Source organism: Manihot esculenta, chromosome 15 (assembly GCF_001659605.2).
Source record: "Manihot esculenta cultivar AM560-2 chromosome 15, M.esculenta_v8, whole genome shotgun sequence".
Lineage (NCBI taxonomy): Eukaryota > Viridiplantae > Streptophyta > Magnoliopsida > Malpighiales > Euphorbiaceae > Manihot > Manihot esculenta.
In genome coordinates, this window is record NC_035175.2 from 5,469,124 (window position 1) to 5,608,174 (window position 139,051).

Here is a 139,051-nt window from a genome sequence, read left to right on the forward strand (position 1 = left end):
TCCAGGTGTGCCTGCACTACGCCCCTGGCATGATTGGACTGTGTAGAGGGCTAAATGGTAACAAGTTCATCCTTGATGTGATTTGGTTGTGATGTGATGCATTCCATGAAAGCATGAATTTTAAATATAATGTTTTATTATTCTGCTCACTGGGCTCTAGTAGCTCACCCCACTCACTTAATCTCCCAGGTTTGCAGGTACGGGCTAGTCCAGGAAGTCAGCAGGATTAGAAGTCATGTTTTATGTAATAGCTAGTTGTGGACATGAACATGATGTAATGTAAAGCATAGTACAGTAATGTAATGTAATGATGTCTATTGAGGTTTATAGTTGTGCTTGACCCTAGTATGTTGGTTAATCCCTTTATACATGGTATATAAAATGTTTTATCATTGTTTATGTAAACCAAGCTTATTATATGTTATGTTACCCCATTGGAGTATTGATAAGGATTCCAGTGTGGGGTTGATGGTTATGCTTATGAGTTGTGCATGCACAGGTTAAGTTTGGTAAAGGAATGTGAAAGTCCAAAATTTTTATGTATATGTTGACCATGTATGGGATTAAACAGGTATACAGGTTATATGTGAGACTTGCTACGGGTCTCGGCGGCCTTAAGCCGATCTGGATCCTAGCGCCGGTAGCGGTCTGATTTCCGGATCGTTACACGTGGTCCTTTTTGAGTTGAACTCAGGTCATTTGAAATGTTTCCAGTATAGTTTTTGCCATGGTTGGACATTTGGATTTCAGTGGGTGAAATGAGGATGAGAATTCCGATGATGAAAATATCTCTTTCATTTCTCACAGACAGCGCTAATTGATGCTCTGAGATTTTGTAAAGGGTAGGCTCAAAGTGTATTTTAATAAGTTTAGTCTGGTTGGTTTCTCCCTTACTTTTTTTTAAATTTATTTTCCCTTTTGTCCTCTACAAATTAGTAACTGCCATCCTGTGTATTATACCCTCCTGCCACAGTTACACTGGCAATATGTATGGACGTACTGTATATTTTTTTATCGTCAGACGGTTATTTAATTCTATTTAATTCTATGTGGACATGATCTCGAGTGTCATGGAATTTATTGTCTCACAGAGTCAGAAAGATAAATAGGGTCAATTCTTCTGTATGTAGACTCGAGTTTGGTCCGACTTATTAAAGTAAATTTCAAAATTATATATGAAACAGGCTCAACTATTGAAATTTAATAGAGTTGAGACTTGACTTTTTAGTACGAATCAGGTCTGAATGAGTATTCAGACCCGGTTATGATAAGGAATATAAAAAATTAAATATCTTAAAAAAATTATAGTCTTTTGAATTCAAATAAAATAATTTTTTGGGAAAATTACTTTTTAGTCCCTGAGGTATAGCGTAATTAACGGATTCGTCCCTCTATTTTTAGAACCCAACTCTTTCGTCCCTGAGGTTTAATTCCGTCAAAATTAGAGGTCCCTCCGTCAAAAATGCCGTTAGTGATAGGAAAAATGACCGAATTACCCTTTTTAGAACTCAATACTTTAGTCCCTGAAATTTAATTCCTACAAATTTATAGGTCCCTCTCTCAAAGAATTAAAGGAAAAAATACATTTTTGTCCCTAAGATATTACATAATTAACATATTTGTCCCTCTATTTTTTTGAATTCAATATTTTAGTCCCTAAAGTTTAATTTCGTCAAACTTTAAGGAAGAAAATCTCAAATTCAATCTCCATAAATAAATAAAAATTTTAATAAATTTAAGATTCAAATTCAGCAAAAATAATAAAAATCAAAATATATAAAATTTAAATTATTAAAAATAAAAAGTTAAAACTCAATATAAATATTTTTTGTGATGCTGTTCGTCATCGATCACTGCTCGCCATTTTAAAAATTCATTAAAATGTCTCTGATATTTTAAAAAATTTACTAGTTAGTCTTTCCATTAATTTTAGTCGTTAAGTGTTATAAAAAAAAATCTAAAATTTCCATGATATGGAGTGACTAATTAGTAAATTTTTTAATAATTTGAGGGACTAATTAATTTTTTTTTCTAAACTATAGGGACTAAATAGTAAAATATTTAGTGATAAAATTAATAGAAGAACTAACTAGTAGACTTTTTAAAATGTTAGGGACATTTTAATATATTTTTCAAAATTGAGGGACTAAGTAGCGAGTTTTTCCATTCTATAGGGACTAAATAGTATTTTTTTCATTTTATTATTGATAAGGGTATTTTTGGGATTATATTTATTCTCTTTCCTTTGACCAAGTGAAAATCATTGACTTAACAGAAATTTTTGACGGAGGGACCTTGAATTTTGACAGAATTAAATCTCAGGGACGAAAATGTTGGGTTCTAAAAATAAAGGGACGAATCTGTTAATTACGCTATACCTCAGGGACTAAAAAGTAATTTTCCCTAATTTTTAATTTCTCGTTTTAAAGATTCTTAGCGTATAATGATTATATAGACCACCTCTTCCAATTGTCAAATATGATGAGACTCACTTCATCTGGGTGACTGTTCCTAATTACATAACAGCTCCGAAAGCAGACATCTATCTATTGCTAAAGAAAAGTGCGACACCACATCACAAGTCAGTTTGCTATTGCTTTGTCACAACACCTAGGTCACAGTCAAGTGAACTTAGTATTGGACGGGGCCCACAGTGGACCTTATCCTCTCCGTCTATGCGACAAGAGCAGTAAAGAAATGGGTGAGATTTTTTTTCGTTTTTGGCATCAAAAGAAAACAAATCCAGGGTTTCCTCAAATTGTTTTCTAAAGCAGCTTCCATTTTATTTTATTTTATTTTATTTCATTTATTGGGTTTCTCTTCTTTTCCATTTCCTCACAGAACACTGATTCAGCAGCCAGCAGGTACGCATTCTTCAATATCCCTAGGCTTCTTCTTGCTTTTTGAAAAATTTTTCCTGCTTTTTTTTCAGATAAATTCTAATTGAAGCTAAAATGATCTAATACTCAATATTAGCGATTGAAAGTTTGTTTTTTCTTAAGAAAACCTTTTTCCTGTGTTTTCTCAGCAGCCAAATATGCTTAGGGTTCTGTGAGAATAAATATGTGAAATATGGAGTCCTTTTTTTAACTTTCTAAGAGATTGCATGTATTTGTTCTTTCAGGTGTTGTTTATGTTTCCATTGTTGCAAGATTATAGGTGGTCTTATGTGTTTATTATTTAAGTATTTGATATTGGTTTTAGTTGCTTGTGTTTTTGCACTACTATTGTGTAATTGATGCTCACTTCTTGTAGTTTTTTAGATTTTATTGCCCATTCTTATAGTGCTTCATGCTTTGTTCCAACGAAAATAAAGCTCTAACTTCATAACAGGATTGGGACAGTATGCAATTTCAATTGCTCCTTCATTATTGTTGGAGTTTTGGATTTAGAGAAAATTAATATCTGTTATATGGAATTTCAGCCTTGATTCTCTGTTGGTACTGTAGCTCTCTATTCAAATTCTTTTCCACCTTATAAATGGGGTAATATATAATAAATAATCTTCTTTTGTTGCCTTTGCTTGCTTGGTGAGTGTTAGGCTATTTTGGGCATTTTCCTTCATGTGGCAGTGACAGAAGGGGAAACTTACTAATTTGAAGGGACAGCATGGTTTTCTATACATTGAACTGTCGTTTCACTTGTTTTTTTTTTTTTGTAAACGCAATGACTTTCTGCTTTTTATCACCCATAAGCTCAGTGCTCAAATTCTTGATTGACGTCAAATGCCTGCTTGTATGTTTTTTTTTCTTTTGCTTAATTAGGTGAAAGGTAATTAGATATAGTCTCAAATTACAGTTAGTGGTTTCCTCCTTTCCTGCCGTGCACATTTGTTTGTGTGTGCATTTTTGATCACTTAGCTGTGACAGTCTTAATCTCATGTAATTGCTTAAGTATGCTAACTGTGGAACTTTGCTAGATAAAAAAGTCCAATTTTTTGCATTGTGGAAAATATTTCTGAAGTTTCAGAGTTTAATGAAGTTTTTCTGAACTGACTTTCATGAATCATCTTAAACTGAGTTATGATTTAACTGCTTTGGCAAGTAAAGCATCAGCATATTACTTTAGATAGAATCCCTAAGTTTCCTAAGACCAGTGATATTTGTGGATGGAGGATTGCAGACTTAGAAAATTTTAAGTAATACGCAATTTCCTTTTGTATTTATCAGCAATCACAAGTATTTGATGCCATTCCAGCTTCATAGTCCATAAAATTAGATACCTTAAGAGTTTTTGTGCGAAGATAACTTCTCTATGCACATAACAGGGATTATGTTAAATGGACTACTACAGAATGGTATGGGATGATTAATATCAGGGATTCCTTGAACCAAAATTTTGGAAGCTTGGTTAAATATTTTGGGGGGTTTGGACAATGTTTTAGCGTAGGAGTTAAAAAGGCAAATTGGCTGGCACGTTTAAACTTGGTTGGGCTGTCATGTTTTCCTGTTGAACCTATTCATAAACTAATAAAAAAAAGTCTCATATTAGACAAAAAGCTTAAACTATGTGGTTCTGTTGAATTTGAAGTTTGCAAGCATTTCAAAGATAAAACATCGAAAACTTATAAACATCCTTCACCAAATAATTGGAAAATAATCTCAATTATAGATTAGTAACACTTATGACAGTGATATTGAATCATGTTTTCTCACTTTATTATATGTACTTGGTTTTTCATGACCTTTGAAGTGGTATGGTGATTACCTTTGGTCCTATCCTGATTTTTTTGATTGAAGTTTGAACCCTTGAAGTAACTGCAAGGGATTGCTGACTATCAGAATATGTCATCATTCATGGATACATCATTTTTTTCTGGTCTATTTTGAGAAGCAGTTTTGATCATGTTTGGAAATGTCATTGACACTTTATTCTTCTTTCTTTGGATAGGTTGTGCACTTTGACTGAGGAGCTAAACTGGCTGAATCTAGTATGAATTTACATATTCAACTCCCAAAATGTTCTTATTGCTTGTGATTAATATGTAATGTAATTCCATATCAGATGTAATGAGTTTTTTTATTGGGGCTAAGGACTTCTTTCCCCTTTCTGAAACATATAACTGCTAATAAGATATCCTTGCCCCTGAATGTGGCTACCATGGGAATTTCTCAATCGTGGATATGTAAGGGACTCAGGATTACTCATTAACTGTGTTATTAAAGACTTGCTTGGTGAAGCAGCCTTGCTTGGATGAGGCAAGTCAAAGTAGCCTCGCCTCGCCTAGATGAGGTGAGGCCTCTTGCAAGAGGCGAGCCTAGATGAGGTGAGGCCTCTTGCAAGAGGCGAGCGCCTTTCCTCACTTGGCTCGAGGCGAGGTATTGCCTCTTGAAAATAATATGCATGCCTTTTTTTTCTTTCTTTCTTTTTGAAGACTAAATCCTAATCCATATTTCCTTTTTGAAGTAGTTTATTTGAGAATTAAATTTTAGGGACTAGTTAGAGGACACGTCCCATAATTATGCTAATTAATTAGGGATTTATATCCTATATCTAATAAATTAGAGATGTATTTCTTTATAATTATGCTAACTAAATAGGGATATAATCCTAATTAGTTAGCATAATTGTAGGGTATACCATATATATCTTAACTAATTAGGAAATGAATAATATAAATCTACATAGTTGACTTTCGATATTCAAGTATTTTCTAATATTATGTCTATAATTCAACTAATTAATTATGAATATATATCCTTGTAATTATGCTAACTAATTAACTAATTAAGAAGGAATTAATACAATATCTATACATGTATGTATAAATATGTATCTATACATTATACATACATATACATAAATATATATGTATTTATACACATATATGTACATATATAAGTATAGCACCTCACTTCAAAAAGGCGTCTCCTAGCTTTTTGCCTAAGGCGATAGGGACCTTGTCTCCTTAGTGTCTCCTGCGGCATTGATAACATTGCTCATTACTGAATTTGGTGCCTTACAGTTTGCAAAGCGGTATTGTCACATTTTGCAGAAGTTGAGCTTGTGTGGAAATATTATTTGGTTTATCCTTATGAAGTTATTTTTGAAAATTTTTTGTAATTTTTTTCGGCCCAAGTTCTTACTGACAAGTATTTCACATGTTAATTTCTTAATAGTTGGTTTTTTTCTTTCTCCTTCAAAATTATTTTTTTGTTGCCTGTCTTCGTAACTTGCTAGAATTACTTGCACATGGCCTACACTTTCCTTATTTTCTTCACATTTTTCAATACACTTACTATGGTCTACTATGAGAAAATTGAGGGCCTTCTACAAATGGTACTTAATGTTTTGTTGGCAGCATTTTAAACCTTTAATCTGTCGATCAATATGTGTATAGTTCTTGTACTGGTTCTATTCGTTTTTCTTTTTTATGCATATTGGTGACAAGTGCTCTTGGGTCCTCTAGTCTTATTACTCAATTTGGGAGTTGCCATTTGCTGTTACGTGCAAAAATTGAAGCTTGAAGGTTGGGACTGTATCCAGAAAGCGTCTTTAAGGAATGTGCACAGAAAGGACCAGTGCTATGCAGTGGCTATTTAAACGAACGTGTGAATATGGTCACCTGCTGTATACTTGTTGTAGTAGTTTCATCTTCTTTGTTAAATGTAATCATTGTGTTTTGTAGCCTTATACATGTTGTAATGTTGTAAGTTTTAGCTTTCTAGAGCAAATATCCTATGTGCTGCATGATTAAGATTAAGATTATTTTCAAAATCATGAGTTGACAACTATGGATGTAGGATCGGATGCTGTTCAGGGGTTCCGTTGAACTTGTATTCTTAGTTCAGCCTATGTTTGTAAAGACACGCTTCCAAGGATTTTCCTGGTTCTCATGAGTTTGATATGCCCAAAGCCTCACAAACACCAGTTACTACCTTCTAAGTTCTGATTCCAATTTTTGACAAATGGATTTTGGCACATGCGTTCATATTTGACATCCAAGAGTAGAAGTTTGGAGGGTTTTCTTGGTTGAGTTAAGCTAATAGAACACATAAACATTCTTAGAATTCCTGAGCACTGTTGAGCATAAAGATGCACCATGTTGGATTGTAAACTGTGATATTAGGTTGGTTTAGCTGTATATTATTTGTTTAAAAGTGTTTGTCTAATCAAGTATTTCATGGCATCATCCATCAATGTGTTTTGCATCTGCCATGACTCTTTACTCTGTATGTGGTGGGTGGACTTCATTTTTATGGAGTTAATTATTGAAAGCATAAGCATGGACACCTTTGAGATGTAATGTCACTAGTGGACCATTTACTTCCATGAACTCAAATTAAAAGCCTTTTTCATTGCAGGGAGGGAAAACCATACAACAGCTTGTGTGGAAGGCAGGGAAAATTTATTTAACACATACTGAACATGAGTGAAGCAAACCAAGGGAACCATCCTGATATATCAGCCATCATCCCCATGAAGCGCAAGCGTGGTCGTCCACGTAAGTATCCAAGACCAATTCTTGGTCATGGGAGGGATGTTCATGCTTCAGTGGACTTAAATCCAAATCATGGGTCAAGCTCTCATGTTCCGCCTGGATTTGTAGGGGTCAATGGAAATCAGCCCTGTCAAGTAGATCGAGCTAATTTTGCAAGTGATGCGATGGTGGGTCAGATAGTTCATGGTGTCATTGAGGCAGCATTTGATGCTGGATATTTACTCTCTGTTAGGGTTAGCAACTCAGAAACCACTTTGAGAGGTGTCGTTTTTAAGCCTGGACGTTTCGTTCCTGTTTCCACAGACAATGATGTTGCCCCAGGCGTCCAAATGATCAGAAGAAATGAGATTCCTCTTCCGCAGGAGAATTATGCTCAAGTCCATACTCCCCGGTCTAGAGAGAGAAATGGAACTGTTCATACAGCTCAACCAGTAACCTCCAAAGGAAAACAGGTGCCTTCAATAGCTAGTCAAACTCCTGTGATCTCAAGAGGCAATGTGGTGCCCGTCGTACTCCAACCTGTTGATTTATCAAATGGGAATGCCAGTGAACCATCTTCAATTGCAACCCAACCTGCTGATGCAGTGGCCTCTAAGGGAAAACAGGTGCTAGATGCTGCTCATCCATTGAATGGATCAACACCCACAAACCAAGTGCAGGCAGTTGAAAACCAGCTGCTTCACTTTCAGTCTCAAGATAAGTATCAGTCAATGCCTTCAGGCACACAAAAGGAACCTGGTGTTAATCAAAATTTAGCACAGGCACAGCAAGAGGCAGAAGCCCAATCAATGAAATTACCTGGTATGCCTTTCGGGAAACTGTTAACAGAAGTCATCAAGAGAACTCAAGTCCCTTCACAGTCAACAAAGAGTGATAATGGTTCAGCTGTTAATTTTTCTGCTAAAGTTTCTAGCCTTGCTGCAGAGGATGATGTTGATGACACAAATCAGCCGCTTTCAGTTGAGCCCCTGCAATCTGTGCAGCCTGTTCTGCATAATCACCCTGCAGTTGTGTCAAGAACTTTGGATAATTATAGAACTGGCAAGATGACCGAGTTATTGCAGGTAATAGCTCATATGAGAGTTGATCTGGATTGCAATTAATGTTAAATCAGTTAATATATAAGATTAATGACTTATAAATTGACACCCAGCGTTTAAGAAGGTTTTGCAGGAAAACATGACAGAGAACCAGACAACTTCGATGCAAGATGAAACTAATGATGCCAGACTGGGAAGCTTGGAAACCGAGCTTGGAGATGAAGACACTGATAATTCAAAGAAATGCGCATGAGCATGAAGTTTCTGATGCAACAGATCTTGCCTTGGGGAGTGATACTATGCCTGGTGCTTACTACCTAACATTTTCAAGAAGAATTTCCAGTAATTGGACAATTACGTAGAGAGCTTGTTAGCTTAGAATAGGTAAAGGCCAAAGAAAATCTTGTTTGAGCCTTCTTAGGCTTCGATGCTTTTCCAGTTCACAGTTAGATTCAAAAAAAGTGCACTGGCTGCTTGTTTATCATCTAGTAATTGTAAGTTATGTGACGGTTCAGATGTTAGCCTGTTAAATATTTATGCAACCCTTTTGTTCTGTTCATATTATCTGGAGCATTAGCCACAGGTTTTATGATCCAATGTGGATGCATTTACCAATGCCACAGGTTTTATGATCCAATGATGCATTTACCAATCTTTAGAAGAAAAAAAAAAGGAAAAGCATTGAAGAGAAAGGGGTATTTGGTGATTCTTTTTTCTACCTTTATTTTGCCAGATAAAATGGAGTGTGGCATTTAGGACGATTTGAACAGGAAATTTTATGCAATTGTGGGTGTTTTGAACTTGTTGATACGACAGGTTACCCAACCCGGGGCCTGTAGCCTTGAAACTCGGACAATCATTAACTTATGGATGGCATTTGGCATTTGCTGCTGCTTTAGGACTTTTTTTGGCTCTTAGTTCCTTAAACGGTGGCTTCATGGCCTGTAAGGACCCTATTTAGTGCAACATACAAGGAGACTTATCAACCTGCAATCAACTAAGGCTTCCCTTCCCTTCCCTTCCTGAATCTATCATCCATGTCCGTCTCGCCGATTCATCTGGGCATTCGGATCAGGTGCCCCTAACGGGTTTACTCCATGGCAAGTCTCATATGGCGTTTGATTTTCCTACTTGTTAGTGATGGCCTAACTACTATTTGAAAAGCCGACTTTCTTTCAAAGTATAATGAGGAAATGGAAAATATCATAGCCCTTGCCAGCTGAATCTCGTCACAGCCACACAGGTATCCATAGGCCAGTGGTTCTTAGAAACATCACAGATTGTCACAGAATAAGCATGAATGAGTTTCTTGGATTTTCAGATAGAATGGTCAATATGTTGATGCTTGATAGTTTCACACCCTAAGATTTTTTTTTTTTTGTGGAAACACACACCCTAAGATAAAAAGAGGTGAATTAGGTTATATTCAATCTTGCCAGCAACAACGCAAATAGTGATGGCAAGATGAAGAGAATTTTCCAAATGATTTCCGTCTGTTTCAACATATTGTACATCTTAACCCTCCTCGACTATGTTCTCAACTACATCTCCCTTTTCAACCTTCCACCACTCCCCACCGCCAAGCAAGAAGGCAAAAAAGAAAGGAACTACGCTTCTGATATTGGCAATCCCACGTATAAGAGGGACAAAAAATGAAGTACCTCCATTGGACGCTCTTTCAAAACTATGGACCAAAATTTTTATCATTCATGAAGAAGTAATCTTGAAGTCACAATAGCAATGAATATATTCATGGAAACTTGGCGCCGAAGAGTGCATTAGATCCTGGAACTGGAACGGGCCGGTTAGCAGGGATAGGAGGTTGCAAAAGAGGAATGTGGCTTGGCATTGCAAACGGTTGCTGCCCACCAGCTCCAAAAGGTGGGGGTGCACAAAGTTGCAAGGCCTGGCCTGCTGCCGTCCCTGCAATCCGAGGAATCAATACAAAGGAAAATAATAAAAAAACAAGTTCATAAATTAAGACTCCGTTTGTTTGCGAAAAATAACTAACTTATCTTTCATTGTTTAATTTTAATTTAAAAAATAAAATATATTAATAAATTTATATACAAAGATCTTAATAAAATACTCAAAACGTGGAAAATAACTTCTTTTGAAAAGAGGAATCATTTTCTTTAAATGACTTAATTTTTGCTTGGACCAGAAAAATATTTTCGGTTGAATAAATTTTCTAAATGTCTTAAACGTCAAAAAATATGAAAAATATTTTTTTGAAAAATATTTTCTGTAAAACAAAAAGAGCCTAAATGGCACGTTTAACTTAATTTCCATCAGCAGATAAGAGTAAGTTGTTCTGGGCAATCAACAGGAGTCTGTACCCATGTAAGCATGGGTTATATACCATTGTTGCTTGAATTACCAGAAATTCAAAATCTTGGCAGACAAGAAAGAAAATTTGATAAACATGAGCTCCGATATCCATCAGTTTACTATGATGGTTACCTTTAATGGTTAAACGAACAAAAAAAGTCCAAACATTTTTTTATGCATATTTGCCATTTTGTCCAATCATTTTAGTTTTGTAAATCTTAGCCTAACTTGAGAAACACCATTGCTAAATTCAGAAACAGAAAAAGGAATCATCATTTTCAACTGACACTGGAAATCTTTTGCAAAATCTAAATAAAACCAGAACAAATCTATTAGTAGTAATTTCAGCCTAACTTTTAGATGAATCTTTCTCTAGTTTATAATAATATCCACAAGAATCTATTAGTCTCCCTGACCCCCACCCAGATGCTGTTGGCATGTCATTGTCATCTCTGAATCTCCACAGTATTACCATTTCCCCCCTTCTTAACTTCTTACCAGTATTACACTTTGACTATCTGCTTCTCTCTAATTGGTCGCAACAAAATCACTAAAGCTGCTAGCTGCTAGTTCTTGATTTTTGAAGCATAAAGGTATTTTATTTATTTATCTTAAATGGCTTTTGATTTTTCAAGTTTATGTTTTTGCTTTTTTTTAGTCTTTTCTAAGATGGGTTTTGGTAATTTGTAGGTTCAGGCATTGAGCCAATTTTGATGGTCACTAATGAAAGTTCAAATCATTTTCCTCATTCTTGAATGGGTTTTTGCTAGTTAAACAAACAAGGATATGTACATTTAACTTGAGTCCTGACTTGTAGAGAGAAAATTTGAAAGAGAGAGAATCTAAATAATTCTCCCTTTGTTTTCAAAAAAAAAAAAAAAAAAAAAGACTCTCCCTTGTTGATAGAGTGACTTTTCCAATTCCACAGTTGGTCTATGGAAACCCATAATGGCATAATCTCCTACAACACATAAAATGTTTAAATAGAAAACATTAAATTTGTACCTTGGTGCTTAGGATATTGGACCTGATGTGATGTCAACAGAGGACATGCAGATACAGACGACATAGTTGCTGTACTCTGAACTAAATCCTTCCATATGAAACAAAAGACAAATAAACAATAAGAGAATTCGGTAGAAATAGAACCCTGGGATAAGAAACAGCAGTACAGTACCATAATAAAAGTGAAAAACACCTTGAAGACATTAGAAATGCTTCTAGAAATAAAAATAAAAGACAGGAACTCATATGGGAAATCAAAAAAATGATCTCGCAACTGATTTTCCTTCAACACGTGCACATTAGAGTGCACCACATACCAAGTTCATTAGCTGACAGGATAGTTTTAACTATTTCTTCAAAATTATAATTTGCATTATGAGATGAAGCTGATTAACCACATGGCAATAATTGGTACAGCAATAATGCAGTTATTACATTTCCATATTTAATTAATTGGAGGATGTCCATGATTTTAGAAGGTTCCCAATGTCAACCAGATCCTAACACGATTCAACATTTTAGTAGATTATGTGCACAAGTTTCTTCTACTTAGTGAAAACTTTGACATTTTCTCTTCATGAAAACATGGTCTAGACTGCTTTCTGGGATGGCCCTAAAGGGGCTAAATATGAGCCACAACACCAAGGATAATGCTATTCTTAAACTAAATTAATTAAGCAGCCAAACATCATGGTGCTTTAATCATATTCTGTTGTTAATGTTTTATCTTACATGAGCAACTGGCTGCACATAGACAAGCTGCCCAAGTCTTCCAATCATAGCCTAAGGAAAACAGAAAGCAAACACAACACCAGTTTAGCAGCAAAAAAAGAAATGCTAATATGTCCTGATATCATAACAAAAATTGGGAATTATCTGCAGAAAGAACAGCATAGGAAATCTTCCTTTCACTTACAGCTTGAGAATTTGGAGGCACATATGTTGGTGTGGCCTGAACAGGATGATATTGGGCAGCATATCTAAGCGGCTGTGTTCTGTTCCCCGTAATCTGAAACCAGAAAGGAAACATTAACCCCTTGCTTGAAATAAAAAAGTTCATAGAATTCTATTCAATTTAATTCTTTTTTTATCAATTTTCTTGTTTGGAATGGAATAATTCATTTCTTTTTTAAGTTACAAAATTTTTCATTTTCAAAGAAAATGAAAACATGCATGATTCATTTGAATTCTTTTCTTGCAAAATGAATCATGCAAAACGGAGGGTATGAGATTGATCACTAGCATGAAATTATTTCATCAATAGAATATTAGCACTCAGCCTATCCCTTCAACACCTGTCATGACACTAGGTTATAATATACGGCATTATTATCTACCATCATAAGAAAAGAAAACTGTCTTGCAACTAGGTGATGCAGTCAGAACTCAGAAGAAAAAAGCAATTTCCTAAATTAATGAAATTTCAAATGCTTATCTTTTGTTTGCAATGATGGCTAATCTGGTAACCGAAGACAAACTTATCAACAGGTTTGACAAATTCCTAGAAAGCAAGTTCTTAAATTTAATAATGATAGTATTCTTTTGATTAATGGTGTACATCTGGCTAATTCAGCATAACTACAATGTTCTAGAGATAATCCTAATAAAATTTTAGAAAATAGAGAGCTGCCTTCCACAGAGGCAATAGGGGAAAAAAGAGATAGGAGGGGTGAGGTGAGATTTCCCAGTATGCAGTATGATACAAATTGAGTGGTAGAGAAGAGAAAAGACAGGTAAAAGCTGGCATTTGAACAAGTAACCTGATAAAAAAGGGTCTTAAAAGCAGAGTCTGGTTAATTTCAGGAAATAAATGCTCAACATTCAATGAACAATTTAACTTCTACATACAGGCTGTGAAAATTGATGACCACTGGCACCATTTACAGCCATCAAATTAGTGTATGGAGCAAACTTAGCAGGCACAGATGGCCGTGGTACAAAAGGGCTGATTCCAACTTCTGGCTGAGCTGCAGCAATAGGTACCACAGGAGAGTTGCTTGGTATATAAACCATGCTTGCAACTGCTGGCGCTGCCATAGTGGCTGATATTGGAGTCACAAAAGATGGACAGAAGATTTTTGCCCCTGGATTGAGCTTGAACTCCTGAAACAAAATAATATCAAATCAACAAGAAAAATATTGTTGTCTTTATCAAAATATACTATGATATTGTGAAGTTAATAAGAAACTAAAATATCATCTGATAATTATGCAAAAGAATTCTTTAAAAATATTGCCTGACAGATGGTTGCTAACACCTAGTGAAATAGTTGCTATTGTTGAATGATAAGGCATCAAAATCTAAGGAATGGTATATAAGATAAACAACCATTCAGGTAAGATGAGATAAAAGGAATCGAACATTGCCGCTTACCTTAGAGCTTTTATTGGATTCTGAACTTTGTGGAGAAACCACATCAGCTGAAGGAGCTAATAAACCAGAATGTGATTCTGCAGCCACATCAACCAACACATTGGAAGCAGTTGAAATACTTGAACAAACAGCAGTTACAGAAGAGCTGCCTGAAGAAGCAGAACTTCCAAAGCATTGACTGTCTGGTTTAACAAGTGGAAGTTTTGGATCACACGATCCCTCATTAGGTAACGACTTCATCGTCGTTTGCTCCACAACAGCCTTGGCTTCTAAAAGGCACAAACCAGCTGCATGTAGAGCAATAAGAAATTAATACAGGATAACCAGAATGAACAAACAGCATATCCAAACTGGAAAGTGAGGAACTTAATAATGCAATACTGATTGAATCCCATAGGGTAATGTACCCCTTATAAGGCCTTAATCACTATTTCTCCTTAAGCTAGCTTTTGGGTAACTCTTAGGGTGGATTAGGCTTGACTCAAATTTAACATAGTATCAGAGCCTACCTTAAATATTTTATACTCCAGTAAAATTCCGCGCGTGAGGGGTGTGTTGAATTCTAATCGGTTTAGAACAGAGATAATGTAGCGTTTATAAAGCGTTTAGGTACTCCTTCCCTTCAGCTAGTTTTTAGGTGAGTTAAGTCTGATCCAAATTTAATAAATACAAAATCCACAGAGGCAATCTACCATGCTGATGCTCATAAACTTTCCAGGTCCACTGGCAATCAGGGATGTATAATGTTAAAAATAATAATAGAACAGATAGGGCAAGCACCCAATAACAAATCTGCAAGTTTTAACAACTAGAAAATACTTTGCTGTAAAAGCCCACAGCATAATGGTAGTTGATCGTCATCATCAAGCTCATGCAACTACAGCTTTTACATCAGGCACAACAATATTTTCTTCTCTCTCATGGTGATAATGCTCAACAAATTCATTGCTAACAAAAGAAAAACAAGAAGCAAAATAAAGCTTTTTAACATTGATTAATAAAGCCTTTTTAACATTGATTATTTAGTATTAAGAATGAATGGTCATCCATCACATGCTTTGTACACACTATGCTGGCATAAATTAGGATTCAAATAGTTTAAGGTGTTGAAAACACCCATACTACAGTTTGAGGGCTCAACATCAAAAAGTGCAGGACTTCAGGGGACAAAGAAAAACAAGGCATTCAAGCATAATCAGGTTACCCTTCCTGGGCATTGAACTTACAGATTGAACTTGAGCTTTGAACTTCATTATCCTGCATAAAACAACAATACATGTAAATATTTACATTAATCGCTTCCAAATTCTAGTAATCCTGGATTCTAGTGCAAGAAAATAACTTATGCCTGTCATGACATACACTTCTCTCCCTTTGAAGTTCAGACTTCTGTTTGTTATGATCCTGCTCTGCTTGTGACCCATTATCTCCAATCTGTCTGCCAGAAAAATCATTTTCAAGAATCTGAAATTAGAAAGAATTCAAATGAGAAAACCATTTAAAGGTGATTAATTAAAACCAAGTCTGTTGCTGAATAAAAATACCACTGTGTCTATATGTTTTGTCAAAAAATTATATATCGATATAAGTAATACAAAAAGCATGCAAAAATTCATTACAGAATATGAATGCTTTGTAACGCCAGCACTAAGGGACAGCGGTAAGAATCAAAGTTTAATGTGGCACCAAAACAACCATCAAGTAAAACACCAAAATTGGTTAAATATAATTAAATTTTACCTTCCATTTACTGTGGAATTGAAATCTTCTCCACTCTGCAATAAGAAAAATAAAATCAAAAGAAAAAAAAAAACAATTAACAGAGATGAACTCTCTCTCTCTCTCTCTCTCTCTCTCTCTCACTCACTCACACACACACACAACCAACCCACACCCCTTAAAAAATGTGCCACACTTCAAGAATTAGATTTTCAAGTTGGCTCATTTAATCTGTGGTATATCTATATAGAAATCTTAGAGACAAGCCCAAGAATCTTAAAAGTCAATCTTGGCACTCAATAGAGCAAGTAGCCCATTTAGCTAGTAATGACCCAGAAGGTCTTTCGCAACCCAGAGGCTCATGACATCTTATTTTTACTAAAAACTATTATTTGAGCCTACACACAGCCTATATGTCGTGGATAATATAAGCTTACTTCTGAAATATTTATCCTTCCTCTCTTCCCAGGTTCAACTTCTGTGGCTGTTGCTGCATGATCTGGTAAAATTTTCCTTCCTTCATACTCGTTTCCAGCTTTTTTTGGCATGAAAGCCTTAGCAGAACTACTCCCCTTTTTGGTTGAAATCCTACTTCAATAAGTAAATTGAGTACATAGTTCAATTTAGACACTCAAACGAAAAATAAGCTAGAAACCGGACATCTCATAATCAAATATCTAAATTTCTATATGAATAAGCAAACCATTGAAATGCAAGAGTTTAAAAGTAATATCAACACTGGCTTCAATAAGACAGACATAGGTGAGAGGTATTCAAAGCTATCTACAAGGGATGGATTGTGCAATCATGAAATCTCAGAAGTGGATGATCATAAATCATGATTTAGTCGAACCTACAGACACAATATACACTAATTTATTCCATATTTTCATATCAAATTATCTTCATATGTATTCAATTTATTATAATGCAAATTTTCCCACAAGCAGGGCATGTAAGGAGAGAAACTCCCTAATACACGGGATAACTTGGAAAGGAGGAAGGGCATTGTTATTAATGGCAATAAACATGGAACGATACCTGTTCTCGTTTATTTTATTTTTATCCATGGCCAAATTGTTAGCTTCCTTTGCCTCGCTCACTATAATCTCAGAAGGAACATTGAACATGGCTCTTTCTGCATTATCACTAGCTACATTGCCCACTGCACCATCAGCTGGGAATAGATCACCCTGTAGAAACAGCTGCACATTATATAAATTATTCCATATCGCATCCACATTAGTAACAAGGATCTACAAGTGGCTTACCTTGGCTACAACTTGAATGAGATCACCTGAAAGGATTACAAGCGTTTCTATCACACTCCCATTGCCCACATTTCCATCACATTTCCCATTCCTAATCAATTTTGCTTCCTTTAAAATAATACCTACATAAAATAACAAACTCCATAAAAGTTATGCCATTTCGGATTCCGCCACTATTCAAATTTTCACATTTCAGGCCATTTTTTTTTTATCGTGATGACACGAGGAAAATAGAACATCACAAGTAATAGGCGTACACCCAGATCAGAATTCAATCCGATCACATCCACATTAAAAAGTACCAACATCATAGTTTGTCAATAACATTAGAAACCCAGATACAATTCCTTATAAAAACCATAACCCTATCCAATTTTGATAAAAAGAACACAACCAAGTTCAGTTAAGGAGATTCACAAACGAAAACAATTAAAAGAAAAAAAAAAAAAAACTCACCGAAGTCCTTGTCAACAGAGGCAGTGTAGAAAATTCCAGAATAGACAGAGCCATCCCTGACATGCACATCAACGGGCAGTCCAATTATACACATGATAGCAAACAACAAGGCTTCACTTAAAGAAGACTCTGTTTCAGCTTCTGCCCAGTTTCTGTTGCCCATGACTCACTCTCCCTACAATTCAATTAAACTCTCTGCTAAAAAGCTTTGTAGATATCTACAGAAGCTAAAGGTTTGGCTAATGGCGCTCGCCAAAAATTGAATCAAAAGGGAGATCCGAGAAGTCAGCAAATGTCTTGTGTCTATTTCGCGCTGTAACACAGACACGAGGGAATTGGAACACGTTTCCTTCTGTGAGATGTTCTCTATATGTATATGTATATATAGTTTGACCTTTGACATGTATTTTAGGACGGCAATTTTTTTTTTTTATTTTTGTTAAAGAAAATAAATTAGTCTCTTTATAATAATACTTTCCAAGGTTTTTATTCATAAATGACAAATTTATGTTTTTTGCTACCATATTTAATTCTTTTTTATGTATTTTTATTAAAATATTTTTACACTTTGAACGAGACTTTTTTTTTTTAATTTTATCAATATTTTTTGTATTCACAAATTTATAAAAAAACAAAGTAATATATTTTCGATGATTAATATGTATTTATAATTTTTGAAAATTGTTTACAATTAATGATTAATTTGTAATTTAAGATTTTTGAAAAAATAATTCTATAAAATATGTTTAATTTTTTCACTAAACAATGCATAAACTTAGTAATATCATTGTCCAAAACAGAAAAAAAAAAATCATTTTAAGACAATTGATTTTAAATATTAAAAATATATTTATATTATATATAAAAATGGAAAAGATTAATTTATGATTCAAAGATAAAAAAAAAAAGTGCCTAATTTGATTGAACATTCATTTTTTAAATAAATATTAATACAAAAAAGAGAAATAAAGAACTGGACAATACTAAAAGCATTCGACTCTAACTGAACATTCTATAAATCCATATTTTTCATTTAACTCAGTGCCTCTCTTATAACAATAGCACCAGCATGCATAAAGTGCTCCGTATGATCCATCCTCATCCAATTTTTCCCCTTTTAAAGGCACTGTAACATTACATTACACTTTAGATAATTTGAAAGAGAGGTTAACCATTGGTTCAAATATGAAGCAAAGGAAATTGGCCTAGGAATACTCTCATAAAAAAAGTAATAACTGAGTTTATTTGTTCTGTGATACACATTTTTAAATTTCATATCATATTATTTTAGTTTCACTATCGAGATTCTATTGTTGAAAATAAAGCTTACCGTCATAAAATACTATATAATCAAATGCATCTATTCTGGAAAAACTCCATTTCTAAGAGTACCATATATAAAAAAATCTCAATCAAGTGTACATATTCGATTTAAGAGGCATAGTATCTATTAGTAGTCTTTAAATAATAAAAAATCACGTAAGCAAGCACAATATTATCCTGAATGGTACAACTAGAAATAAAAGTATTTTGATCATTAGGAATAAGAGAATGCATTCATGGTTTTAACATATTTACCACTGTCTTGGAAATGACCTTATACATAAAATTGCACAAATTGATTGGGTAGAACGGATGAACTTCAATTGGACTACGACACTTCGAAATAAGACAACACTTCGAAATAAGAACGATGTTAGTCCGATTAATCTCCTTTAATAAATACCTATTTTCATAAAAATTATGAATAACACAATAGAAAAATGGACTACTGCAGCCCAATTATGCTAATAAAATAAATCTGAAAATCAGTCAGGATCTGAAGCTTTATTGGCGCCCAATTGAAAAATTGTTGTCTTTATCTCATCATCAAACAAAGGTGTCAATAAAGTCTGATTGACCTCTGGTGAGACTAAAGAAGATATCAAGGTGAGAATATGATCACAACCACATAAAGGCTTGGCCCGATATAGATCTTGAAAAAAATTCTGAATAAGAAAACGAATCTCAAAATCCTGCTCGACCCAACTACTTGAAGCAAATTGAAGGTGATCAATATGATTTCATTATCATTGTCGGATAGTTGATAGATGAAAAAATTACATATTTCAATCTCCTTCTTATAACCATTACACTCGAGATCTTTGCTGCCAATGTGCTTCATCTTGCTACCAAAGATCATGAAGTTAAGCAACCAAATGAGCCTTAAGAGCGGCATTATGAGAATTAAAAGGTTTGGTATACAAATCTTTCAAATGTCATTGAAGTTGTTTCATTCGACCCAAATCACCTATAAAAACATATTTATGCTAATAGCTAAGTTTAGATCGATATGAGTGTAACTTACTTATGTAATAAAACATAGCTGAACCACAATTAGAATTATTCCAGGCTCGTTGAACCACTTCTGCACATTGAGGATGTCGTAACCACTTTGCCTCGAAATGGAATAAAAACTTGTACTTACTAGGACAAGCATCAATTAATAGAACTAGCGGTTGATGATAGAACTTCAGCAGGGATTCATGGATGCTCTGTGTTTGTGGAAAACATTCCTCCCATTCAATAGAAATTAAAGCACAATCTAAACGTTGTTGGATGGCATGATCACCAAAACACTTATTAAACTAAGTATAAGCAAAACTTTTCCATGATAATTCCATCAAAACGCATGAGTGAATAAAGTAATTAAAATCTTCCACCAGAGAAGAGCATACCTCACAACCTCTCAGTTTGTCTTCTGCAGTTCAAATTGTATTGAAATCCCCAATACAGTACCATAGCAAGTTCTGTGAGATACGAAGGCATTTTAGATCATACCACAAAAGATCCCTACTACTCCTATTAGATCATTTGGTATTGTAATTGTGTATTAACGAGGTGTACATGACAATATACAAAATGTTGGGAAACAAATTGTGATTCCAATGACATGGTATTATGACAAACTCTTGATGTTGCAAAGATTGTATATACTTACACTAATTCTTAGTCTCCATAAAAAAGACAATGAATAGTCGATATTTATATAAAAGGTCTTTCAAAGATTTTATTGCCAATGAATGTTCAATACCTTGACAATTCGACTAAAGACGTAATTGGAGCACACAAAAACTGATATATGCCTATTTGTTTATCAAAGAAAACTGTGGCCACCACCTTTCATCAAAACTAAAAGCATTCATTATATTCCTTCCACAAAAAATTACTTTTGAAAGTGAGAGACCAAAGTACATCAATTGCAAGGCCAACAAACGGTTATACTAAGAATAAATTAATACTGCCACACTAAAGATGAGATGGAGTTACGACAAAAGGCAATAAGCGGCTACACATGCATGGCTAAACATGTGCATGTGTGTGTCAAGTGTCCTTTACGTTACTCACAGGCGCAGGATCGTCACCTTTCTTGACCTCATCGTGGTACCAGAAAGGAGAAAGAAAAGCTTCCTGAACAAGCCAATGATAGTGGAACTGTACAGGAATAATCGGAACAATCACTCACCATGGTATCCACCATTCCATACATCAGCTTGGTACCAACTGCTTCCACAAACAAGTTATTGCAAATATCTGCGTCGGTCGCGTCCTTCAATTGGCCGTTGTGGTCTTTAAATACTTGTAGATTCTCGACACCTATTCACAAAAATTCTCTCCTTCACATGCTCTCTCCTACATCAACCGTGACTTCCCTGCTTTTTCTCACCTTCTTCTTTCTCTTCCCTGCTTCTTTCTCGTCAAATTTCAATGTTTATGTTATCTCATTTGTAGTCATTTTACGTTTACTTGGATTTTTGGCTGTATTTGTTCTTTTTCAAATCGTGCTGGAAATAAAACATTTGCAAAAAAAAAAAAAAAAATTTAAATAAATTTGTACACAATCATATATAAATTGTATATTTTTTAAAATTAAAAAATAAAATATATTATTGCAAAATTTCAAAACCTTAATGTACAGTTGTGAGATTCTACTTATTATGGCTGCATTTGCTGCAGTGGAGAGGCCATCGAGACCACTTGTTGAACATCCCTATATATACAATGGTTGTTTTTTTTGGATGTTTGAAATTATCATGATTAAAATATATCAAATAATCCTCCCTAAATATCTTGAATTCACAATATGCTAAACAAACCCCACCTCATGTAATCGGTATCCTCATATTTATGAACCTTACTCTGATAATATCTTATTTCCTGGTCGGAATGCACATCTGCATCCTACTCAAAACGAGCGCTATTTAATTCAAATAAAAAAAATTAATCGATTTAAATTAATTTAAAAATTAGTTTAATTTTTTATTTATTTCATTTTAATTTAATTTTTAATTTTAAAATTTTTAATTAATTTAATTTAATTTAATTTTAATTAAAAAAATTAAATCAAATTAATTAGTAATAATAATATATTTTTTTAAGAGAAATTAAATTATATTAAAATTAAAATATTTTAATTAAATTTTAAAATATTAACAATAAAATAAAAAATAAAAAATTATTAAAAATTAAAATTAATCAAATTAAACTGAATCAAACCGATTCAATTCAATTTAAATTTTAATCAAAATCAATTCGACTTGATTTTCATAAATATTAAAATTTTTATTCAATTCGATTTAATTTTAAATCAAACCAACTACATACTCACCCTTACATCCGAGCATTGTAATTCCATTTTTGCAGCAAACTTGAATCTCTTTATTACCGTCAAATGTTTCATTTTCTTTTTTCAATACAAAGGATTCATCAAAAAGTACAGAACTTTTTACATTTTTAAACCAACCTTAAATTGTAAGCCGAATCATTTGACCAAATTGACCCTTAATATCCGCCGGAGCCAGGCCGAAGTCGCTAAACAAATCGGTAACAAGGAAAAATTGAAGTGTTCAGCGTAAGAAAAATGGTATCATTGTTAACTTTACAAACAAACATTAACATATTTAGTCAGTAACGAAAGTTCGGAAGTTATAGGGAAAAAAGCCAATAAGTTCCAGTAAAAAATGCAACATGTAGATAAAGGAAAAAAAAAAAGAGGAAATCATTGCAAACCAGTACAACCACAACAATAAGCACAAACAATGTATAATGATAATTAAAAGCATTTAAGTTTCCACCGAACACATCACGAGCAAATTCATGAATCATATGATTAATATCGGAGTGCAGTGATGCCCACAGATGTTGCCTCCAAACATACTAGTCATCGCTCATCAATAACTAAAGCTTAAACAAAATGGCATAAAGCCTAGTTCCAAACACCAAGCATTGTACAACAGTCTGGACTCTCTAGTGCAAACAGCTGCAACCTCTAGCTCTGCTGCCAAGGATTTCAGCCAACGTTGTAATCATCCAGCAACATAACAGAATAGATCACTGTGCATAGCAGAGAGTAAATATCAAGACCCAGTGCCGTTGGATTATTTGTATATTCATATTATTTGATTGTTTGGCGTTTAACTACTTGGAACTCCAAATCCAGTTTGCAACACCCTTCCCAAGAGCTATACAAGATGCAAGTCCTAAACTTTTATTTTTTACTAACCTGCTGTGGCTGTGGGTAAGTTCCTGGTTGCTGATAGTTCCCATATCCAGGATAGCCACCATAATACATGTTAGGATCCTGGGAAGGTGCATATCCATATGCATCATATCCTTGCGCATATCCATAATACCCTCCATTCCACTGGCTTTGTTCTGGCTGAGCCTAGAGTTACAAATGGATTCCTTTTTAATTTGCAAAATACATGGGAATCTATACTGTCAAAAAACTAAGCAGATCTTAAAGCGGTAAAAACAAAACCTGTTTGTTTGAAGGACTGCGCCCCCATGAAAGTCGAATACTTTGTCCCCCTAACTGGGTTCCATTCAACATCAGCAGTGCTTGTTCAGCACAAGCCCTGAATACATCATATGCAGACAATGACACCATAATAGAAAGGCAAGAATGAAAATATATGACATTTCAGGTAGGCTAGTTCTTAAATACCGGTTAGCAAACTGAACAAACCCACATCGCTTGCCTGCAGGTATCTTCACATGCACTAGCTCACCATATTTACTGAACACTTGTCTCAAATGGTCATCTGAAACACTTGGATCCAATGCCCCAACAAATATCTGCATTCAATAGTAGTAAGAAGTTAAAATTTTAGAGCAAGATGTACCCACATCAACAGTCAGTAAAACAAACTACCCACAGTTGTATTATTTGGATCATTCTCGCCCTGGTTTCCTTGAGTATTCTGTATGGAAGCTGCAAACCAGGAATATTCGTAACTAAAATATGAATATATAAAACATCAAAAAGAAAAAAGCCAAGTGATGGAGAATAGCTTTTGAAAACATGATGCTAGAAGCAATCAAAGTAATCAGCATGGAAGAAACAGGAAAAGAAAAAAGAAAATAAAAGGAAAAAAAAAACAACCGACATAACCAAAATCAAACATCACACACTTGTAAGGAGTTGATCAACTAGAGAATACCTTTTCTAATAAGTAAGCAAGTTCAATATTACCACTAACCACCAAATCTTCATAAAAGTCGGTACAAAATGTCATAGACAGACTTCACACATTTGACATACTGAACTGATCAGGCATTGAAATCAACCAATTACCAAAAGAAAAAAAGTTCAAATCACATCCAAAGAAACTAAGTGATTTCAGCAATAGCAGAAGACATTGCAAAATCAAAATCCCTCCATTTGGTATCAAGAACTTTGCAAGATTCAATTCAATTGATTTCCTTTCTAATAATTCTTTCAACTTAAAAAATTTTCATTTTAAAGGAAGTTGAAATCTTGTATGATTTTGCAAGTCTTCATTTGAATTCTTTACTTGCAAAATGAACCATGCCAAACAAAGAGAACAAAAATTTCCAGACTAATATAGACCAATTGTATGGAATCAACAAGATCTGTGTTGGCAAGGGGGAGAAGGAACCCAAATGAGTAATTCTTATGTGAATAAGATTACCTTTAATTGTTAGAAAACCTAAAAGCGTTCCCTGCCCTAGCAGTCTAACCCAACATCAAATTTGTTAAGGAACTTGCGTAATGCAATCATTATCATATTGCAATAGCCATTTCCTTGATCTGGTTATAGAGCCTTGCACCTGGAACAAGGCGCAGAAGGCGTTAGGTTCAGAGCATAGTGAGCCAATCCTGAGGTACACAGCATCATGTTAATTTTATCAACTTATCAATTAATTACCCAACACCACTTCTATGACTACTATCACCACCAACGCCACCTCTGCACTTACGGTGACCATCCACACATCAACTTCAATAAACTTGCTTAATCCAAAACCACCAGCACTGGATGTTGTCTAATATAATTAGCACAGTGCCTGCTACCTCCATACCTATACCTTAATGCTCATGTACTTATTAAGGTGAGAGGTGACACCAAAGCGACAGGGTACCCTATGGCCTTAGGGAGGTCCTTTTTTGAAGTGAGGCACCATATACAAAAACACACACATATGCACACACAAATTATACATACATATCATACACACACAATTATACATACATGTACATACAAATGTACAATTATACATTTATACATAGTGATTAAAATAAAAACCTGCTGTCAAAGGGCCATTAGGAAAGGGAAGAAGAGAATGGAACAAGAAAAGAAGAGGTGAGAAAGAAGCCCTGCTGGATTTGCTGCACCAAAAGTGAGAAAAGAAGAAGATAAGAAGAGAATAAGAGGAGAGGAGAGAGAGAGAGAGGAAAGAAGATTTAAAAACAAAAACTGCTGATTTGCTGCACCAGCAGTGAGAAGAGCATGAAAAAAAAAGAAAGAAACCTGCTACATTTGCTGCACTAGCAGTGTGAAAAGAAAAGAGGAGAAAAGTGGGGAAAAGAAGAATAAGAGAGAAATGTACCTAAAATGCTCCAGCTGTTGATGTTGAAATAGACACTATGGATTAGGATTTGATGTTTAAAAAAGAAAGAAGATCTGCCTGTTACTTCAAAGGTGCAACGCCTCACCTCTTCAACTTCTCCTCAACTCAGCCAGGAGAGGCAAGGCAGCCTCGCCTGGCACTTTAACAACACTGATAGTCTGATACTTCCACCAAATAAACTAGTTGTAGCAATGAACCTCTCATTTTCTATCCAATTAATATGAAGAGATGATTATTCCATTCCATATTCCTTAACATGCTATAGAGAATGACCCTCACGCAAACACATAGGTTTAGATTGTTATCAGAACAGGATTAAAGTCTAGATTGATAATGTACTCAAGAACAGCAAGAACAGCAAAAAAAAACAACAGGAAATTAAGTACATTATACATAAGGAGGAAGTAGAAGACTAGTGCTACAGCATGACACCGTAGAAGGGCAAACAAGGTAATGCCAAGTGACGCAAAACAAATGTATGTTTATGATGACTTCATGTGATTTCCAGCACTTGGAATGAACATCCAAGCTCACATCTTCACATGAAATAGAATAGCAAAAATAAAAAAATTGGAAAGGTGTTGACTGTAAGTAAACAATGAAAAGAACTTAATTATGACGAAATAAAACAGAGGTTCTTATCGATAAAAATAAATTAAGGAATTCTGAAAAGGAATTAAACTATTCTTTGGAAGAAGGAAAAAAAAATGGAATCAAATAACTCGAATTGTAAAATTTCAAACGCAAGGAACTGGAAAAGTAACCCTGTGAATGTAGCAAATGCCACAAGAAAATTAAGTAAAACTTATGATAATCAAAATAACTGACCTAAAATGAGGCCACGCATTTAAGTGGAATCATTTCAGCTGAAATCAGTTCCAGGCCCCCCAAAATGAGAGCCTCTTGGTGTCCTGCTTTAAGACAACATGAGTTTTATATAAGAGTATGCATGTTTTAACTGAATTAAATGCGCCCAAGTTCACAAAGGAAAGTATTGGAAGGAAATGACTCCACATTCCATCTATCTTAGTGCACAAAACTGAAAACACAAGAATTTAAGAACATTGTTTGGACAAAATCAACCCAGGGCAAGGAAAAAAGAAAAGAAATAACAAAGGAATCAAATCATTGAACTTTCCTACAGTGCAAGTATAAATTGAACAGAATCAAAAATCAACAACCAATATTCCATTCAACAATGTCCAACAAATGAAATTACCATTCTGAAATTGCTGCACTGCAGGCTTTTTAGTAGCAGCTGACCCAATCCGCATGGGCCTACTAGAACAGTACTGTCCATTCATTTCAACCATAGCACGTCTTTGCTCATTTTCATCACCGAACCTCACAAAGCCATAGCCCTTGGGGCGTCCAGTCACCCTATCAGTTACCACTTTTGCACCTTTCACAGATGAGTAAACACTTCTAAACGTTTCTTGCAATAGGTAATCATTGACATCAGCAGCCAAATCTCCCACAAATATTGTATAATCGGGGCCATCATCTTGACGCCTCTCACCAGCTGAGAGAGTAGCCCAATTTAGCCTGAAATTCTGTTCTGTATTTGGCATTAATGTACCATTATATGTCTGCAAGATCCTCTCTGCTGCTGCACGAGAAACAAACTCAATGAAACCATAACCCTCTGGGAGGCCAGTCTGCTTATTCCTAATAACCTTAGCTGAAACAACCTGCATCATAACAAGAATATAAGTAGCAACATGAAAATCTAATTGCATTCAAACTAACACCAACGCATTTCAATTGTAGATTTCTCTTGTTTAGGAGTTATCAAGCGCAAAGTAGGTATCTTGTTTAACATTCAGGCTTTTTCATAAGCAATACAAAGAAGAAAAGGGCCCTACATCAACAGAATCTTACATGCAACAAATTAGATCATATCCGAAATTATTAATTTTCATGCAAAACTTCTTTTCTTTTTTGTCTTTACCAATAATTTACTCCAAATCTCTTGCAGAGGTATGTGAATCGCAAACTACAAGAAAAGAATTGAAATGAATTTTTGTAAAATCATGCAAGATTTCATCTTCTTAATTGTTAGAAAAGAAAACAAATAAATTGAATTCTTGCAAAATTTTTATTCCAAAAGGAGGGTGTATATATGGAAAAAAAACTCTTAACGCAACAATTTGAATCCAAACAAATAAACTCAGTTCGCTTCTATCAATCCTTAGCATGAAGAACGAATACAAACATTTCTTTTTAGATGGACATAAATATTGAAAGAAGGCAAAAGTATAGCATGTAAAGTATGCAAGTTACCTCCCCGGTGTTGGCGAAGATGCTGAAGAGATAATTTTCGTCCATCCACTGCTGCAAGTCTCCGATCCACAACGACTTGATCTCGGCCGAATCTGCACCGGCACCACCCTGCGCAACTGCCTGAGGAACAGCATACTGAGCCGGGGGAGGGACAGGCGGTGGGGTCCAACCAGAAGGCGGTGGAACAGGCTGCTGTTGCTGCTGCATCATCATCCACTGCTGTGGCGGTGGCTGCTGTTGGTACTGCTGATCGGTGGCCATCTGCTGAGGGACAACTCCGGCTCCCGGCTGTTGCATCATATTTAAGGTTAATCGGAGTTAAGGAGGGCCGGATCTGGGAAAACTGAAACCGTAGGTAAGGGATTGGAGTTGGAGGGTATAAAACTCCAAATCCTGACAAGGTCAATGAAGAGAGTGGGAGATTCGGGTAAGGATGAATTTATAGTGTTGGAAGGACTTGGATTCGGTAGATTGGGCTGCTCTTAATATCGTAACAAAAAGAGGGTTTTGTTATAGGCCTGAGGCCCTTAGTGTGGTGAAGTGGTTTGTTGGGCCTTAGCGCAATGCGGATACTAGCATGACATAATTTTAGGGTTAGGGACAACAAATTTCACAACTTCTTCCCCAAAAAATAAAAATAGAAATTTCTCAATTATGACACCAATCTTTAACTTTATTAAATTAAAGTTTAATTTAATTCACGAAAATTTTATAAACATTGATATATATGTTTTATAAATTTTTTTAATTAATAATAATTATTTCTAATTTTTAATTTTATCGACTTTTATATTTTATTAAACAAGTCAGATCAATAATAATAAAAAAAAATAATGTGTGAATTTTTTCCATATTCTAATATTTGGAGAATTTAAAAATCTAATCAATAAAAATTATTTTTTTCATTAAAGAAAAATTAAATCATTTGTAAAAAAATATTTTTCATTTTTAAAAAATGATTTTTACTTTTTTTTTAAATTTAAATTGCAGTAAAATAATGAAAAATAATTTTTTTATTAGAATAAATAGAGTTGATGAGTTAATCAAACACATGATAATAACTTCAATATTCAAGTTGCAGATTCATAGATTCCAAGTACAAATGGCAAATTTAGCTTCTGAATCCTTGTTAAAACTGCAAGCAGCTTAGGAGTCTGCATACCAAACACATGATCAAACATAAACTTAATTTTACAAGTTGAACATAAAAAAATAAAAACCGTTCGATATACTGAAGATGAAATTAATGTTTATTTGCACTTGAAACGCAATGAACCAAACAGTTCTGCAAAAGCCAAGGGCAGCAAAGCATATTAACCACCTGAAGATCATGAACAAGTATACACAATTAACATATTTTAATACGATGAATTGCAAAAAGCCACAAGAACAATAGACGACATTGAAAGCAGCAACTAATACCTCTGCTTAGGCAACATCCCATGCCCTGGATGTTTCTAAATATCATGTTGGTCGGCCTGGAGTTACCATTGCTTGAATCCTCGACTACTTGAAGTGCCTGCAAATCAAATTGATAATTGGTAGGCACACGATATTTTGAGCAAACAAAACCATTATTTTACCCTACTGTAGCTACCTTTGCTTCGTTTTCATCTTCCATGTATGCAGGTAATGCACCCTGCTGCTCCCGATTCCATTCTATTTCCTCATTGGCAGAGCCTAGAGTTGATGCATTCCAATTAGCTACATCTTGCTTAACAATTTGTGTTTTCTACACCACCAGAGAAACGATGACGAAATGAGTGAGAATTGGTAGATTTTATTAGGCAACAAACATGACACAGCCACGAATTTCACCCAATTCCAGAACTGAAGACTTTTGATTTAAAGCGTATTGCTGTTGGCACATCAATCAAGATCTTTCCAGCACTCTTTTGTTAACAATTATAATAATCACGAACAGCAGCGATAAATTAAAAAAAAATAGTGGAAAGTGAAGAAAAATGATAAACTCAAGTACCTTCGCTTTTGCATGAACAGAACCATTCGGTGCAATAGTAAACCTTGTTGTTATGAGAGGACATCCTTGTACAGTTAATGTTTCTAGACATGGGAATACAAAATGATAACGTCCTGGACAGAAGTGGATAAGACTTGTCAATTCTTTTAATGTCAACCTCACCAGCTTTGGCATCACTATCTCATTCTTATCGTTGGTATCTGCTTCACCATCACAATCAAAAACTTCCACTAATTGATAAGTTTCTATTATTTCAAGATATTTAACATGTGGAAGACCTTGAGCAATTGCGATTGGGAAGAGTCTTTTCAATTTGTTGCAACGGTAGACTTCAATGTGGAGCAAATTAGTGAAGCACATAGATTGAATATGATTCTGTAATGAGACTTTGTCCCTCTCATCATCATCCTTAACAATAATGTGCTCCAATTCTGCGCATCCAGTTATGATTAAAGTTTTCAGTTGTATTCCTTCAGGATTTTTGACTCTTGCTTGTCCTGAACTTGTTGATTCCTACATGAAATTGCAGAAAATCATTTAGTAAATTTTAGTAATATTTATTGCATCCAGGAAATGTAACAACTGTTTCATGCAAAATCAAAATATACTAATACTTATTCTATCTTAATTCAGACATGCAAAACCAAAATAAAGCTGAGTGAGAGAAAAAAAAAAGTGTGAACACACATAAAATACATTATAGTTTTACCAAATTTCGAATAGTATCCAAAATCAGATCCCTTAACACCCTTTTTCAAAAAAAAATCAATAAACAAGACTACACTTAGATTTATTAGATTTGTTGCTACAATATCAGTATTAAATTCGAAACTCCTAGCTGATGGCCAGAGACCTAAAGAAACAAAAACTTGATTCAAACAATCTCCATCAAGCCTGTTCAACAGGAAATTCTTGCTCCCATTCCACCCATTAGACTATTTGTTTCTATATGCATAAGGATCCCAATCCATGGATCTCTCGGTTCACACCCCACAAAAAAGAGGGCTTTTTATTAATTTAGAGGCGAGAGATTTTAAATTTGTGAATTAGGGATTTGTGGAAAAATATTTGTAAATTTGAGATTGAAATGTTAGATGGCCGAAAAGTGTGTTTGGCGACGCGCGCCAAGCCATGATTTATTTTTTTTATTTTTTAATTGTTAATATATTATAATAAAATATTTATATTATATTAATTTAAAAATATTATTTATATTATATTTTTATAATAATAAATATTTTTTATAATTTTAATATAATAATTTTTAATAAATTTAATTAATAATAAGATTGGTACAATATTTAATTACAGTATAATTTTATTTTATAATTTTAAATATTAATATATTTTACATATTAATATTTATTAATAATAAAATACATTAATATTTAATATATTTTATTATTAATATTTAAATTAAAAATATTACACGCCCTATATAATTTCAGTGTTATAAAATTAATATTATTCTGTAATTATTTACAGTATTATAAAATTAATATTATTCTATGATTACTGTAAATAATTAATATTAATATTATAATAAAAAAAATTAATATTATTCTATGATTATATAATTTCAGAATTATAAAATTGATATTATGTTGCAATTAGATATATAAAAATAATTCAATCATATTGTATATATTTTTTCAGTGATAAATTTTTTATTATTTTAATAGATTAATACAGTAATTATGCAATTAAATAGTACTAATATTTTTGTATATGTTTAATATTATTTCATAATTTTATAAAATACTAAGACTAGTTATAAATAATTACTATATTTTATAAAAATATTTTTAATATATAAAAATATTATAAAAATTAATAGTAAGGGACTGCACACAAAAATATTTAGAATTATAACATTATGCTGCTATTAAACTTATATAAGATCGCTTCACTGAATTAATTATCTAATTTAATTATTTTTTATTTTTAATAAATTATAAATAATTCGGATAAAATATTTAAAATTATTATATTATCTTCCTATTAGATATTATTGGAGAATACTGAATTGTTTATAATTTATCAAAGAAAAATAAATAAATTAATTAATCTAATAACAGAATAAATTAATTAAATTTATTATCTTTAATAAATTATAAACAATCATCCCATACAACATTTAATCACAATATAATTTTATTCTATAATTTTAAATAGCAGTTCAATAAAAAAAATTTTAATTTTTATAATTTTAAATATTTATATTAATTTTTTTATTTTTTTATTAATTATTTAAATCACAACATAATTTTATTTTATAATTCTAAATAACAGCTCAATAAAAAATAAATTTAATTTTTATAATTTTAAATATTTATATTTATTTATTATTAATTATTTAAATCACAGCATAATTTTATCTTATAATTCTAAATAACAATTTAATAAAAAATAAATTTAATTTTTATAATTTTAAATATTCATATTAATTAATTAACTTATTTATCAATTTTTTTTATTAATTATTTACTTAGTACTTTTATACATATATTTAATAATAGTAAATAAATTTATAATTAGTATTATTTAATTATAATATTATTATAATAATATATTAAAATTAATAAAATATATTATAATAATATATTATATTAATATAATATAAATATTTTATTATAATATATTAATAATTAAAAAAATAAAAAATTAAATCACGGTCTAGCCACAATTTAAAAAAAAAAAATGTCTGCCGCCTATTTAACAGGCGCCAAACACACTTTTCGGCTCCCCTAATCTTAAATTTACAAATATTTTTCACCCAATCTTTAATTCACAAATTTAAAATCCCCTCTCTAAATTGATAAAAAGCCCAAAAAAAGAGCCGTTTAATTATAATTGAGGTTTATAGCTACCACAATTTGGCAAAGAGTGAAGAGGTGTACCTTGAGAAGAATTGATATTTTGATAACATAGTTGATTGATAACTTGGGACACCCCTCAAATTCTAAGTGCTTCAGAAATGGCAATACCACAACATAATTTCCTGAGCAGAAATAGCTAGGATTTGATGAATATGAAAGTTCAAGTTCTCTTGGTTCATGGAGCATGTTGTCATTCCCATCTCCAGAATGCAAACCTTCTTTTCCTTTACTGAAAATGTGCTTCAATTCTATAGCATTCTGTATATTGATCTCTTCTAGGTGCAGGAGACCTTGAGAAAATGAGATTGGGAACACATATTCCAATTTGTCACATCCACATATTTTCAAAGTCTTTAAGTTCTGCAGGCCAACTGGTTGCTCACAAGCTTCTAAAACTGCTTCCTCCCTCTCCTCATCCTTTTCTGCTATAACATGCTTAAGTTGATTGCAATATCTTATATCAAGTGTTTCTAGCAGCAACAAACTTCGAGCAAGCGATGGTGAGAAAATAAATGTCAGCCTGTCACAACCATCCAACTTTAAATAAGTGAGACTTTTGAGGTTCACATGACAAACAGGCCCCTTCCATATATACCTCAGTTTTGGTATTGATTCCAACCTCATTGTTACTAATTTTGACAGCAAATTCCTGTCTGCTCCACTAAGTCCATCAAGTTGGAATACTTCTTGCAGATCATCACACTCTTGAATAACCACAGTTTCCAGATTTTGCAATGCTCGCCACAACTTTGCTGGGAATAGGGTAAGCATCCCATGAGATGCAAACATCTCAATTGTTTGTAATTTCTCCAAGAATTTCTCTGGTGGCTCACCATCACATATTTCTCTCAGAATCGTTTGGCCTATGTGTATCCGCTGCAAATTTGAGAATGCAATTGCCGGCACTTGCTGCTGCATTGTACTGATGAGGCATTTCATACTGCATAAGAAAAAGCTAAGCTGAATCAGATGATTAAAGCCCCTCTGATCCATCTCTGGAATGATATTCTGGATGCCTGAGTTATCAAGAGAAAGATCATAGACATTCAGAAACAACTCCTTCAACACATTCGGAGTGTTGATATTGTGATCACTGATAGAAATACACCTTGAGGTTGAAGTCCCAGGCCTTAATGAGAATTTACGGCTCATATTTCCAGAGTTTATTTCCACACAGTATTTATTCAAATTGGGGAAAGCAAAGTCCCTAGGAATATGTTTATCATTGATGTACAGCCATAATATTGCCAAGTGTGATAGTGAATTGAGTTCCATCAAACTAGCATTGCTTCTTTGGTCACTTGTCCCTTCAACCCCCCATTTGCAAAAGCTGGAGTTACCAATGTATAACTCTTCAAGTTTGGATAATCTTTGAATTGTGCTGGGAGGAATCCTCTTCAGCTGTTGACAATCGGCCAAATCCAGTAACCTTAAATTATTTAGCTCTCCAATTTCTTCCGGCAATTCTTTAATAGGAGAACCATGGAGATCAAGAATCATTAGTTTCTTCAGATACTTCAGTGAAGTAAGATCCGTAGCGATGCTGCAATATTTTAGCTGTAGGGTATGAAGGTTCGTTAAGAATTCAAGTGACTGTGTCGACAAGAACTCATGGGCTATAGATAAAACTTGAAGTTCCTTCATCCCTTCAAAAAATGTATGAATACTATTACAGCCTTCTTCCACATTGGTAGAACCTTCTTCCGTATCGCTAGAATCTTCTTTTAGGCTGAATTCTGTTCTTTTTCCATACAACAACAACAACATTTTTAGCTGCGGACAAACCAGCCAATTAGCAACTTCTCGTATATCGCTATCCATTAAGGAGATAGCTGTGCATTTCTCAAAGCTGTTAGTCCTCAACCTCTCCTCCTGCCCAAAGCCAGCTCTAAGCTTAAATCCATTTTCCATTTTGGATCCAATCCACAAGGCAAAATCACGAAACACGTCATGCATTTTCACACTTTCTTCACTCTCAGTTTCTAATAACATAGAAGAAGCTTGGAGAACACAAATTGCTTCACACACTTCGCTCCTTGTTTCCTCTATTGACTGAGCATCCACATACAGCCCTAAAGCAACTGTATACCTCACCAAGTCCTCAACAAAAATTTCACAATCTTCAGGAAACAAAGAGCACAACAAGAAGCATAACTTGGTCTGCTCACGTTGCAAATAATCAAAACTCGACTTAAGACATGCATAAGCATTTTCATCTTTGTCAACATCTCGAATATCTGTAAGTCTAGACTTTTTAAGCTTTTGAGATGCTGCTTCCCATCCTTCGAGATTTTTACCTCTTAAAGCCCTTCCCATAGTCACAATAGCTATAGGCAGACCCTTGCATTCTCTTGCCACTTCCACTGCCATGTTGTTCAAGACAGAAGAGGAGTCATCACATACACCCGCATTCTTTTTGAATAAAGCCCATGCTTCATCTTCAGTTAAATGATGTAGTGGAATCTCTCTTTGACAGTCCATCGAAATGCATACATGTTGAAGACGAGTTGTAAGAAGAACTTTGCAACCTTTATGATCATCACCAAGTGGGATCCCTATTTCTTTCAAGTCAAGATATCTCCAAATGTCATCTAAGATTATCAGAATCTTCTTCTTATTCTTCAAACTTTTCCATATTCTGCTTGCTCTCCCTTCTTTACTCTTTTCACGGATATCTAAGTATAACTTGTCTGCCATTCGATCCTGAATCTGTATCAAGTCCTGTGCCTGGGATATCACAACCATCAGAACTTCATCAAAAAGCTTCAACTGATTGACTTGCTTCCCCACTTCTTTAACTAAGGTGGTCTTACCCACCCCTCCCATTCCATACAGCCCGATCATGTTGACATTGTCATCTCTAAGTGCTTCCATAATACGATTAAGAGCCAGTTTTGATGATTCAGAAGGCATGAAATCCTTGGATAAGAATTCTATGCAAGGGAGAGTAGCGTAGTAGAAGACACGAGAGAAATTCCCCTTTTCTTGCAGCTTAGAGAGACTAAGTCCCTTCTTAGCCATTTTTCTGCTCAATCGGTATCGCGAAATAAAATAAGGACACCATTTGGAGAAGCACCTTTTGCCTTCCTCTTTTTCATTTTCCAGGCACTTAGCATCTTCCAAGGCTTTGTTTGCATCTGTCAGCCATGCCAGCACATCTTTCTCAATTTCTTCAGCATTCCTAGTGGCTGCATCAACTGCATTTTGCACTCGATCTTGGGCTAGAGTCAGATTTTTCTCTTGCTGCTTTAGGTCTTCAGCAATGTTGCTGAAACAGAATATGTAACGAAGTTGATGTACTATTGGTTCCACCAAGAGTTCTGCAATCTTAGAAGCAATGGAAACACTGATGTTCTCAGCTGCCATTTCCGTTACCACCTGAAAAGGAAGAACCATATTCCATAAAATAATGAAATAACCAACAAAATAAATAGACAAATAGAGGAATGAATATATATACATTTGTGCAATAATATTCATCTTCCTTGGAGTATGATGCCTGCAACAATTTCTGTGATGGGTCAAGAATATATACAATGGTGTCTAGTACACGAGGCTCCCTGATTTGAGATAGTCAAGGAACATCCATCTATCAGGCGATGTAAATGTGGTATGATGCAATTGTTTTAGTTCTACTCACACTTCAGCCACAAAAGTAGAATCAGAGAATGAGTAGTTTGCTAAACTGCTGAGAATTTTGAGTCCTTTGTAGATTAACTAAAAATTTTTAAAAAATGTCTCAAAGTCAAATAAATATAATATTTTAGTTTGATATTGAAAATTTTATGCAATTTATTTACTAATATTAATTGGTATATCATGCATAAAAGAGAGAATAAACTCTTTCTTTTTTTTTTATTAGCCAAAATATGATAGAGAACATAAATAGCATGTATATAAGAGATTGAAATTTTTTTTTTCTCTAGTAATTTTTATTAAAAAAGTAACTATTATTAATAATAGAAATCTAACTAAAGAAAATATATTAGAAGTTTAAATGTGCCACTTCTCACCTTTCATGGCTAATAAGATGGACGCGCAATAATTTTTTAAAAAATAATGTCAGTTTTTAGTTGAAATTTTTTAATTATAATATATTTAATGATGTTCTGAAATATGTAAATTTAACCTGAAAGAAAGACGTTTCTTCCTTTTATTTTTTTCTATTTCTCTGTCACACAGGCGGTTATTTAATTACTTCAAGCGCGCATGTGGATTGCAAAATGATTGGGCCAGCTACTCTCCTTCACGTCACATCACCGGACTGAACTTTCCACTGATCTTGGGCTTGCAACCGATTCGGCCTGCCCCATATATTTAGGCCGAAGTTTGATACATTGGACCGATCAATTGAATGGGTTTTGGGTCAATATTATTTTCTTGGACCCAGTCTTATTTAGGATAGATGTGATACCGCAGTTATCATTTAAGATTAAAGAGTATAACTTTTTTATATTAATTGTTGTTATTTTCACACAAAGAAATAGCATTAATTAATTAATCGGGTTGGTTATGACTTTAAAAAATTATCAAATTAATGAATAATACTTTAGGTTATATTAAAAGCTTTTGTTTACAATATTTTATTGTAGAATTATTGCTAATATATATATATATATAAATGATGCATAAAAAATATATTTATTTTTTTTAAAATAAAAAAATCCTTTATGTAGATGTTCATTTACCCTTTGTAAATATATATTTTAGCAATTCATTTGTTATTAAAAATAGAAATAAAACATACTAAAGCTTTTACTTCATTGTCATTAGTATGTTATATTAAAGAAGTGGCAGGAAATTAAAAAATCACATAATAGTAATAATAAATAAAATAAATTGTATTTATTATGTGCATATTAGGAAATATATTTTATTGGAGGGAGTTTTTGGAGGTAACTTATGGGAAGGTTATTTGAGAAGTACATGCTTTTTGGAGGTTGTCAAACCTCCAAAACCCTTCCTTTTTTAACCCATTAAATTAGTAGGTTGGGATAAAACCTTACCTCTTTACCTTATCTTTCCTTACTTTTAAAAACTTCTCTTCATCTTATAAAGAGGAAAGTAGTTTTGCAGCTAATTTAATATGGAAAAATTTATCTAGACTTGGTTTACATGAAATAGTGGGCCCACGTAAAACTCTATGCATTCATATTATGAAACAGAAACAAGATAATTAACATTAATTATCCTAAATTCTGGTAAAAGGAACATGAAATAAGAGACGTATTAAAAATTCAATATTACCAGACTAGCTTGGCTAGTGTTTTCTGATGCTACCCACCACCCAGTGCTCACTCCACCACCTTCAAGGAAAAGATTGTAAAAAGCAACCAATCCTCAACTTCTTCTTCACCCTTTTCTTTGCTTGAAATATGAGAAAAAAAGAATATGCAGATAGATAAATTAAAAAGAATACGTAAATGAAGAAAAGCATTGAAAAATCTACTGTTGCTTTTACCTGTACTGTACCCAAATACCGACGGGATAGGAGACGATAATGGCTATAGAGAGCACCCCAAACGCAGAGTGGTCTAGTGATTAATAATCTCAGCAGTCTTGGATTCTATTTTCTTTGAACCTATCCATTGACTCATGGCGACCAAAAAACAAAACCTTAGCCATTGACTTGAAAATAACTTGAATTTAAAAAAACTTCTTCATCAATCTCAAGGCTGCCCACCAACCACTTTTCATTAACTAATTATTTTTTTTAAAATAAATAATTAATTACCTGGAACAGATCGTGGTAGAAGTCGTGAAGACACCAGTCCGGGCCGAATCTTTTGACTGCTGTCCATCTGGAAGAAGACTATTAAATCATGTTAGATGCAAGCAAATAGGGAAAATCGAATCCAACTGAAGAAGCACTGATCACATAAACCTCACCTTCGCATGGGTAGATCTGTTTGATGTTATGAGATCCTGTCGTCTATATATCTGGTCATTATCACGATAGGCAATATGTACGGATATATTATTGAAGCTTATATACATACATACATACGTATATACATACATACTGTGTCACTATTATTTAATTTCATCCAGGGTCATGTGGACACGATTTCAAATGTTCAAAGGTCTGTTACCCTGTGAGTCCATTAAGTCGAGGGAGCTGGACCTCCTACACGTGGGCCTGAATCCTGTCTGTTGCGTTCGAGCGAGCATTGAGCTGTTCACTGAGGAGTAAGCCTATAAATTGGGCCTTGATAGAGTTACAGTATGATTTTCATAGGATTAGCCATAGTCTGGATATCTAAACTCCGATAGTCATCAAATGTCCCTTTACTCACTCATTAATCATGGAATGATTAATGAGAGGTAAATCTCGAAACTCTAATTATTACTGTGTGATTCTAGAAGCGCTCTTGTCAAAACATCTTCTTTTCGCCTTTATCTATTTCAAATTTACGCTTTTGATTTCACTTATTGTACTGCATTTTGCGTTGCTTCTGCTATCTTGCTTTTTCCTGTAACGACCCGGGAACTGGACCGCTACCCGCGCTAGGATCCAGATCGACTTAAGGTCGCCGGGACCCGTAGCAAGCCTAACCTACATCCTGTCATACCTGATAAATCCCATACATGATAATACATTTTCATAAAAACTTTAAACTTTTCATACACCAAACTTGACCTGTGCATGCACTATAACTGTAAACGTCAATACCCCATACTAGAGCCCTCATCAAATGCTCTAATTGGGTCAACATTATATACATCAAGCTTGGTTTAACATATCTCATAATTAAAAACATTTACATAAAAATCATGTACAACAAGGATTAACCATACATTAGGGCCAAGCACAATACTAATACTCATTACCTTACTATGCAATACCTTACATTATATTACATCATTTTACAATGCATGTCCACTACTAGTCTATTACATAAACATAGCTATTACCCTTGCTGACTTCCTGCTACCTCTGACCCTGCAAATCTGGGGGTTAGGAGAAAGGGGTGAGCTACAAAAGCCTAATAAGCAGAACAATAAAACAGTTTATAAACACATGCTCTCATGAAATGCGTCACATCACAAACAAATCACATCATGGATGGACTGACCGAAAAAGCCCTCTACTCTGTGCCCGGCCCTCGGTGGAGCTCCTCAAGACTTCTATTATATACATAAGCTCTATGTTAGGGGCATAGTGCAGGCAACCCTGGCCTTTCTGTACTCTGTGCCCGGCCCTCGGTGGGGCTCCTCGGGACTTCTGTTACATAATATAATATCTAGAGGGCTAATGGATCGTCCTGTTGTCCATCCACACCAACAATAAATAATACAATGCGTCATATTCGTGAATTCTAATGCAGGCAACCTATTCCATATCATGATGCATGAACATGCTTAAAACATTTAATTGCTTTGAAAATAAAAGAAATTATGTTCTACTCACCTCTGACTGACTCTGGACTGACTCTGAAGCAGCTATCTCACTGCTAATCACATCGGTTCCTCAGGTCCGATCCTACACAGGTGGACTCAAATAAGGGACCAAACATACTCTAAACAACTCTCCAGAAACCCCCTAAAATATTATAAAACATGCATGCAAAACAGGCAAATGAAGGCTGAACAGGGGAATTTCGGCGGCAGGTTCGGCAGCCAAAACTCCCTTCCAGAGTCGAAAGTCCAAACTTTCGGGGGCGAGTTTAGGCGGCCAAAACTGCCTCCTCTGGCAGGTTCGGCAGCCGAACCTTGCTTCGGCGGCCGAACCTGGATCCTTCTGGGTGGCAGAACTTGATTCTGCCATCCCACATTCAGCCATCCCAACATCCCAACAAGCATCCAACTATACTAAAACATGCATAAACACATTTTCAAGCTCATAGGATCATAAAACTAGCATATACCCCAACAAACATCACATTTAATATACATTTATCATAAAGGGTACATAAACCTAACATTTTACAACTAGCCTAAACATACATCAAAGCCCTCAACCCTTTCTTAAAACTTACTTAAAACATAAAAGAAAACAAGGATCTACACTTACCTCTTGAAGATCGAGAGGAGATGTGATCCAAACTTGGAGATATGGAGGAAATGAGCTCCGGGGTCTCCAAGCTTCCAAACTTCGGTTTTGAGCTTAAAAACTTCAAAACAAAGACAAAAGCTTGTCAAAAACTTGAAAGATTGGAAGGAAATCATAAAATCGACCATGGGAGGGCAAAGATCTCACTTATGCCTGAAAACAGAGAGAAAACTCGCCCATTTTCGGACAAGAGGCCTTTTTATAGGTGGCTGGCCAGACCACCTTCGGGGGTCAAAGGTGCCTCCGCAAGAGGCCAATGTTCGGCGACCGAACCTGGCTTTTTCACTCCTTGGTCTTTTCTTTCAAAACTCAATTTTCTTTCTTTGTTCAAACCTTAAAAACAATAAAACATTTCATAAAAACATGTTTTACCCCTTCTAGAAGGCTCCGACATCTGTGAATTCTGTATTTCAACGGAGATTCCACCGAAAGGTGGGAATTCCGGTGCCGGAGTCTAGCCGGGTATTACATTTCCTTCTCTGTAATTCTTGTCTTTCTAATCTGAGGTATGTCCTATTATTCTTATGGTTTCCACTAGAATTCCCGATATCGTAGGTCTAGTGTCTTCTATCACCCATTTCTCTCTTTCTCATTACTTTTCTAGCGACTATGCTGACACCACCATCTATAGGATTAGGGCTCTTCTTTCTAATGAGAGGATTGTCCTTCCTTACCCACCTCTGGAGGAGTTGATTGATGCCCAGCAAGGGTGCAGTCTAGTCTTTTTTATCAAACAGTGTGACTTCGGGCTGACCTTCCATTTACCCCCTTTTTTTATTGAGGTCTTAAGTCATTTTAGGGTGACTCCTCGAATGTTGTCCCCCCAATTTCATCCTATTCATGTGTTGTTTTGAGTCTGTTTGTCTATATTGGGATTTTGCCCCCTTTTGTCGAGTTGTTCTGCACCTTCTTTCGTCTCGTCAGGTCTACCCATGGGTTCTACTACTTTGGTCCCCAAGCAAAGTTGTCAATCTTTGCTGGGTATAAGGACTCAATAAAAGGTTGGGCTGAGCCCTCTGTGGTAGTCAGACTAAAAGAGAGGTTGGGAATCAATTGGGATATCGAACTCTCTTAGGGGTTAACCTTGGTGGACCAGGTTTGCCTTCTTCGACTGACATCTGCAAAGAAGAAATATGACGTCGAGAAGCGTATATTTATGTCCAACCTTCAGGACTGCCGGAAAGCTGGTATATATATTTTTTATGATTTTCTTTCTTGTTATGTTTTCCTCTTGTTGCTTTGAGTTTTAATCGAATTGGTATTTTATTTTCAACTTTTGTTATACCCATGGACACCATCAAGCTTCCAAAGAATTTCACCCTGTCCTATAAGAGCATGGAGGCGACTCTAGTTGCCTTCAAGGCTAGTAAGACCGTGGTTGATGTAACATGGGAGGTCTTCCAGGCTGCGGACCCTGCAACTATGACTCGTCGCGCTGCCCTTACACCTTCTTTTGCTTTGGTGCCTGTGGCAGGGAGTTCTCACTCTGCAGTCTCGAGGATGTCTGTTCCTTCTAAGGCATCGGCTCTTGCCAAGACTCCGTCTTCTCCCAAACAGACTCCTAAAGAGCCCATCGCACTCAGCGAGTCAGCCGAGAGCAGCTCCGAAGAGGGGACTACCCCTCTGGATGTCCCACCTATCCAGGCTATGGGGGCTATTGTGATTCAAGGCAGGGCTAGCAAGTGGGCTCGGACCTCGGAACCTGCTACCGAGAGCAGAGCTGCTAAGCGAACCTGCACCACAGAGCCCGCGAGGACAACCCCTTCCCCCTCAATCGATAAGGGGAAGAAAGCGGTAGAACACCTATCGTCTACTCCAGACAATGAGCTATTAAATGTTGTCGAGGTGATCACTGAGTCCATTGAGTCTTTGTATGTTATTGTGTTTAATTTTCATATAGCCCTTTATCTCAGCTCGTATTGCTCCCAAGTTACATATTTTTCTCTTACTTGTATTTTGTCACTCATAGGCTTGTTTTTGGAGTTTAGTGATAGGGCTCAATTTTATTTCGATTTTGCCTTGGCTTTACTTTCCCTTGGGCTTTAGGAGCACTGAGCTCTTTTTCGAGGTTGGTGTTGGGCCTTAGCTTTGCAAGCCTTAGATTAGTTTTAGTGAGCATTACTCTTTTGTGAGGTTAGCATCAAGACTTAGGTCAATTTTCTATTTTGCCAAGCTCTTTTATGAGGTATGCATCAAGCCTTAGGTTAGTTTTCCTACATGTCGAGCTCTTTTGTGAGGTCAAAATCAAACTTGTAGCAGTCGTTTGTGTCGTGGCCGTGAGTCTAGTGGTATTGGCAGTACTTGTCTGGGTCTCTTCTGTTCGCTTCTGGTTTCATCGGTTTGAGCCACTGTATGAAATATTTTTCTTGGACCGCCATAAGCACTTTAGCTCTAGACACATTCAAAAGATTGATCTCTGTGGAGATCCGGGATTGATAGGGTCTTTGCTCCTTCCTCTCCCACCGATGCCTGTTTAGTGCTTCAAGCCCCCGGTCCTGTCTCCTCTCCGGCCTATCTTGTCTCTTATCCTCCCCATTCCTTCCTCTATCTCTATCCTCCTTGGCAAACCTACTAGTGGTTAAAGCGTTGTCCTACCATATATACTTTTCTACCCTTTTCATCAGTTCTGCTAAGGTGGTAGTAGGGGTGTGCATCGGTCGGTTCGGTTCGGTATTGAATCGAATCGGCTAAAACCGATTTAACCGAATTTATTTAAATTGTAGACCGAACCGAACCGAATAAGATAGAAAATCGAATCGAACCGAATCGAATTAGTTCGGTTCGGTTCGATTCGAAATCGGTTTTTAAGCTTTTCTCTAATTAAACTACAAAAATAATTATAATTTACCACATTGTAAGCGTAGATGCAAGCCGCGATGGTAAGCGGAGATGCAAGCCGCGATGGTAAGCGGAGATGCGAGCCGCGAGCGACGGCCGTCAGGGAGAAATGCGAGCCGCGAGCGATGGTCGTCAGGGAGAGATGCGAGCCATGAGCGACGGCCATAGAGAGAGACTCGAGCCGCGAGGGATGGAAAGAAGACTAGAGGACTGAGGACAACCAAGTTGCTGACGGTGCAGAGAGCCGACGAACTGGAGAGCGACGGGCGACGATTGCGTGGAGAGTGACGACCGACGATTGCGTAGAGAGCGACGGCCGACGCCAACGATTGTGTGGAGAGAGAGACTAGAGAGCGACACTGAGGTGAGGATGAGTTGGAGTTGCTAAGTCGCGCATCTGCAACGTAGTGAAGAGCGACGACCCGAGTTAGCCGGGATGGTTAATCAATCGATGCCGGAAGGAGAGTGGAGGTGGATCGGCCGGAAGTGGTGGAGCTCAGTGCTCAGAGAAGAGGCACAGGCATTGTGTGTGAACTGTGATATGAGGCGGCGTGAAATGGAGACGCTGTGAATTCTACCAAGTGAGATGGCTTTTAGATTTAGGGCAAATAAGAGTACATTTCAAAACGACGTAGTTTAAGTGATTTCGGTTCGGTTCGGTTTAATCGAAATTTTTGAATTTAAAACCGAACCGAACCGAAATTACCGATTTTTTAAAAAATTAAAACCGAATCGAACCGAATAAAAAATAAAACCGAACCAAAATTTCAAAATTAATCGGTTCGGTCGGTTATTTCGGTTTAAACTGAATTTTGCTCAGCCCTAGGTGGTAGGTGACTTTCTGCATAGTGATCCTAAGAAATTTAGGGAGGTGTACCTTTTTTCATAGCTTCTACAGCTCTTCCTTCATCAAGCTCAGGCATTTGTAAAGTCTCCGAGTTGAACCTGACCACGTACTCCCTTAAAGATTCGTTCCTCCTCTATCGAATAGTTTTTAAATAGCTTGTCTTTCTTTCTGCAGGGATCCTAGCAAATAAATCTGTTGATGAACACGCTGACCAAGTCTATGAAGCTCTTAATACTTCATGCCTCCAAGCTATTGAACCATACCTGGGCTGGTCTAGTTAGGGTGGTGAAAAAAACCTTGCATATTAAGGCATCTGAGTGAGTTTGCAGCTCCATGAATGTCTTATAGTTCAAGACATACTCCCACAGAGATTTTCTGTCTCATTATAGGCAACCATCATCGGCATCATGAACTTCTTAGGGATGGTTTCCTTCTATACCCATCTCACAAATGGGGATGATGTTGGCAATAGGATGCTGTTGTTGTCTCGTGCCCCCAACTCCACTAGCAGTTGTTTTTTCAGCTTTTCTAACTTCTGATCCACATCTGCTTCCTCCCTCTTAGGCCTCTTCTCCAGGCAGTAGTTTCTTTCTAACTCCTCACTCTCCGACCTTTCTGCTGGTTCAGAGGAATAGCTTTCAGCCATGTCATTTTCAATAAGCTCCCTCACTATTTGGCCTCTCGCTCTGGCTAGGGGTCCGTTCCTTCGGCTGGCTTCTCTATCTCTGTTATCTGTTCTCCTGCTGCTCTGTTGAGGGGCTTGATAGTTTAATGTGCGTTGGGACTCATTGATGTTGAACCCTTCGGCTATAGGTGGTGCGCTCAACGGGATGCTGAGTCCCCTCTGCTACAAATTTGGCCTAGCCAATGGTTAGTTAAATGGGGTAATAGGGCTAGAGAATGAGAACTGTGATCCTTCTTGAGCAGAACTCAGATTGTTTGGAGTGTTTCCGGTATGATTTTCGTCGTGGTTGGCCATGTGAATCTCAGTGGGTGGAATGGGAATGAGAACTCCAGTTATGAAAAGATCTCATTCGTTTCCACAGACGGTGCTAATTGATGTTCTAAGATCCAGTAAAATATAGACTCAATGCGTAGTTTGGTAAGTTTAGTTTGGTTTATATCTCCCTCGCATCTTTTATTCCTTTTCTATTTTACTTTTGAGTGATATGTAATCGCTATTCTACACCTGTACATTCAGTCATTGTCACGTTGAACTGTACGTATAGACGTATTGTATCATTTTTCATTATCAAACTGCTATTGAATTTCATCTGGTATTATGTGGATATGATCCCATGTCCAGAAATTTATTATCCGTGGGTCTACCAAAACGAGGGGGTTGGACCTCCAATATGTGGGCCTGAACCCTGTCCATTCTGTCGGAACGAGTCCTGGACTGATCACTGAGGAGCAAGCTTATGCATTTAGTCTTGATAGAGTTACGTACCACCTGACCTTTCTAATAATGGGCTCGGCAATAGCATGGGTCTCCAAGACCCGGTAGTCATCACTGATCATCCAAAACAAAAGACACTCATGCATAGCTAGAGGAGGAGGCGGGTGGAGGTCGACACTGCCTTCCCAAAACTAAACTGTACAATCGACAAACCTTTCCTTGTCCTGAGACGGGAAAGCTCGCCATAACTAGTTGCCGAAACCAAGCAAACAATCAATAACCGGTACCGATGAAGTTTTTGGCGGTGCGTGGTTGTTGGCAACCGGTGGAATAGGCGCCGGACCAAGTGACGGTCAGAATAGCCCTCCATGGCTAAATGAGACGGAGAAGCGCCTTGGTGCTGGTCTCTGTGCTTGTTGTTGGAGCGGTCGAGCCAGCAACCCAGTTGGTTATGGTTTATGTGTGGATGGTTTCTGTGATTAATGAGGCAGATTCCATGCATCTTTTTTCCTTTGTATCTTGGGTTACTCAGGTGTTGTGTGGGTTTAGCAGATTTCATTCCTCTTCTTTGGAAATTCCCGGCAGTTCCTGAACGGCGGTTGGTGTCCCTGCTTATTAGCAAGAGGCTTCCCAGAATTGGGCTTTGGATTGTTTGACTTGCGCTTTTGTTTGTAAGACTGGTTTGGTTTTTGATTCTGTAGTTAGTTTGATGGTCCAGGAAAGGGCAATTGGCTTTGCATTGTTTTTTTCCAAAAAAACTTTCCAACCATAATTTAGATTCTTAATTTCACAATTAAAATCACGAAACATAATTCACATCCAAAAAGAGGAAGATAGCATATATATTTTTTATTCTCAAATTCATAATTTTAAGAATGAGAAAAACTTCCAATATAACGATTTGTAGAATGCAGGAGATTAGTGAACAGAGAGCATACGTTCCCGGGAATGTATAAATAACCGAACCACATTGGTGTTATCCGTCGCCGTTTCGCAATAACAAGGACTCAAACTACTACGAGGTCGTGACAGGCACACTCTCCGTAATAAATGCTGCCACGTGGATCTCACGATCTCTTGTTTCTGCAGAAAAAACGACGACGTTTATCTTGGTAAACTTGTAATTTTAGGATCATCAAAGGGTAGGTAAGGAAATAAAACAAAAACAAAGCACCGGATTTTGACTCGTGGCACAGTTGACCAACGGAATCCCACACGCCACCAACCGCACAGCAAAGTTTCATTAACAGGTCACAGCCATAGAAAACTACATACGAAGTGCGAAGACGTTTTCTTTGCTTGATCTGGAAAATCCAAGTTTACTTCGAGAAGAGAAGAATGCACGATTTCTGCTTCACGATTCCTTACGGGCTGATTCTGGTGGTCGGAGGACTCGTCGGGTATGTCAAGAAACGGAGCATGGCGTCGCTGGGTGGGGGAGTGGGCACTGGGTTGCTCCTCGTCTTAGCTGGATATTTGAGTCTCAAGGCTTTTGAGAGGCGAAAGAACTCCTATCTTGCTTTTGTCATCGAAACTGGTACTAATAATCTTTTCTCATGTTTTGACTATTTTATTTGCGTATATTTATTGGTTAAACGCAAGTATTCTGGTTTGAAAGCATTTTCTTGGTTATAGATCGCAGGTGCGAGACTTTGCTGGGTAATTTGTATAGCATCAAATTTTTTTGCTCGTTCAAATTTAATAAGAGTAGATTGATGATTTAGGGGCTCACATTGCCCTTTTTCTTACGTGCCTTTTAATTCTTTCCTTGATTTCGTTATGGATCTATTTTTGTACTTAATCGTCGTGTGCTTACTGCTGTTGTAAACAGTTTGTGCAGCAGCACTGACATTCATCATGGGACAGCGTTATGTGCAAACTTCTAAGATTATGCCTGCTGGTATTATTGCTGGGATAAGGTAACACAAATCATACTCTTCTTCTGGTGTCAAGAAATCTTACTCTTTTATGCTAATGTAGTTTAGGTTTATTTTTTAAATACCCATTCCTGATTGTCTGCTATGACCTCCATTTCACAGCTGAGTATTTATAACATTTCATGCATCCCAACATATCTTTGTTCAAGACTAGTTCTTTGTACTTTGGGAGGAATAGATTTCTAACTTTATGGAAGACATGAGCTAACACATGACTATGCACTAAAAGATAGATCCTTTTCTTTTTTTCCTTTTGGAGATTGGGGGTGGGGTTGGTAAGTGGTGAGGGTGGTGGTCATTGATAGGCTTAAATCTCTTTTGCTTGCAGCCTATTTTTGGACCGATATGCATTTTATAAATGAAGACCACTATTTTGTGTCCTGGGTGGACAAAAATGAGTATATAGTTCTGGTAGACCTCTTCACATGATTTAATTCCACAATCAATTTCATTGCATAGCTTCTGCACAAGGGGCTGGTAATGTGCTAGGGAAATCTACTAAGTGAAAATTTCACATCTGTCTATCAAACCGCAGAATATCAGTAACCAGTGAAGCAAAATGAAGGGGAAATCATTCCTTGCCATCTGAGCTGGCATTCGCATTCCGGATGTGCCAATCTGACTAGGTTCAGGAATATTGTGGGTTTTGATTGCCAAACAGATGCGTTTTGCAATGTTCTTTTTGTAGTTGTCTTAAATAGGAACCAACAAAATCAGAGAACTTACGATCTATTATCTTATGATGATATATAGTAACCATTAGTTTAAGAATTGATTTTTCTCTGCTAGTTTCAGTCAGTATGCTGAAAGTTGAAAAGCATTTAACAAACCCATTAGAAGAAACTGTTGCTGGCTAGAGCAATTTAAATGGTAAGAGAAATAGATAAATTTTAGAAATGGACAGTTGGATAGTGTTAATCAGCAAGATTTGAAGCATAAATTAGAAGAGCTCAGGGAGGGTTGGGAATGGGATGAGACATTGATGTCTTGATTTTAATATTTGTATTTGCTTGTGAACTTTCGTCATGACCTAATCTATTGAAAAATGATGGCTCAGCTAGATGTTTTTATAGTTTGGACAGGCAAGAAGATTCGAACAACTGTAATCCTGAATGTATGATCTCCTTTGTTGGATTAGTGCAATTTATAAATTGGTGTATGATGAAAAGTAATATTATGAGAACATCCTGTGACTAGTTCTGTTCAGTTGCTATGTTTGGTGAATATAGTAAAACACTCTTTTATTTGTGGTTGACAAGTTCAGTTCACACATGAACTCATACTGCTTTTCAGCGTCTCTCCTCATGGATGCCACTGCCTAAATTTTCTTGGTTGCAGGAAAACCATATTGTTTTAAAATATTTGAATACCTTGAAGAATTTTCTGCTTCTTTTCAGAGTTTCTGACAGCTACATCAATACTTTGGGATTTTCATTGTTGGTAGAAACATTCATTTCAATTTTTATGAGCAGCTTTGGACTTAACCTTTGTAATTTCTTGCAGTGCTCTCATGACTCTGTTCTATGTGTACAAAATTGCAACTGGTGGCAACCACATTCCAGTCAAGGCTGAGTGATGGCATTGAGGATTTGTATACCACTAATTTCAACAGATGTATTGAGATATGGAAACTCTGATGTTTGTATTGGGAGGTTTTAATTCCTTGTAAAAATTTGTTGATGTGCCCCGTGAGATATGCCATGTCAGCATTGTCACCATAATGTGGCACATCATTTGTACCAGCAGGTTATGCCCATTACTAGTTCCGGGTGGAAAGACATTCATTGTCATTGAAAGTAAAAGAAATGGGAAACATGGTTCTTATCTTAGTTGTCTGCTCCACATTGTGCTTAATGTATTTCTTCTCTTTTTCCTATTTTCTTTTCAAATGATCAGCAAGCAAAAGCTAGAATGAGAATGAAAACCGTTTTGTGAAATAGTCTATTTTGAAATGTACACTACAGTCACACTGGCAACGGTACCAGTTCTTTTATTTTCCACAAAAAACAATACCTCTTTGATCCTGTACTCCTTTTTCCTGAGAAGTAGTGCATGTATGAATGGCAATGGAAGAGAAGAGAATACGAAAGTTATGGCTCCAGGTAGAAATTGGGCTGTAGATCCCTTCAACTTGAGGCTCAACTCACCTTCTAAAATCACCCTTTTTGAGCAGCTACCATAATAAACATTTGGAAAATATTTAGGCTTTTTGCCAATTTAGGGCCGGAGACTTTAAATTTCTAAATTTGGATTAAAAGAAAAATATTTGTGGATTTAGGGTTGGGGTGCCAGATGGCACCCCAAAATTGCTTGGCGCCTATTAAACAGGTATCAGGACCTGGCGCCACTCTAAACAGCGCTAGATATTATTTTTTTTTTTTAATTATGACTTGGCGCTACTTAAAGTGGCACACACTTTGAATTAGTTTTTATTATAATAAAATATTTATATTATATTAATTTAATAATTAAATAATATTAATTATAAATTTATTTATTGTTATTAAATATATATATATAAGAGTATTAAATTAAATAATTAATATAAAAATAGATAAATTAATTAATTAATATGAATATTTAAAATTATAAAAATTAAATTTATTTTTTATTGCACTCTTCTTTAGAATTATAAAATAAAATTATGTTGGGATTTAAATAAATAAATTAATTAATTAATATGAATATTTAAAATTATAAAAATTAAATTTATTTTTTATTGGACCGCTATTTAGAGTTATAGAATAAAGTTATGTTGTGATTAAATGTTATACGTGATCACCTGATTATTTATAATTTATCAAAAGATAATAAATTTAATTAATTTATTTTGTGATTAAATTAATTAATTAATTTATTTTTTTTTGATAAATTATAATAATTTAGTATTCTCATATAATATTTAATATATAATAATTTTAAATATTTTATATAAATTATGTATAATTTATTAAAAAAATAAATAAATTAAGTAATTAATTCAATTAAATAATTTTGTATAAATTTAATAGCAGAATAATATTATAATTCTAAATATTTTTATGTACATTTCTTTATTATTAACTTTTATAGTATTCTTATATATTAAAAATATTTTTATAAAATATAATAACTATTTATAACTAATTTTAGTATTTTGCAGAGTTATAAAATAATATTAAATGTGTATGAAATTACTGATATTATTTAATTACAAAATTACTGTATTAATCTATTAAAATAATAAAAATTTTTATTATTGGATAAATGTATACTATAAAAAATTTAATAAAATGATTTTGTATATAATAATATTATAATTATAAATATTTTTTATATGCAGTCTTTTATTATTAAATTCTTATATATTAAAAATAATTTTATAAAATATAATAACTATTTTTAACTTAGTACTTTGAAGCGTTATTAAATAATATTATCATGTGATTAAACATATACAAAATTACTTGTATTATTTAATCACAATATTAATATATTAATTTATTAAAATAATAAAAAAATTTATCACTATATAATATGATAAATTATTTTCATATATCTAATCATAATCGAATTATTTTTATGTATTTAATTACAATAATATTAAAATTTGAAATTATATAATATTAGTAATTTTTTATTTAAAAATTAATAGTAAAATATATTAAATATTATAATATTAAAATTATAAAAAAATTTATTATTATAAAAATATAATATTTTTAAATTAATATAATATAAATATTTTATTATAATGTAATGACACCATATTATAATTTAAAAAAAATATATAAATTTATAAATATTTTTCTTTCAACCCAAATTCATAAATTAAAATTCTTTCATCCCTAGATCAACAAAAAAGCCTGAAATATTGAGCACTGCAGTTTTGATCAATACCATGAGTAATAAACAAACAATGTCATGGCCTATTTTCAGTCAAGCAGTACCTTTTGGACAATTGGTTCCATGTCTAGGATTGGGACGGCAAACTCGACGAAAGCTAGCCCGCCGCCAGTCAAATTTGGACGCAGGAAACGACAAACTATGGCAAAAATTATACTATCTTGTCTTGACGTGCCCCAAATCTTTCTACCCATCTTAATTCCAAAGAACTGTAGAATGCTGAATGCGTCTCACTGCTTTAACTTAATCTATTTCCTGTTATTGTCGTATGGTTGAAAAATGGTAGATCCTGAAACCAAGGAAGAGATTCTAACTTGAATACCGACAAATTAATCATTGCATCGCCCTGAAAATTATCTCCTGCTCTCTTATAGACATAGCTTCATCTCTGTCATACACAGACTTAAGAGGCCAAGAAACTAAAAAAGGATGAATACCCTTCTCGCCGCCTTTGCTTTCTTTGTACCTATATTCCTTCTCCTTGCCAAAAGAAGAATCTCGTCAAAGAAAACCCCTCCAGGCTCACTAGGAATCCCCATGATAGGCCAAAGCCTTAGCCTTCTCCAACACATGAGAGCCAATACTGCAGAAAAATGGCTTGAGAAAAGGATCCAAAAATATGGTCCCATATCAAAGATGTGTCTTTTTGGGAAGCCAACTGTTTTCATATATGGGCAGGCTGCAAACAAGTTTGTGTTCGCCAGCGATAGCAGCACTCTGGCCAACAGTCAAACAGAATCTGTGAAGACGATTTTGGGAGATAGATGCTTGCTGGAACTGAGTGGTGAAGAACATAAGCGTGTGAGGAATGCTCTTATGTCCTTTCTGAAGCCTGAATCTCTGAAGCATTATGTAGGCAAAATGCATCAGGAAGTTAGGTTGCATATTGAGCAGAACTGGCAAGGCAAGCAGGAGGTCACTGTATGTATTCATCACATGATTATGGTTTTCTTTTTCATAAATAGCAGATAAATATATACAAATTTTTATGGAAGTAAATTATCAAAAGCAAAATTAAAAAATCAAGTGATGATCATATGAGTTTTCTTTTTCTTCCATTGGTGATAGGTCTTACCCTTAATGAAGACACTCACATTCAATATAATCTGCACTCTTCTATTCGGAATTGAAAGAGGAACTAGAAGAGATGAACTTGTGGATTGGTTCCAAGAGATGATAGCAGGAATGTGGTCAATCCCAATTAACCTGCCCTTCACTCGCTACAACCGCAGCCTCCAGGCAAGTAAACGAGTTCAGGACATGCTCAAGGACCTTATAGGCGAAAAGAAGCTGCAACTCCAGCAAATGGGTGCTGATCCTAAACAAGATCTCATCACTTGCTTGCTTAGCATGAACGATGGAGAAGAAATAAGCGAGAAGGAGATTGTGGACAATAGCGTGCTTGTTATGACTGCTGGACATGACACTTCATCAGTTCTGGTCACTTTCTTGATAAGGCTTTTAGCTAATGATCCTTCTGTTTATAAAGCTGTTCTTCAAGGTGCATGTCTGAAAATTGAAACATATTTTGACTCAGCGCATGGAACTTGTGCTTAAATATTGCTTTGTGAAACTGGGTTGCAGAACAGGAAGAGATAGCTAAGAGCAAGCACAGAGGAGAGCCTTTAACCTGGGAAGACCTTACCAAGATGAAGTACACTTGGAGAGTTGCAATGGAGACAATGAGAATGTTCCCTCCAATCTTTGGTGGCTTCAGACAAGCTGCAAAGGACATAGAGTTTGATGGATACATTATTCCAAAAGGGTGGCAAGTAAGTGAAACCCTCATTTCTGTTCTATTTTCAAGTTCTCTTTTGAAGATTAACTTGAAACGTTGAACTGATAACCTCTGCTATCAATGGTTTAGATATTCTGGGTTTCAAGTATGACTCAAATGGACGATGGCATATTCCGGGAGCCGCAGAAGTTTGATCCGGCCAGATTTGAGAACCCATCTTCAATTCCACCCTACTGCTACATTCCATTCGGAGGGGGGCCTCGAATATGTCCAGGATACGAGTTTGCAAAAATTGAAACCCTTGTTACAATCCATCATCTGGTTACTCAATTTACATGGAAGTTGTCTTCTGATAACCGCTTCAGTAGGGATCCAATGCCAGTTCCAACTAAAGGATTGCCCATCCAAATCGTACAAAAGAAACAAATCTTACAAGTATCTTAAGCCTTACGATCGACGAACGCAGTGCTGGTTGAGGGTCCCAATGAAAATGCTGTAATATTCAGAACTCTTTATTACCAAACACTATATAATGCTTCATATGCCAAAGAAACAAAATAGCATAATTTTAAGTTTGGTTTCTTCATTTCTTTTTTGTTGAGTTAACTTAACAAATCGAATTATGATTTAAAACAAGTCGAACAAGTAAAATATAAAATCAAATTGAATCAACTCCATTCAGCTATAATCAAACTTTGCTCAATCTGTAAATAAAACATTCTAACATTCTGTATACACTGACAAGCTCTCTAATCTGTACATTTAATATCTAAAGATCTAAAATTTTACAGCAGCATTCCCCGATATCTACAACCAACATGCCAATCTCTCCTTTAAGCAGCTTCCATATTGTTGTATCAAGAGAAAGTACATTGCATGAACCTCCAAATCGCCCATGGTATAGAAGAAATTGAAGTTGTTTAGCAATTCTGTGGTCTATAGTATTTTGGGGGGAGTGATGGACATCTTTCATTCATATGGGGATAAGGATCCATGGTGTTGTATCCTGGTAGCTCCATTCTATACTTGCCACGAATCTGACAATAGGGGAGCTTCACATCGTCTCCATCATTGCACCACTTCGGAAGGCGACTCGAGTTGTTTTCGAAAAACCTGAGTGTGTAGGCATCTTTAATCTGCATTTTCAACAATAGAACAGATTTAACACATGCATCTTGTGAACTACCTTTAAGGAATTCAAATACCAAATAGCATATGCTCCTTATGTTTTCCCCCTTCATCGGTCATGAAATTAATCTAAAGCAGCACGATAGTGGAACTTAGTACATGCATCCCATTCATATATAGATCAGAAATTGAACATAAAAACAATGACTTGATCAAACACATATCTTGCAAGTATTGAAAGACTAACCGTAAACTCAGTCACTTGTACAGAACTAGCAATTGGATCAAATAGTCCAGCTTCCTTGTACATTTCCAGAATGAAAGCAATGCATGAAGTCGACTTCCCATCAGTGTACAGCCAATCATCCTGTTCAGGAATTGTCAACAATTCACCGAAGGATGATCCACGCTTTTCAGTCTCTATTAAGATATCAGGAAGATCAAGACCCTGCATGAAGCACAAAAATAAATAAGTGCATATATTTTTACATTTCTACACAAGCATTTGCACCTGACCAACTGATCCAACAACTCAGAACCAAGCATTATCCAATCATTTGACTTCCCCAAAAATGTGGCTTGGTGGTCAAGAATCAATCCAAATTGGAGCTTAAGGCTCAGACCAATGAACTGTCAATTGACAAAACTTTCATGGGGTATTTCAATAATATGCAACTAATACACAAATTGTCATTTATCCAGAAAAGCATCAGATGCTGATAATTTTTTTATCATCTTCTGCATATGACGAAAAACAAAATCCATTACAATGCTATCAAATTCAAAGTTGTTTCTATCCAGCCAGATAGAAGAGAAAAAAAAAGGGAGAACATATTGCTAAAATACCTCAGTTCCAAGTCGCTTGTTCAAGGCTTCATTCCACATGTTGGCAGCATATGCAGGTTGTATTTGATTCCAAACTGTCATAACAGATGCAACCTATAGGTACCACAGCCAATATTAAACACCTATGTATACTGAAATCCTCTAAAATTCCAAACAAGAAGTGCACTTAAACAAGTTATCTAAGCATTTAGAAATTTAGGCTCTTTTTTATTCTGTTGGCAACTTGCTCTCCATTTCGGGTGCATGGCAAGTATAGAAGACTTTATTAATGGAAAATGTTTGGGAAACTAGGCCTTAATTTAATTGTGGAGGCCAAACAATGTTTTCCAGAACATTATTCCAGGAAAACTGAAAACAAGAGTTTATTGTTTAGTTGCAAAATTTTTCCAAATGGAGAATTAGAATTCATTTTTTGGAGTTCTCCAAATTTATACGGCTTTTTTGAAAACTATTTTTGTCTAGTTTTCCTTCTAATCAGTAAAATTTTTCCGAACACTGTTTTCAGAAAATTATTCCAAGGAAACTGAAAACATGAGTTTATTGTTTAGTTGCAAAATTTTTCCAAACGGAGAATTAGAATTCATTTTTTGGAGTTTTCCAAATTTATACTACTTTTCTGAAAACTATTTTATCTAGTTTTCCATCTAATCAGTAAAATTGGAAAATGTTGAGTTTTCTTCCATGTTGTACCTTTGTGCAGGCTTCAAGTCCCAATAATGATATGAGTTAAAAGTTCATAACTTAATATTAAATTTCAATTATGGTCAATTGGCTATAGTTTTTTGCCTTTTACCTTTGCTGTTGGTTTTTGTTCAAACCTAGCTGCTTCATTTTTTTCTTTGTTAGTATGTGTATTTTTCTTCAACAGCTTGCTTATTAATACATAATATTTATGTTACTTTTAAAATATTATACTAAATTGTCATGTCATTTTTAGATTTAAAATGCATTATTATATTAAAAAGTTATTAGATTGTGAAATTATTTAATTATTTATGTATTTATATTTTAAATAATTATTTTTTTGACGAAATAGTACTTTAATTAATGAAGTCATAAAAGTGAAAAAAAAAAAAAGATTGTGGAAGAATCAGAATAAAAACATGTTTTCTAGTTTCCCAATGTTTCACTCAGAAAATAGAAAACTAGGAAACAAAATTAGAAAATGAAAACAGAAAACATTGCCTACAAGTAAACAGCAAATAAGCCTTTTCCAAGATAATTACTTCTTACTTTCAGAACAAAACTTCATTTCCAGATGTTCATAAACCCACATGAAAGAAAAAAAAAAAACTGCAGAGGCACAAAGCATTAATTTATCAAAGACAACCAATTATCTATGGCTCTCAATAGCCACTGGCGATCATAAGTGGCAACCAAAATTTACCTTTTATGTCTTTCTTAACGTTCAATTATAAATAGGAAAATACAAGGTTTTTGTAAATCCAAATATTTTCATAGACTTGATTATTCAAAGAGAATCAATATTTGATAATGTACTTCAAAAAAATCCCACTGATGCTGAGCATTGCAAATAACAACAAAGAAGTCATTTTCTCCAAGAATATTTTCCACTGGACACAAGTTACTTTCCTGTAGCATCATTTAGGCTTAGTGAAGTTTCTTTTGACTCATGGCACTAATTAAGTAAATTGGCGTTTCACCATATTCAAGTCTTTTTTTGTAGAATATTTATGCATGTATAAACAATTAGACAATCTTTCAGCATATATTTTTGTCATCTATGAGTAAAATTCAACTATTTTATAGCAACACAATTTAGATCATCACTGCACATTAACAAATAGAAAACTGGACCCAAGTTCTGCAGTGACCCACCAAATTATATAAATGATGTACTACAATCACAACATAAGAAAGCCAAATAAAAAGAAAGAAGAAAACATCAGCATCAATAAAATAGAAACTCAACCAGAAAACAGTATATTCAGATAGGAACATTTCAATACCAGGTGTGCATCCAAGGGGGGTGGATAGTTCCCGTCTATAGTGTCTATCCAGCTAAATATCATGTTATGGTATCCATAAGGTTTGCCATTCATGCTTAATGCATACTCCCAGGCAGCAGTCTCATTAAACTTGGCCCGCACATCAGGATGCAAAGGAAGCAACGCAATATGTGGATTAGAGTCATCCTTAGTGAGCTCAAATTCCCACCATTCGTCCCATGGTAACACAGCGATAATATCTTCTCCCTACAACAACAGAGTAAAGTACGATTTATTGTAATAACAATTACCAAAAAAAAACAACCCAAAGGACAAAATTTCAGTCAGTCAATGGAAGTCAAACAAAAACAATCAAAATAGAAACTCCTCATGGAAGCAGTAGCTACTTTGTTGGATTTGTTTTTAGTTTTTAGTTTTTTATCCCTTTTCCTATAGGACTATTAAAAGGCTTCATTTTGCTGTCTCACTTGGGTGAAAATGTAAATTTGAACAGGATAAAGAATGTCAGCTCTGTAGAACCACAAAGAACATTAAAAGGGAACAAAAAAAATCTCTAAGGTTCTATTTCATTGCGAAGAATAACTTGTACATGAAAAATATTTTCCATTCTATTTTCCAAGAAAATACTTGCTTTTATTTGGTAGCAACATTAAAAAATAAATGATGTTAATAAATTTATGTATAGAAAGTTTAGTAGTGTTAATAAGATTTTCAAAAGAAAAATGACTCAATTTTCTCTGACTTTGAAAATATTTTCCATTAATCAATTTTTCTGAGTGTCCCAATCCTTCCATAAAACAAATGAAGCCTAAATCTCAATTAATTTTCAATTGTCAATAAAAAATAAGCAGTCAATGAAAACAGAGCAAAATTGTTCTTTGCCAAAGAGAATGAAAATTTGCCACTAAGGTTGATGATTTTGGGGTATCACAAGTAAAATTTCAGCCCAATAAAACAATATATTGTAACATATCTAAGTAAGGTAACACTAACTGTTACCTGTTCATTTTCATTCCCTGATTCACCAACCCACAATTTTCCTTCAGAATCCCTTAAGCAAACAGCAGTATGACCTGCATAAGCTCCACTAACCCACTTTTCCAAAGTCTCAAAACCACCCCACCTCCCACGAATTTTTGATATTGCAAGCAAATCTCCTGTGTGAATATCATCAGCACTGATGTTGGTAACCCAGGGCTGAGGACGCTGTTCAAAGGTAGCCCCCATGCGCTTCTCAAGGAATGCAATATTGGAATTCTCTCCCCATCCAGTATTTGTAAAAAGTGGGAAGACATCCCACAATGCTTGAAGGGTTCCGAGCATCCCTGCTTGCATGAGGAAAATAGAAATTCCCCTGTTTTTCACCTGATTTCATTGAAAATAATGCCACATCTGTAAATCAAATATGCCATTATATTAACTAGAAAACGTAGCAAGTCTTGAGTGACAAGAATTGGGAACTTACATATTCATACTCAGCTTTCCCTTCCCACTCTTTAAACTCCAGTGTATGCTCCCGAGAAAGAAAATAATAATCCCATGTAACACGGTACGGAGTTACAAAGACATAAATATCCATACATGTCCAGCTATGAGCCTCGCTAACCTGAACATATCACAACTTTCAGGTCATTACAGCCCCATGAAACTATAACCAACAATCTTTTGCAAGTGAAATTTGGGAGAGCAAGGAGGAGGACAAAGGAAAGAAAAGGAAGCAGAAGTCCATAACACAAGAAAAGCAGCTAATGGATAATAGCATAGGTAAACCAAACAAATGACGCTTTTAAATGCTTGATGAAGTAACTGGCTCAATGAAGATGCTTCTGCCAAAACAGAAATAAAAAATACAAAGCAGACTGGGTCACAGTCACAGACCAATGAATATCTCAACTGACAAAGACTCAACTCAAAGACCCTCAAAGCCCATGAAAAAGAAAAACAGCAAATAAGAGAAACTGGAAACCTATGCAAAAAACCAAATTCCTAAAGGAACCATCTCTAGAAAAATTCAGCTCCTTTGGCAATGTATTATAACCCATTACGTGATTCAAACTAACTGAAACCAATGAAGAATCTATGTCATTTTTTACCTTTTTTTCTGTTTCTGTTGCAATCGTCAAGAATAAGACATATATTTATCATTCAGATATACACTACTACCGAGCAACTAAGGGGTCCCAATTCTAGCGTACAGAAGTTCTCTTACACATCTACTGCAGATTCAAATTCGCACAAATTCAACAGAAATTCTTCAAAACATTTAGTAGGCTCTTACATCCTGTTATTCAAGGTTAAAAGATAATGCATCGTGCAATGTTTCCGCCAAACAAGTTAGTTTTGAGTTAGAAAATCAAAATATACCTCCGATAATATAACTATTCATTTGGATAGGTGTGCTATCAAGGAGGAATGAACTTGTGTGAGTGAAAAATTATAAAACATCACGCAATATAAAGTTCAAATAACACTTTATTTCAAATCCCGCACCTATCTAAATGGAATCTACCATAATTTTTAAGAAACCCACCAAGAGAGAACTTAAAGAGATGGGCAGTTTAGGCCCACATAGACAGACATATCATCAAAAGCAACTAAGAACAAGCAAATTAACAACATTAATCCCACAGAATAGCTCATTTAAAGCCCTAGGCACTAGAGGAGCTCGATTTAGCACTGAACCTTAAATAAGCAATACCCAGATACCAAATCCTCCAAATGTCAGGTAACCCACAAAAACCAGAGAAAGCCAAGGTTTTCATACATCCTGATATCAATTAAAGAGCAATTTTCTTTTCTCAAATTAAAGAGGAACTTACATACAGCACTGATGTTCAAACATGGAAATACCAAATATCCAATCAATCAAATTTCTTTAACCAATTAAAGCCAAACAAATTAATCCATGTTTTACCTCAATATGAAGGGTGCCACCCCCAAATTCATTGCCAGTCTTGTTGTGGAACTCCATCCAAGCCTTGTTCTTGTAAAAGCAGGCACCCTTCCACTCGACGGTGCCATTTGGAGACGAGGTAGCTCCCACAAACGTTGGCAAAAGGTCAACGGCACTGTTGAGATAATTAAGAATTGGCCACGAAACTTGCCTCGGCAACAAGGGTAGAAAATCATGTGGATGAAAGGGTAGTTGCAATGCGTGTGCGGCAAAAAATGATAGATAAAACGAAATACCGAGTACCGTTAGCGAGGAAGACGCAGCCATGATTTTTGGAGACAGAGGATAAAAGACAGGGAAAGATAGGAGCGAAAATTAAAATTCCATCTTCTCTCGTTGGATGTCCCTTTCTCGCTTTTGTTTTACGTCAGAAGTCAGGGACGAGAAGAAATCTTTTGTCATCACATCATAAGTTTTTGTCATCCTCCATCTATTAATCGTTTGCATGAACTTCCGGCCAAAAAGAACAAAAAATCGTTTGCATGAACTGTATAAAAACTTTTTTATTTTTAAAAATTTAATTAAATAATTTAGTATTACATCTGCAGATAATTTATTTTAATTTTTATAAAAGAAACTAAATAATATTAATAATTAATAAATTTAAGAATTAAATAATATAAATATTTAATTTCAAAATAAAGACAAAAATTAGATAATTTAATAGATTTTAGAAAATAAAAACTACATTGCTAATTTTTGTAGTTTTAGTTAGATTTAAAATATAGTGAAATTAATAAGTTAAATTTTATGAGAGTGATATATATTTTTTAGTGGTTATTTATAGAAAATATAATAAGTTAAATAATAATATCTTAAAAATATAATAATTTAGAAGGCATCCATAGATAGATGCTGGAGCACTTGAATATTCTCAGCTGCCGCAAGTGGCAATGCTTTTAAAACACAATCACCTCTCATTTCTGGCTTTACACGCCACAAATTTTCAATCCCTAGAAGTTTCAGTATTGGACAAACTAAGAATAAGAGATGATGATGATGATCACAGCCGTAGAACATTGCAGTGCCATCTCTATCCACTTGAAGAGAGAAACCACAACCAATCCACAGGCTTATATTCATTTAGGCCAATGGACCACCTCCTTCAATGAGGCCCATTTGTATGGTTCAATTTCATACAGTAATCTCACCAGGAGGCACTAGCGAATTTTACAGCTCCACGCACACTATTTTAAAACCACAATATGAATTCTTTCAAATCTCTCCACAAGACTTCCCTAGTTCATTTACTGCCACACTTTGTTTTCAGCTCGGATATATTGCTTCTTGAAATCAACTGGTTTTGATTTCTCTTTAGGCATTCTCAATGTCTATCCTACCACAACACAAGTACCTCACAAGGTCCCTAACCCATGTTCCAAAGTATCACCAATCATGCCTCCGCAGGCTTGTGATATGTTCAGCCACCACCGCCACCACCAAATCTTCGACCAAGCCAACCCAGTTAGTGAACGAACCTAGGCTTGTGAACCCACCAGCGTTAGTCTCACCCATTGCCCCTCCTTTTCTCAATGACCCCAGTTTGCAATCAACATGGTCTCACCGTCTATGGGTGGCAACTGGGTGCACCACTGTGCTTATTTCCCTAGCTAAGGCCATTGTAGCTGCAGCTGATTCCCATGTTTGGCTCCAACCCATTTTAGCTGGCTATATTGGATACATTTTAGCTGACCTTGGCTCTGGGGTATACCATTGGGGAATTGATAACTATGGTGATGCATCAACACCCATTTTTGGTGGTCAGATTGAAGCATTTCAAGGCCATCACAAGTGGCCATGGACAATCACTAGGCGTCAATTTGCTAACAACTTACATGCTCTAGCAAGGGCAGTAACATTCTGTGTATTGCCTATAGATCTTGCTTGTAACGACCCTACAATTCATGCCTTTGTTGGTGTATGCTCTGGTTGCATAATGTTCAGTCAGCAGTTTCATGCCTGGGCTCATGGAACCAAGAGTAAGTTGCCGCCATTAGTGGTGGCATTGCAGGATGCTGGATTGCTGGTGTCACGTGCGCAGCATGCTGCTCATCATCGGCCACCTTATAACAATAATTACTGCATAGTGAGCGGTATTTGGAATAAATTATTGGATAAGCAAAAGACCTTTGAAGCACTAGAGATGATATTGTATTTTCAGCTTGGAGTGCGACCTAGGTCTTGGAGTGAGCCTACTTCTGACTGGACCGAAGAGGTTGAAGCCCCTGCTCAAGTTACAGTACAGTGATTCTCCTTTTTTCTTCCCATGCTACATGCCATGTGTACAAAACTGTTTACTAGATATGGTGGCACATGAAGGGAAATTCCAACCTTTTTTCCGTTTCTTTTTTTTCTCTGTAGACGGGTATTGACAGCAGTACGATTCAGGAATCCAATTCCTTTAAAAGTAAAAATGTGTTCAGTTCTCATTACATGAGGCACTGGCTCATACAAACACGAACTGTTCTGCCAGATCAAATGAAAGAAAATATAAAGAAGAAAAATTTCCCATTTCATCTATTTAATTTCCAAGATTGGAGACATTTTTCCAATTCTATTTGATTTGCAAGTCTCACATTCACAAGCAAGCGCACATTTGAATAACTTGGTGATTAAACTAGCGCCAGTCCCAAGGAAAAAACAGACCAAATGCATAGCTGTTACAACAGAACTTCCTCAGTAGCCAGGGAAAGAAGTAAAAGGAAAAAATCAAAGGGAAATACATCTTGTTAGATTCCACACGTTTCATGTGTAAATGATCCGGTGCATTTAAGCTTTTAACAATTGAATTAGAGTAAATATGCTCATGGAACAATTGTAAGATCATGCAAAAGAATTTACAGTTTCAGTACATTTTAAGTTGCTACTTTCACTTCCATGCAAGAGAATTAAAATAAATAAATCACCTTTCACCCTTTCTGTGGGTACAAGTAAAATTTTTGGGGATAAAAAATCCACATGTCAAATATCAGCCCCTCCTGAAGAGGATATGGAAGACACACAGGGAAACCAATAGCGGCGTTTTCCATCCTTGTGGCCATCATCAATCATAGCAAGACCTTCCTGCATCAGCCAACAGGGATTTATGAGTCCTTTGTCGAATTCTACAACAAAAAGGAATAGAGAAAAAAGGGCAATTTTAAAATGGATAATCAAAGGTGGTGGAAACAAAACGTACGTCTAATAATGTATCAAGGGCATCAGTAGCACGACCAGATGTCCAAGAAAGCTGCCTCTCTACATCATCAACCGTCACATAGCCTCTTGCCTAAAAAGAATGAGATGTGTGAAATTATATGTAAATTCTTACTCCGTCGGAATGCCCTATGCTTTAGAATACGGAATGTAGAAAAACCTGAGCCAGCTCCAAAATTTCATTATGGTCTTTGTTCAATTCAGTTGGAACAGATCGAACAAGCTTTCTTTTTCCAACAGAAATCACCTCAAAACCGCTACCTAGAATCTGAGGAACTCAGTAGTCAACTAACATGCAATGCCAGAAAAGTAACCAGATATAACTAAAACAGACATTCTAATTCAATGCTAACAAATAAACAGATTATGGCACTAATGCGTACTCAGTCAGAATGAACCTTACAACATTACTTGTTAATCTTACAACAAAAGCTAAGTGTACCAAGTAATCTACCAAATGTTCATAAATATATTATAATGTTCTCTCAAGAAAAATGGGAAAAGAAAATAATGACCACATGTAACCATTCTAATATTCATAGATATATCTTGCAACAACAGCTAGGTGTATCAACTAATAATACTGAACCAAGCCAAAGAATATGTCCATCATGGCATTGCAGCATTAAAAGATCAGATGTATGAGGATGTTTATTCTCACTTACCATGTATGAGGATGTTTATTCTCACTAACCACTTAGAGAAAGTGAGCAACTAAATTTTCTTACTGTTGACTTATTTACTAATCCTAGCTGATTCTAGAGATTTGATTTGATCTGATTAGGATCCTTAATTATCTCTGTAATTATTATTTAATTATTTGCTTTCTGTTTAGATATGATTCTCTGTGTATAAATAGTCATGTAGACCAATTGTAAAGATTAAGAGTCAAATACAACCCAAAATTCTTCATGGTATCAGAGCCTTTTCCTGATTTTTTTGGGTCCAAATTCAATTCTTTCCTCTTTAGGGTTTCAAAACCCTAGATCTATCTTTTTTGTACTAACCCATATAGGAGTCCCTCATTCTCTCACCGCCGACACCAGGAGAACCGCCGGACTGCCGCCGGCCGATCGACCAGCTCCAACGCCGGAAAAGCCTGCACGTGAGGCTCACGCGCCACCCCTTCCCTGCGCGTGACCCGTCGCTTCCCGGCACGTGACCCATCGTCTATTGCTGCTTTGCTGCTCCGATCATCTTTCCGGCCTTCCCGTGCTGCTAACCGGTCTTTTTGGTGAATCGATTGGGCTCTCTTGTGTGTATAACCTTGGATACCTCCTATTCTGTCACAGTTTATAAACTTTTACCATGGCAGAAGGTAAAAGGGTGTCAATGACAGAAGGTAAAAGGGTGTCAATAGCAGAAGGTAAAAGAGTCTCGATTCCTAACTCTGATTACTCATTCTTTAGTGCCACATCTGACTTTGTAAAGTCAGGTAATGCTTCATCTTTCCATAATATTCCATGGATTATCGATTCTGGTGCGAATAGACACATGACAGGTTCTTCTAAAGGCTTTCTCAATTATTTTCCTTCCCTAACCAAAGATAGTGTCAAAATTACTGATGGCTCTTTTACTCCCATATCTGGAACAGGTTTTGTTATTTGCACATCCAATATTAAATTATCATCTGTCCTCCATGTCCCCCACTTTCCTGTCAACATTTTATCTGTTAGTGCTATCACCAATGCCCTTAATTGTAAAATTGAATTCTTTCCTGATCATTGCGTTATTCAGGATCTTCACACAGAAAAGAGGATTGGCAATGGTAGACTGCATGATGGCTTATATATGTTGGAGGGTGATCCAGATTCTTCGATATCTCAAGCCTGTTTTGGAGAAAATAAGGATGTCAATCAGGAAATAATACAGTGGCACAGACGGTTAGGGCATCCATCATTCTCTGCCTTAGAAAAACTTTATCCTAATTTGTTTGCTAGAACTCAGTTTGATTATCTATTTTGTGATGCTTGTGAGTATGCTAAACACACTAGAACATCCTATCCTTTGAGTCATAATAAAAGTCAAATTCCTTTTGCGACTATTCATTATGATGTTTGGAGGTCTACTCAAACTGTCTCCTTATCTGGTAATCGATGGTTTGTCACCTTTATTGATTGTTGCACTCGAATGACTTGGGTCTATTTGATTAAAGCTAAAAGTGATGTCTTTTCTTGTTTTCAATCCTTTCATAAGATGGTTTGTACTCAATTTGATATTAAGGTGAAAAATTTGAAAACTGACAATGGAAGAGAATACATGGATAGTAGCTTTTCTGCTTATTTGGAGAGTAATGGGATAATACACCAGACTAGTTGTCCTTATACTAGTGCTCAAAATGGCGTTGCTGAGAGGAAAAATAGGCATCTATTGGAGGTAGCTCGATCTCTTATGTTCACCATGAATCTACCCAAAGCAAATTGGGGAGATGCAATTCTTGCATCTGCATATCTTATCAATAGAATGTCTCTCAAGACCCTTGACTTTATAAGTCCTTTAGCGGTTCTACAAGGGAAGAATTCATACGTTGTTCCACCAAAAGTATTTGGGTGTGTTTGCTTTATCCATACTAGGACGGCAGGAAAACTGGATCCCAAGGCCCTTAAATGTGTGTTTGTTGGGTATTCTCCAACACAGAAGGGATACAAGTGCTATCATCCTCCCTCTAGGAAATACTTCATTAGTATGGATATTACCTTCCGAGAAACTGAACCCTACTTCAGTACCACCCACTCACCTCTTCAGGGGGAGAATAATGAGCAAGAAGAGGTGATCCCGAATTCTGTGATTCTGAATGATATGGTTCAACTAGAAAGTTTGAGTTCTAGTAGACAGGGGGAGATGTCCAATCAGGGAGAGAGAACTGGTCGTTTGGACAAGCCAGATTTGAGAAGGTATTCAAGGAGAAATAAGGCAGAAGAAGCCATTATGCAGTCTACTCAGAGTCAAGAATCTTCTCCTAGTGAGTTACCCAGTCATGAATCTTCTTCTGGTGAGTTACCCACAACTCTTGAATGTTTCAATGACTTAGATAAACCTATTGCACAAAGAAAAGGAGTCAGATCTTGCACTAAACACCCTATTTCTAACTTTGTTTCTTATGAATCTTTATCTCCTTCCTATAAAGCCTTTGCCTTGTCTATTTCCTCTGTGTCTATTCTACAGGATTGGAAGAAAGCTCTTGCAGATCCTAAATGGAAGAAAGCTCTTGCAGATCCTAAATGGAAGAAAGCAATGATTGAAGAGATGAAAGCATTGGCTAAAAATGAGCTTGTCACTCTCCCACCTGAGAAGAAACTCGTTGGCTATAAATGGGTGTTCACAGTGAAACACAAAGCTGATGGCACAATTGAACGGTTTAAGGCCAGATTGGTTGCTAAAGGATTCACCCAAACCTATGGAGTGGATTACCAAGAGACATTTGCCCCAGTTGCAAAAATGAACTCAATCAGAGTTTTGTTATCTTGCGCAGCCAACTTGGATTGGGACTTGCAACAGTTTGATGTGAAGAATGCTTTCCTCCATGGAGATTTAGAGGAACAAGTGTTCATGGAAATTTCTCTTGGGTTCGCTGATGAGAAGACACAAGGAAAGGTGTGCAGGTTAAAAAAGGCTTTGTATTGGCTAAAACAATCTCCCAAAGCTTGGTTTGACAGGTTTAGCAGAGTCATGATGTCCTTTGGTTACCAACAAAGCAATGCTGATTACACTATGTTTATCAAACATAATAAGGGTAAGATCACCCTTCTTATTGTGTATGTTGATGATATAGTAGTGACAAGTGATGACAAAGAGGAAATGGCTCAACTAAAGAGGTTGTTAGTCCAGGAATTTGAAATCAAAGATCTGGAAAAACTGCAATATTTTATAGGTATTGAGGTGGCTAGATCAGAAAAAGAAATTTCCATCTCCCAAAGAAAGTACATTCTGGATCTTTTGGAAGAAACTGGTATGATGGGGTGTAAGCCAGCAGAATCTCCCATTAAAAGTAATCACAAGCTAAAAGCAGGAACGGGTGAGTCCGTGGATATTGGAAGATATCAGAGATTGGTAGGAAGGTTGATTTATCTCTCACACACTCGACCGGATATAGCCTATGCTATTAGCTTAGTCAGCCAATTCATGCATGACCCTCGCGAGACTCATATGCAAGCTGTACTTCGCATCTTGAGATACCTAAAGTCTGCGCCAGGGAAAAGGCTTCTTTACTCCAAACATGGTCACCTCCGAATTGAAACTTTTACAGATGCAAATTGGGTAGGATCTCTCGATGACAGGAGATCCACCTCTGGCTACTGCACAGTTGTGGGGGGAACCTTGTCACCTAGAGGAGCAAAAAACAAAGTGTTGTTGCTCGGTCAAGTGCGAAAGCAGAATACAGAGCAATGGCCCAAGGAGTATGTGAACTCTTATGGTTGCAGAAGTTATTGGAAGAGTTGAGATTGTCCGAGAGAGACAAGATAACCTTGTATTGTGACAATAAAGCTGCTATAAGTATAGCACAAAATCCAATCCAACATGACCGAACCAAGCACATTGAAATTGATCTGCACTTCATTAAAGAAAAATTAACAGACGATGTCTTGAGCCTAGTTCATGTGACTTCTACGGGGCAACTTGCGGATGTGTTTACTAAAGGGCTTAACAAGAAGATCTACCATAATCTGATTTGCAAGTTGGGCATGTGTGACATCTTTGCACCAACTTGAGGGGGAGTGTTGACTTATTTACTAATCCTAACTGATTCTAGAGATTTGATTTAATCTGATTAGGATTCTTAATTATCTCTGTAATTATTATTTGATTATTTGCTTCCTGTTTAGATATGATTCTCTGTGTATTAATAGTCATGTAGACCAATTGTAAAGATTAAGAGTGAAATACAAGAATATTCAAAATTTTTCTCCAAAATTCTTCACTTACTAAACCAGAAAAAGTCCCTAAAACCAGAATACCATAAAACTCAGTATATCAAGCTGGTTTCATTCACATAGCCCCTTTGCTATAACATGTATATGCAACCTTGATCCATAGAAGAATTTCTCCTCCATAAAGCACCTCATATTTAAATCAATTTCTCAAAAATTGTATTATCATCAATACACCAAATTTTAATAGAACCTTAATTACATACCTTAAGCTTACTTATAGCACGCAAGCAGTCGTCCTCAGAAGCAGCTTCACGATCACTTTTTCGTTTCTGACGAAGCAGAGTGCATAGTTCCTGAAGGTTGATTAAACCTCCATTGTGTGGTCTTGTTGCCAAGCATATCTCAACAATTTGTACCCCTGTCTAGCCAAGTAGAGGCAAATCACCTTAAACAGTTTACAAAACATTGAAAAACTTAAAGCACAAGATAAATTTATGAGATGGGTCAAGTCATAAACTAACACAGGGGAAACAGACAAATGCAGCTGCATAAACATGAACAGATTAATCACTACCAGAAAAATGACATAGCAGTTACTTTTCTTGGTGAAAAAACATAGATAGAATCCTTTGGAGAACCCTTTAATCCATAATTCTTAAAGAACCTTTTAGTTTTGGACCTACAATCTCAATCTCAATCTCAATCTCAATTTAAACACTTCCAAAGGCACACGATTCTTAATGAAGTTACCGAACATTTACATGATACAAAAGTATGAAGTCTCCTTAGTTGTGAATTAAGCAATAACCAACTTTTCTTTCTCGTATATATCTTGAACCAATGATGTATTCTCCAATATGCATCAAATAATCTCAGTAAAACAGAAACTTTTTTTTCGGTAATCCAATACAACACAAATTTGGCAAATGCCAATTTATCAATTTAACACGTACGTTTTAAATATAGTTCTCAACCACATAGACAACAGAATTTTGCAATAAGAAAAGCACCAATCTTCAAGAAAAACTGTACAGACCAAGTTCGTAATAGAAGTCACCAATCCCTAACAGCTCTGCCCAAAACCCCTTATTCGAGGCCAGTGGATCTACTCCCACTTTAGCACACATCTCGTGGAACTGAGCCCTGAAAGTCGGGTTCTTGCGAATATCATTCTGCATCAATCTTTATCAAATCTCAGTAACATTTCCGATTTCCAATCATTAATTTTTACAAATATATCGTCTAATGAATAATAATAAAAAAAAAGATTTCCCGGCATGAAAACACTGCTACAAAGGACTGAAATTCAATATCCCCATCATGTGATTCTTTCAGTAAGACTTAACATTATTAACCAATTGAGTAGAAAAAAACTCTCGTCGTAAATATTAATGACCTTGTGTTTGCGGGCAAACTCTTCGAGCTGGGTGCGAAAAGTGGCGAGCTGTTCTTTCATAAGATCAGTTCTCAACTTCGCTACATTTTCTCCCAGTAATCGATATTGATCCTTCAATAAAATTTCAAAATCGAAAAAAAACAATTAGCAATAAATAAAAATTTTATAAAAAAAAATCAAACGAACATCAAATAGACCAGACAGAAACAAACCCGAGCAGCAGCAGCTGTTTGCAAGCCACCAATTCCTGGCCTCCTTCTCATTCTTCCCCTCTAAGATCTCCCTGTTTATCCTGGGTTTGGATAAGAAATTCTGAGTTGTTGCTCGGTTTGCAATTACGTTTCTCTTCTTTTGCAGGATACGAGGCTGCATGCGAAATGGTGATAACTGCTATGACCAGAGAACTCAGGGGCGGCGTCGAACTGCGTTTCATCGCTTTAAAGTATTAACTATGAAATATATCAACAATCAGAGTGGCGCAGCGGAAGCGTGGTGGGCCCATAACCCACAGGTCCCAGGATCGAAACCTGGCTCTGATACAGGAGTGGCTTCTGAAAACTGTGCTGATTAATTTTTTTAGTTAATGCTTAACAACTCTTTATACAGTTAAGTTTTCACTTAATTTTAAAAATTTCCTTTTTGCTAAAACATGGGTTTATCGAAAAAGGGTGGCTTGTTTGCTTTCAACTTCATCACCAAACTTATTATTAAGCCTAATACGGCCACTTAGTTTCAATTTGCATTCATAAAGAACTCGATTTTAGTTTACCTCAGCAAAATTACTAATCAAATTCTTAAAGAATTCGTTCATATTATTCATTTTTCTGCAGCCAGATAATAGCATTCTGTATTGAGGATGAACCCCTAGCTATGCTGATATCCCTGTAGCTTCTTTTGGTATGAAATAGAAAAACAACAGGAATATACGTGCAGAAGACTTGCATGGCAATGCTAATAGTAGGTTGACAACAGAGCCTGATGAGAGTTTCAGAAATGAAGCCAGTGCAGCACCATTGGATGATCCCAGCGTTGAACCCAAGTTGCTTATTGACATGAAGGGGGCATAGAGTTCCTTCAATTCCTGGAGGGTCTAACTGTCCGGATAAAATGATGAACAGCACGAACCTGTAGGTAAATGCCAGGAGTAACAGCGTCATGGAAATTAATCATTTTTTTTCAATTGATACTAATTTGAATTGAGGATGTGTGTATGCACGCATGCGATAAGTGCTTTCTCATGATTCTTTTGTAGAACATATTCAAATTTGCACAACTTATTAACAGAAGAAAATATGAACTTAGCTAAATATGCACATAGTTGAATTGATTGATTGCATCAACAAGGGCAGATCCCCAAACAAAGTGCTATGATCTTATCGGAAATTCCATAGGTAAGACTAATTTGAGACACCAAGACCATATCTAGGACGCTTATGAAGACAACCCAATATGAGCTGACCTGCATTACATGTGAAAAGCAGGAAAGAGCAGAATTAGGCAAGTTGGAGACGGAAAATCTTCAGGTAGCGATTATAAGTGAAGGTTCCAAGCATGAGTCCCAAGCAAATGTTTGTAAATATATTATATTGCTCTCTCAAGAAAAATGGGAAAGAAAATAATGAGAACATGTAACCTAATATCCATAAATAAACCTTGCAACAACAGCTAGGTGTATCAACTAAAAATATTGAACCTGGCCAAAGAATACGTCCATCATGGCATTGCAGCACAAAAAAAATCGGATATACGAGGATGTTTATTCTCCCTTACCACTGGGAGAAAGTCAGCAACTAAATTTTCTTACTAAACCAGATAAAGTCCCTAAAACCAAAATGCCATAAAACTCAGTATATCAAACTTGTTTCATTCACATTGCCCCTTGCTGTAACATGTATCTGTAACCATGATTCATAGAAGAATTTGAGCACCTCATATTTAAATCAATTTCTCAAAAATTTTATTATCATCAATATGTCAAATTTTAACAGAAACCTTAATTACATACCTTAAGCTTACTTACAGCACGCAAACAGTCATCCCCAGAAACAGCTTCACGATCACTTTTTCATTTCTGATGAAGCAGAGTGAATAGTTCCTGAAGGTTGATCAAACCTCCTTTGCGAGGTCTCGTTGCCAAGCATATCTCAACAATTTGTACCCCTGTCTAGCCAAGTAGATTCAAATCACTATAAACAATTTACAAAATATTGAAAAACTTACTATTTAGTGGCACAAGATAAAGTTGTCAAGTCAAACTAACACAAGGGGAGCAGAGAAATGCAGCTGCATAGATATTAACAGATTCATCACTACCAGAAAAGTGACATAGCAGTTACTTTTCTGGTGAATAAACATATATAGGATACTTTGGAGAACCCTATCCACAATTCCTAAAGAATCATTTAGATTTGAACTACAATTTTAATCTCAATTTAAAAACCTCCAAAGGCACAAAAACTCTTACCCTTCATTTGGCATAAATAATTTTACAAGAAATGAATTCAAATGAATTCTTTCAAAATCATTCATGATGAAAATTTTTCAAATTAAAAAATTTTAAATTCTTTTATTCCAAATAAGAATTTTACGAGAAAAGAATTCAATTAAATCGAATTCTTATAAAATTCTTGATTCCAAACCAAACCAAGGGTTAGAGAAGTTACGGATTTACGGGATACAAAAGTAAGAAGTCCCGTTAGTTGTGAATTAAGCCATAACCACCTTCTCTTTTCTTATATATTTTGAACCAATGATGTCTCCAACATGCATTAAATAATCTCAGTAAAAGAGAAAGTTCTTTTTTTGGTATTCCAATGCAACACAAATTTGGCAAATGCAATTTATCATTTTAAAACGTATGTTTTAAACATACATTTGAAACATTCATACAACCAAACATGTAGTTCTCAACCACATAGAAAACCAAAAATCAGTGCCATTTTCGATTTCCAATCATGAATTTTGACAAATATATCGTCTAATGAATAAAACTAACTTCCCAGCATGGAAACACTGTTAAAAAGGACTGAAATCCAATATCCCCAACATGGGATTCTTTCAGTAAGACTGATATTATGATTATTATTCAATTTGAGTAGGGAAAAATCTCGTTGTAGATACTAATGACCTTGTGTTTGCGGGCAAACTCTTCGAGCTGGGTGCGAAAAGCGGCAAGCTGTTCTTTCATAAGTTCAGTTCTTAACTTTGCTATATTTTCTCCCAGTAACCAATATTGGTCCTTCAATATAAGTTCAAAAATCGAAACAAAACAAATTAGCAATAATTAAGAATTTTAAAAAAGAATAAAACGAACATCAATAGACAAGACAGAAACAAACCGAGCAGCAGCAGCTGTTTTCAACCCACCAATTCAGGTCTCCTCCTCACTCTTCCCTCTAAAGATCTCCCCCTTTTGTCCCAGAAGTTCTGAATTCTAGCTTGGTTAGCAATGGCAATTACGTTTACGTTCTTTTGCAGGAGGTTGCATGCGGAATGGCTAGTGTACTATAATAAAGAAGCAATCACAAATATCAACAATCAGAGTGGCGCAGCGGAAGCGTGGTGGGCCCATAACCCACAGGTCCCAGGATCGAAACCTGGCTCTGATAGAGAAGAGTGGCTTCCAAAATTGTGCTGTCAACTTTTTGTAAAAGTCTCAAGTAATTTCATGCAATTATTAAATTACTTTAAATTTTAATACTTATTAAACAATACCATTTTAAAAGTTTTTTTTCTTCTTGAGTTTAGTGTAGCCAAGTAATTAAGGTAGCTATTTTAATGTAGAATGAAGTTTGAGTCTCTCATTCTCAAATTTCCCTTAAAAGAAGAGTTGTTACTTCCACTTTCAATTTTGAAAGAAAGGAAAATAGATGGATGAATTTTGTTTGTATCAGATGCAAGTATACCTCTTCAATTGTAGGATTATTTGTATTTTTATTAAGAACTGATTTTAATTATTATTTTACTGAAAAGCACAGGATATTTAAAATAAATAATAAATGTTTCAATGAGAATCCATAAAAAATACAATTATAACAACTTAAAATTTAACCATCTGGACTAATACGGGCCCTTAACTGATGGACCGGACGTTGTTCTATTTTTCAGTTCCCAAAATGCCCTCAATCATTGTAATTTACCACCCACCGGCCCCGGTCTGCCTCTCATTTCCTCTTTCACTTGGTGCTGCTAAAACCCTAGCGGATCCCTCAAATCTCTGGCCTACTGTTCACGGTAAGTCTATTTTCCTCCTCTCTGAACTTCGTATCAACGATTCGTGATTTACAGACATTGTTGCCGTTAGGTGAATCTTGTTTCTGCTTGGTTTTGTTATGTTACATCTTTTTTTTTTTTTTTTTTGTCTTTAATTTCTGGTTTCGTGTTGCTGGATAATGTGGTTTGATTTTGTTTCTTGATGGTATTGCTATTTTTTTAAGTTATCTTAGGATATTGAGTTTTTCCTATTTCAGTCTGCTTAATTTTCTTTGTAACAGATGAGATTCGATGGTGAGAAAGAAAATTTGATATTATTATTGTTTTTATGGTTTGGCTATTTGTAGGGAAAACTTTGCAAGATGTCAGTGTATGAGGAGAATCGTTGCATAAAGGATAATCATCTTAGGTTGCTTGCTTCCAAATTTGAATTGAAACGAAATCTTTTCAAAGCCCTTGTTAGAGATCCTCAGCTTCCAATTGAAGTACGTGAGAAATTCCAATATAAGCTGTCCAAGTTGCCGAGAAACAGTTCTTTTACTCGAGTGAGAAATAGGTGTATTTTTACAGGTCGCCCTCGTGCTGTTTATCAGTTATTTCGAATGTCTCGAATTGTTTTCCGTGAATTGGCATCCCAAGGTATGTTGAATGGTGTAAAGAAAGCATCTTGGTAACATATCAATGTAATATTTGGGAAGGTTTACAGCCGGTGCTCAAGCAAGGAATTAATGGACAATTGCCTTATGTTGGAGTCATATGTGTAATACATGTGGTTTAAAGTTTCTGTTGAAATTTTGTGACACTTTTGAAATAGAATAATGAGGAGACGTTCTCGTATACCTCTCAAAAGAATTTGAGATCAGTTTGTTCACACTTGCATTTTTTTTTTCTCCTTATCTGATGAGATTATTTGTTCGTTGCATCGTTTTCTTTTGGAGTCCCTTCGTGCATTCTTTAGATTCAATAATTCTTGGCTAAAAGATTTTTAGCGGTCGGCAGCATTTGCAATTCACTGCACATCCTTACTACACTGTGGACCAAATGTAGCTATATGGTTGGATGATACTACTTTGGATTTGCCAATCAGGCTAGATAGAGAAGTGCCTGTGAAGCAATCATTTTCAAAAGTCCTCTCTGACAGTAGTCTTTCTTCATTGGCTGTCAAAGATAATGTAGCTGGTAGTATCATCCACACTGTTTGAAATAATTTTGTATTTGTGTAAAAGAGTGAAATAGTTCACATGCGGGTTACAAACTTGCTGTAAGATATTCTATCAGATATTGTGAGATTGTAGCTACTGTCCGAGGAAATTTGCTAAGGACATTCATATACAAATACATAAAATACGTATTGTTTATATATTTGAAATTGGGCCTCTATCCTTTTTCGTTGGTTTTGTCAACTGAGTCTTAGCAGCATCGTTGTCTGCAAGATAATGAAGGATGAACAACTCCAAGATCGAAATGATGTATGCTTACTGGACCGTCGTGGTTTTATTGAAATCTCTATCAGGTGATGTCAACATTTCTGCGATGGTTAGTTTATCTTCAATTAAGATTTCTTTGCTGCTGGCCTGTTAGTTTTGTAAAGCAACCAGGCACAGTGGATCTGTTAATTCCTATCGCGCGATGCTTCATGATCATTCAAAGGATGCTAGCGGACAGCCTATTTATTTATTCTGTCTGTTCTTACTTTCAAATTACGTTGACATTTTGCTGATTTTCTTCAATCTCGTCTGAATTGAAACGTGTCTTGTATGACATTTCTCCTTCGTGAATTTAAACCGCGTGAACCTGTCCATTTAAGTCGTTTTTTCTATTTTAACAATGATGATATCCTAGGAATCAATTAACTTAAGAGATAGGGTTGGACAATCTTTCATATTGATTTTGATTTAGTTATAATTCAAGTTTTAAATTTAATTTTGTTGATTTTAATTAAATTTAATTATTATTATTATTATTTCTTTAAAAATATTTTATGTAATCATATTAACTCTATAATTTCAATCTAATTTAAAATCAATTTATACTGAATCGATTTAAATAAATTCTAATTTTGAATTAAACCTATTTAATTTTATACTAAAAATCTTTTGTTATTCTTAAATCTTTTTTTATTCTTGATGTGCACGATACGTGTTTTTTTTTTTTGGAGTCATCACACTAGAAATACTAACGGGGAAACATCCAGGAGACGTTGTCTCATCTTCATCTCCAACATATGACCAACAAACACTTGTGAAAGATGTGATCGATCAAAGCCTGCCAACTCCTAAAAAAAAGATGCTGAAGGAGTGATTCATGTTGCAAAACTGGCACTTGCATGCCTTAGCACAAATCCTCAATCAAGGCCAACCATGAGGCAAGTCTTTTCAAAGCTGATGATGGCCAAGTGGAATAATGAAAAAGAGCTAGGGGATAGTTTTTATTGTAGTAAATTTTATAATACATTTAATGCAGGGTTCCTTTATAATTTACGAAAGAATTGATATTTATATGAATATAAAGCACATTAATTTAATGCATTTTGCTGTCATTTGCTCTGTGCTTGAGAGTGTCTGAGCTGGTTGGTCTATAAATTAATAAGGTAGGTGTTGTTCCTAGGCCTTCCAATTCAACAGCAAACAATGGAGTCCTGACAGAGATGAACTCACTACAGAAACTACTAGAATGCATTATGCATCCGAAGACTGAAATAGGAAGATCATTAAGAGCTTTGGAGAATCAAACTGAGATTCCAGCTTGCCATACTCCTAGCAAGAACAGAGGTGCAGGAGAGAGCAGTGCCTATACAGTTGATATACTAGGATTGGCACTTGAACAGAAAGCTAATGCAGAGCTAAAAGCTGCAAGATTTGGCTTGCAGGTTTAAGGAAAATTGTCCATAAAAAGGCCTCTAACGACTGTTTAGGACATAGCAGTTAAATGTATTTACTTGCTCTAATTGATTAGTTCCATGCATGGTGTATTAAGAATCCTTGAACTTCTTTAAGTATTATGACTGATTCGAGTATATTAACATAGTAGCTGGTACATGAAAGAACAGAACACAATGGAACTTCAGAAATATGGATTTTTTTAATTATTTTTTTATTTTCTTTTCAGTTAAGGTTTGATATACAGATTTCAGTGCTTTTGGATGCACAGCTAGTGCCTTTGGTGGGCGAACAGGACATCTAAAATTCAAGCTGTGATTCCATTAATGGACAGGACATAAGCCAATTACACGAGTTAATCTCAAACTCCACAAATAATAAACATACTCATAAGAATCTCCCAAGGAGGTGAGTCTAGAGAATCCAAATTTATAAAAATTGCCTATCGAGTGTGTCGTCCTGGAATAAGGGCCGTTAAGTCACCATGACTGGACAGAAAATGTGGCAATTTCTCAATCGTGCAGATATGCTTAAATAAAGATATAATACGTATTACCATACAGAGATATATAGCAAAGAAATCAATTTTGCCTCAAAAGAAATTCTGTAAATGGCAAGGTTAGCTAAAAATAAAAACAAAAAATTCCGTCAATATCTAACATTAGCAAACTTGACCAAGTCTTCGTTCCCGTTCCTAGTTCAATGGGTTTGGAGAGATGAAGCAAAATAATTAGGAAGAAGAGTCTCTTATGTCTCCTTAATAATAAGAATCTCTTCCAGGGCAAAGGCTTTCAGCAGGCGAAGCAGATCCTCTCTCTATTATCAACCATTTCTTGAATTGAATGCATTTGCTTGTTTTTGAGACTGAATCTTTCTAAGTCTCATACAGGCCATATATGTCTTCGTGACATATATTTTATTAGATTCAAGATTTTGGTGGTTGCTGAATAAGAGGGGAAGCAAGATGAGCTGCTTTGCATGTTGCAGGTCAGATCAAAAAATCAGCAGAAAATCATTGAAAAGAAGCATCAAGAAATATGCAGAAGCCAAACATTTATCCTCTTTTGCAAGTCTCTCATTCAAAAGCGGTACAATTTTAACTCTCATGTTAAATTCTTAAATTTTATGAAAAATTCAAGACCTTACAAATTCCCCTTTCCTTTCTCAATTTCACGTTGGCAAAGGTAATGGTTGCTTCTAATTCATAAGACATCTAATGTCTAGATTGCTTTTGCATTCATTATTGAGATAATCTTGTTGTGGAGTTCACCTGCAGAATCCTTAAATTCTGGAATATATCCTATGTTATTGGAAATTAACAAGACAAGTTCTTACCATTCAACCTTAATGTCAATACTTTTGGCCCATTGTTATCATGCTGAATGATCATTCTTAAACATATTTTACTTTCTGTTAAGATATTAGCAAAAATTTTAATGCCGAATGATCATTCAACCGTAAGAAGCCAAATCTAATTGATGGTAATTTACTCTGCAGATAGCAGCAGAAGAAGGTATATAACTGAAGAAATCAAGAAAATGGGAAAGGGCACTATAACTGCTGAGATTTTCGCATTCCGGGAATTATCTAATGCAACTAAAAACTTCAATCCTGAAAATCTGCTAGGAGAAGGTGGTTTTGGAAGGGTGTACAAAGGGCAGATTGAGAGAACAAAAAAAGTACTACCACATTATAATTCCCATTTCTTTCATTGTTTTCTTTCTTCTGAAAAAAAAAGTGTGTAACTTTGAATCGCTGATTGTTGTGCTGTTTTCATTTGTTTAGGTTGTTGCTGTGAAGCAACTCGACCGAAATGGATTTCAAGGAAACAGAGAGTTCCTAGTAGAGGTTCTGATGTTGAGTCTTCTTCACCATCCTAACCTTGTGAATCTAGTTGGATATTGTGCTGATGGTGATCAAAGGCTTTTAGTGTATGATTACATGTCCAGTGGCTCCCTTGAGGATCACCTTCTTGGTACGTACAAAGTAACCTCATTTTGATTTCTTGCTCTTTGACTGATTAGTTATAGCTTAGATCATGAAATGGTTGGAGATCGAGCTTTCGCATATTTAACCTTTTCCACCAGCACTTGCATGTGGAGACTTAACCAGATGCCTTTCAGAATCTGTTTCTTCATAAAATTCTGTGATAATCAGCTGGACTTTCCTGTTTTGCAGACTTGGCACCAGGCAAAGTGCCTTTGGATTGGAAAACAAGGATGCAAATTGCTTGTGGAGCAGCAAAAGGACTTGAATACTTGCATGAAAAAGCGAATCCTGCAGTAATATACCGTGACTTCAAAGCATCGAACATTCTATTAGATGAGAATTTCAATCCAAAGCTCTCAGATTTCGGTCTGGCAAAGCTTGGTCCAACAGGAGACAAGACTCATGTTTCCACTAGAGTGATGGGAACTTATGGCTATTGTGCACCCGAGTATGCATTGACAGGCCAATTGACAACAAAATCTGATGTGTACAGCTTTGGAGTTGTGCTTCTAGAACTCATCACAGGAAAACGGGTCATCGACAATTCGAGACCGACCGAAGAGCAGAATCTAGTCGTTTGGGTATGTAATATACACAATATTTTCATCCTCCAGACACGATTTTTGCCATAAAAGTAACAACCTTAATACAATGCATTTATCTTGCAGGCAACGCCATTGTTTAAAGACAGAAGAAAGTTTGTATTAATGGCAGACCCATCGTTAGAAGGGAAGTATCCTCTAAAGGGCCTTCATCAAGCACTTGCAATTGCAGCTATGTGTCTCCAGGAGGAAGCTGAGATTCGGCCATTAATGAGCGACGTCGTAACAGCCCTGGAATACTTAGCAGTAAAGAAGGGAGATGGAGATGAGGACGTCGATGACCAAGTCAGTATGTCTTCTCCAGATATTGGTTCAGAAGTATATAATGCCGAACAGTAGAGACCAGAAGATTGATAGGGGTAGGAAATGGAACAAGTTCTAATGCAGCTTGCTTCTATTTTTCATTAATTTTTTTTCCCATTACATAGTGAAAACAACCCATTTTTTTGTAATTACTCGAATATCATTTTAACCCTACCATCAATGTTTTTGGTTTTCGTTTGGTAAAACTGCGACTGTTGATTGTGTTGTGTATCCTAGCAGTGTGATGGATGGAGAGATTCTTATCACAATTTTATATAATTTACTTGGAACATATTTTTTGTTCAAGCCAGTGACCAAGTTACATATACACTTCTTTTCTTCTAAACGTGCTTGTTTCGATTAATTTTCCTCTTTGTTTTGGTAAAAAGGTAAGTAAGTGAAAGCAATATCTAATGTCAATGAATTTTATTTTAATATTGTTGCAATGAAAATTTTCAGTTATGTTATTATAAGTTGGAAACCAAATTGGGGTTCTAGGACAATTGAAGATTGGGTTTTTTTTTTTTTTTCTGTAAATTTCTGTTGATAGGTTAAGTGTAAGGAGCTTTGATGAATGAAGCATATGAGAGACTCAGAGAATTGTCTGTAAATTCATTTTAACTTTTGGCTACTAATGTATAAATACCAATCTACTTTGGACTCACAACTTACTTGAGAAGAAAGAGCAACAGGTTAGTGATTTCCTTCAAATTATTTTAGATTTCTTCCTTGAGATCAGAACCTTGTAAATTATTTTGAACCTTGATTGAGGATCAAGTTAATCCCATTTATTAGGGATAAATTGAATTCCACCAGGATAAAAATTCTGATAAACACATTGTTTTGAGGGAAAAAAAATTACAAGGGTAATATAGTAAAAACACATTGATCCATAATTTTTTTTAAGTATTTTATCTGGCAGACAGTTACCAGTGCGAATGAATTATTAAATAATAACAATAATAATATGAATGCAAAATTCCAGACTGCAAATTTGTTGGGCAGCTTTTGTATGTTCATTTACATTTTAATTGTAAAACTGACTTTTTTGGGCAAATAATCACTCGTTCAAAAAGGTCTCTACAAAATTCATAATAACAAGGACGACGCAGTTAAGTGACTAGTGTTGCAGTTCAATTCGCCAGGCTGATGCCAATTGCATCAAGAGTTGATCAGGTGTTGCCCCTTCCCAATCTTCAGCTGGATCATTTTCTGTAGAAGCTTCATGCAAATTCAACAGAAGCTCCTTCTTCAATTCCATGGGAATGCCCAGGGTATCAGGTCCATTTTCCAACAATATTTCTACCAACTGAAAAACATGAGACAGCAAATGAATATATTATGCATTGCTCCTTACACATGAAAAAACTGATGATAAGATAATGATATCTACAGAACGTAATTCAATGTTGAACCACAAATGATAACTGGAAGAAACAACCACAGATGGAACTATCCCATTCCAGAAAGCAGACACTGATAATAACACATCTCCATTTCTCTTCAGCTTAAATTGAAAATTAAGGCCCTTAGAACTAGATCAGTATATCCACCCCAACTAAATCTTAACCATTTACCACCGATGACAGTACAGAATCCCATGCTGACCACTGAACTTCAAATGTGCATACAAAGAAATGCTTACATGGTATTGATATCAAAATCAACTTCTTCCTATGCTGAGACTGATCTCTGCAAAAAATACATCATATAAATATAAAACCTTTTATAACACATATACATATTGTCTCCGCCATCCTGCCACAGGACCACAGCAACTCTAACCACATAGTTCTGCCTATTGGTCCGTGACATCAAACCAGATCCCACATACATTTACAATTTCATGGCTAAGAGCATTTTGTGCCAGGGCATATAAATCCTTATCACAGGGCCTTGGGGAGTATAACTACAGGTTCCTCTCCAACCCAAAGCAATACTCTGGCTTAAAAAATGAGAACGGTTTCTCTCTCATTCAATTCACCACAAAGAGGTTGTACCTTAGCAATTCTACTGAGTGATGGCATCACAAGCCAAGTATATGTGCATGATAAGAACAACTAAACAGATCATTTGCATCATATGTTCACTTGAGGAAAACCCATACCTGTTGAATCCAAGACAAACAGATGTCAAACATGTTCTGCTCCAGTAGAAACTGTGTAATAGCATGCAAGATCTCACACGCTGTCTCATTTGAAAGTTGGTCAACCACAGGACCTGATCTGTCCATAAGCTTCACAAGCAGGAAATCATCCCCCGTAGATAGAACTTCGGCATAAGCTGTATCCGTATCACCTATTTTAAGGGCATCCATTGCATTACTCCAAGATGCCCAAATAGGATCTCGCTCTTGTGTGCCACCATTATCATCTTCCAGGGCTTCTGCTGTCAACTCAGGAATGGCTACTCTTGCAGTCTGAGTTAACCCATTGTCCTCCCCAGCAACCCGAATGGCTTCCAAGGTAGCTTCATCCTTAGAGGCTTGCCAGACACTTCGAGCTGAAGGCCCCTCACCAAGCCTAACAGGTCCAGCACCTTTATCCCAGGCTCTCCGGCTGCCCACCTGATCACTTTCAGTTTCTGATTTAGGAGATCTAACATCTAGAGAAGCATTACCTGGAGCTCTCCTCGAGTTAACCTGTCCACTTCTGGAAGCACCATAAGTTGGAAACTCCAAAGCATCAGACACACCAGATCTCCAATTAGGGCCCTTTCCTCTCATGCCAGCAGCAGTCACATCAGACTGTATAAATCTTTCCCCAAAAGGAACACGTGCATTATACTTGCCACTGGAGTAATCAGAGAAGCCATTGTACTTTCCTACAGGTCTATTAGAAGTTCCCTCAAAACCTGAAGGAAAATTACTACCTCTCCGGCTTGATGATATTGACAAATCATGTGCCATGTCTTCAACTATTCTCTCAAGACCCCTAACTCTGTCTTCCAAAGTCACCATGCTATTGTGAGAACCCCCTATGAAATCCTACAATGTGCAGCATTCATCAGTGAAAACAAAAGCATGCATGAAAGCTATGTACTTAATGTGAAAGCTAATACATACCTGCAGCATATTCATGAGATGAGCTTGTTGTCTCTCCAATTGCAATAGCTGCCTCTGGATAGCCAACCAGTTCCCTTTACTATTTATGGAGCTTCCTTCAGATTGGCCATCAGATTTAGATAGACCTGCACGACTACCAGATGATTCCCTATAGTTCACATCAAGCTTGTCATTGTCAAAAGTTCTAGCTCTTGAATCTTTCCCAACAATTCCTCTCTCAATGTTACGGTACTTGTTACTGAAAGATCCATGGGCATCATCCAATTGACTATTTCCAATGCGGGTAGACCTTCCCCTTGATTCAGAATCATTTGGCTCCAGTTCTTCCTCATTGTTCAAATTTGAGGAATTGATACATCTACGAGGAACAACAACTTCTACAGGAAGATCACCAGCCTCACTTCTTTCAAGTTTTTGGAAGAATTCAGGGTTTAAGTCTTTGTCTGTCAAAGCAGGTGCTTTCTTCTTCAATATTACAACTGCTTTGTCAAGAATGCTAGTTTTATTTTTAGAAACAGAATCCGTATTTGGGGAAGAACTACTAGATGATTCCCTCACCAATGGTTCTGTTTTCTGGTCACTAGGGTTTGAAACCTTGTCTGGCAAGTTTGCTTGTTCAGGATGTTGACCATCTGAACATTGATTAGAAAGCAAATGGTCAAAAAAAAAAACAAGTATAAGGCGGTATTCTATTTACAGAAATGCTCACCACAAGAGAAAGCCTTTTGACCATCCAAAACACCATCTTCTGCTTTTCCTGCAATCTTCTTCCATAATTGCAATGCCTCTGTCATACTCTCTCTGACAGGTTTTATCTGTTAAACCAATAAATAATAATAACTTTGCTATGGATTGGTGACAGACTGAAGAGGGTAAAAAGGCCGCAGAAACCTACATAGCCTGAATCCCTGATCTTCTAAAGCAATATATTCTAAATAAAGTATGAGCTCCTGTCCTCGAACATGGACTGACTTATAATTCTTCAGTACCCCATAACATTATATTATAGAGCCACCTTATGAGAATCATTAGGTGTCACTGATGGCACGCAGATGTAGAACAGTTTAGAGAAGTCCGCCAACTTAAAGTGCAGTTACTTTCTTCAATAGATCAATAACCTAAATCAAGTTAATTCATGGCATATTTCATTTGGACTTTCAGGTTCTGAATTTAAGCAAACATTTAACTGAGGTAAACCTCTCAAGAGGTATCCGTATTATTAACAAACATTAGAAATAATCCAGATTCATGTAACTTCTATCCTTTACTGGTATTTTATCAGAAAGATAAGTTTCATTCAAATTGTAACACAAGCTCCTGCACACTAGGATATATAAAAAAAAGTCACACTTGCATTCCATTTCATTGAAAAAGATGAAATTGAATAGTTTGTGTGGCCTGCATGAGACGGGTTTTGCTTCCAACACAAGAACCAAGTTTTCCTAATAGAGTGCAATCTAACTATCACTGCTATCTGATATTTACTAGAACAAGGTATGCTAAAATATTAGGCATCGGAACCTTCATGATGTAGCAGCAGCACAAATGTAACAAGTAACAAATGAGAACTGATTTTCAACTATATTATTTCATATAATAATCATATCAAGTCTTCTCAGTAATAGAAAATTAGCCCTATTATATAGCTTATACCCATAATCAAACTAGGAATTGAAACCCTAACTAATTAGGAATAATCTATCACAAAATCTCTACCACTTTTATTTACTATATTTCTTCCTAAATAAATGCTCCTAAATATCTAGGATTAGGATTTGCATTTTAGTAACCTTAAGCATTAGAAGGTTCAGAAATTAAACCATTTTCACAAAAATAAAATAAAATGAAAAATAAAAAAGCAACTGAGAGAAGTTACTGACGTGTAAATGCAGAGACATAAAATGTAAAACTTTGGTGATTAGGCTTATCGACCACAAAAGCTTATTAGAATGCAATAACTATACAGACTATATGCTGTCAGTAGAACCACCAAAATATTATGTTTATGTGGAGGAAAAAGGAAATAAGCTACCTTGTCAAAATGGGAAGCCTCAAGCACTGTCAGCATGGAATTAGCAGCTTCATCAGCAATGAAGCTGCTTGAATGCAATGCTAAGGCACTTAGAGCATCAGCTGCAGCCTTTCGCGTTGCCCAGTCTGTACTCCTAAGGCAGTCACGAATGCTTTCCAGCAATGGCTCAAACCCTTGTGGTGCAATTGCTCCCACCTAGAACAATTTATCATAAAACTTCTTTAGAATTCCAGATTTTTTTTTTCCTTTATGGCAAAGATTATACAAATAGATTAACAGGCAACTGAGTGATTGGGAACTGTCTAAGAGAGTGAGTATCCAATTAATTACAATTCACAAATAAAAGGAAGCTAGTTTGTAAAAAGCCTTTGACAAGAATCCAAACTTTTCTGTTCAATTTAATGGCAATTTGGCAACCAAGCATAAAAGAAATGAGGTATTTTCCTCCCTAACACTTTCTGCTGTCTCCAAAGGAAGGGGGGGGGGGGGGAGGGGGGAGGAGGAGGGAGAGAGATTTAGAAGAGACGCTCGACATCATCTACTGTTGCATCTGGGTTTCAAAATTGAACCAGATGCTCTCTCTTTCTTTTCTTTCACAAAACAACCACATTACTAATCCTGCCAAAAACTCATATGACTCGTATCCTAAAATTTATCATTTACCACATAAAGCTTGAAGTTCAATTATGCATCATCAAAATATATGCTAACAATCTAAATTCCCATCTCTTTCTCTAGAAATTTTAAGCAACCAAATAATGAATAAAAGCAAAAGGCAAACTCACCAAATAGTACAACATTAGATCCTCAACTTAGCATAAACCAGACACAAAAATAGGCATCAACTGCAGTATTTTCAAAAATAGAGTTTATGCACATTGCTTAACAAATAAATAATATTCAAACCTGCGCCAAACTTGTCACAACCCCCAACAAAGCAGCCTTCGCCTGGAAATTTTGTCCATTCAACAACTTACAAATTCTTGGACACAACTTCTGGAATGCGGCAATCGGGACATTTCCACTGACAGCATTCCCGCCAGCATCATTCTCGTTTTTAGCCGCGCACTCCACCATTTTTGCCATACACACTGCCGCACCTGATTGAACGCCTTTGTTCTGCTCCCCCATCGCCTCAAACAGCGGCCTAACAAACAACCCCATCACGGATCCCATTCCATTACTATCTCCACTTCCCTCTCCACCACTACCACTCCTTAAATACAACCGTGACAAAATCCCAAAAGCATCTCTACACGCATCCTTAACGCTAGAATCAGAATCCTTCAGTCTCTTAACAATGTGGGAAATGATTTTCGACAAATGGGGCAACGTCAAATCGCGATGAGACTGGCAAGTCAGAGAGAGCAAATGCAATGATTCTTTCTTGACGGATGGTTTGGCGTTGGAGGAGTCAGAAAGGGAGTCATAGAGGGAATTGAGAAGCATAGGAAGCGCTTCATGTGATATAGATTGGATAATAGAGTGAAGGTCTTCAAGGGCGATCTGATGGGTGTCACGGTCGGCAAGCTTAGAGAGAGCGATAAGGATTCGTTGCTTGAGCTCTACCATGGCTAAGTGGGTGGAAATAGAAGAGGATCTTGAGGTGGATTGGTTTTGGTTTGGGGGTTTTGTGGGTTTTGACGATTTGGGAGCCTGTGTACTCATTGTTAATAGTATGGAGAAGAGAGAGGGAGATGGGTTTTTTGCAGACAGGAAAATGTCAGTGGGATTTCAAAGAGGAGATGAATTAGTGTAAAGGATGGAAGCTGAGGTTGAAGAAAAGAGAGACTGAAATGCAGCTTCAGAGAGGACGATCAGTTGTTGAAATTGAGAGAGGAGGAGTGAGAGCTAAGCCAAACTAAAGGTAAATGATTGTGTTTTGGTTGTGATCATGTGAATATGGTGGTAAAGCCTCTGAAAGGTGAGATCTAAGTGTGAGGGAAACCACACAAAGTTGTTTTATTTGAAAAGCAATCAACTCAAATTCTCACCTAAAACATTATCTATTATAAATTTGAAGTACATATAAAAAAAAATCCTACATTAATAAGAGGTTAGAGGTTCGTTTGATTCAAAATATTATACAATTTTAAAAACTTATTTTTCTGAAAAAAATAATATAAATGGATTGGATAAAAAAAATAACTTAATTAGAGTTTTGAGAATTTTACAATACTTTTAACACAAAGTGTAATTCTTCTATTATGTAATTTAATGTGGAGCCGTAATTCCTCATTCATCATTCATTACAAGTGGCGTCACTGATGTTCTATAAATTTATAATATAATATTGATACGGTAAATAAGGTGGTAATTTTATTAATTTTTTAATTTTAAAGTATAATTAAAATTAAATTTTAATTAAAAAATATAAAATTTAATTATAATAAACTAAAAAATATATTATTTTTTTTCATTGACTCATAATTTTATGATCTCTCGTGGGCCTGTGGACTTGTCCCTTCAAGCATTGCTTTGAAAAGGATAAATTTACAATAATTATCCATCTTGTTTTCACAACAATTGTTGTTTTGTTATTAGTGGAGCAGCAATGTGGCTTGGCTTTTTTGTATAATTTCTAGGGTTTTCGAAATCTTAAATTGGGTTTAGTTGAGCTGAATGATTTTGAATTCATTGGGATTGAATTTGGTTTGGTTGACATAAATTAATTCTAAGTTCGTAATTATCTTGTCACTGTGTCTTTGCATACAACGAAGAAAGGAGAGGAACAAATTAAATTTTAGAGGCACTCATTGATTTAACCTGAATTTTGGAGATAATTTTAAAATACTTCGCGCGGGGCACTTGGTTTTAAAATGTTGGGAACAAAACGATCGTGACCCTTCATTTGTATGACTTGGTAAGTAGTCAATGCCTTGATCTAGGAGACTTGCAGCCTGTAGGAGCCCATTTTTGTTACTTTGGGCTGGGCTGGGCTTGTTCCTGACTTTGTGCCAATTGGATTTGTATGTGCCACTCGGGCAAGCGACTAGCCCAATATATGTACTCGTTGCTCCACTCAAAAGCCGAATAACGGTTAGTTTTTTTATCTTTTGATAAGTGAATTTTCAAAAAAGTGTGGTTACTAACTCCATATTTTAATAATATAAAAATTAATAATTATATAAGATATACTATTTTATATAATTATTATTAAATTTAAAATATTAGTGTTACACTTTTTTTAATCTAATTATAATTGTTATAATACACTTTCATTTCAACCACATCAATGATAATATAAATATTTAATTTATTTAAAATTATATAGTTAATTTAACATATAATTATTTTTTATAAAATCCAATTAATATGTGGTCCAATTGTGAAAAATGAAGCTAAATATTAATTTAATTGATTTGTATATTATATTAATTTTATAAATGACACAATATTATTATTATATATTAATTTTATATAAGTAATTAAATTTAAGAATTATAAAAATAAAATTGATGAAATATATTACTTTAATCAGCTAAAATTTGTATATACATTTTATTGAATATATATATTTAAAGTTTTCATATAAGTTATTATATATATATATATTTAAAAGATACCCTGATTGCTTTAATTTAATAAAATATAAAAACAATAAAAAAATAGTATAAACTGATTAATATAAGTTGCAATTCATTTAATTAATATTAATTAAATAATTATATTTATTTTATATTTAATATAGTTTTTTAATATATTAAATAATATTAAAATATTTCATTTATTTTACGAAAGTATAAAAATAATATTTTTTTATTCCATATAATGTTACCTTCTCTAACTTTATAATCTAAGTAAACATATTATGATATAAAGAAAAAGAAAACTTTGAATTTTTAATCTAATTATATCCCAGAAATATCCTATGTATATGTACTATTTTTTAATTTAAAAAGTATTTTATTATTATTTTTAGTGCATATTAAATAGGGGTACATTAAAAACAACAATAAATGTATCTTTATAAATCATAATCCAGGAATAAAAAATTATATCTATATAAAACCAAAGAATTATTTAATTAAAATTATAATACTAAATTTCTTATTAATTAAATATTTATATATTAGAAAAAATTACTTTTTAATTTATGAGTTTTAACGTAATTAATATTTTTATCTCTATAATTTGGTGACCCAACACTTAAGTCTCTCCCTCTCTTTTTCGTCCAAATTCATGGTTCTTATGTACAAAATAGTCATTTGGTCAAAGAAATCAAAAGTGAGAGCTGAGAATTTTTTCTAAAAATGGACTTAATGAACTTGTTAAAACCCCTCAATGTTAAATATCTCCACCTTTCTTCTCTTTTATATCTTCTATGTTTCCTTTAGACCATTGTTGATTATCCTCTTTTTTTCTCTCTTTTCTATCTTTCTTCTCTTGTAACTATGTCTGTTTTTAAGTTTATTCTCACCTTTTCCACCAAATGCATAGATAAGTTCCATTCTCTCAAGAGTATATTCAATTGATAAAATATTGAGTGCCAAAATCACTAAGGCGTCTTTTTCATCCCATGCAATGAAGGAGTGTATTACGTTGAATCCAGGCACATCGAACCATCTCATTTCTGTTTCGTTAGTTGCATATTGAGGGATGACTCTGATTCTTACCCCTGGAGATAATTCTCCGGATTACAGATTGATTTCTCTAACAGGCGAGAATGCTGGTCTCGAATCTGGTTTCGAATCGAGGAAACCACTGACTTTGCTACTACCTCTACTGGGTGGTCAATCAAATCAATTGGTGAAACTGCTGCGAGATTTTTTATACTGAAATTGAAATTGCTGCTACTTTAATTCATATGTTGATGGTGAGCCAAATGCAATTTCATAGACGGAGAGAACCAATCCGGCCAACCTACTAGGTTAGTTACTCATATGGCTAACTCATACCCGTCCTTCGCGTTACCTAAACAGCAGTAGCATATTGGCGTGGAGCTAGTGATCCACGGCAAAAACACTTGGAGGCTTTATGAATTTCATTTCTTGGGAGCCTCCCCCAAAGATAATCTCCATAGGGTTCATCCCAATTTGAATGTCTACAAATATAGCATACTTTTTGCTGATAGCAAAGTCATGAATGAAAGATAGATTCACCATGGAAAATATAGGCACATTTGGCTGTTTATTTCCATTTGAATCGAGCTAAAAGTATGTTAAGAATGGAGGAACAGGACCATATCGGAAAGCAAAGGTTTCACTGGTCTGAAAATATATCTTGGGGTGAGCAGTCATGCTTAAAAATAAATTTCCATCAAAATCATGGCGACCCAGAGTCTTAATATCTCCATTTGATGTTAAATGCACATCGTAATGTAGATCAGACTCACCAAGTGCATAGAGTTTATCACCAAAGAAAGTCAAGCTTCTGTTTGCTAGACCAATGCCATTTGTAGGATTGAATTGACCATAAAGAATTCGAGCAACATAAAGAGCACCACGAGCTGCTAGAGATCAGTGATTTAGAGATGGAGAGTTGGAGAAATAATACAAGGAAGAAGAAAAAGAATCTACAATGAAAAGACATTGAGTTTGGATTTTGTGATATTGAAATAGATGGACTTTTAGTGAGGGTCAATTAGCTCAAATGACTATTTTGAATGAAAGGACTATGAATTTAAACGGAAGAACTATCATTTTGGACAGAAAAAAAGTGAGACACTTAAGTATTGAGTCACTAATATAGAGGGATAAAAGTGTTAATTACATTAAATTTCAAAAGCTAAAAGGTAATTTTTCCTATGGTAAGAATTTTCAATAATTATATAGAATTTATTACTTTTAATTTAAAAATGATCTGATTATATTAATTACTATTACATTAAATATTTATATATTTACCATATAGACTCTAAATTTATTATACATAATTATTATACATCAAACTCATTTTTATATAAGATTATGAAAAATTATTGTGATTTAATAAAATAATTTGCTTTATTATTATATTTAAAAAAATTATTAAATTAATTAGTTCTTATATTTTTTAAATAGTTAACTATATAATTCATTTTATAAATTACAAGGATTAATCAGAGTCTTAAAAAATTTAAAAATTAAATTATTGCAACTTTAAAATTATAAAAAATAAATAATTACATATTAAAATTGTACGAATTAATTATAAATAGTAATATTTAGTTATTTTATAATTATTGATATTTTATAAAAATATTAAATAATTCATTATTGAAAAATATGAATGGTTTTTTTTTAAAATAAAAGAATTAAATAGTCAATTTCATTTTTATTTTCCTAAAATTATAAGTAGCGTTTTAAAGAATAAAGTATTCAATTATTTTCCCACACACCCACTCCTCCATTATTGGCACCACTAGTAAATAAGACAAAAACACTTTGGGAAGAGAGATTTTCATTACAAATTTCATTGGATTTGCTCTTTTAGGAGTGACATTATCCCTTATCACACGTGCTGATTAACCCTTAAACTCTTTTCAAGGATCTTCTAATGGCTATTAAAGCTTCCAAAAAGAGTATGGGTTTTGTCTCTTCTTCCTGTTCGCTACAGATTCATTCTCGTCATCTCCAACAACCTTAGAATTCTTGTGGGTATGCTTTTTAATCTCCATCTCTATGACTGTGCTCTGCATTTGGCTCTTTTGTGCTTTGATTACAGATTACTTGCGGGTTCCTCTGTGTTTCAAGGCAGTTTCTGGATTTACTGCTGAAGGAGCATGAAATTTTGAGTCTTATTTTAGATATAATGATTATTGGTTGCTGGGTTTCGGTGCCTTAAGACTTTGCTTTTGATGACTATTACAAATTTCATGATGTTATTTTAGTGACTTGGTTTCTGAATCCTTGTTATTATCGCTGGGTTGTAGTAAACTTGACGCATGGATTGATGGATCTGATTTTCTTTTTGTATTAAAGTGTTGATACATATGATTCCTTCTTTTCAAATGAAGGGACTTGATGCAACATTTTGAATCTGCTAAGCATATGTGTGTGTTTCCAAGATCCATTTTTGAATTTCTCCTTTGTTTCTTGAATATAACTGTTGAATTGGTTGTGGGTATGCTTTATGGATTCTTGTTGCTCTAAAGGGGATCTTTTGATGAACTGTTCACTCTGGATTTGTTACTTCCTGAAGCTAATTCCTTGCTTTACCATTTATTGTGATGAACAACACTTGGTTTTATTCCTTGTTCTGGTTCTGGGCTACTCATTAAGATAACTATGACTAATTTCCAGCCTTGGGACCTTATCGTGTTGAACAGACGAGGATTTTGTATTTTCCTGCAGAATCTATCATTACTTTCATGAAAATTTTGTTTCTTGAGTTCATTTGAGCTTGCTCATGCTCTCAAATGTGAGTTTTGTTCAGTGATAAGCTCTGATGTGAAGGATATGTTTTATGTTTTGGTTTTAAGATGCATGCCATATATTCCTGGAAACTCATTTGTTCACTACAAGCTTTGAAGAGTAAGAACTACTCTGTTAAAAGAACGCTTCAGATTTTTGCTTGAAACTGTACAGATAGACGACATGGTTCAGAACCTAGAGGCTATCAAGGGCAGCGGTCGATCCATCAAGGTGGGAACCACAGGAACAATCAGTGCACTCATGACAAGGGAACTGGAATCCATTAAATCTGCATCACAGGCATCACTATCTCATCAAGATAAGCCTAAGACTGATCCTGTCTCAGTTCCTTGTAGTGTGACTACTCCTAGAGGACTACGAGCAAAGAAATCATTAGGCGAAGCGAGTACTAGTGCTAGTAGCAGCAGTAATAAACATGGAAGCCCTGAAACAGCTCAGAAGATGAAAAGCTACAACAGAAGTGCCCATCGAATGCCGATGCTCCGTTCTGAGAATTTAACATTGGAGAGAAATATCAGTAGGGACAAAACCAGAAAGAAAGGAACTAACATTGTGGAAGTTGTGGACATAAAGTGTGGTCAGCCAGATAAGACATGGACAAGCCCTATAACCAGCAAACTCAAGAAGCTTGGTTTCTCAAAGCTATCAGAGACCATTGTCTAAACTTGCAAGTTCTTGGCATCAGATTTCAGATTCCTGTAACTGAAGTCTGAAATCCCAGTTGGCCGGTGGTTGTTTGAAACTTCCACCATAGAACATATGCTTGGTAGAAGCCTGCTGCTGCTGCTGCTGCTTCTTCCTTTCTTTTTCTTTTTTGGGGTTGTTACCACAGATCCAAGAGTGGGTTTGGATTGACCCCTACTAGTTGAGGCTGTTCCAGTGGTATGGGAGTTGGGCTTCTGAGAGCTTTCTGGACAGCGTAATTGTAGTTGGCTGAAATGCCTGAGTTCTTGCATTATGAGAGACCCAATGGTTCCTTGAGTGCCTATATCTACAGGAGTCTGTGCTTCCATGTCTTCAGGGACTTGTGTGGTTATGGTGCTAGATTTATACTTATGCTTGTCTTGTCTGGGGCATGTAGTGATTGGCTCTATCTATTTCAGTGTTTTTACATGGATTCATTACCTCATGTTCTTTATCTGAAGTGAAGAGTATTAGATTCTTCCCTATTTAAAAAGATTAGATATTGACATTTTCTTTTCTTTTTTTTTTTTTATTTCATGTAGTTGCTGTCAATTCATTTCATTTGCTAGCCACTACAATTTTTTTTTTCTTTTAACCTCATGGTTATGATTCACATGTTATTTGAAAAACCATAACATCCTAAGAGGGGCAACTTCGTTCTTGTCTATTAACAGGCTGTTGCTTCTTTTCATGTCTTCAATGGCAAGGGAATGGCGTATGATTTAGGTTGGTGCATCAATTTTGAGTGCTTTTAGGGATTTAATAATAATTTCCCCCTTATTTTATACATGAATTTTACAGAATACATTAAAAACCTTCGTTGTACCCCCAAAGATATGCTATATTTAGGAGTTAAAAAGTGAACTGCACTCACTCAATTTCTTCAAGAAAATTAAAAAAAAAAAGAAAAATAATATATATAATTAAAATTATAGAAGCTAAATAATACATATCTAAAAAGATTAATGAATTTTTTTAATAAAAAATTAAAAAAATTAATTTTATAAAATATAAAAATATTTAAATCGAATAATTTTAAAATAGAAATAAAATTAATGAATTTTCTTAAATTAAGAGACTTGATTGTAATTTACCCAAACAAAAATCATAATTCTTCATTTCATCTATGCATTACATTAGTCAAACAATGTTTTAGACAATCAATCAAGTTGCCATTACGAGTTGATAATCCATGGTTTTGCGAGTTTCCACACATCATATATGCTTCCCAACATGAAAATAATTGTGAACCACTCGATCTGCTTACTATTAAGTAAGGAAAAAGGGTGATCTTGGATTTTGACGAATCAATCACTGAATAACGTGGACATGTGCGCACTTTATCCTTTCCACCCTATCACCCTTCCAATGGAAACACTCGAGTCGAGTGGATAGGATAGGACATCAGTTCCTTGAATTTTGTTGGTTATCGCGAAACGTAGTAATGGCCTCAATACCATTATGCACAACTCACCTCCCCTTCACTTCCGAACCTAAAAAATCTCAACCTTTTTTGGCCAAATTCAGTTCCCAGTTTCTGGGTATCCAAAACACAGGTGGTTGGGTAAGACCCTGCAGAATTGGACCCTCCAATGGCTCGAGAGCAAAGTGCTGGTTCAAGTTTGGTAAAAATGGTGTTGATGCTGAAGGAGCTGGAATTTATGGCAGCCAATCCCGTGATGACTTTGATAGAGATGATGTTGAGCAGGTTCTCTCCCTCTCTCTCCTTATTTCTATTTAGAAGTGTTTGGAATTATAGATTTCAAGCTTTGGATTTCATTTCACGATTGCGGTTTTGTTGCTGATTAATTGTTTTTGGGATTGGAGTAGCTTTCTGATCTATGCTTAAATTGCCGTATTCTTCAATTATGGTGGATTTATTTTAGTTTTCAATTGCCTAGTCATGAGGATCAATGTAGTAAGGATTAAGGATAAAGGATTTGTCTCTACACTTTTTTCTAAATATTGCTTTATGTTTCTGTTGGAAAATAAAAGGAAACTCAAAATAAAAAATAAAAAATATATGATAAAACTGAAATTAAATATTTAAAAATAAGAAATAGATATTTCAAAACCAGACGAAAAGAATTCAACAATGTACCTTTGGCTTTAGGCAGCATATTGCTTAATCAGAGGCCATAAAACATTTACTATATGGGTTTGCTTCATGAGATAAAGAGAGCCATTGCATTGTATATGCATGTACCAACTAAGTTAAGATTTGTGAAAATGCTGTGTTGACTGAAAAACCATTTCATAAATTACAGTACTTTAACTACATGGGGATGCTCGCTGTGGAAGGTTCATATGATAAGATGGAGGCTCTCCTAAGTCAAAATATTCATCCAGTAGACATCTTATTAATGTTGGCTGCTTCAGAAGGTGACAAACCAAAAATTGAAGAGTTATTAAGAGCTGGAGCAAATTATACTGTGAAGGATGCAGATGGAAGGACCGCTCTTGATAGAGCCAATGAAGAAATCAGGGAATTCATCCTCGAGTTTTCAGTTCAAAAGGCATGATTATTGATTAAGATAAATCTGCCAATCCATTTGCTTGCATCTTCTCAGGCTATCTGTTTTTCCTTTGTTTTTTTAATGGGCGAAGACATATCAAGCTATCTGTGAGTTTGACCATTTAGTCTTTTCTTTTGCCAAGAAATATAAGACAACGTTTTGATGGTAAAATGAAAATTGAAGGGATGATCCGAGTCAGAGTCATTTTAAGTGTATTGATGTATGCTCGGACTTCACATATTTAATGTGCACTTCGGCTATACAGAGGACAATTCTTTAATAGTTAATGCCCTCCTATGCATTCTGTTCCTGTCCTCGTAATCAACGAAATTGTAAAAGACGAGAAGATTTCTCGACTGAATTTAAGTAATTGCAGATCTTACAAAGATGATTTTGAAACATTTTTCCAAAAAAATTCATATTCCTACGGACAATAATTTAACAAGCTACAAGATTCTTGGGATCCACTACAAAAACACCAAAAGAACAGCTTCTAGGTCAGGTTTGTAGTTGCATAAACGAAGCAAGACTACAATCAACCGGCTCATCCCAGGTTTCACACGCAGACCTTCTAATTGCTGAAGTTACCCAAGAAGACCTACACACCTTCATTGTCAAGGTCCGAACTACTAAGAGTGGAGGTTAGAAACCTTGGAAAGAACAAATACTTCAAGCTCAGCCTAGGATGAAGGCATTGCATCTTGTAACCATATCCAATAAGGCAACGGTTTTCTCTGTTGACCATGATGTAGGAAGATCATTGGTCCCAGCTGGAAAACACTGGCGAAGATCACTGGCAGTAAGAATAAACTCCGTATCTATAGCTCTGTGTGGAATGCCAAAGCACTAAAGCAGGCTATACTGCACATCATTGCATTTTCAGCTTGAAATAAAAGAGCCAACCACGCTGGTCTCGGAGTTAAGCTCAATTTAGGTCAGCAACACATCTGGAACAGCTCCTTCCCAAATATAGAAATCATATCTTCTATCTGATTGTTGGACATCACTTTAAGACTTGTGAGCACTTCGAGACTGGTGCTATTGTTGATTCTGCATGGCATACCAATGTTGACCAAGCTAGCTTTGTGGTTTCTCTAGGAATTTAGGTCCAGAGTCAGGTCACCTCAAATATCTGAAAAAATAATGCCAGAAACATACTTTTTAAGTTACAAATCGAATTTATAGTTAGACTCTAAGCATAATTCCTGCATCCCCAAGCTCTAACGAGAGTTAACAAGCAGAAACAAAAAAGATTCCAAAGTTCTTTGACATATTAAGGAAAATTAGCAAAACATGAATCCAATCAAACCACCTCCTGCTCCTAGCTAAATAAATAGTTAATTACTGCTTCTGCAATCCCATCAGCAACACTTGTGGATATGCACAAAACATCGAAGATATAATACTCAAGAATCAGAAGCAAGTCATCCTAGGCACATCTACCTTTTGTTATTTGCCCTTTTCTATTTGATCTCAGGTGTAGCTATGTAGGATGCCCTAGTTCCTTCAAAATCTACACTTAAAATTAAAAGAATCTCATAGTTTTTATTCTGTTGGACTTGATCAATCTGTCAGTTAAATTACATCTTGCTGCATCATTTTATAAAATTGAATGTCCATCAAATTTAATCTTCTAATATATAAATGTACATGATAAATGATAAGATAGAATATGGATCAGTTTGCTGGAAATCATGAAGTTGAGCAATGAAATCTTTGATTGGCTTGAAATATTGGAGGGAGGCAAAAATAGCAACCTCAAGATGCCTGTAAATGAAACCACGGGAGACCTTTAAAGACTTGAAAAAATTACTAGCTCAAAACAAAGTATAGTAATAGCAGCCTTAGAGTTTTCCAAGCCTTTTGACCTTGTACAACCAATTACCTCTTTGTAAATATAAAAAGTGGGACAAGCATGTCCAACACAAAATGAAATTTTCATTGCATTTCCAAACTATTACTCTAGAAGGTTAAACATGAATTTGTATGAGCTGTTCAATAGATCTAAAATTTCAGATAATCCAAAACTAGAACTGGCTTATGCACAAGGCGGAAAAAACAATCATCTCATATAAAATCAAATAAGTAACAAGAGCAATAACAACATGACAAAAAATAAATTCCTTAAGCGAGTAGAAAGAGTGAAAAGAATTATTTATCAACAGAGACACTCAAGCCCGGCATCAAAAAGTAACTATTGGCAGCAAGAACAAAAAAGGCTCCAAGAACATTAATACCCAATGTCACTGTGATCCTCAACGTACTCGGCAATTTGTTCAAGTTTGACAGAGTAATTCATGAGTATCAGCATCTTGCGCAACTCCAGTCTCTTGGTCCAAATCCCTCTCAACCAAATTACCATACATCCCCCTACGCTTCCCATACAGAACAACGACGGGACCCCCACGACGTGGTAATGCAGTCTCCAGAAGATCCTCATCTACTCCTTCTACCAACTCCTTAGTCTCACCCATGGTTATATCACATACATGTGGACCAATCACATCTACCACCTCCCCCTTTTTCAAATAAAATCTGCCTCCTTTCAGGTCCTTGCTTATAATTCCGACTCGAATGTGATTTCTAAGCCACCGTTTTCTTTCATCTTTCTCTTGACCGGTGTCTCTCCTCACAGTCCTCTGTTTTCTTTACTTGATTCAGTAATGCGCTTTTCCCTATACTTCGATTACTTGCTTTCTATCTGTAAAGCTTTCAACTTCATCAAACACCTCTCTTCTTCTTTAGAGCCCAAATCAGCAATATCAGAAATATGCAGTTTAAGTTCCTTATCACTTCCTGAAAGCTTCAAAACAACCCGACCATCATCTAATCTCTTTGAAATTCTACCCTTCAACCCCATAATATCTCTTCCACCGGCAATAACTCTGACATATTTACCAAAGAAATCATCATTCTGGTCATCTCTGTCTCTCCCTATCTTCCTCTCATTTAAACTATCTCTATCTCTAACACTAGTATTAGTAGTATTAGAAGCAGGAGGAACAAAGCCTAATCCTTCCTTATCAGTTCTCTTGTGGTATTGCTCGACTTTGACATCTTCCTTAGCATTTTTTTCCGATACCTCCGCCTTCAGGCCAACCATACCCAGCCAGCAAACAAGCACCAAACCCTTCCACCGGCACATCCTTAAAACTCCTCAAATCCTCGATCCTCCGGTAACCGCTGGAGATCATACTTCAGCTTTTCCAACAATAAATTCTCAGCTGCTGTACGGTGAGCTTTGATTCCTTGGTCACCATCGGCCTTGTTCCCGTCGGAGCTGCTTTGCTGCCGAACATTGAGGCCGTAGGAAATACCCTTATCATCCTCGCCCTCGAAGCGAAGGCCTTCGGGGTCGGACTGAAGAGTGGGGAGGAGGTCGAGGTTCTTCATTCGTTTGTGGGGTCTCCATTCGTTCTCTTTCGGGGGGATGATGAGATTCCGATTGGAGTTGACTAGGGTTTTCGAGGGATCAAATTCGGTGACGTATTCTTTTACAGTGTCATTAGTTTGTGTTAAGCTAACGGTATCGATTTCAGAGGAGGATTTAGGGGTGGGCTTGGGGGCTGATTTTGTGATTGAAAAGGAGAGTTTCATTGCCTCTAGAACTTCTTTATGAAGACTGACAGAACTACGCCTTGGTCTTCCTCTATTCCGCCGAGATGATTCTACATTGGAAAAAGAAAATGAGGAAGAACTCCCCTCCACTGTGAATGGGCCTAGTACTTTTTTTTTATGAAGGCTCCACAGTAATGGGCCTCGTACTTGTCCAAAACCCAAGGGCTTCGTTATTAGTCCCAGCATAAGTCTTATATTTTTGGGTAATTTCTAATGTTCTAATATTCTACAAAAGAAATTAATGTTCTAAGATTTTGACTAAAATCGTAATTTGCTTTTTTTAAATGAGAAATTATTTAGTTTATGAGATTTTAATAGTGTAAACAAATTAATCATATTGTTAAAATTTACTATTACATATAATAGTTTAATTCATTACATTTTTACTGTATAATAAACAGCACAGAAGTTTATTTTTTCTATTTGAAATAGAGTTCAAGAAGCTTCTTCAAAGTGTCAAACACACTTGTAAAGGGGTTAAATGCAATAGGTGCCTTTAGTTCTAGGTCAGGGAATTGATTTGTTAAGGCCTGTTGCATCCCGGACATAGACATCATGGCAGCTAACTGGCTGTTGGACATAACTTCACAATCTTGTGGGGTATCCTTGATTTTGCTAGGATCATATCCGAAGTTTGCCAAGTATGATTTGTATTTCTCTATGAATTCAGGTCCAGGATCAGGTCTCCTTGAATATATCTGAAACATTTATGCCAAAATATATCATGCACTAGTTATAGCTGCTGCATCCCTAAGCTCTTTGTAATCACCAAACAGCATTTTCTCAAGGTTCCTAAACTTCAGCATGTCAACAAGAAAAACTATTGTTTGCCAATGGCAAGAGTTTATATGATCAATAGTGATCCCCTGATACTAACATGATAAACATCAATCAAGTGTTCTCTTGATGTACTTTTCATTTAGCTGAATATTATATACTTTATGAACCACATGAACTTAATTAGATGATCAATAATGTCGTTAACCCAGATATTACATGCTCTATATCTTCTTCAAAGTTGTAATTACCTGAATAAAACTCTTGTCCTTCGCTCCAGAGACAAGAGCGAAGTTGTCATAGTCGGTAGCAATCACATCATAAGGCTCCTTGGGGATAAATGGCAATGTTGGAAACCGAAGGTAACACTTCTCTTTAATCATCTCTTGCTTTTCTAGCTCAGTTTCATTCTTCTCCAAGTCGTCCTCTGCCAAACATTGGACCTTTCCCCTTATGCCAGTAATGTATCCATCAGGGCCTCCATGAACACAAAAAGTATCAACCTGAATAGCTGGTGCCTGCATATCAAATGTATACACGCCCTGCCAGTGTAATCGCACACGTTAGGATCATATAATTTTAGGCCTAAAGATTTGAGAGAGTTAAATAAAGATGAGAAACAGCAAAGGCTTTTTTTTTTTTTTTTTGCGACTAGGAAAGAACTAGATTTTTCACATCCACCACCAGGAGACCAATCTGTGAAGTACAAATATTTGCCAGAGTCTAATGTTTATATAGACACACACATACAAAGCATATCTGACATTGCCCACCATACAGCTTCAAAAAATTTGATGTCCAAGTATACAATGTTACATGAAAATTGAGAAATTAGGGTTTTCATTTAGCAAGTAAAGCAATTACAATGGGTAAACATATTCATTAAAACTAAAACCATAAATGTTCCTAGCATTTACCTGGGTACAATGGCAGTCTTCTTGACCTTGTCCAGCAAATCCACGTTTGAGAGAAGCAACTTCAAACCACCTTCCTGAATACCTGACTGGGTCAAAATCCTTAGCCGACATACCTCTCATCATCATCAGCTTCCCACTTCTTTCACCAGAACTCTCATCAAGTGGAAGGGTAACTTTATTGTCTGCAGCACTTGCAAGCTGGCAAATATTGTGGAAATGAGACAAATCTGATGCAACAACCTGATAAGAAAAAAGAGGACTTATCTCAGAGGGAGCTCACACTCATTATTTATATGATTTGTATCCTTCAAACACAGAAAGACCACATATTTTGATGAGTTCACTCACGACATTTTTCTATGGAATCAACCTATATCCAGTCTACCTCAAAAGAAGAGGACTAATGTTGAATCAACCTGTATCAACTTTACCCTAAAGGAAGAGTAATATATCTAAGAAGCAGGCATGAACCAAACTTCTGGGAAGAAAAGAAGGGAAAAAGTCAGCTGCGAGGTAGGGAACCTAAAATTTAAGAGCCCACAACATAAACATCTTTTCTGAGCAAATTTTTGAGCTTTGGTATGGAATTTGAGCAATGGCATATGGATTCTAAACTATCTTAGAGTTTGGATCTTTTTAGAAAATTGACATTCCACATTCTACTTTATGTCCTGCATATGAAACACTCGTGTCCTTACCACATCAGAGATATAGCTCTCCTACAAATTTAGACTTTCAAAGCATGATTGAAAAATGCCTAGGTAACAGCAGAGAGCACTAAAAGAAATATAACCAATTAACCTGATTTGTTTGGTTGAGAAAAAATAACGAGGCAACAAGCCCAGATAGCACACGTCTAACAACAACCGTACTTGGGATAGGATTCTCAAGCGAGCATTTTGAGACTGAGCATTTTGAGACAATCTTTCCAGGTGCTTTCCTATAAAAGAAAAGGGAAAAATTACAAATTACAAATTATAAATATGCAAACCAATGCATTCTAACTTTACAAGATCTCCAAGTGCTTTGTCATTTTGAGAGATGCAATATTCTAGTAACAATTTTGTTCCAGAAAGGAGTAGTATGATGACTGAATATCATTGTCAGAGTAATCCAGCCACACCCAGTTGCTCATTATTTTCTCACGCTTTCTAAGCAACAAAACAAGCATAATTAACCAAACCCCAGAATTGATGATGAGTAGCCAAAGAAATTCTCGTGAAAGTACAACCCACAAACTCATATCTACAAATAAAAAATTTAAAAAAAAAAAAGAAGAAGAAAGAAAGATAAGCCCAGTTCATAAAAGCAAGCAAAACAATAAATGGAATCGGGGAAAAACAAAACAAAACAAAATTCAACACGAAGTAACAATGAATGGAGCATGGGTGTGAGATTTTAGTAGCCGTACCTGGGAATCATAGGAGGATAAGAGGAGTACCATTGGAGCAGAGGCGGTGAAGTTTGATGATAGATAAAATTGAGAGCATTCACCATTGCTTTCTTCTCAATGCTGCACTGTCTCTCTCTGCTCTATCTCCTTTTCTGGGTCTAGCGACATCGAGTGATCACTCGCGGGTCCATTGATTCGCTGCCTTCAGTTACAGGACACTACTAATATGCTTTAAAACGTCACCGTTTGCCAGTGTTGAAACTTTGAACCGTATCGAACATCTTAGATATTTTTTTTACGAGGCAGCAAAGGAGCAGCACATCTCATGGTTGACCTTCATATATGAAAACATACACAAATTAATTATTGATTTTATTTTGAATAACTATGTCAAATTAACTAATTCATCATTAGTGATAAATAATTATGATAATTCAAAATGCAGTTGTTCCTGAGGTTTTCTTCCAGTGATACACCCGCATCTCCTCCAACTTGGCCGATTGATAAATTCTCAAATTTCTTACCTACAATCTCTCATCCGGTCATCTAAACTCAAAATAAGAGCTAATATTCTTTATCTAATGACTGAAAATACAATAAAAAATAATAAGCGGAGATTTAAGCTCTTTTTATTTTACAAAAAAACATATAAAAGAAAATATTTTCTATATATTTTAATTTTTGAGACTCTTAAAATTAATTTAAAATAAATATTTTTTAATATAAAATTAAGTTATTATTAAAGAAAATAATTGTTTCTTTTATAAAGAAAAATTATTTTTAAAATTTTATTAAAATCAATAAACTTTTTTATTTATAAATTTATTAATATTATTTATTTTTTAAAATGCAATTAAATAAAAATAATAATTATTTAAAATGCAAGTAAATAAAAAATAATAATTATTTTATTGAAAAATATTTTCATTCAAAATATTTGTATACATGAGTTATTTCACAAAACAAACATAACCTTAAATTTAGAAAAATTTATTAAAAATTAATTTGAAATAAAAAAATGCACCACTTAGCGAGTAATAATACAGTAGCTACTTACACCAATCAACATTTTCATTAACCTTCTGCGCAAACCCCTTTTTTCCGTCACTTTTATGAGCATCGAAACGTCATTTTAACCTCAGAAAACAATAGAACTGCTAGCGAGGCACATAATTCAACCTCCCCATTAGCTCAGTACAAGGAACCTCGCCCTTTCTTAACGATGACAAATTCCGATTTCTCTTCCTCAATTTTCTATGTAAAAGACAAAATACAACAACAATTAAACATGAAAAAAAATCTCAAATGCCTAATAAGTTGATAAGATATGTATAAAAATTTCCTATTAACTAAGGTTCGATTTTACTTCCCTTTAACTCTGTTAAGTTTTTAGATCTGATTTGAATGTCGAAAGGTCTCCTATAGAAACTTTCCTGGTAGTCTCCTGACCATTTTTTTTTATCTTACAGGTTTCATTCCTTAAAATCAAGTATAGAGAGATCTAACGAACCGATCACAGAACGATTATCAACCCAGTGAATCAGACCTCTACCTTGTCCTCATCTAGACACCTCGTCGGATCTCACAATTATCAAGTGGTGTCGTCTGTGGAAAGAAAGAAGACTATATTGTCGCTGGAGTTTCCAAACAAAACCCATGAGATCCACGTGGTAAATCGAGAAAAGCTAATAGCCAAACAATAAGGGAAACCAAAAGAAAGAGAGAGAAAAGACCCGAGAGTCACTAAGACATCTAAAAACCACATGGTGAAAGTAAAAAAAAGGCAAACGCCAATTTGAGAAGGGAATGCGACTCAAGAGTAACCCGCTCGACATGGAAAAGAGGTGACATGCACGAGTTACCCCAGTTGTATGATCACTTTCTTTAGCTCAAAATATTCTTGCTATCATGAACTACTCACAAAGTTTACAGTTTTAGATGAAAGCCTTGTATACATGAGTCTAAACATGGTAGTGTAAGTAGCTTAAAAAACCCTTATATGTGATTAATATGAATTCACTAAGAAAGGGGTTATTTGTTTAAAGCATGATGATATGAGAATTAAAAATTATAGAATGATTTATGCATGAGAAATATTATTTATTAGATTCTCTGAAATTATATGAAATAATATAGTTGGATAAAATTAATATTTTGCATTTAGTTAAAATATGAAGCTAAATATCTTGCTATTCAAATTAATAACGAGCATTCTTGATACATATATTCTGTGCAAACTTTTATTTTACAGATAAATTTTAAAAGTAGGAACAAGATTAATAAACCTAGAAGTCCCGGCCACAAAACTGGTTGAGAAGACAAAACCCTCAATGAGGTAACCGGTCTCGGAAATAAGATCGCCAGCACCATAAAACTAGTTGAAGAGATGAAGACACCAATGAGGTGGGTGACTGGTCTCGGAATAAAATCGTCGACACCACAAAACCAGTTGGGAAGATGAAGCTCTCAATGAGGTAGGTTATCGGTCTTGGAAATAAGACTGCCGGTACCACAAATCCCGTTGAGGAGATGAAGACTCCAATGAGGTGGGTAATCATCTCGAAACAAGACCACCGACACCACAAAATCGGTTGAAAAGATGAAGCCCTCAATAAGATAGATGATCGATCTCAAAAATAAAATTGTCGGTACCACAAAACTGGTTGAGGAGATGAAGACCCCAATGAGGTGGATGACCGGTCTCGGAATAAGTTTGCTAGCACTATAAAATCGGTTGGGAAAACAAAACCCTCAATGAGGTAGATGACCGGTCTTAGAAATAAGATAGCCAGCGCCACAAAACCAGTTGAGGTGATAAGGGCCAATAACGAAGGTCCATACCAGAAAGGCTACGAGCCAAAAGAAAATGAACTAAGAGACACGATGTCGACTTCAAGAGAGGACCTTAGCATACACAAGACTCACAAGAAAAAGGTTAACCCATGGTTTCGATCTCACAAAAGAGCTCGATTCACAGGAAAACGAGGCTAAAGTTTGGCTCCGACATAAAAAAAAAAGAATGTGGTTCGCAGAAAAACAAGGCTAAAGCCTGGCTCTGACCTCACAAAGGAGCTCGTCTCACAGAAAAATAAGTTTAAGGCTTGATGCCCACCTCACGAAAGAGCTCGCCCCGCAGAAAAATAAAGCTTAGGCATAATCCCATCCTTGAAAAAGGGGGGCTTGACACTTTTAAAACTCGAAGAAAGTTAAAGCCAAGGTATAGCACCAACCTCAAAAGAGAGCTCGACCCAAATTTGTAATACCCGGCTAGACTCCGATATCGGAATTCCTACCGTCCGGTGGAATCTCGGATGTCGGAAGCCTCTAGTAGGGTAGAAACATGTTTTCATAAAATGTTTTAAGGTATTTCATAGTTTTAAGTATAAAAATTTAATGAGTTTTTGCATGAAAAGTCTTTGGAGGAAAACCCAGGTTCGGCCGCCGAAAGTCAAGTTCGGCCGCCGAACATACATGCGTTTTGGAGGCACGTTAGGCCCCCGAAAGCATGAGCAAGGGAAGCCCAGGTTCGGCCGCCGAAAGTCAAAGTTCGGCCGCCGAACATGGCATGTATGCGGAGGCAAGTTCGGCCCCCGAACGTGGTCTGGCCAGCCACTATAAAAGGGTCACTTAGCCGAAATGGGCGAGCTTTCTCCCATTTTCGGCCACAGCTAGCTTCCGACCTCCCTCTTCCCAATCTAGTGTTTTTCCTTCAAATCCCCACTATTTTTCTTGAGTTTTAAGCTTGCATTGAAGGTTTTGAACTTTTGAAACAAGTTTTGGAGCTTTGGGAACTCAGGAGCTCATTTTCGTGGATCTCCAAGTTTAGGTCGTCTCCCTCTCGATCTTCAAGAGGTAAGAGCCGATCTTAAGCTCCTTATGTGTTTTAAGTAAGTTTTAAGTTGTTTTATGGGGTAGAATGGCATGTATAGGGTTGTATGAGTTTTTAAGCAAATGTTAGGTTTTATGTGATTTGTGAACAATGTGGCTTGCTTGTGTGTGTAGTTGGGGTTTAAATTAGTTTGAGGCCCCTAGGAGCTTGTATGCTTGAGTATGCATGTTGTAGAATAGGGTTATGCATGATTGGTTGTGTAGGGGGTTGAAATGGGCATGAAGAACCAAGTTTCTGCCCTTTTGCAGAAACCAGGTTCGGCAGCCGAAGGCACTTTCGACCGCCGAACCAGCTTGGGAGGCAGCTTTAGGCTGCCGAAGCCTGCCTCCGAAAGTGGGAGTTTCGGCTCTGTCCGAGACTTTCGGCCGCCGAAGGTGCCGCCGAACATGCATGAGTTTCGTCTCTGTCTGGGAGTTTCGGCCGCCGAAGGTGCCGCCGAACCTGCCTGACTTTCGGCTCTGGAAGGACTTTCGGCCGCCGAAGGTGCCGCCGAAAGTGCCCTTCCCAGCCTTTTCTTGCATGATTTCTAGGGATGTTTTGAGGTGTTTTTAGGAGGTTTTGGGGGTATGTTTAGAGTTATGTTCTTGTTGTTTGGTGCCTCATTTGAGTCCACCTGTGTAGGTTCGGACCCGAGGAACCGAGACCCCCGGTTGTGAGATAGTCGTTCAGAGTCCGTTGTTAAAACTTCAGTCACCAGGTGAGTGGGATAACTCCCTAAGTTTCTAAGTAAAGTAATTGAATAAATGAACAAATGAATGAATCTGAAAGCATACTCATGCATCATTAATGCCATGAAATATTCCAGGATGTTTGCATTAGAAATTCACGAATATGTTGCATTGCATAATTTGATGTTGATGTGGATGGTTGTTGGGTGATCCATAGTCCTCTGATGTTATGTTATGATGATATGTTATGGAAGACCAGCGAGGCCCATTCTACGCCCCTGGCACTATGTAAGAGAAAGACCAGCGAGGCCCACTCTACGCCCTTGGCACTTTAGGATGTTATGTTATGTTATGTTATGTAAGAGAAAGACCAGTGAGACCCATTCTACGCCCCTGGCATTTGGAGATGTTGAGGACTAATGGTGACAATACCATCATTTATGTGATTAGCTGTGATGTGATGCATTTCATGAAAGCATGAATAAAAAAAAAAAAAGTTAAATAATATGATGAAATATAGTAATAATAATAATAATAATAAAATAAATAATAATATACCTAAAAATGGAGGAATTAAAGCAAACGTTTTTAGTTTCTGCTCACTGGGCTTTATAGCTCACCCCTCTCCCCTAACCCCAGTCTTGCAGGTGCAGAGTAGATAGAGAAGTCAGCAGAGTAAGAGAAGTTTATGTAATAGCTTAGCTGTGGACATGGTTTATTTGTAATGTAAAAGTATGTTATGTAATGTAATGAAAGTTTAGAATGTGCTTGACTGGAGTTTGTTTTAATCCCTTGTGTATATGATCCAAAAATGTTTTTTTTTATGATGTTTATGTTATCTAAGCCTATCATATGTTATGTTACCCATTGGAGTATTTGATGAGGACTCCAACGAGGAGTTTATGATATGTTATGTATGCACAGGTTAGGCTTGGAAAGAAAAGTTTTAATTTTTATGTATGTTGTTGATCATGTATGGGATTAAACAGGTTCACAAGATGTATGTTTGGCTTGCTACGGGTTCTGGCGGCCTTAAGCCGACCTGAATCCTAGCGCCGGTAGCGGTCCGGTTTCCGGATCGTTACAGAGTGGTATCAGAGCCCTAAGTTCATATGGTCGGACCTAGAGTGTCGGGCTCATAGATGTGATAGAAAGGTCAAGCACAATAGGAAATCATGTCCACTAGGATAGGATGTAGAGTCCTGTCTTGCATGAAAGTATGTATGCCATGAGATATGCTATGAATATAATGTGTATATGATGTGGGTTCATGTGTTTCCACATGAACCATTTGATGCTAATGTTTTGTTATCTGTGCTGTTTTTCAGTAAACAAAATGCGAGGAACTCGTCGATCGGCTAGATTGACTAGAGTACCACCGGAGGATGAGGGCACGAGCGCCCGTCCTCCAGCATTGCCAAGGGCAATGTCAAGTAGGTCCAACAGGGACAGAGCAGTGGGAGACCCTAGAAGGTCTCTGGATCTGGGAAGAAATAGATCAGTAAGAGGAACGGTTCAAGGAGGCAGGTCAGTGGATGTGGGAGAAGAGATGGATGTGGACCAGAGGAGGGATGGTAGTCTTGGTGTAAGCATGCCAGAGGAGGGCATGGGTGAGTCTCAGGGAGGCACTCAGGCCTCGGGGTTTGTTCCACCACCCCCGTACCCACCTTTTTCACCATACCCCGGGTATTCGATGGGAGGTACATCGGATTACCCCAGTTTTAATCCTTACCCTTCTCACATGCCATACCCACCTTTCCACCCACAGTATCCACAGTACCCTATGTACCCACCCCCATCCTTCCATCCAGGCACAGCAAACCCTATCCCAGGGGATGCCGCACCTCCACCACCAGCAGAAACCGCAGTTACAGAAACCCAAAGACCTCAACCTACCTCATCTGGAGGGAGCAAGGCCAAGATGACCGACTATATGAAGTTGGGTGCTCCCCAGTTTGATACCGGTGACGATCCGTTTGTGTACCTGGAGAAGGTCAAAACAATTACAGATGAGATAGGTGCTGATGACAGCAGAGCCATTCAGATAGCTGGTTTCACCCTGAAATGCAAGAAGGCCCGTGAGTGGTTCAAGGGCTATGTGAAACCGAGGGTGGACAGTCTTTCATGGGAGGAGTTTGCGAATGAGTTCGCAGGATGGGCTTTCCCTGACAGTTCCAGGGAGCTGAAGATGATTGAGTTTGAACAGCTGAAGCAGACAGATGAGATGGGTGTCGATGAGTACACCGATAGATTCTTAGAGTTGTTGCCGTTTGCCGGGCAACATCTGGACACAGATTCGAAGAAGTCGAGGAGGTATATCATGAGGCTCAATTCCAGGTATTCCTCTTTGATTCAGTCAGCTGATAGAGAAAGTTTCCATGCCATTATAGACATGGCCAGGAGAATGGAGGCTAGTGCCGTAATAGAGGGAAAAGTCAAGCAGTCAGTGGCACAACCTTCTGGTTCCAAGACCCCAGGTGGGGGAAGGATTGACCCTTCATCCTTGAGTTCAGCTAGTAAGAAGTGGGGCAGTACCACTAAGAAACCAAAGAAGAATAAGTTCTGGAGCAAGATCAAATCAGGTCTGGGATAAGGAAGTGGCTCAAGCTCTGGTGCTGATAACGCAGTTTGTGCGAGGTGTGGTAAGCTACACCGGGGGGTATGCCGGTTTGGGACGACAGCCTGCTACAGGTGTGGGCAAGAGGGACACATGTCTTGGGACTGTCCGAGAGCAGTTCCTACGGCACAGCCCCAGCAGACAGCTTCGGGTAGTGTGGCACAGCCAGCAGCTTCAGTCGCGACACAGGCTAGTGGCAGAGGCCGAGGGAGAGGGTCAGCCTCTTCTTCATCAGTTTACAGAGGGGAAGGTCCGTCAGCTCCAGCACGGATCTTCACAATGACGCAGCAGGAGGCAAACGCATCCAACACCGTGGTGTCAGGTAATATCATCATTGGTTGTTCAGATGCTTATGCCTTAATGGACCCGGGTGCATCCCATTCTTTTGTTTCTCCGAGAGCGGTCGAGAGGTTGGGTTTGATGGTCTCTGGGTTAGAGTGTCCCCTATGGGTCAGTGGACCCAAATGTGACCCGTCAGTGGCAGAGTCAGTCTGCCAGTACAGTCCAGTTTTCATAGAGGGAAGATGCCTATCCGCCGACCTAGTGGTTCTAGACTTGACAGATTTTGACGTCATTCTAGGGATGGATTGGCTATCTACCCATGGTGCTACCTTAGATTGCAGAGATAAGGTAGTTAAGTTCAGATGTCAGGATGGGTCAGAGGTTGTCTTTAGAGGAGACAGGGGGAGTACACCTAGAGGTTTGATATCAGCCCTACAGGCTCGTAGGCTGCTCAGGAGGGGTTGTCAGGGTTATCTAGCTCATGTGAGAGAGCTAGACAGAGATGTCAGAGAGCCCGCCTCGGTGCCTGTGGTTAGAGAGTTCTTAGATGTTTTCCCAGACGAGCTGCCAGGTTTACCGCCTCCTAGGGAGATAGAGTTCGAGATAGAATTGATGCCAGGAACCAGACCGATCTCTATCCCTCCCTACAGGATGGCGCCAGCAGAGCTGAAGGAGCTTAAAGAACAGTTGCAAGAGTTGGTTGTAACGACCCCAAAATGGACCGTCACCGGCGCTAGGATTCAGGTCGGCTTAAGGCCGCCAGAACCCGTAGCAAGCCTGCAATACTCTCTGTGTACCTGTAAAACTCATACATGATACATTTTCTGTGAAAATAAAACTCTTTGCTGAACCAAGGCTTAACCTGTGCATGCACTATCTCTGTACTCTGTACTCTGTACTCTGTACTCTGTACCCCTGACTAGAGCTTGCTCTAGACGGGTTAACTCATACCTGTTAAGCCTGGTTATAAAACATATATACATATACAGATCATGTATGTAACAAAAGCTTTACAACACAATACAACTAAGTCAAGCACAACTCTAACGTTATACACAACTATAACATCTCTTTACAATTTACATGTCCACTCTATACTCTTACAAGCTCTTTTACTCTTTCTGTACTCTGCTGAACTGTCCCTGTACACTGACCATTGAACCTGCAAAACTGGGGTTAAGGGAGTGGGATGAGCTCTATAGCCCAGTGAGTAGAACAGTAAAATATCTCAGTAAAACATGATCTCATGAAATGCGTCATAACACAGATAAACCACATAAAGAGTAAACCTGTCACCACATAGTCCCAGTAACTCTGTGCCAGGGCGTAGAATCGAGCACCTGGTCTTCCTGTCATATATGTATATGTGTATATAACACCTCTGTACTTACCATTGCCAGGGCGTAGTCAAAGGCTCCTGGACTTTGCTATACCTGCCAGGGCGTAGTCAAAGGCTCCTGGACTTCCTGTCTGTGACTATTGGATCATTCAGCATTTACTCACATCAACAGATAACTATGCAATGCAACATATTCGTGGATACTAATGCACATAACCTATGATATACTCATGATGCATGACTGATGCTAAAAGCATTTCATGTTCCAATAAAAAGATTAAGTTTAGTTCCACTCACCTCTGGCTAACTGGACTGACTGACTGAGCAGGCTCTGAAAACTCTGGAGCAGTACTCACTGCTGCTCTCTCTGGTTCCTCTGGTTTGTATAGGTACAGATAAATGCAAATGAGGGACCAAACTAGCTTCTGACGACCTCTATGACACTCCCCAAGCATCCCCTGAAACTCACTCTAATCCTCATGCAAAGCATGCAAAAGAAAGCTGGACAGAACACTTTCGGCGGCAGATTCGGCGGCCGAAAGTCTTCTCCAGAGACGAAACTCAAGCACCTTCGGTGGCCGAAACTCATTCTTCGGCGGCCGAACCCTTTCGGGGGCAAGTTTCGGGGGCCAAAAGGCATTCTAGAGACGAAAGTCTTTAACCTTCGGCGGCACCTTCGGCGGCCGAATCCCCCAAACAGAGCCGAACATGCAAAACTCGCGGGGGCAAGCTGTGGCAGCCTAGGCCACCATGCAAGAGGTTCGGCGGCCGAATGAACCTTCGGCTGCCGAACCTGAGTTCATCCAGAACTCAGCCCCGACGGCAAACCAAGCTCCTCCTTCCCTTCAACATCTCCAAACATGCATACTTCAACTATTCCACACACATATACGCAAGTATATGTTCACAGGGGTCCAAAACTATCTAATAACCCCAAACAACAAATCAAACATACCACATAAACAGTTATACATGCATAAACTATCAAAACTCTCATTTATACCCTAAGCACGCCTCTCTACCCCACCTTTCCTAAACCTGCTGGAAACCATTTAAAACATGTTCAAGATCTTCACTTACCCTCTGTAAACAAGAAGATGACCGATCTGAACAAAGAGAAAACGGGTCAACTCCTTTTTAAACGCTCAAACCCTCAAAACTAAGTTGTAGCTTCAAAACCTTCAAAGCTTTGTACACTATCAAACACTCTGCATGAGCTGCCCAAATTCAGCAAATAAAGCATGGGAGACGTGGCCAATCTTCTGGACAGGGTTTGGAGCCAACACCTGTCCAGAATGCTGACTAAGGGATACAAAACTGCTGGCTAAGCAACTCAGCTTCGGCTGCCGAATCGCATGCAAAACCATGCAACATTCGGGGGCCGAACCTGAACTGCGGAAGCCGAACATTGGGCACTTTCGGCGGCCGAACTTACCTTCGGCGGCCGAACTTGGCTCATCTGCCTTTGTTCATTTCAACTCAAAACTTAATTACAACAGTAAAACACATCATAACATAAATCCTACCCTCCTCTAGAAGTCCGACACCCCGGATTCCACCGGACGACAGGAATTCCGATGCCGGATTCTAGCCGGGTATTACATTCTCCCCCCCTTAAAAACCATTCGTCCTCGAATGATTCTCAAACAAATAACACATAAGCCGGAGGAAACTAACCTCAAAACAAATATGGATACTGCTGGAGCATAGACTCCCGCGTCTCCCAGGTGCACTCCTCTAGATTATGGTGGTTCCATAGAACTTTCACCATCGGAATCTCCTTGTTCCTTAGCTGTCTGATCTGTGTGTCCAGAATCCGCACTGGCTGCTCTATATAGGTGAGATCTATATGAATCTCCACTTCAGGCTCACTCAGAACCTGATTCGGATCTGACACAAACTGCCGTAGCATAGAAACATGAAATACCGGGTGAATCCTCTCCATAGAAGCAGACAAATCTAGCTTATACGACACATTTCCGATCCTCTGCAAAATCTCAAAGGGTCCAATGTACCGTGGAGCTAACTTACCCTTCTTCCCAAAACGAACCACTCCTTTCATTGGAGACACTTTCAGCAATACCATACTACCCTCTTGGAATTCTAACTGTTTTCTGCGAACGTCTGCATAACTTTTCTGTCTACTCTGTGCTGTCCTGATTCTATCTCTGATCACGGGCACTACGCGACTAGTAATCGCTACTAACTCTGGCCCTGCAAGAGCCTTCTCTCCTATCTCTTCCCAACAAACAGGGGATCTGCACTTCCTCCCATACAAAGCTTCATAAGGAGCCATCCCAATGCTAGCATGATGGCTGTTATTGTAGGCAAACTCCACCAAAGGTAGATGCTGCCTCCAAGAACCGCCAAAGTCTAACACACACAGTCGAAGCATATCCTCTATGGTCTGGATGGTCCTCTCTGACTGTCCATCAGTCTGTGGGTGGAAAGCAGTGCTAAACTCTAATCTCGTGCCCATCGCACGCTGCAGACTTCGCCAAAATCTAGAGGTAAACTGAGGTCCTCTGTCTGAAACTATCGACACTGGAACCCCATGCAATCTCACTATCTCATCCAGATAGACTTGTGCCAACTTATCCACAGAATAGTTACTCCGAACTGGAAGAAAATGAGCAGATTTTGTAAGTCTGTCCACAATCACCCATATAGAGTCTATCCTGTTGGACGCTACTGGTAAACCCACTACAAAATCCATGGCTATGTTCTCCCATTTCCACTCTGGAATCGGCAATGGGTTAAGCATTCCTGCTGGTTTCTGATGCTCTAGTTTCACCCTCTGGCAAACCTCACAGGCTGTCACAAATTGCGCCACTTCTTTCTTCATGGCTGGCCACCAATAGATCCTTTTGAGATCCTGGTACATCTTGGTGGCTCCTAGGTGAACACTATATCTTGCATTATGAGCTTCCCTCATAATGTCTTCCTTCACACTGCCCCTATCTGGTACACAAAGTCGACTCCCATAACGAAGGATCCCTTTGCTATCAAATCGAAACTCTGCACTGTTGCCTGACTGAACAGTCCTGGCAAGTTTCATCAACTCAGGGTCCTCATGCTGTCTCTGAGCGATCTGCTCCAGAAACACAGGTGTCACTCTCATCTGTGCTATCAACGCACCTGTACCAGACAACTCTAACTGTAACCCCTCGTCGAAGAGCTTATAAAGCTCCATCACTATTGGTCTCCGCTCTGCTGCTATATGGGATAAACTGCCTAGTGACTTCCGGCTGAGGGCGTCTGCCACAACATTCGCCTTACCCGGATGATACTGGATCTTACAATCATAATCACTGAGCAATTCTACCCATCTCCTCTGCCTCAAATTCAGCTCTCTCTGACTCAAGATGTACTGTAAACTCTTGTGATCCGTGAAGATCTCGCATTTAACCCCGTAGAGGTAATGCCGCCACATCTTAAGTGCAAAGATAACTGCTGCCATCTCGAGGTCATGGGTAGGGTAATTCAACTCGTGCTTCTTCAACTGTCTCGAAGCATAAGCTATCACCCTATCACTCTGCATCAATACACAACCCAATCCCATTCGAGATGCATCACAGAATACTGTGAAATCCTCATTACTCACAGGCAGAGCTAGCACTGGTGCTGTTGTCAATCTCTTTTTGAGCTCTTCAAAGCTCTCTTCACATTGGTCTGACCAGACAAACTTCTGGTTCTTCTGAGTCAATTTGGTCATCGGAGCTGCTATCTTTGAGAAGTTCTGAACGAACCTCCTGTAGTAACCTGCCAGTCCCAGAAAGCTTTTAATCTCAGTCACTGTCGTGGGTCTGGGCCAGTTAGCTACAGCCTCTATCTTCTTGGGGTCTACCTCAATACCCTCTGCTGATACCACGTGTCCCAAGAAGGCAATGCTCCTCAACCAAAACTCACACTTCGAGAACTTGGCATACAAACCATGCTCTCTTAGTGTCTGCAAAATTATTCTCAGATGCTGGGCATGCTCCTCTGCATCTCTGGAATACACTAAAATATCATCGATGAACACAATGACAAAGTGATCCAGAAACTCACTGAAAACTCTGTTCATGAGATCCATGAATGCTGCAGGGGCGTTAGTCAACCCGAACGGCATCACTAAGAACTCATAATGCCCATATCTGGTTCTGAACGCTGTCTTAGGCACATCTGCCTCTCTGACTTTCAACTGATGATACCCGGATCTTAGATCTATTTTCGAGAAACAACCTGCTCCAGCTAGCTGGTCAAATAGATCATCAATCCTAGGTAGAGGATACCTATTCTTGATAGTGACCTTGTTCAACTGTCTGTAGTCGATACAAAGTCTGAGGGATCCATCCTTCTTTCTAACAAAAAGCACTGGAGCACCCCAAGGTGAGGTACTAGGGCGGATGAAACCCTTATCTACCAAGTCCTGCAACTGTTCTTTCAACACTTGTAACTCTGCTGGTGCCATCCTGTAGGGAGGAATAGAGATAGGTCTGGTACCTGGCAGCAATTCAATTTCAAACCCTATCTCCCTATCAGGTGGGAGTCCTGGTAAATCGTCTGGGAACACATCGAGAAACTCTCGGACGACTGGTACTGCGGCTGGTTCCCTCACCTGACTGTCTAGCTCTCTCACATGAGCTAGAAACCCCTGACAACCCCTCCTAAGCAAACGACGAGCCTGAAGGGCTGAAATCATACCTCTGGGTGTACCTCTCTTGTCTCCTCTGAAGACACACTCTGACCCATCCTGGTATCTGAGACTCACTATCTTCTCTCTACAGTCCAAAGTAGCACTATATGTAGATAACCAATCTATCCCTAGAATGACATCAAAATCCGTCAAATCTAGAACCACAAGGTCAGCTGGAAGGTATCTACCCTCTATAAACACTGGACTGAAACGACAGACTGACACTGCCACTGATGGGTCACATTTAGGTCCACTGACCCAGAGAGGATACTCTAACTCAGAACTGATCAAACCCAATCTCTCTATGGCTCTCGAAGCAATAAAGGAATGAGAAGCACCGGGGTCCATCAAAGCATACACATCTGAACACCCAATGATGAGATTACCTGACACCACTGTGTTCGACATGTTAGCCTCCTCCTGTGTCACAGTGAAAATCCATGCTGGGGCTACCGGATTTCCACCTCGGGAACCTGCTGCTGAAGTAGAGGCTGCCCCTCTCCCTCTACCTCTGCCACTACTCTGAGGCATGATTGGAGCTGCTGGCCGTACAACTGGCTGTACCACACTGCCTGAACTCATCTGCTGGGATGGTGCAAAAGTCACCTGAGGACAATTCCGAGCAATATGCCCTTCCTGTCCACAGCGAAAACAAGCTGTAGATCCCAACTGACAAACTCCTCCATGTGGTTTTCCGCATCTTCTGCAGACTGGAGCTGTGCCAGAGCTTGAGCCACTACCTATTCCCAGACCTGACTTCACTTTATTCCAGAACTTACTCTTTGTTCCTTTTGCTCTATCCCATCTTTTGCTGCCTGACATGCCTGCACTGGGGGCCTTAGAACCCGAAGCCTGTGCCTTTGATTGTTTCTGAATATTGGCACTAGCTTCCATTTTCCTGGCTGCGTCCACTATGGTGTGGAAACTCTCCTTTTCTGCTGGAAGAATCAAGGAAGCATACCTGGGATGCAATCTCATAGTATATCTCCTTGCCTTCTTCTGATCAGTATCATAGGCTTGACCCACATACTGAAGCAAATCTAGGAACTTATCTGTGAATTCATCAACACTCATTTCATCTGTCTGTCTCAACTGTTCGAACTCTATTACTTTCATCTCCCGAGAACTGTCAGGAAAAGCCCACCCTGCAAACTCATTGGCGAACTCTCCCCATGACATGCTGTCCATTCTGGGTTCCACATAGTTCTTAAACCATTCTTTGGCTTTCTTGCATTTTAATGTGAAACCTGCCATCTCAATGGCTCTCCTATCATCTGCTCCCAACTCACTAGTTATCATCCTAACTGCTCTGAGGTAATCAAATGGATCATCTCCCGTGTTGTATTTAGGAGCATCCAATTTCAAGTACTCCGTCATTTGCACTTTACCTCCAGATGAGCTAGGTTGATGTCTGTCAACAACAGGGGCTACTGGTTCTGGTGGTGGTACTGGTTCATTTGGCTCTGGGTGTGCTGCACTTGGATGGGTAGGGGAAGATGGATACATAGGATATGGTGGATAGTAAGGAGGATAAGGCATATATGGCATGTAAGGAGGATAGGGAACAAAACTAGAGTACTCCGACATACCTCCCATCGGATACTCTGGATAGCCAAAACCTGAGGTCTGAGCACCTCCCTGCGACTCTCCCATACCTTCCTCAAAACTACCTATACCCATGCTATCATCTCTAGACTGATCAATCTCCATAGCTTCCATCCTTTCCTCTGATCTTTCTCCCCTAACTGTTCCTCTTCTGCTCTCGTCGACAGACCTTCTAGGGTCTATTGACGTACCTTCCCTGCTAGATCTCTGCGACCTTGCCCTTGGCAATGCAGGAGGACGAGCAGCTGGTCTCTCATTCTCTGGTGGGACTCCAGTCAATTGGGCTGATCGACGAGTTCCTCGCATCTTACTCTGAAACCACAGCATATAACAGAGCACTTTAGCACATAAACAACACATAACAAGAAGGCACATGCATAACTCATGGCATATCACAGATAGGACGCAACACCCTATCCTAGTGGACATGATTTCCTATTGTGCTTGACCACTCTCTATGAGCCCGACACTGTCACTATAGGTCCGATCATGTGAACCTAGGGCTCTGATACCAATCTGTAACGACCCCAAAATGGACCGTCACCGGCGCTAGGATTCAGGTCGGCTTAAGGCCGCCAGAACCCGTAGCAAGCCTGCAATACTCTCTGTGTACCTGTAAAACTCATACATGATACATTTTCTGTGAAAATAAAACTCTTTGTTGAACCAAGGCTTAACCTGTGCATGCACTATCTCTGTACTCTGTACTCTGTACTCTGTACTCTGTACCCCTGACTAGAGCTTGCTCTAGACGGGTTAACTCATACCTGTTAAGCCTGGTTATAAAACATATATACATATACAGATCATGTATGTAACAAAAGCTTTACAACACAATACAACTAAGTCAAGCACAACTCTAACGTTATACACAACTATAACATCTCTTTACAATTTACATGTCCACTCTATACTCTTACAAGCTCTTTTACTCTTTCTGTACTCTGCTGAACTGTCCCTGTACACTGACCACTGAACCTGCAAAACTGGGGTTAAGGGAGTGGGATGAGCTCTATAGCCCAGTGAGTAGAACAGTAAAATATCTCAGTAAAACATGATCTCATGAAATGCGTCATAACACAGATAAACCACATAAAGAGTAAACTTGTCACCACATAGTCCCAGTAACTCTGTGCCAGGGCGTAGAATCGAGCACCTGGTCTTCCTGTCATATATGTATATGTGTATATAACACCTCTGTACTTACCATTGCTAGGGCGTAGTCAAAGGCTCCTGGACTTTGCTATACCTGCCAGGGCGTAGTCAAAGGCTCCTGGACTTTGCTATACCTGCCAGGGCGTAGTCAAAGGCTCCTGGACTTTGCTATACCTGCCAGGGCGTAGTCAAAGGCTCCTGGACTTCCTGTCTGTGACTATTGGATCATTCAGCATTTACTCACATCAACAGATAACTATGCAATGCAACATATTCGTGGATACTAATGCACATAACCTATGATATACTCATGATGCATGACTGATGCTAAAAGCATTTCATGTTCCAATAAAAAGATTAAGTTTAGTTCCACTCACCTCTGGCTAACTGGACTGACTGACTGAGCAGGCTCTGAAAACTCTGGAGCAGTACTCACTGCTGCTCTCTCTGGTTCCTCTGGTCTGTATAGGTACAGATAAATGCAAATGAGGGACCAAACTAGCTTCTGACGACCTCTATGACACTCCCCAAGCATCCCCTGAAACTCACTCTAATCCTCATGCAAAGCATGCAAAAGAAAGCTGGACAGAACACTTTCGGCGGCAGATTCGGCGGCCGAAAGTCTTCTCCAGAGACGAAACTCAAGCACCTTCGGCGGCCGAAACTCATTCTTCGGCGGCCGAACCCTTTCGGGGGCAAGTTTCGGGGGCCAAAAGGCATTCTAGAGACGAAAGTCTCTAACCTTCGACGGCACCTTCGGCGGCCGAATCCCCCAAACAGAGTCGAACATGCAAAACTCGCGGGGGCAAGCTGTGGCAGCCTAGGCCACCATGCAAGAGGTTCGGCGGCCGAATGAACCTTCGGCTGCCGAACCTGAGTTCATCCAGAACTCAGCCCCGACGGCAAACCAAGCTCCTCCTTCCCTTCAACATCTCCAAACATGCATACTTCAACTATTCCACACACATATACGCAAGTATATATTCACAGGGGTCCAAAACTATCTAATAACCCCAAACAACAAATCAAACATACCACATAAACAGTTATACATGCATAAACTATCAAAACTCTCATTTATACCCTAAGCACGCCTCTCTACCCCACCTTTCCTAAACCTGCTGGAAACCATTTAAAACATGTTCAAGATCTTCACTTACCCTCTGTAAACAAGAAGATGACCGATCTGAACAAAGAGAAAACGGGTCAACTCCATTTTAAACGCTCAAACCCTCAAAACTAAGTTGTAGCTTCAAAACCTTCAAAGCTTTGTACACTATCAAACACTCTGCATGAGCTGCCCAAATTCAGCAAATAAAGCATGGGAGACGTGGCCAATCTTCTGGACAGGGTTTGGAGCCAACACCTGTCCAGAATGCTGACTAAGGGATACAAAACTGCTGGCTAAGCAACTCAGCTTCGGCTGCCGAATCGCATGCAAAACCATGCAACATTCGGAGGCCGAACCTGAACTGCGGAAGCCGAACATTGGGCACTTTCGGCGGCCGAACTTACCTTCGGCGGCCGAACTTGGCTCATCTGCCTTTGTTCATTTCAACTCAAAACTTAATTACAACAGTAAAACACATCATAACATAAATCCTACCCTCCTCTAGAAGTCCGACACCCCGGATTCCACCGGACGACAGGAATTCCGATGCCGGATTCTAGCCGGGTATTACATTGGTAGACAAGGGCTTCATCCGACCGAGTACCTCACCCTGGGGTGCTCCAGTGCTGTTTGTAAGAAAGAAGGATGGATCCCTTAGACTTTGTATCGACTATAGGCAGTTGAACAAAGTCACTACCAAGAACAAGTACCCGTTGCCTAGGATCGATGATCTATTCGACCAGCTAGCAGGAGCAGGTTGTTTCTCCAAGATAGATCTGAGATCTGGGTATCATCAGCTGAGGATCAGAGATGAAGACGTGCCGAAGACAGCATTCAGGACCAGATATGGGCATTTTGAGTTCCTAGTGATGCCGTTCGGGTTAACAAACGCCCCTGCAGCATTCATGGATCTCATGAACAGAGTATTTAGCCAATACCTGGATCACTTCGTTATTGTCTTCATAGATGATATCTTAGTGTATTCCAGGAATGCAGAAGAGCATGCCCATCATCTGCGGTTGGTCTTGCAGACTTTGAGGGAACATGGCTTGTATGCCAAGTTCTCTAAATGTGAGTTCTGGCTGAGGAGCATTTCGTTCTTGGGGCATGTAGTGTTAGAGAATGGTATTGAGGTGGACCCCAAGAAGACAGAAACTGTGGCTAACTGGCCTAGACCCACTTCAGTGACAGAGATTAGAAGTTTCTTGGGTTTGGCTGGTTACTACAGGAGGTTCGTTCAGGACTTCTCAAAGATAGCAGCTCCTCTGACCAGGTTAACCAGGAAGAATCAGAAATTTCTGTGGACCGACCTGTGCGAAGAGAGTTTTGAAGAGCTTAAGAAGAGGTTGACTTCAGCACCAGTTTTAGCTCTGCCATCTAGTGACGAGGACTTTACAGTCTTTTGTGATGCGTCCCGTGTGGGACTGGGTTGTGTACTGATGCAGAATGAGAGGGTGATTGCTTATGCTTCTAGGCAGCTGAAGAAGCATGAGTTGAATTACCCCACACATGACCTTGAGATGGCAGCAGTAATCTTTGCACTCAAGATGTGGAGGCACTACCTCTATGGGGTAAAATGTGAGATCTTTACAGATCATAAGAGCCTGCAGTACATCCTGAGTCAAAAGAGATTTGAACTTGAGACAGAGGAGATGGGTAGAGCTGCTGAGTGACTATGATTGCAAGATTCAGTATCATCCGGGTAAGGCGAATGTCGTGGCAGACGCCCTAAGCCGGAAGTCACTAGGCAGTCTATCCCACATCACAGCAGAACGAAGACCAGTAGTAAAGGAGTTCTACAAGCTCATTGAGGAAGGTCTACAGATGGAGTTGTCTGGTACAGGTGCCTTGGTGGCCCAGATGAGAGTAGCACCCGTGTTTCTGGAGCAGGTGGCTCAGAAACAGCATGAGGACCCGGAATTAGTAAAGATTGCCAGGACTGTTCAGTCAGGCAATGATAGTGAGTTCAGATTCGACAGCAAGGGGATCCTCCGCTATGGGAGCAGACTATGTGTACCAGATGACATAGGGCTAAAAGGAGACATTATGAGAGAGGCTCATAATGCAAGATACAGCATTCACCCCGGAGCCACCAAGATGTATCAAGATTTGAAGAAAGTTTATTGGTGGCCAGCAATGAAGAAAGAAGTGGCACAATTCGTGTCAGCCTGCGAAATATGTCAGAGGGTGAAGCTGGAACATCAGAAACCAGCTGGAATGCTTAACCCGCTATCTATTCCAGAATGGAAATGGGAAAATATAGCTATGGACTTCGTAGTAGGGTTACCGGCGACGTCCAACAGATTAGACTCCATATGGGTGATTGTGGACAGACTCACCAAATCTGCTCACTTCATTCCTGTCAGGAGTGGCTACTCTGTGGACAAGTTGGCGCAGGTATATGTGGATGAGATCGTCAGGCTGCATGGGGTTCCTGTTTCGATAGTGTCAGATAGAGGGCCCCAGTTCACCTCCAGATTTTGGCGGAGTCTGCAGAATGCCATGGGTACTAGGTTGGATTTCAGTACTGCCTTCCACCCCCAGACTGATGGACAGTCAGAAAGGACCATCCAGACTATAGAAGATATGCTCAGGATGTGTGTGCTGGACTTTGGCAGTTCTTGGAGGCAGCATCTACCTTTGGTGGAGTTTGCCTACAACAACAGCCATCATGCTAGCATCGGGATGGCTCCATATGAAGCTTTATACGGAAGGAAGTGCAGATCACCTGTTTGCTGGGAGGAAGTTGGAGAGAAGGCCTTGGCAGGGCCTGAGCTAGTAGAAATTACCAGCAGGGTGGTACCCATAATCAGAGAGAGAATCAAGACTGCTGCAAGCAGACAGAAGAGTTATGCAGACGTCCGCAGGAGACAGTTAGAGTTTCAGGAGGGGGATCTGGTATTGCTCAAGGTGTCTCCAATGAAGGGAGTGGTTCGCTTCGGGAAGAAAGGTAAACTAGCCCCACGATACATCAGACCCTTTGAAATCTTGCAAAAGATTGGGAATGTGTCGTACAAGCTGGATTTACCTGCTTCAATGGCAAGAATCATCCGGTTTTCCATGTTTCGATGTTGAGGAAGTTTGTGTCAGATCCGAGCAAGGCTCTTAGTGAGCCTGATGTGGAGGTCCAAGAGGATCTCACCTATGTTGAACAGCCAGTACGGATCATAGACACCCAGATCAGAAAGTTAAGAAATAAGGAAATCCCGATGGTGAAAGTCCTGTGGAACCACCACAACTTGGAAGAGTGCACGTGGGAGACACGGGAGTCCATGCTCCAGCAATATCCTCATCTCTTTTAAGGTAAGTGTGAAGTGTTCTATATGCTTAGTATGTATGTTATGTGTTGTTTGGTGAACATTCGGGGATGAATGTTCTTAAGGGGGGAGAATGTAATACCCGGCTAGACTCCGGTATCGAAATTCCTACCGTCCGGTGGAATCTCGGATGTCGGAAGCCTCTAGTAGGGTAGAAACATGTTTTCATAAAATGTTTTAAGGTATTTCATAGTTTTAAGTATAAAAATTTAATGAGTTTTTGCATGAAAAGTCTTTGGAGGAAAACCCAGGTTCGGCCGCCGAAAGTCAAGTTCGGCCGCCGAACATACATGCGTTTTGGAGGCACGTTAAGCCCCCGAAAGCATGAGCAAGGGAAGCCCAGGTTCGGCCGCCGAAAGTCAAAGTTCGGCCGCCGAACATGGCATGTATGCGGAGGCAAGTTCGGCCCCTGAACGTGGTCTGGCCAGCCACTATAAAAGGGTCACTTAGCCGAAATGGGCGAGCTTTCTCCCATTTTCGGCCACAGCTAGCTTCCGACCTCCCTCTTCCCAATCTAGTGTTTTTCCTTCAAATCCCCACTATTTTTCTTGAGTTTTAAGCTTGCATTGAAGGTTTTGAACTTTTGAAACAAGTTTTGGAGCTTTGGGAACTCAGGAGCTCATTTTCGTGGATCTCCAAGTTTAGGTCGTCTCCCTCTCGATCTTCAAGAGGTAAGAGCCGATCTTAAGCTCCTTATGTGTTTTAAGTAAGTTTTAAGTTGTTTTATGGGGTAGAATGGCATGTATAGGGTTGTATGAGTTTTTAAGCAAATGTTAGGTTTTATGTGATTTGTGAACAATGTGGCTTGCTTGTGTGTGTAGTTGGGGTTTAAATTAGTTTGAGGCCCCTAGGAGCTTGTATGCTTGAGTATGCATGTTGTAGAATAGGGTTATGCATGATTGGTTGTGTAGGGGGTTGAAATGGGCATGAAGAACCAAGTTTATGCCCTTTTGCAGAAACCAGGTTCGGCAGCCGAAGGCACTTTCGGCCGCCGAACCAGCTTGGGAGGCAGCTTTAGGCTGCCGAAGCCTGCCCCCGAAAGTGGGAGTTTCGGCTCTGTCCGAGACTTTCGGCCGCCGAAGGTGCCGCCGAACATGCATGAGTTTTGTCTCTGTCTGGGAGTTTCGGCCGTCGAAGGTGCCGCCGAACCTGCCTGACTTTCGGCTCTGGAAGGACTTTCGGCCGTCGAAGGTGCCGCCGAAAGTGCCCTTCCCAGCCTTTTCTTGCATGATTTCTAGGGATGTTTTGAGGTGTTTTTAGGAGGTTTTGGGGGTATGTTTAGAGTTATGTTCTTGTTGTTTGGTGTCTCATTTGAGTCCACCTGTGTAGGTTCGGACCCGAGGAACCGAGACCCCCGGTTGTGAGATAGTCGTTCAGAGTCCGTTGTTAAAGCTTCAGTCACCAGGTGAGTGGGATAACTCCCTAAGTTTCTAAGTAAAGTAATTGAATAAATGAACAAATGAATGAATCTGAAAGCATACTCATGCATCATTAATGCCATGAAATATTCCAGGATGTTTGCATTAGAAATTCACGAATATGTTGCATTGCATAATTTGATGTTGATGTGGATGGTTGTTGGGTGATCCATAGTCCTCTGATGTTATGTTATGATGATATGTTATGTAAGACCAGCGAGGCCCATTCTACGCCCCTGGCACTATGTAAGAGAAAGACCAGCGAGGCCCACTCTACGCCCCTGGCACTTTAGGATGTTATGTTATGTTATGTTATGTAAGAGAAAGACCAGTGAGGCCCATTCTACGCCCCTGGCATTTGGAGATGTTGAGGACTAATGGTGACAATACCATCATTTATGTGATTAGCTGTGATGTGATGCATTTCATGAAAGCATGAATAAAAAAAAAAAAGTTAAATAATATGATGAAATATAGTAATAATAATAATAATAATAAAATGAATAATAATATACCTAAAAATGGAGGAATTAAAGCAAACGTTTTTAGTTTCTGCTCACTGGGCTTTATAGCTCACCCCTCTCCCCTAACCCCAGTCTTGCAGGTGCAGAGTAGATAGAGAAGTCAGCAGAGTAAGAGAAGTTTATGTAATAGCTTAGCTGTGGACATGGTTTATTTGTAATGTAAAAGTATGTTATGTAATGTAATGAAAGTTTAGAATGTGCTTGACTGGAGTTTGTTTTAATCCCTTGTGTATATGATCCAAAAATGTTTTTTTTTTATGATGTTTATGTTATCTAAGCCTATCATATGTTATGTTACCCATTGGAGTATTTGATGAGGACTCCAACGAGGGGTTTATGATATGTTATGTATGCACAGGTTAGGCTTGGAAAGAAAAGTTTTAATTTTTATGTATGTTGTTGATCATGTATGGGATTAAACAGGTTCACAAGATGTATGTTTGGCTTGCTACGGGTTCTGGCGGCCTTAAGCCGACCTGAATCCTAGGGCCGGTAGCGGTCCGGTTTCCGGGTCGTTACAAAATTAAAATAAAATTAAACCTTGATACTGATCGGTCTCAACATAGGGCCCTTGGTACCAAAAAGCCAAGTTGAGAAAAAAGAAGTCCGAAAGCAAACCAGCGAGCGAAAGAGCTTGGACGATCAAAAGCAAAAATTCTCGAAAGTGCTTAAGGGCAAATAGTCTGGAAAAGAGCCAAAATGCTCGGAAGACGCTTAAGGGCAAATGACCTAGAAAGTGCTTAAGGGTAGAGAGCCCGAAGATGACAAAGCAAAAGCGCTCAGATAACGAGTCAAGGCTAAAGAGTATGGAAGAACAAAAAGCTAAATAGCTCAGGTAAAGACTCAGGCTAAAAGCGTATAAAAAAATATAAGAGCAAAAGTGCTCGGACTATGGTCTAGGGCTAAAAGAGCCTGGAACACGACAAAAGCAAGAAAAACTCGAATAGAAAAATCAAGGCTAGGAGCACAGAATATACAAAAAGCAAAAATGCTCATAAGCGGACTAAGGGCAAAAAAACTTGGGTGCAAACTCAGGGCTGAGTACTCAAAAGATGCGAAAGAGTGAAAGGCTCAAAGAAAGGAGTCAGGGTTAAGAGGCCGAAAGAGTAAAAGGGTTCAGATAAAGAACGCAAAGAGCAAGGAACTCGGAATGAAGAATCAAGACTTTTGAGCCCTAAAATGCTTAAGGGCATATAGCCCGGAGGACGAAAAACCCTCAGAAGAAGCTTGAGGGCAAATAGCTCGAAAAGTGAATGTAACGACCCGGAAACCGGACCGCTACCGGCGCTAGGATCCAGGTCGGCTTAAGGCCGCCGGAACCCGTAGCAAGCCAAACATACATCCTGTGAACCTGTTTAATCCCATATATGATTAACAACATACATAAAAATTTAAAACTTTTCTTTCCAAGCCCAACCTGATCATACATAACATATCATAAACTCCTCATCAAATACCCCAATGGGTAACATATCATAACATATGGTAGGCTTAGATAACATAAACATCATAAAACATTTTTGGATCATATACACAAGGGATTAAAACAAACTCCAGTCAAGCACATTCTAAACTCCCATTACATTACATAACATACTTTTACATTACAAATAAACCATGTCCACCACTAAGCTATTACCTAAACTTCTCTTACTCTTCTTGACTTCTCTATCTACTCAGCACCTGCAAGACTGGGGTTAGGGGAGAGGGGGTGAGCTAAAAAGCCCAGTGAGCAGAAAGTAAAAACATTTGATTTAATTCCTCCATTTTTAGGTATATTATTATTCATTTTATTGATATTATTATTATTATTATTATTATTTTATTTCTTATCATCAAATTATTTAACTTTTTTTCTTTTTCTTTTCATGCTTTCATGAAATGCAACACATCACAGCTAATCACATAAAGGATGGTATTGTCACCATTAGTCCTCAACATCTCCAAATGCCAGGGGCGTAGAATGGGCCTCACTGGTCTTTCTCTTACATAACATAACATAATATTCCAAAGTGCCAGGGGCGTAGAATGGGCCTCGCTGGTCTTTCTCTTACATAGTGCCAGGGGCGTAGAATGGGCCTCGCTGGTCTTCCATAACATATCATCATAACATAACATCAGAGGACTATGGATCACCCAACAACCATCCACATCAACATCAAATTATGCAATGCAACATATTCGTGAAATTTCTAATGCAAACATCCTGGAATATTTCATGGCATTAATGATGCATGAGTATGCTTTCAGATTCATTCATTTGTTCAATTATCCAATTACTTTACTTAGAAACTTAGGGAGTTATCCCACTCACCTGGTGACTGAAGCTTTAACAACGTACTCTGAACGACTATCTCACAACCGGGGGTCTCGGTTCCTCGGGTCCGAACCTACACAGGTGGACTCAAATGAGGCACCAAACAACAAGAACATAACTCTAAACATACCCCCAAAAACCTCCTAAAAACACCTCAAAACATCCCTAGAAAACATGCAAGAAAAGGCTGGGAAGGGCACTTTCGGCGGCACCTTCGGCGGCCGAAAGTCCTTCCAGAGCCGAAAGTCAGGCAGGTTCGGCGGCACCTTCGGCGGCCGAAACTCCCAGACAGAGACGAAACTCATGCATGTTCGGCGGCACCTTCGGCGGCCGAAAGTCTCGGACAGAGCCGAAACTCCAACTTTCGGGGGCAAGCTTCGGCAGCCTAAAGCTGCCTCACAAGCCATGTTCGGCGGCCGAAACTCCCTTCGGCTGCCGAACCTGGTTTCTGCCAAGGGCAGAAACTTGGCTCCTCTTGCCTCCAAGTTTCCCAAACTTCCTAATCATGCATAAAACTCTTCTACAACATGCATACTCAAGCATACAAGCTCCTAGGGGCCTCAAACTAACTTAAACCCCAACTACAACACACAAGCAAGCCACATTGTTCACAAATCACATAAAACCTAACATTTGCTTAAAAACTCATACAACCCTATACATGCCATTCTACCCCATAAAACAACTTAAGACTTACTTAAAACACATAAGGAGCTTAAGATCGGCTCTTACCTCTTTGAAGATCGAGAGGGAGACGACCTAAACTTGGAGATCCACGAAAATGAGCTCCTGAGTTCCCAAAGCTCCAAAATTTGTTTCAAAAGTTCAAAACCTTCAATGCAAGCTTAAAACTCAAGAAAAATGGTGGGGATTTGAAGGAAGAACACTAGATTGGGAAGAGGGAGGTCGGAAGCTAGCTGTGGCCGAAAATGGGAGAAAGCTCGCCCATTTCGGCTAAGTGACCCTTTTATAGTGGCTGGCCAGACCACGTTCGGGGGCCGAACTTGCCTCCGCATGCATGCCATGTTCGGCGGCCGAACCTGACTTTCGGCGGCCGAACCTGAACTTCCCTCACTCATGCTTTCGGGGGCCTAACGTGCCTCCAAAACGCATGCATGTTCGGCGGCCGAACTTGACTTTCGGCGGCCGAACCTGGGTTTTCCTCCAAAGACTTTTCATGCAAAAACTCATTTAATTTTCATATTTAAAACCATGAAATGCTTTAAAACATTTTATGAAAACATGTTTCTACCCTACTAGAGGCTTCCGACATCCGAGATTCCACCGGACGGTAGGAATTCTGATACCGGAGTCTAGCCGGGTATTACATTCTCCCCCCCTTAAGAACATTCGTCCCCGAATGTTCACCAAACAACACATCACATACATACTAAGCACATAGGACACTTCACACTTACCTTAAAAGAGATGAGGATATTGCTGGAGCATGGACTCCCGTGTCTCCCACGTGCACTCTTCCAAGTTGTGGTGGTTCCATAGGACTTTCACCATCGGGATTTCCTTGTTTCTTAACTTTCTGATCTGGGTGTCTATGATCCGTACTGGCTGTTCAACATAGGTGAGATCCTCTTGGACCTCCACATCAGGCTCACTAAGAACCTTGCTCGGATCTGACACAAACTTTCTCAACATCGAAACATGGAAAACCGGATGGATTCTTGCCATTGAAGCAGGTAAATCCAGCTTGTACGACACACTCCCAATCTTTTGCAAGATTTCAAAGGGTCCGATGTATCGTGGGGCTAGTTTACCTTTCTTCCCAAAGCGAACCACTCCCTTCATTGGAGACACCTTGAGCAATACCAGATCCCCCTCCTGAAACTCTAACTGTCTCCTGCGGACGTCGGCATAACTCTTCTGTCTGCTTGCAGCAGTCTTGATTCTCTCTCTGATTATGGGTACCACCCTGCTGGTAATTTCTACTAGCTCAGGCCCTGCCAAGGCCTTCTCTCCAACTTCCTCCCAGCAAACAGGTGATCTGCACTTCCTTCCGTACAAAGCTTCATATGGAGCCATCCCGATACTAGCATGATGGCTGTTGTTGTAGGCAAACTCCACCAAAGGTAGATGCTGCCTCCAAGAACCGCCAAAGTCCAGCACACACATCCTGAGCATATCCTCTATAGTCTGGATGGTCCTTTCTGACTGTCCATCAGTCTGGGGGTGGAAGGCAGTACTGAAATCCAACCTAGTACCCATGGCATTCTGCAGACTCCGCCAAAACCTGGAGGTGAACTAGGGCCCTCTATCTGACACTATCAAAACAGGAACCCCATGCAGCCTGACGATCTCATCCACATATACCTGCGCCAACTTGTCCACAGAGTAGCCACTCCTGACAGGGATGAAGTGAGCAGATTTGGTGAGTCTGTCCACAATCACCCATATGGAGTCCAATCTGTTGGACGTCGCCGGTAACCCTACTACGAAGTCCATAGCTATGTTTTCCCATTTCCACTCTGGAATAGGTAGCGGGTTAAGCATTCCAGCCGGCTTCTGATGTTTCAGCTTCACCCTCTGACACACTTCGCAGGCTGACACGAACTGTGCCACTTCTTTCTTCATAGCTGGCCACCAATAAACCTTCTTCAAATCTTGATACATCTTGGTGGCTCCGGGGTGAATGCTGTATCTTGCATTATGAGCCTCTCTCATAATGTCTCCTTTTAGCCCTATGTCATCTGGTACACATAATCGACTCCCATAGCGGAGGATCCCCTTACTGTCGAATCTGAACTCACTACCACTGCCTGACTGAACAGTCCTGGCAATCTTCACTAACTCGGGGTCCTCATGCTGTTTCTGAGCAACTTGCTCAAGGAACACGGGTGTCACTTTCATCTGAGCCAACAAGGCACCTGTACCCGACAACCCTAACTGTAGCCCTTCTTCGATGAGCTTATAGAACTCCTTTACTACTGGTCTTCGTTCTGCTGTGATGTGGGATAGACTGCCTAGTGACTTCCGGCTTAGGGCGTCTGCCACGACATTAGCCTTACTCGGATGATACTGGATTTTGCAATCGTAGTCACTGAGCAGTTCTACCCATCTTCTCTGTCTCAAATTCAAATCTCTCTGACTCAGGATGTACTGCAGGCTCTTATGATCTGTAAAGATTTCACATTTTACCCCATAGAGGTAGTGCCTCCACATCTTGAGCGCAAAGATTACTGCTGCCATCTCAAGGTCATGTGTGGGGTAATTCAACTCATGCTTCTTTAGCTGTCTCGAAGCATAAGCGATCACCCTTTCATTCTGCATCAGTACACAACCCAGTCCCACACGGGACGCATCACAAAAGACTGTAAAGTCCTCATCACTAGATGGCAGAGCTAAAACTGGTGCTGCAGTCAACCTCTTCTTGAGCTCTTCAAAACTCTCTTCGCACAGGTCGGTCCACAGAAACTTCTGATTCTTCCTGGTTAGTCTGGTCAGAGGAGCTGCTATTTTTTAGAAGTCCTGAACGAACCTCCTGTAGTAACCAGCCAAACCCAAGAAACTTCTAATCTCTGTCACTGAAGTGGGTCTAGGCCAGTTAGCCACAGTTTCTGTCTTCTTGGGGTCCACCTCAATACCATTCTCTGACACTATATGCCCCAAGAACGAAATGCTCCTCAGCCAGAACTCACATTTAGAGAACTTGGCATACAAGCCATGTTCCCTCAAAGTCTGCAAGACCAACTGCAGATGATGGGCATGCTCTTTTGCATTCCTGGAATACACTAAGATATCATCTATGAAGACAATAACGAAGTGATCCAGGTATTGGCTAAATATTCTGTTCATGAGATCCATGAATGCTGCAGGGGCGTTTGTTAACCCGAACGACATCACTAGAAACTCATAGTGCCCATATCTGGTCCTGAAAGCTGTCTTTGGGACGTCTTCATCTCTGATCCTCAGCTGATGATATCCAGATCTCAGATCTATCTTGGAGAAACAACCTGCTCCTGCTAGCTGGTCGAATAGATCATCGATCCTAGGCAACGGGTACTTGTTCTTGGTAGTGACTTTGTTCAACTGTCTGTAGTCGATACAAAGTCTGAGGGATCCATCCTTCTTTTTCACGAACAACACTGGAGCACCCCAAGGTGAGGTACTTGGTCGGATGAAACCCTTGTCTACCAGCTCTTGCAACTGTTCTTTAAGCTCCTTCAGCTCTGCTGGCGCCATCCTGTAGGGAGGGATAGAGATCGGTCTGGTTCCTGGCATCAATTCTATCTCGAACTCTATCTCCCTAGGAGGCGGTAAACCTGGCAATTCGTCTGGGAAAACATCTAAGAACTCTCTAACCACAGGCACTGAGGCGGGCTCTCTGACATCTCTGTCTAGCTCTCTCACATGAGCTAGATAACCCTGACAACCCCTCCTGAGCAGCCTACGAGCCTGTAGGGCTGATATCAAACCTCTAGGTGTACTCCCCCTGTCTCCTCTAAAGACAACCTCTGACCCATCCTGACATCTGAACTTAACTACCTTGTCTCTGCAATCCAAGGTAGCACCATGGGTAGATAGCCAATCCATCCCTAGAATGACGTCAAAATCTGTCAAATCTAGAACCACAAGGTCGGCGGATAGGCATCTTCCCTCTATGAAAACTGGACTGTACTGGCAGACTGACTCTGCCACTGACGGGTCACACTTGGGTCCACTGACCCATAGGGGACACTCTAACCCAGAGACCATCAAACCCAACCTCTCGACCGCTCTCGGAGAAACAAAAGAATGGGATGCACCCGGGTCCATTAAGGCATAAGCATCTGAACAACCAATGATGATATTACCTGACACCACGGTGTTGGATGCGTTTGCCTCCTGCTGCGACATTGTGAAGATCCGTGCTGGAGCTGACGGACCTTCCCCTCTGTAAGCTGATGAAGAAGAGGCTGACCCTCTCCCTCGGCCTCTGCCACTAGCCTGTGTTGCGGCTGAAGCTGCTGGCTGTGCCACACTACCTGAAGTAGTCTGCTGGGGCCGTGCCATAGGAACTGCTCTAGGACACTCCATGGACATGTGTCCCTCCTGCCCACACCTGTAGCAGGCTGTCGTCCCAAAACGGCATACCCCTCTGTGTAGTTTACTACACCTTGCACACACTGCATTATCAGCACCAGAGCTTGAGCCACTTCCTAATCCCAGACCTGACTTGATCTTGCTCCAGAACTTATTCTTCTTTGGTTTCTTAGTGGTATTGCCCCACTTCTTACTAGCTGAACTCAAGGATGAAGGGTCTATCCTTCCCCCACTTGGGGTCTTAGAACCTGAAGGCGGTGTCACTGACTGTTTAACTGTCCCCTCGATGATTGCACTAGCCTCCATTCTCCTGGCCATGTCTACAATGGCATGAAAACTTTCTCTATCAGCTGACTGAATCAAGGAGGAATACCTGGAATGGAGCCTCATGATATACCTCCTTGACTTCTTCGGATATGTGTCCAGATGTTGCCCGGCAAACGGCAACAACTCTAAGAACTTGTCGGTGTACTCATCGACACCCATTTCCTCTGTCTGCCTCAGCTGTTCAAACTCAATCATCTTCAGCTCCCTTGAACTGTCAGGGAAAGCCCATCCTGCGAACTCATTCGCAAACTCCTCCCATGAAAGACTGTCCACCCTCGGTTTCACATAGCCCTTGAACCACTCACGGGCCTTTTTGCATTTCAGGGTGAAACCAGCCATCTGAATGGCTCTGCTATCATCAGCACCTATCTCATCTGTAATTGTTTTGACCTTCTCCAGGTACACAAACGGATCATCACCGGTATCAAACTGGGGAGCACCCAACTTCATATAGTCGGTCATCTTGGCCTTGCTCCCTCCAGATGAGGTAGGTTGAGGTCTTTGGGTTTCTGTAACTGCGGTTTCTGCTGGTGGTGGAGGTGCGGCATCCCCTGGGATAGGGTTTGTTGTGCCTGGATGGAAGGATGGAGGTGGGTACACAGGGTACTGTGGATACTGTGGGTAGAAAGGTGGGTATGGCATGTGAGAAGGGTAAGGATTAAAACTGGGGTAATCCGATGTACTTCCCATCGAATACCCGGGTATGGTGAAAAAGGTGGGTACTGGGGTGGTGGAACAAACCCCGAGGCCTGAGTGCCTCCCTGAGACTCACCCATGCCCTCTTCTGGCATGCTTACACCAAGGCTACCGTCCCTCCTCTGCTCCACATCCATCTCTTCTTCTCCATCAACTGACATTCTTTCTTGAACTGTACCCCTTACTGATCTGCTTCTACCCAGATCCAAAGACCTTCTAGGGTCCCTCACTGCTCTGTCCCTGTTGGACCTGCTTGACATTGCTCTTGGCAATGCTGGAGGACGGGCGCTCGTGCCCTCATCCTCCGGTGGTACTCTAGTCAATCTAGCTGATCGACGAGTTCCTCGCATTCTGTTTACTGAAAAACAGCACAGATAACAAAACATTAGCATCAAATGGTTCATGTGAAAACACATGAACCCACATCATATACACATCATATTCATAGCATATCTCATGGCATACATACTTTCATTCTAGACAGGACTCTACATCCTATCCTAGTGGACATGATTTCCTATTGTGCTTGACTTTCTCTCACATCTATGAGCCCGACACTCTAGGTCCGACCTTATGAACCTAGGGCTCTGATACCACTCTGTAACGACCCGGAAACCGGACCGCTACCGGCGCTAGGATCCAGGTCGGCTTAAGGCCGCCGGAACCCGTAGCAAGCCAAACATACATCCTGTGAACCTGTTTAATCCCATATATGATTAACAACATACATAAAAATTTAAAACTTTTCTTTCCAAGCCCAACCTGATCATACATAACATATCATAAACTCCTCATCAAATACCCCAATGGGTAACATATCATAACATATGGTAGGCTTAGATAACATAAACATCATAAAACATTTTTGGATCATATACACAAGGGATTAAAACAAACTCCAGTCAAGCACATTCTAAACTCCCATTACATTACATAACATACTTTTACATTACAAATAAACCATGTCCACCACTAAGCTATTACCTAAACTTCTCTTACTCTTCTTGACTTCTCTATCTACTCAGCACCTGCAAGACTGGGGTTAGGGGAGAGGGGGTGAGCTAAAAAGCCCAGTGAGCAGAAAGTAAAAACATTTGATTTAATTCCTCCATTTTTAGGTATATTATTATTCATTTTATTGATATTATTATTATTATTATTATTATTTTATTTCTTATCATCAAATTATTTAACTTTTTTTCTTTTTCTTTTCATGCTTTCATGAAATGCAACACATCACAGCTAATCACATAAAGGATGGTATTGTCACCATTAGTCCTCAACATCTCCAAATGCCAGGGGCGTAGAATGGGCCTCACTGGTCTTTCTCTTACATAACATAACATAATATTCCAAAGTGCTAGGGGCGTAGAATGGGCCTCGCTGGTCTTTCTCTTACATAGTGCCAGGGGCGTAGAATGGGCCTCGCTGGTCTTTCTCTTACATAGTGCCAGGGGCGTAGAATGGGCCTCGCTGGTCTTCCATAACATATCATCATAACATAACATCAGAGGACTATGGATCACCCAACAACCATCCACATCAACATCAAATTATGCAATGCAACATATTCGTGAAATTTCTAATGCAAACATCCTGGAATATTTCATGGCATTAATGATGCATGAGTATGCTTTCAGATTCATTCATTTGTTCAATTATCCAATTACTTTACTTAGAAACTTAGGGAGTTATCCCACTCACCTGGTGACTGAAGCTTTAACAACGTACTCTGAACGACTATCTCACAACCGGGGGTCTCGGTTCCTCGGGTCCGAACCTACACAGGTGGACTCAAATGAGGCACCAAACAACAAGAACATAACTCTAAACATACCCCCAAAAACCTCCTAAAAACACCTCAAAACATCCCTAGAAAACATGCAAGAAAAGGCTGGGAAGGGCACTTTCGGCGGCACCTTCGGCGGCCGAAAGTCCTTCCAGAGCCGAAAGTCAGGCAGGTTCGGCGGCACCTTCGGCGGCCGAAACTCCCAGACAGAGACGAAACTCATGCATGTTCGGCGGCACCTTCGGCGGCCGAAAGTCTCGGACAGAGCCGAAACTCCAACTTTCGGGGGCAAGCTTCGGCAGCCTAAAGCTGCCTCACAAGCCATGTTCGGCGGCCGAAACTCCCTTCGGCTGCCGAACCTGGTTTCTGCCAAGGGCAGAAACTTGGCTCCTCTTGCCTCCAAGTTTCCCAAACTTCCTAATCATGCATAAAACTCTTCTACAACATGCATACTCAAGCATACAAGCTCCTAGGGGCCTCAAACTAACTTAAACCCCAACTACAACACACAAGCAAGCCACATTGTTCACAAATCACATAAAACCTAACATTTGCTTAAAAACTCATACAACCCTATACATGCCATTCTACCCCATAAAACAACTTAAGACTTACTTAAAACACATAAGGAGCTTAAGATCGGCTCTTACCTCTTTGAAGATCGAGAGGGAGACGACCTAAACTTGGAGATCCACGAAAATGAGCTCCTGAGTTCCCAAAGCTCCAAAATTTGTTTCAAAAGTTCAAAACCTTCAATGCAAGCTTAAAACTCAAGAAAAATGGTGGGGATTTGAAGGAAGAACACTAGATTGGGAAGAGGGAGGTCGGAAGCTAGCTGTGGCCGAAAATGGGAGAAAGCTCGCCCATTTCGGCTAAGTGACCTTTTTATAGTGGCTGGCCAGACCACGTTCGGGGGCCGAACTTGCCTCCGCATGCATGCCATGTTCGGCGGCCGAACCTGACTTTCGGCGGCCGAACCTGAACTTCCCTCACTCATGCTTTCGGGGGCCTAACGTGCCTCCAAAACGCATGCATGTTCGGCGGCCGAACTTGACTTTCGGCGGCCGAACCTGGGTTTTCCTCCAAAGACTTTTCATGCAAAAACTCATTTAATTTTCATATTTAAAACCATGAAATGCTTTAAAACATTTTATAAAAACATGTTTCTACCCTACTAGAGGCTTCCGACATCCGAGATTCCACCGGACGGTAGGAATTCCGATACCGGAGTCTAGCCGGGTATTACAGTGAATAAGGACGAAAGTAGCCCAGAAAACACTTAAGGGCAAAAATGTCCGAAAGTTACGAAGAGCCAAAGAGCTCAAAAAAAATAATTAGTGCTAAAAAGCTTGAAGTAGGGTTAAAAATCAAGGTTAAAGAGCTAAAATGCTCGTAAAAATAGTCAGGGCTAAAGAGTCTGGAATAATGATATAGAAAATTAAAGAGCTCAGATGAACGTTCAGAGTTAGAGAGCCCATCAAAGAGGCAAATCGTTCGTGAAATCAATCAGTTGAAACGCTTATTAAAAGACCCGGGGTTTAAAGTTTGAAAGACACCTCAGAGTAAAATGCTCAAAATAAGACTCAAAAGGGCAGGCCATTAAGGTCGGATTGGAAAGACAAGACTAGAAGGGCAGAGCACCCAAGTTAGACATTCTAAAAGTAAAAACTACCAATGTCAGACTTTCCATGAAAAAAACCACCAATATTAGATATCCTCAAGAGATGATTATCAAGATATAAAATTTGCTCTCTCGGTTTAGTCTATGTTAAGTTGACCTATTCCATTAATTGCACTTCCCTTCGAAATTCATAAGCATCAACCAAACGAACAGGTGGTGTCGAATTAGCACGACGGATTCCCTTCTCTGACAGTCATAAATAACCATCGGAGAAGCAAAAGGACAACTGATAACGTATAAAAAATAGGACCCCCTAATATCATGACACATTTACACGTGAATCGAAAATCTTTCCATTTAGTCAGACCGGACAGTAAGAAGCCCAACCTATTAAGTACAAAGAATCAGACCAGTAATACTCTTGAGTTTACCCAAGCTCGGAATGGACAGATCGACCTTCTCAAAGACTACAGAGGACGGATAGACTGACCTCCTCAAAAACTCGTACTACAATAAGGCTTTAAATGCCGACATGACCGACCTCAGTAACCGGAAGGAGCTCATTTTTATGTAAGTCGAATGAGTCCGGCACGACCTGATGAAATTAGGGTAATGATGTCGACCTCCTATGAGTTGATTGCCTCTTTGGTACGACACAGAAATCATAAGTGCACATGTAAAGAGTATGACCGACCAACTCTGTATTTATTGTCCTATAATCCATCATTAATGTACTGTCTGACACAAGTATTCCTGCTTCATTAAAAGGAGACACAACATTAGGAGCATCAACTTTATTCAAAGATATTTATATACCGAATTAACCCTAAAAGAGGGGCTCTCCTTCTTTGAAAAAAAACCTCTCTTTCTTTGGCGGTTACATAGGGAGAACCACCATTATTTTTTTTTCTTTGTTTTACTTCCTTTTAACTCCATGAAATTCCTAGGTTTGATTCGAGTATCGGAGAGTCTCCACCAGAACCTTTTCTGGTGGTCCCCTGATTGTCTCTTCATCTTACATGCCTCATTCTTTAAAGTCAAGTATAGATGGATCTAACAGACTGATTACAGAACGATTATCAACCCAGTGAATCAGATCTCTGCTTAGGTTGTTCCCATCTACACGCCTCATCGAATCTCTCCATTATCATACTTTTTAAATATCTACCAATAAAAAAAAAAAATCCAAACTGCACAAAAAATTTATTACTAATCTTTTGCATTTAAGAGATATAGAAAACACGAACTTCTTCCACGGTGGTTTTTGTTTTTTCAGATAATTTTCTTTAGAAAACCCCACACTCTGCTTTGAGCTGCCCCATAAAAAAGGTTCAATCTCTCCTCTAGAGTTTCAATTTTAGAGCCAATTCTAGAATTCCTCAAATTGTTGATAAATTTAAACCGAATCCTCAAGTTTTGATTTTTTTTGCTAATCGAGACGTTTACGGTGCAGGATTTTACAAGATGGGCGCATCTCAAATACAGTTATCTCGATTCACGAACACCGTTAGATCATCACTCATCTCTAACAGTGAACCACGCCGAAAAAGCCAATCATAATAAAATAGGAATGCTCAATTTTACCTCTATAATTCTTGCAATATTCAAATTAATATAAATAATTTAACACAGAATTTTCATTTAAATATTAAATTAAATATGGAGTAACTGTTAATGCTCTGATAACTGTTATTATCCATAATCCTAATTAAGCAATGAATGATAAAAATAATTTTCTTATAGACTCATTGATTTAATTTTGTTTAAGGATGAGATCATTATGAATTTAATAGTTGAATTATCTATATATATATTTTAAAATTTCATGAAAATGCAGTTCACCAATTATTCAAACTTGAAGCAAAAGATTGACGTTTTAGCTAAAATGTCGCCGTTTCAGTATAACTTACTGACAGCAACCTTTTGGTGGATATTCTTTAGCCGAAACATTACAAGTTTGCATATCCATCTAACCCCTAAATAAGTATTGAAGAAATACGGAAAATATAATGATTCTTTTACGAAAATTTTTTTTTTATTATAATTTAAATTTAAATATAAAAGAACGTCTTATTTAAAAAAAACTAGAAAGTTGAATTTTACATAGTCATAATATAAAAACTAGAAAATTAAATTTTAAATATTGAATAATATATATATTAATTCTTTTTCATGGAAAAATAATTAACGGAAAATATTTTTTAATAAAAAATTAAATTATTTAAAAATAATATTTTTTCTTATTAAAAAATAATGTTATTTATTGAATTTTGAGATTTTTTTAATATTAACATATATAAATTTATAATTAGACGTTACAACCAAATAATAAAATAATTATTATTTTAAAATAGTAAATATTTTATTATGAAAAGCCTAAAAGAATAAAGTTGTATTGTCATAAGCTAGTAAACTTTTTTTTTTTTAAATAAAAGCATAAACTTAAAGCATAAATTTTATTAATGTATATTGTTAAATAAATATTTAATATCCTTAAAAAAATTCTTTAAAAATGAATTTAATGACAAATAAAATCCAAATAATTAAATTAATATGGAGTTAGAGATCTGGTA

The 139,051-nt window shown here is 37.7% G+C and overlaps 16 protein-coding genes, 1 long non-coding RNA gene, 2 other non-coding genes and 2 pseudogenes across 45 annotated transcripts; 11 read left to right on the top strand and 10 right to left on the bottom strand.

Annotated features, from left to right (window-relative positions):
• Positions 1 to 2,688: 2,688 nt before the first annotated feature.
• Positions 2,689 to 9,040, top strand: LOC110602414. 12 transcript variants are annotated; one of them, XM_043951552.1, is made up of 4 exons: positions 2,689 to 2,864; positions 4,891 to 8,242; positions 8,366 to 8,505; positions 8,603 to 9,040. In XM_043951552.1, the coding sequence occupies exons 2-4, from the start codon at positions 7,369 to 7,371 to the stop codon at positions 8,732 to 8,734; spliced, it is 1,146 nt and encodes a 381-aa protein (XP_043807487.1). In that variant the 5' UTR covers positions 2,689 to 2,864; positions 4,891 to 7,368; the 3' UTR covers positions 8,735 to 9,040. The 12 variants fall into 12 exon arrangements, with proteins under 12 accessions (XP_043807487.1, XP_043807488.1, XP_043807486.1 ...); XM_043951553.1 differs by having other exon boundaries at positions 2,690 to 2,864; positions 8,606 to 9,040; XM_043951551.1 differs by having other exon boundaries at positions 2,690 to 2,864; positions 4,891 to 7,444; positions 7,550 to 8,505.
• Positions 9,041 to 9,877: 837 nt separating this feature from the next.
• On the bottom strand, positions 9,878 to 17,979 carry LOC110602412. 5 transcript variants are annotated; one of them, XM_021739918.2, is made up of 13 exons: positions 17,638 to 17,979; positions 17,182 to 17,303; positions 16,952 to 17,103; positions 16,348 to 16,501; positions 15,932 to 15,966; positions 15,554 to 15,629; positions 15,418 to 15,448; positions 14,192 to 14,478; positions 13,666 to 13,920; positions 12,734 to 12,826; positions 12,550 to 12,600; positions 11,818 to 11,905; positions 9,878 to 10,404 (listed from the first exon to the last, which is right to left on the bottom strand). In XM_021739918.2, exons 1-13 carry the CDS (start codon positions 17,798 to 17,800, stop codon positions 10,232 to 10,234), a joined length of 1,680 nt encoding a protein of 559 aa, XP_021595610.1. In that variant the 5' UTR covers positions 17,801 to 17,979; the 3' UTR covers positions 9,878 to 10,231. The 5 variants fall into 5 exon arrangements, with proteins under 5 accessions (XP_021595610.1, XP_021595609.1, XP_021595608.1 ...); XM_021739917.2 differs by having other exon boundaries at positions 16,348 to 16,498; positions 16,952 to 17,115; XM_021739916.2 differs by having other exon boundaries at positions 16,952 to 17,115.
• A 4,724-nt stretch (positions 17,980 to 22,703) lies between these two features.
• Positions 22,704 to 28,254, bottom strand: LOC110601502 (polyadenylate-binding protein RBP45C). Of its 2 annotated transcripts, XM_021738655.2 has the most exons (7): positions 27,835 to 28,253; positions 26,771 to 27,242; positions 23,835 to 23,890; positions 23,624 to 23,754; positions 23,438 to 23,534; positions 23,180 to 23,341; positions 22,704 to 23,010 (listed from the first exon to the last, which is right to left on the bottom strand). In XM_021738655.2, exons 1-7 carry the CDS (start codon positions 28,132 to 28,134, stop codon positions 23,008 to 23,010), a joined length of 1,221 nt encoding a protein of 406 aa, XP_021594347.1. In that variant the 5' UTR covers positions 28,135 to 28,253; the 3' UTR covers positions 22,704 to 23,007. The 2 variants fall into 2 exon arrangements, with proteins under 2 accessions (XP_021594347.1, XP_021594346.1); XM_021738654.1 differs by lacking the exon at positions 22,704 to 23,010 and having other exon boundaries at positions 23,150 to 23,341; positions 27,835 to 28,254.
• LOC122721928 lies at positions 24,048 to 26,373 on the bottom strand. Its single transcript, XR_006348741.1, has 2 exons — positions 25,531 to 26,373; positions 24,048 to 25,309 (listed from the first exon to the last, which is right to left on the bottom strand). It is a non-coding gene; the product is annotated as an uncharacterized LOC122721928 (long non-coding RNA).
• A 638-nt stretch (positions 28,255 to 28,892) lies between the features above and the next one.
• LOC110601588 (probable disease resistance protein At4g27220) lies at positions 28,893 to 38,501 on the bottom strand. Of its 7 annotated transcripts, XM_043951197.1 has the most exons (9): positions 38,429 to 38,501; positions 38,156 to 38,286; positions 37,942 to 38,061; positions 36,155 to 36,254; positions 32,716 to 36,072; positions 29,816 to 30,328; positions 29,432 to 29,566; positions 29,257 to 29,353; positions 28,893 to 29,155 (listed from the first exon to the last, which is right to left on the bottom strand). In XM_043951197.1, exons 5-9 carry the CDS (start codon positions 36,058 to 36,060, stop codon positions 29,148 to 29,150), a joined length of 4,098 nt encoding a protein of 1,365 aa, XP_043807132.1. In that variant the 5' UTR covers positions 36,061 to 36,072; positions 36,155 to 36,254; positions 37,942 to 38,061; positions 38,156 to 38,286; positions 38,429 to 38,501; the 3' UTR covers positions 28,893 to 29,147. The 7 variants fall into 7 exon arrangements, with proteins under 7 accessions (XP_043807132.1, XP_043807133.1, XP_021594466.1 ...); XM_043951198.1 differs by lacking the exon at positions 36,155 to 36,254 and having other exon boundaries at positions 37,942 to 38,056; positions 38,156 to 38,275; XM_021738774.2 differs by lacking the exon at positions 36,155 to 36,254 and having other exon boundaries at positions 38,156 to 38,275.
• Positions 38,502 to 42,034: 3,533 nt separating this feature from the next.
• LOC110601581 (neural cell adhesion molecule 1-like) lies at positions 42,035 to 42,735 on the top strand. The gene is made up of 2 exons (XM_021738762.1): positions 42,035 to 42,618; positions 42,717 to 42,735. The coding sequence occupies exons 1-2, from the start codon at positions 42,035 to 42,037 to the stop codon at positions 42,733 to 42,735; spliced, it is 603 nt and encodes a 200-aa protein (XP_021594454.1).
• A 4,280-nt stretch (positions 42,736 to 47,015) lies between these two features.
• LOC110601498 (protein FATTY ACID EXPORT 5) lies at positions 47,016 to 49,597 on the top strand. The gene is made up of 3 exons (XM_021738648.2): positions 47,016 to 47,368; positions 47,663 to 47,750; positions 49,272 to 49,597. Exons 1-3 carry the CDS (start codon positions 47,170 to 47,172, stop codon positions 49,342 to 49,344), a joined length of 360 nt encoding a protein of 119 aa, XP_021594340.1. The 5' UTR covers positions 47,016 to 47,169; the 3' UTR covers positions 49,345 to 49,597.
• Positions 49,598 to 51,822: 2,225 nt separating this feature from the next.
• LOC110601497 (cytochrome P450 716B1) lies at positions 51,823 to 53,977 on the top strand. The gene is made up of 4 exons (XM_021738647.2): positions 51,823 to 52,574; positions 52,722 to 53,154; positions 53,238 to 53,425; positions 53,521 to 53,977. The coding sequence occupies exons 1-4, from the start codon at positions 52,083 to 52,085 to the stop codon at positions 53,833 to 53,835; spliced, it is 1,428 nt and encodes a 475-aa protein (XP_021594339.1). The 5' UTR covers positions 51,823 to 52,082; the 3' UTR covers positions 53,836 to 53,977.
• A 60-nt stretch (positions 53,978 to 54,037) lies between these two features.
• On the bottom strand, positions 54,038 to 60,760 carry LOC110601496. Its single transcript, XM_021738646.2, has 7 exons — positions 60,250 to 60,760; positions 58,801 to 58,941; positions 58,335 to 58,700; positions 57,336 to 57,581; positions 55,366 to 55,458; positions 54,767 to 54,967; positions 54,038 to 54,527 (listed from the first exon to the last, which is right to left on the bottom strand). Exons 1-7 carry the CDS (start codon positions 60,553 to 60,555, stop codon positions 54,312 to 54,314), a joined length of 1,569 nt encoding a protein of 522 aa, XP_021594338.1. The 5' UTR covers positions 60,556 to 60,760; the 3' UTR covers positions 54,038 to 54,311.
• A 740-nt stretch (positions 60,761 to 61,500) lies between these two features.
• LOC110601667 (fatty acid desaturase 4, chloroplastic) lies at positions 61,501 to 62,808 on the top strand. Its single transcript, XM_021738892.2, has one exon. It carries the CDS (start codon positions 61,616 to 61,618, stop codon positions 62,534 to 62,536), a length of 921 nt encoding a protein of 306 aa, XP_021594584.1. The 5' UTR covers positions 61,501 to 61,615; the 3' UTR covers positions 62,537 to 62,808.
• Positions 62,809 to 63,036: 228 nt separating this feature from the next.
• Positions 63,037 to 73,246, bottom strand: LOC110601668 (vacuolar protein sorting-associated protein 22 homolog 1). Of its 4 annotated transcripts, none has more exons than XM_021738893.2 (10): positions 73,089 to 73,115; positions 72,878 to 72,988; positions 71,756 to 71,910; positions 69,963 to 70,875; positions 69,751 to 69,861; positions 69,391 to 69,526; positions 68,618 to 68,772; positions 63,644 to 63,751; positions 63,467 to 63,556; positions 63,037 to 63,351 (listed from the first exon to the last, which is right to left on the bottom strand). In XM_021738893.2, the coding sequence occupies exons 4-10, from the start codon at positions 70,011 to 70,013 to the stop codon at positions 63,250 to 63,252; spliced, it is 753 nt and encodes a 250-aa protein (XP_021594585.1). In that variant the 5' UTR covers positions 70,014 to 70,875; positions 71,756 to 71,910; positions 72,878 to 72,988; positions 73,089 to 73,115; the 3' UTR covers positions 63,037 to 63,249. The 4 variants fall into 4 exon arrangements, with proteins under 4 accessions (XP_021594585.1, XP_043807261.1, XP_043807262.1 ...); XM_043951326.1 differs by having other exon boundaries at positions 69,963 to 71,209; positions 73,089 to 73,105; XM_043951327.1 differs by lacking the exons at positions 72,878 to 72,988; positions 73,089 to 73,115 and having other exon boundaries at positions 69,963 to 71,209; positions 71,756 to 72,860.
• Positions 70,218 to 70,289, top strand: TRNAM-CAU. Its single transcript has one exon. It is a non-coding gene; the product is annotated as a tRNA-Met (tRNA).
• A 40-nt stretch (positions 73,247 to 73,286) lies between the features above and the next one.
• TRNAM-CAU lies at positions 73,287 to 73,358 on the top strand. The gene has a single exon. It is a non-coding gene; the product is annotated as a tRNA-Met (tRNA).
• Positions 73,359 to 73,880: 522 nt separating this feature from the next.
• On the top strand, positions 73,881 to 74,833 carry LOC110601670 (ribosomal protein S14, mitochondrial). Its single transcript, XM_021738895.2, has 2 exons — positions 73,881 to 73,983; positions 74,309 to 74,833. Exon 2 carries the CDS (start codon positions 74,325 to 74,327, stop codon positions 74,634 to 74,636), a length of 312 nt encoding a protein of 103 aa, XP_021594587.1. The 5' UTR covers positions 73,881 to 73,983; positions 74,309 to 74,324; the 3' UTR covers positions 74,637 to 74,833.
• Positions 74,834 to 75,998: 1,165 nt separating this feature from the next.
• LOC110602196 (probable serine/threonine-protein kinase PBL23) lies at positions 75,999 to 79,985 on the top strand. The gene is made up of 5 exons (XM_021739650.2): positions 75,999 to 77,929; positions 78,339 to 78,520; positions 78,627 to 78,816; positions 79,020 to 79,411; positions 79,499 to 79,985. The coding sequence occupies exons 1-5, from the start codon at positions 77,806 to 77,808 to the stop codon at positions 79,769 to 79,771; spliced, it is 1,161 nt and encodes a 386-aa protein (XP_021595342.1). The 5' UTR covers positions 75,999 to 77,805; the 3' UTR covers positions 79,772 to 79,985.
• Positions 79,986 to 80,661: 676 nt separating this feature from the next.
• LOC110602195 (microtubule-associated protein TORTIFOLIA1) lies at positions 80,662 to 86,777 on the bottom strand. 2 transcript variants are annotated; one of them, XM_021739649.2, is made up of 7 exons: positions 85,738 to 86,777; positions 84,832 to 85,026; positions 83,509 to 83,614; positions 82,800 to 83,431; positions 81,843 to 82,721; positions 81,381 to 81,427; positions 80,907 to 81,044 (listed from the first exon to the last, which is right to left on the bottom strand). In XM_021739649.2, the coding sequence occupies exons 1-6, from the start codon at positions 86,497 to 86,499 to the stop codon at positions 81,410 to 81,412; spliced, it is 2,592 nt and encodes an 863-aa protein (XP_021595341.1). In that variant the 5' UTR covers positions 86,500 to 86,777; the 3' UTR covers positions 80,907 to 81,044; positions 81,381 to 81,409. The 2 variants fall into 2 exon arrangements, with proteins under 2 accessions (XP_021595340.1, XP_021595341.1); XM_021739648.2 differs by lacking the exon at positions 81,381 to 81,427 and having other exon boundaries at positions 80,662 to 81,044; positions 85,738 to 86,772.
• Positions 86,778 to 89,203: 2,426 nt separating this feature from the next.
• On the bottom strand, positions 89,204 to 90,071 carry LOC110601582 (annotated as a pseudogene).
• A 1,128-nt stretch (positions 90,072 to 91,199) lies between these two features.
• On the top strand, positions 91,200 to 93,388 carry LOC110600965. The gene is made up of 2 exons (XM_021737921.2): positions 91,200 to 91,409; positions 92,340 to 93,388. The coding sequence occupies exon 2, from the start codon at positions 92,349 to 92,351 to the stop codon at positions 92,847 to 92,849; it is 501 nt and encodes a 166-aa protein (XP_021593613.1). The 5' UTR covers positions 91,200 to 91,409; positions 92,340 to 92,348; the 3' UTR covers positions 92,850 to 93,388.
• An 846-nt stretch (positions 93,389 to 94,234) lies between these two features.
• Positions 94,235 to 95,673, top strand: LOC110601000 (protein LHCP TRANSLOCATION DEFECT). Its single transcript, XM_021737967.2, has 2 exons — positions 94,235 to 94,578; positions 95,138 to 95,673. Exons 1-2 carry the CDS (start codon positions 94,315 to 94,317, stop codon positions 95,390 to 95,392), a joined length of 519 nt encoding a protein of 172 aa, XP_021593659.1. The 5' UTR covers positions 94,235 to 94,314; the 3' UTR covers positions 95,393 to 95,673.
• Positions 95,674 to 97,304: 1,631 nt separating this feature from the next.
• LOC110600997 lies at positions 97,305 to 99,268 on the bottom strand (annotated as a pseudogene).
• Positions 99,269 to 99,321: 53 nt separating this feature from the next.
• Positions 99,322 to 102,302, bottom strand: LOC110600999 (chloroplastic lipocalin). The gene is made up of 5 exons (XM_021737966.2): positions 102,110 to 102,302; positions 101,500 to 101,638; positions 100,699 to 100,938; positions 100,033 to 100,323; positions 99,322 to 99,702 (listed from the first exon to the last, which is right to left on the bottom strand). Exons 1-5 carry the CDS (start codon positions 102,193 to 102,195, stop codon positions 99,424 to 99,426), a joined length of 1,035 nt encoding a protein of 344 aa, XP_021593658.1. The 5' UTR covers positions 102,196 to 102,302; the 3' UTR covers positions 99,322 to 99,423.
• Positions 102,303 to 139,051: the final 36,749 nt, after the last annotated feature.

What these genes read in the sequence shown, in the direction of transcription:
- LOC110602414 (XM_043951543.1), top strand. Translation starts at nt 7,369, where the DNA reads ATGAGTGAAGCAAACCAAGGGAACCATCCTGATATATCAGCCATCATC. An exon ending in AGATGACCGAGTTATTGCAG is followed by an intron (nt 8,506 to 8,602) that starts GTAATAGCTCAT and finishes CCAGCGTTTAAG; the next exon opens with AAGGTTTTGCAGGAAAACAT.
- LOC110602412 (XM_021739916.2), bottom strand. Translation starts at nt 17,800, where the DNA reads ATGGGCAACAGAAACTGGGCAGAAGCTGAAACAGAGTCTTCTTTAAGT. An exon ending in AATAAAATAAACGAGAACAG is followed by an intron (nt 16,502 to 16,951) that starts GTATCGTTCCAT and finishes TACTTATTGAAG; the next exon opens with TAGGATTTCAACCAAAAAGG. An exon ending in CCAATATCCTAAGCACCAAG is followed by an intron (nt 10,405 to 11,817) that starts GTACAAATTTAA and finishes CTCGGATTGCAG; the next exon opens with GGACGGCAGCAGGCCAGGCC.
- LOC110601502 (XM_021738654.1), bottom strand. Translation starts at nt 28,134, where the DNA reads ATGATGCAACAGCCGGGAGCCGGAGTTGTCCCTCAGCAGATGGCCACC. An exon ending in AGTGCAGCAATTTCAGAATG is followed by an intron (nt 23,891 to 26,770) that starts GTAATTTCATTT and finishes CCTGGTTTGCAG; the next exon opens with CTTCCATACAGAATACTCAA. An exon ending in GCAGTCCTTCAAACAAACAG is followed by an intron (nt 23,342 to 23,437) that starts GTTTTGTTTTTA and finishes TTGTAACTCTAG; the next exon opens with GCTCAGCCAGAACAAAGCCA.
- LOC110601588 (XM_043951198.1), bottom strand. Translation starts at nt 36,060, where the DNA reads ATGGCAGCTGAGAACATCAGTGTTTCCATTGCTTCTAAGATTGCAGAA. An exon ending in AAATATCAATTCTTCTCAAG is followed by an intron (nt 30,329 to 32,715) that starts GTACACCTCTTC and finishes AATTTCATGTAG; the next exon opens with GAATCAACAAGTTCAGGACA. An exon ending in CTGTTCATGCAAAAGCGAAG is followed by an intron (nt 29,567 to 29,815) that starts GTACTTGAGTTT and finishes CTGGTGGTGTAG; the next exon opens with AAAACACAAATTGTTAAGCA.
- LOC110601581 (XM_021738762.1), top strand. Translation starts at nt 42,035, where the DNA reads ATGGACACCATCAAGCTTCCAAAGAATTTCACCCTGTCCTATAAGAGC.
- LOC110601498 (XM_021738648.2), top strand. Translation starts at nt 47,170, where the DNA reads ATGCACGATTTCTGCTTCACGATTCCTTACGGGCTGATTCTGGTGGTC. An exon ending in TGCTTTTGTCATCGAAACTG is followed by an intron (nt 47,369 to 47,662) that starts GTACTAATAATC and finishes TGTTGTAAACAG; the next exon opens with TTTGTGCAGCAGCACTGACA. An exon ending in GGTATTATTGCTGGGATAAG is followed by an intron (nt 47,751 to 49,271) that starts GTAACACAAATC and finishes AATTTCTTGCAG; the next exon opens with TGCTCTCATGACTCTGTTCT.
- LOC110601497 (XM_021738647.2), top strand. Translation starts at nt 52,083, where the DNA reads ATGAATACCCTTCTCGCCGCCTTTGCTTTCTTTGTACCTATATTCCTT. An exon ending in AAGGCAAGCAGGAGGTCACT is followed by an intron (nt 52,575 to 52,721) that starts GTATGTATTCAT and finishes CATTGGTGATAG; the next exon opens with GTCTTACCCTTAATGAAGAC. An exon ending in TTATTCCAAAAGGGTGGCAA is followed by an intron (nt 53,426 to 53,520) that starts GTAAGTGAAACC and finishes TCAATGGTTTAG; the next exon opens with ATATTCTGGGTTTCAAGTAT.
- LOC110601496 (XM_021738646.2), bottom strand. Translation starts at nt 60,555, where the DNA reads ATGGCTGCGTCTTCCTCGCTAACGGTACTCGGTATTTCGTTTTATCTA. An exon ending in GGAAAGCTGAGTATGAATAT is followed by an intron (nt 58,701 to 58,800) that starts GTAAGTTCCCAA and finishes CAATGAAATCAG; the next exon opens with GTGAAAAACAGGGGAATTTC. An exon ending in CCCCCTTGGATGCACACCTG is followed by an intron (nt 55,459 to 57,335) that starts GTATTGAAATGT and finishes TGGTACCTATAG; the next exon opens with GTTGCATCTGTTATGACAGT.
- LOC110601667 (XM_021738892.2), top strand. Translation starts at nt 61,616, where the DNA reads ATGTCTATCCTACCACAACACAAGTACCTCACAAGGTCCCTAACCCAT.
- LOC110601668 (XM_021738893.2), bottom strand. Translation starts at nt 70,013, where the DNA reads ATGAGAAGGAGGCCAGGAATTGGTGGCTTGCAAACAGCTGCTGCTGCT. An exon ending in AAACAGCTGCTGCTGCTCGG is followed by an intron (nt 69,862 to 69,962) that starts GTTTGTTTCTGT and finishes ATTTTATTGAAG; the next exon opens with GATCAATATCGATTACTGGG. An exon ending in GTGCTATAAGTAAGCTTAAG is followed by an intron (nt 63,752 to 68,617) that starts GTATGTAATTAA and finishes TGAGTTCCTCAG; the next exon opens with ATTCTAGGTAGCGGTTTTGA.
- LOC110601670 (XM_021738895.2), top strand. Translation starts at nt 74,325, where the DNA reads ATGTCAGTGTATGAGGAGAATCGTTGCATAAAGGATAATCATCTTAGG.
- LOC110602196 (XM_021739650.2), top strand. Translation starts at nt 77,806, where the DNA reads ATGAGCTGCTTTGCATGTTGCAGGTCAGATCAAAAAATCAGCAGAAAA. An exon ending in CCTTGAGGATCACCTTCTTG is followed by an intron (nt 78,817 to 79,019) that starts GTACGTACAAAG and finishes CCTGTTTTGCAG; the next exon opens with ACTTGGCACCAGGCAAAGTG. An exon ending in AGCAGAATCTAGTCGTTTGG is followed by an intron (nt 79,412 to 79,498) that starts GTATGTAATATA and finishes TTTATCTTGCAG; the next exon opens with GCAACGCCATTGTTTAAAGA.
- LOC110602195 (XM_021739648.2), bottom strand. Translation starts at nt 86,499, where the DNA reads ATGAGTACACAGGCTCCCAAATCGTCAAAACCCACAAAACCCCCAAAC. An exon ending in AGGCTTCCCATTTTGACAAG is followed by an intron (nt 83,615 to 84,831) that starts GTAGCTTATTTC and finishes TTGGTTTAACAG; the next exon opens with ATAAAACCTGTCAGAGAGAG. An exon ending in ATCTCATGAATATGCTGCAG is followed by an intron (nt 82,722 to 82,799) that starts GTATGTATTAGC and finishes TGCACATTGTAG; the next exon opens with GATTTCATAGGGGGTTCTCA.
- LOC110600965 (XM_021737921.2), top strand. Translation starts at nt 92,349, where the DNA reads ATGGTTCAGAACCTAGAGGCTATCAAGGGCAGCGGTCGATCCATCAAG.
- LOC110601000 (XM_021737967.2), top strand. Translation starts at nt 94,315, where the DNA reads ATGGCCTCAATACCATTATGCACAACTCACCTCCCCTTCACTTCCGAA. An exon ending in ATAGAGATGATGTTGAGCAG is followed by an intron (nt 94,579 to 95,137) that starts GTTCTCTCCCTC and finishes CATAAATTACAG; the next exon opens with TACTTTAACTACATGGGGAT.
- LOC110600999 (XM_021737966.2), bottom strand. Translation starts at nt 102,195, where the DNA reads ATGGTGAATGCTCTCAATTTTATCTATCATCAAACTTCACCGCCTCTG. An exon ending in TTCTCAACCAAACAAATCAG is followed by an intron (nt 100,939 to 101,499) that starts GTTAATTGGTTA and finishes TTTTCTTATCAG; the next exon opens with GTTGTTGCATCAGATTTGTC. An exon ending in AGGACAAGAGTTTTATTCAG is followed by an intron (nt 99,703 to 100,032) that starts GTAATTACAACT and finishes TAAATGTTTCAG; the next exon opens with ATATATTCAAGGAGACCTGA.